This window comes from Podarcis erhardii (assembly GCF_964252035.2).
Source record: "Podarcis erhardii genome assembly, chromosome: 7".
Lineage (NCBI taxonomy): Eukaryota > Metazoa > Chordata > Lepidosauria > Squamata > Lacertidae > Podarcis > Podarcis erhardii.
This window is the reverse complement of record NC_138511.1, coordinates 64,270,297-64,392,192: the sequence shown is the minus strand read 5'-3', so window position 1 is coordinate 64,392,192 and position 121,896 is coordinate 64,270,297. Positions and strand designations below refer to the sequence as shown.

Below are 121,896 nucleotides of genomic sequence, written 5' to 3'. Positions count from 1 at the left end.
TTATTTATTTACTTGATTTAGGAAGGACAGCTGCCCCCCTTGGCTACGCCCGTGGAGCTTTCAATGGCTACCAGCCATGCATAGTGACTCTGCTCTACCTCCACAGCAATGGTTCTGAATACCAGTTGCTGGAAATCACAGAAGCGGAGAGAGGCTCTTGTGTTCGAATCCTGCTTGCGTGTTTCCCACAGGCCACTGTGAGAACAGGACGCTGGATTGGATGGGCCATTGGCTTGATCCAGCAGCTCTTCATGTATTGCTCTGCTCGTTTTTGCACAAGGCCCCTGGAAGGCACCTAAACCCACCCAAGCCCACCCCCCAGACATCTACTCCTGGCCTCTTGGCTTCCTCTTGGCTTTGTTAGGGTTTGTTTTCAACTTCCACAGCAGCAGCAGCCGCCCAAGAGAAAGGGTGGTGTAAGGAGAGCGAGAAGTCTGGATTGCACGATCGCCACGAAGGCCGACCGGTCTCTCTGCTCCTTGCAGCCAGAAATCTCTCTCGCAAGTGTTGCTCCGAATTTGGGGAGGGGGGCGGTTGGTTGGGCTGGAAGAGCCAATATCCCCCCGCAGCACCCAGGAAGAAGGGCTTAAGAAGAAGAGGCCTCCGAGGTGCCAGAGCAGCTGCCGCCCCCTCGGGGTTCCGCGCAGCCTCTTGGACTCTGAGCGTCTTTCGTGGGGGGCTGCTCCGAATCGCCTCCAAGGTGCAACTTTCCTGCCCACTCAGACACACACGCAGAGAGAGAGAGAGAGAGAGAGAGAGAGAGAGAGAGAGAGAGAGAGAGAGAGAGGCTCGCCCGAATCTCACAGGCGTGGCAAGACGGAAGGAAGGAGGCAGAGGAGAGCTGGGCTTGGGGGTGCCCCGTCTCCACCGCTTTGCGCTTCGCACCTTTGCACAGCAGGGATGCATTGGAAGTCGGGCAACATCAAAGAGGAGCGCTACTACCTGCAGGTAAGCAAGCAGGACGCATCCTGGCTGGGTGCAAAGCCCCCCTTGCCTAGCTCAGCAGCCAAGCTGGCTGGACGCGCCATGCAAGCGCGCCTGCGGCGGTGCGAGAGGTGAGCGGTTTACTCGAAAATAAGGGGCGCAAAGCCTCCGGTGCGCGTGCTTCCTCGGAAGTAAAGCGCCGCTACACGCAAGTCGGCTTTGTATCCGTGCAAACCTGCAGCAGACGATCTGGGCTGTTAAGGCTGGTGGTTTTCGTTCTATTTGCAGCGGAACTCTCATTTAACGCTCGTTGTCCTCCCTGGGTTTTTGCTTGGGAGTCAGCTCCACGTATGTTCGCGGGGGTTATTTCCACGTAAGGGTGCCAGCGCGTAGGCACGATCCCTCGGGAGTAAATTCCCTTGAGGTCAGACGGACTTACTTCCGAGGAAACATGCACAGGCTCGGGTTGCTGCTCCAGATCCTGTACACGATTCCTCGGAAGTAAGTCCACTGAGCTCAAGGGGACTTTCTCACAAGCAAGTGGGCATAAGGATGGAGGCCCGGCAACCTGCCATGGACTTACTCGAGAGTCACTGGCGCTTAAATTTAAGTGAGCCCAAAGCATCGAGGGAGATATTGAATAGAGTTACAAAAAAATTTTATTTTATTGTATTTATTCGCAATTAATGTAAGTTGCTAAAACAGTGTTTTATTTGCCTAATTAAAGTATTTCCATTCAACTAATAAGACAGCTGGTGTGCGTGGCGCTGTAAGTTGCCCAGGAGTGCCGGGCCAAACTCTCTCCGCTTCAGCCCCGCATCTGTAACATGGACAACATAATAGTTGCAGGGCTAAGATCGTGAGATGGTGCGCGGGAAGTATGTGGGACGCTGGAGCTATGGAAATGCTGCAGCTATCAGACGCAAAACGGCGTCCCTTTAAAGGCCTCGATCCAGCACAAGTTAGGCACCAGCTCCACGGAGGGAACTCAATGGAAGGCATCTAGGGAAGAGCCCACGTCTCCCAGTGAGATCAGTGGAGCTCCCTCAGAAGTCCAGTGCCTTGTCTGGATCGTGCCTTTTACTCTAGAGGAACCCCTTGCACGTCAACTAGGAGCAAGCTCAGGGATGCTGAAAGCGAACCGGATGAGGACTCCTGAACTTTACTTTGCCTCTGGCGGTCCTTTTAAGACCTCTTAAGCCTCTTCCTTTTCGATATTTCACCTAAAAGCAACCGACTTCAATCAGGGCAGGATCCGTTTCCTCCTGACGGCCAACAACCTTCCGGATCGGTTTCCCACCCGCCCACCCCACGCCCTGGTAATCCGAATTATGAGTTCCTATGCAAAAAACGTTCCCCCCGCTGGTTGAGGGGTGTCGTTGTTCTTGTCGATATTAGTGGCCTCGTGACGCTGATTTGCCCGCAGAGCGAACCATTAATAATAATAAAAAGACTATAGATTCTCTGTCGTGGCAGAGAATCACCTTTAAAGCAATAGCCAAACGGCACATAAAATAAATAAAAAATAAAAAATCGAAAAATATTCCCCATACTGAAAAACCCTGATCGAAATGCTGAAAGAATGCATTGTATTTTTATTTATTATTTTTAGTTTAGTGTTTATTTAAAGTTGTACCTCTCCATTTAGCTTCCTTAAGGCTCCGAAGGCAGCACCGGCTCCTGGAACAAATATGGTTTTGCTTGTTTATTGCCGTTTCTTATCATTATTGGCCACGATCCAGCCAAAGTCCGGCTTCCTTTCCCCCATCCTGAGCCTATCTTTGCTTACTTGGAAATAATTCCCTCCTGTGCTGAGTGCGTCCTAGTCCCAGGTAAGTATGCCTAAAATTGCAGCTTTTGAACCCCGTTGGTTTGCAGGCACGTGCTTAAAATTCTCCGGCGAAATTCATGGGACCTGGTGCCTGAACCTAGCCTCGTGCACGAAAGCGAAAATCCCTGGGGGCTTCCACCTTTTCTAAGCAAGTTTGCTGAGCATTGCACCTTAGCTAGGAGTGTTTCTAAATTTGACTGGAGCCTGTTGTGGTGGTTGTTGTTATTTCTTCTTCCCTCCCCCCTTGAAGGCTCTCCCCCTGTCTCCCCCTCCCTTCCCCTGCACCTGCCCCTTTCTCTCCCCCACCCCCCCTCGCCCAAATAAAAGGAACCAGCTGTAAGAAATGCCACGCGACCATGTCCTAAGGCTTCGCAGTGATTTATTGAAACGGTCTCTAAGAGATTCAGAAGCCACATCAAATGAATGAAGCCCACTTTAAGTGGCGGGAGTGGCACTGGCAGAGGAAGAAGCGGGGAGGGTGTGTGTTGTGTTCCTGATGCGGGAGCCGCTTGCTGTGTTTTTCTGTTTCTTTTTCCCGCCTCCCCCTTTTAAAGATACAAATAGGTATCTCCACTGAGTATGCGTGGGCGCAATTCAATCCATAGTGAAGCACGGGTTCAGCCCGATCCTGTACAGTACATGATTGCCAGAAAGTCGATATTAGATTATGCGCCTCCGCCCGCACACACAGAGATGCTTTTTTGCAAACCGCTTGCGCCACCCCCCAAATAAGCGGTATATAAATGTTATCAAATAAATATATTAAGCACCTTTGCAAATAAATAAATAACAGCAACCAAGGAGGAAGTTTCCTTCCGTTTGCACAGGACTTACTTCCAAAAAAGCGTGCAGGCGCTGCAAGGCGACCCCCTTTCGCTCTGCTGCAGTTCCTTCGATGTGCAAAGACTCGCTCGCCTAGACATCAGAATCTTCCCCGCGCTGTCCTGAGCAGGGCCAGGGCTCTCCCTCCCTTAGTCAGAAGCAAATCTTCGCATGGGTTCCACCGGAGGCTTACTCCCAAGGAAACCTGTGTCGCCAGCCACCGCTTCTCCCACCATGAAATGGTTGAGATTTCAAAGCGGTCGCCTTGGGATGGATCGTGTCCAGAGAAGTTTTGGAGAGAGCGAGTCTTCGCAGGGACATGAAGAGAACTGCGCGCCCCACTTCCTTTTTCCCTTTTGAAAAGTTGCTTTTCCCTGTGCGGCTTTAGGACGAGCCAGTCATTGCTCTGTCCACGCTGGTGGCGGAAAACAAATCCGCAAATATAAACTGATCCGAGAATGCTATCCTTCCAACCCAGCTCGTCTTCGCAGACCTGAATAAAAACCGAATATCTGTCCAGTCTTCCTCCTCCAAACGGGCGACACACGGCCTGGTTATGCTCTCCTCTTTTCCTCTTTGAACTTCCAAATAAACGGTGGCAGTCCTTGCCTTCAGGTATTGTGTCCATTATGACTTTTTAGAGCTTTTGGCAAATCCATTCCTGGATGCCCCGGTTCTTCTTTCTCTGTTCCAGCTGAAAGTGAGGCGGGTGGAATCGACTCCAGGTCTTTTCGGATTACTTCCAACTATCCACAAATCCCGGGGTCCTCTTCACTTCGTTTTTTAAAGAAAGCAAAAAAAAAAAAAAATAGAGACAGAGAGGATATTGTAGATCTTGAGGGAAAGTTCAGAAAAGGGGTGGGGAAGAAACGTTCAAAGGGCTGGAACACCGAGGAAAGACTTGCGTTTCAGATCGTCACGTCTGCAGCTTTTTCGTTTAGTGGAAAGAAACGGGCGAGTCATCAGCGCCAACTTTTCAGCGTGCTTACCAAGAAGCAAGTCCTGCTAGGTTCAATGAGGCTTAGTCCCAGGGTAGTCTGCACATACTTAACCTGAGAAGCCCTGACTTATACAGAAGTCTTTCAAGGACTGTTCAGCTATGCTAGCTCAATTGAACCTGCATGTACAGGACCAGTATACCTCTGAATGTCGGAGGCTGCTGGAGCAAAACGACAAGGAAGGCCACGACTCCCCATCACCTCCTTTGTGCACACACCATATCGCACATTAAAAGCATGCATCTCAAAATTATCCTGGGAAATGTAGTTTAAGGGTGCTCTGTGGGGAACAAACTAGAGTTCCCATGATTCTTTGTGAGGGGACAGGGAGGTGCTTCACATGTATGGTGCGCGTGTGCCAGGAAGGGGCCGCTCTTGTAACGTCCTTGCTTTTCCACTCAATGGGTTTTTGGTCTCATCCTGCGAAGGTGGCTCTTGTGGAGAAAGGCTCGTTCGCCTTTCACGGGTGCTCGTACTTTTCAATGCGTGTGTTGAGGTATGTAAAGACTTGGTGCTGAAGGAGACTAACTTTCTGCGCCTCCTGGAGGCACCTATGGGTGCCTGGGCGGCCAGGCAGCAGGACGTGTGTTGATGGGGAGACTAAACGGAGGGCGAGGTGGAGGGGCTTGAAGAAGGCGATCGGCAGTTCTCCAATGAAATGACACATCACTCAGCTTATAGATGGGTAGGTAGGTAAACAAATTGTGCGCACATCAGAACGGGATCTTGTTGCACGGAAAAGGAGACAGATCGTAGCGAGGGGGACCTTTGAAGGGCCAGGTCGCTGGGTTGGATATTTGCTCGTATATTTCAGTTTCCTTCTGAATATAGCTTAATGTTGGCTCTCTCCCCCTCGCGCCCCTCTATAATGCCTGGTTAACCCTCTCATTACTACATAGACATACATAGTTTTTCTGGACAGAGGCGACACATTTGTGTATCTTTGAAGTACATGTGAAGAGGGATCCCATTCACGTTTACTCAATGGTAAGCTCCTCTAACTTCGGTGGTGTTTCACTCAGGAGCGAGTGTGAGCTGGGGCGCTCGCCTCTTGGATACGCTGTATTAGGCCGGCTGTTAACCAGCGAGTTACGCGTGCGTTCAGTTCCATACGCAGCGTGTTCGCACGTTACACCGAACACAGGTACAAGCTGTCTCTACCCATGTGCAGGCGCTTGTGTGAAATTGTACATTTGCACACTTAGCTATTAGGCACACAGACTGTTCATGACACTTCTTGAACGCACAAGTACGCAGATTGCGCAGTCCTAAAACGTTAATCGTGAGCGTCCCTCGTGCGTGCGTGCGTGCGTGTGTGTGTGTGTGTGTAAAAACACGTTTGTATCTAGCTGAAGCGTCATAGATTCTACAGCGGGTGGGATGTCTCCAAGGGTTCTGGGATTCGGGCCCCAGCTGCTCTGTGCGGAGATAATTTCTGCATGCTGAGATACGTCTTTGGTACTAGTGATATTTCAGGCAGACACTATTAACCAGCGCGCGGGGAAATGCACTGTTTGCTAGTTGTGCTTTCTTAGGTATTTGCAAGATTGAAAAATGAGCTGGCCAATCATGCCACCTGCGACAGAAGGCGGGGATCTACTGGGACTTCCTCCTGTTTTCTTTTGGTCCTTAAGAAATAATAATCGTGGGCCTTCCCCCAGATTTGGCCTCAGGAACTAAGGACGACCTTCGCCAGCGTGGCGGCCTCCAGATATTTTGGACTACAATTCACACCAGCAGAGGCGTAGCCAGGGTTTATGTGTGGTGGGGCAGGCTTCATATTAAGGGGAGCAGAACCTCAGTTAGTTAAGTATTTTTTATTGATTTGCTTGATTTGGGGAGGGGGTAGCTGCCCCTCTTTCCCCCTTGCCTACGCCCATGTCCATCAGCCCCAGTCAACATCTGGAGGGCGCCCGGCTGGCGAAGGTCGTCCAGGGAACTGCGCTTCCAATGTTATTCTAGCATTGATTTTGTTCTTGAGGTCAGAAATGTAAGCACCGTTTCGTAACTCTCTGGATGCGCAGCTTTTCAAAACAACCTGCCTTTGTATATATGGCAAACACAGGGACAAGATCCGGACTCAATGAAGAGAATTCTCAAGGTTGCAGTCCAGAGCACACTCACCGGGGAGCAAGTGCCACTGAATTCAATGGGACTTCCTTCTGAGTGAAGACGTTGCACTGTAAGGGTGCCATCCTGCGGGCACAGATTCCAGAGGCAAACCTTACAGCACTTAAAGTGTCACAGTCGCTTTTTGTATTATTGTGCAAAGACTCCAGTCCCCCACCCCCACCCCTTAACTGCCCCCTGGAAGTCGATGAGACTACAAGGCCTGCACACATCTGACCTGAGCCCTAAGACGTTCCCTTAACTCAGCCCTTGCTAGGACCTAGATAACTGATCTGCCTTTGGGCGAATTGCTGCACTTCAAACCACAACCACCACCACGCACCCCAATCCTCCCCCTCACCCCTTTCCTTCGCACCCACCTGAATAAAAAACGATGTTAAAATTCATTTCCGACGGGGGAAGGAGGCGCGCCGCTAGGATTAAACCCATCACAATCCTATAGCAGGCCGGCGCGTCTCAATATCCAAATTGGGGGCTTGAGTTGCATGTGTATGGGTCGTTTCCCCGGGGGCTGACCCCGTGGGATTTACTTCCGAGGAGACTTGCTGCAAGGCTCCGATGCTAAATACCCCCAGCAGCTCCAGCCTTTGCTTAATAATCACACTGAACTCAGCGGATAGCACGCTTGAATCTGCGGGGCTGAAAACGCGCCACGTGAAAAACAGTGGCCTTGGCTCCCACGTGCAATGCAATTAAAACCGCGACGAGAGTTCTTCAGGATGAATCAAAAGTGGAGGCTAGCTCCCTTCTCTCTCCTAGGAATGCCGTTTATCCATCGCCCTTCGTTTTTTAAGAAGGAGCCAGCCTTCCTTAAATAAATAAAAGAAAGCTCCAACTCCCCCCCACCCCGCTACTACGCGTCCTAAAGTGGAGCGCTTTTTCAAGCGCTGCAAAGCCCTTGTCCATTTCAGCAGCCGCGGAAGTCGCGCTTCGCTTGAGAGTTTCTGCGAGCTAGCTGGGCGGATCGATGTTTTTCCATCGCTGCGGGGCCTTCGCTTTCCTTGCTGTCTTTGATACGGAAGAAGCAGTAGGAAGGGAGCGGGGAGGTGGGGGCAGAATTATCACCTTGTTGGGCCTAATAAAATTAAAGCTAAGAGCGGCACCGAGAAAGCCGCCGCTCTCCCCACCCGTCCACCAACAGCCAGGAAAGAGAGTCTTGGGGACCCCGCTCTTCTGCCCTGCGCGTTGCCCAGATGTCGGCTCACCCGGGACACGGCAGGCACTAGTGGGGCTCGGGTCCTTCTCTCCCATTCACCCCGTTCTTCCACAAATTTAAGCCGCTCTTTTGAAGTTTAATGAGAAATCCCCAAAACCAAATCTACCCGCCCTTACAAACCCAGAAGAGGATTGAAGTTGTAGCCAACCAAATATACTCAGAGGACAGCCACCGAAATTAATGGACCTAACTTAGTGATGCTCATTGATTTCAATGGGACCACTCTGGGTAGGATACAATCCGCAGTATTGTCATAAAAAAGTCAGTAATAATATAAAGTGCCCCTTCTCCTCGAGGATGAAACATTGGCCATTTGTGAAAGCGGCACTTCCACACATCCAGATGTTTTAGGTTGCATGAAGTGGGATTGGAAGGGATGTGTAGCGAGAACAGACCGCTATTGAAGTTTCACCTTTTATTAAATATAAATCTTTTTCCCCCATGGAGGTGGGAATAAAAGCCAAGAACGACAATCAAAGCAGGGTTTGAATTTCTGGCAAACAGTTGTGCCCCAGAGATAGGCAGATCTACTAGCAGGGCAAGCCTATACAAGTCTACTCGGAAGCAAGCCCCACTGAGCTCCATGGGACATGCTCTCAAGGAAAATTGTGCACAGGATTGCAGCCTTAAGTGATAATTAACTTAGCTTTACTGCTAAGGGATACGCTGCAACCCTAAAGCTCCTGGCCCGGAAGATGCGTCCCGAATCAAAGTCTGTTTAGTGAGATTTACTTTTAAGTAATTATGCCTAGGAATACAGCCCTGCCCCTCGATCCTATGTCTCTTACACTCTGAATTAAATCCCACTATATTCAGTATGGATCTATGTGCGGGTAGGATCGCAGCCCGATCCTGAAATGATTCCTCTGAGATAAATCTACACTCGGTTCAGTTTGGCTTATTCCTCCGCAAGCTCCCTGCTACTTATTTCCTAGTCACCACATTTGGGCTGCCATGCGCTGGGTCTCTCTTCCTCCCCGGCCCCGCGCGTTCAGACGCCGTTTTGAAGTCGCTGCGGAAGCCGAATCTATCCTCGAGACACCCAAGGCGACGGCCGTGCGCTCTGTCTCTTTAACGCGCGCTCCCGGCGCTCTGGGCGCGCTCCCGCCTCTATAACTGGAGTCCATGGAGTTGCATTGGGCTCAGAGGGAGCAAGAACTCGGGAGCATAGGCTGTTACAGGGAAAGGCTCGCGGGGAAAGAAGCAGCCACCATCCCACCGCGCCGCTCGCTGGGCTACCGGCGGGGAAGGCCATCCATGGCAGCGCAGATCACCACCCGATTTTGACGGATTCTTTCGCCAGGGTTGGGGGCTGCTTTCGTCGTCGTTATTCTCATCTACCTCCAACAACAACCCCCCCCCCCCAGTTTGGGGGCATTTTCCTAGAAGATTTTCGTTGTTGCTTTTTTGGCTGCTGTCCAGATGTTGGTTCACACATATTCCGCCATGGTGAGTTGGACTTTGTGTGTGTGCGCGCATTTGCGGGGGTGGGGGTGGGGAGCCGGACGGGGGACGGTGGGAAGGTGGAAAAAGAGAAGAAAATGCGCTTTCCGCTTTCTCTATCAAGCTCATTCGAAGCGAAAGTTAATTGAAGGAACCCTATACCTCCAAATTAAGAGAGATTTCACCCTTTAATGTTGGCCAGATGTCAGGGCTCCGCAGCGTCCCCAGTTGATGGTTTAATTCTTTCCTTTGGAGGATTGGGAGGAGGGGGACACACCGAGGCGGCGGAGTCGATTACAAAAGCAGGGGGGGAGAGGAGGAGAAGAAGCCAAGGAGACCTTTCCGACGTGCTGCTTCTGCTAGTTTGCAACTAGCAAATAAAAGACCCGCTGTCTATACAGAGAAGGCTTTTTAAAAATTAGTATTGTTTATGCAACGGCTGCGCATTGTTAGTTCTCTTCCCCCTCCCCGTTCGGATTTCACTATTTTTCTCCTTGCTGAAAGCAAAACGAGATGCGGGAGGGAAGGGGTTCAGTTGCTATTTGGGGGGGGGATTACAGTAAACAAAGCAAGGACGATCTCCCCAATCGGGAGCGAAAAGGGCCGGGGGTGCCTTTGACGGGCACCCTCAACAAACTCCCGTGCTTTTGTTGTGTCTTGGGTGCTTTCCCCCTCACAGTTTAAAAAGTTAAGTTTGTTTCTAAGCGGAAAAGTCAGACCAGCTGCAAAGAGGAGATTGTTAGATGGTGGTTTCCCGCCCCTCGCCGTTGAATGCCCAAAGCGGTGCGCTTTTTGTCGAAGGCAGGAGCTGCGTTTTGGCGCAGAGGCTGCTCGGCTTGCCCTGCGTGGGGGGAGAAGGCGAGGAGGAGGGCTCGGCTGGCCGGAGATGCGCCTTGCCTCCGGCTCAGGTGTTTCTGAGGCAGGGGGCCCTCGGGGAACTGCGATCTTAGGCCCGGTAACGCGCCCTTCCCTGGCGACGCTGCGTCCCCGGAGGAGCCGTGCGCTCCCGGCAAAGAGGGAGGGCAGGAGGAACAGAGTCCCCGGCAGCGTGGCTTTCTCCAGTGACCTTTCTTTCTTTCTTTCTTCCTTCCCTTCTTCCTTCCTCTGCTCGCGTGTCTAGGACCGCTCCGATGGGCTGAACGGGAGCTCCACCGGAGGCCGCCTCTCCCAGCTGTCGTCGCTCAACCAGGCGGCGGCGTACTCGTCGGCTCCCCCTCTGTGCCACACGCCGGCCTCGGACTTCCAGCCGCCTTACTTCCCACCGCCTTACCCGCAACCGCCGCTGCCCTACTCACAGAGCCAGGAGACCGGCTACCCGCACCTGGGCGACCCCTACACCGCCATCAACCCCATCCACCAGCACCAGCAGAGCAGCTGGCACTCCCAGCGGGCGCGCCAAGAGGAAGCGGCCGCCGGCCTCCTCTCGCAGACGCACCGCGCGCTCGGCCTGGACCCGCGCAGGGACTACCCCGGCGTGCCGCGCTTGCTCCACGGCCTGGCCGACGGGACGCACGCCCTGAGCGACGGGCCGCTGGGACTGCACGCCCTGGGCCACCACAGCATCGAGGACATCCAGGTAGGCACTCGGTTGGCTCGGGCGGCTCCTCAAAGGGGGGAATATTCGGGAAGGGGAAGAAAATTCGGGTCCTGGTGGCGGGCGCTCTCGTCGAGGGGCGCGCAGTAAAAGGGACAGTGGCAACCACCTGGAGGAGGGGGGCTTTCAAGCCCCTTCTCCAGCAAATATTGCGGGCTGCTCGGAGCCTGTAGGTTGACGCAGAAAGAAGTCCCACCGAGTTCAATGCTCTCCTCCGCCCCATGGGAATCTAGTGTGTGTGTCTGCTTACGTCGGTGGTTGGCTTGTCACTGACTTGGGAAGTCCCGTGGGAGAAAGAAAGGCAGGAGAAAAGGATGGGGTACAAGCAGCGGAGCCTTCCACTCCTCGTCGCACAGTTCAGGCCCGCCTATCGACGCCTATCGACGTCGAATTTCGATAAAACCTATTTCGAGTGAAAAGAAACAAACGCCTCTCCTCTGCTGAGACTTTCCCGAGACGAGCCTCTCCAACCGCCGGGAATTGTAAAACGGTGGCGAATATATCAAACGAGGGTTTGATGTCAGCTTTAAACTTTAAATGCCTCCTAGGTGTTCCCCCTCTTCTCTCCACCCCCTCTAAAAATAATAATAATCGTATTACATTGCCCATTTCTTCCTCCCCAAATCACTGCCTGCTTCAAGAGAGGCTGCGCGTCTTTCACAGTTCCTTTCTTTGAAAGCCATTTTACTAAATACCCCAAATCGTTATTGTTCTTAAAAGATGCAAGCTTCACTCCTGTCTTTACCCAAAACCCGATCAGATGCGTTTTATTTATTTTAAAATGAAGTGATGGGACTTATATTTCCAACACTTTCCAGTAAGAAAACGGCGATAGTAACTGTAGTTGGCGAAGATGAAAACTAAACACGGGGGCGGGGGGGACACAGAGGGGAAAAAAATACCTCCCCAATGCTGAAGTCCTACCGGGGAGTAAGTTCTATTGAAATCGGTGGGACTTACTTCCAATGAAATAATGGTCAGGATTTGTTAGCTTTGCGCGACTGGGCAGTTTTTCAGAATATTCGACTCTCCTCCTTCTCTGGGAAAAATGGTTTCGCTCTTCTAGAGTCAAACCCAGAAGCCTCTTGTTGGCCATCGCGAATCCTTCGCTCGCCTTAACTGATTTTCTTTCTTTCCGCCCTTCGCTCGCCTTAACTGATTTTCTTTCTTTCCGCCCGCCCCACCATCGGATCTAAAACGGCCAAGAATCGTTGAAACGGCTAACAAACAAAAGGTCTTGATCCGGTTTCAAGCAGAACACACCGCTGCAAAAACAACACAAAACAAAACAAAAAATACCGTTTCGGATTAGGTTGGACGGCACACATTAGACTGAGGGAAGCGTAGAAAAGGGGGATCCCGTTTTGGATCACGCACGATCCCTGCTTCAAGAAGTGCATTAAATTAATTTAATCCTTTCCACCCATATTTGCCCACCCCCATTGTTTGCTCCCAAGTAAGGGACTTTGGCTGCGAGCCTAACCATGTCTGCTCAGAAGTAAGTCATGCTGAATTCAGTGGGGTTTACTCGTAGGTAAGTGGAGTTAGGATTGTAGGCTCAGGGTTTTTCCTTACTTTGCATTGCTGCTCCTTCAGACTTAACAAAGGGCTCGATCTCTAGCCGGAGTTGTTTTGCATCCCGTGGATTTCCATAGGAAGTTTCAGTAAAAACTGGTTTTTGTTTTTCACTCTCTCCCGTTGAATTCAACTGGATTTTAAAACGCTTAATTCCGAATGGCTCATCCCCAGCAATAAGAATCTCCCCCCTGCATTTTAAAAATACGTTTAAGGCTGAGAAGTTACTAAGAAAGGAATCTCATTGAACTCGGTGGCACCTACTTCTGATCGCGCTATTCCTGCGTATTCGTGTGTGTGGACCTGAGGTCTTTTGCTGCTGCTGCCGGTAAATTTAGTTGTCTCCGACTAACTTATACCTAGAGTAGACGCATTTAAATCAATGGAGCGAAGTTAGTCATGCCCATTCATTTCAATGGCTCTAAAGCGGTACACAACCCATAGCTCCCTGATTTATTTATATTCTTTTAAATAAGTGAAACGCTTAAAAATAATGATGGACTTTCCCCAATCATATGGTCGTTTTTGTCATTCCTATTTTCAACAATCTTTCCTCCCCGGGGCATTTTGCCATCTTTTTGTTGGCTACCGACTGAGTCTCTCAAAACTATTTGCAAGGAGAGATGACAGTCAAGGATCCGCGCAATTACTGGGCCGTTTTGGGTACATATCTACAGGCGGGGGGGGGGGGGAGTTGCTGGCTTAGCTGAGGACTTTCTCTGCTAGGAACCAGTTTGAACAACTTGTCCAGAACCAAAAATAGGAAAATGACATTGTGGGGTGGCTTCTTAGGAAACCAAAACAAAAAACCTTTCAGGTTTAAAAACCAAACAAACAAAAGCCATAATCGCCGTACTGATGTCTCGAAGCAATCACTTTCTGAGTTTTGAAACATACTCAGAAAGTGCAAGGAAGGGAATTCCCAGTAATAGTTAACTGGAAGTAAGATGCGGGGAGGGAGCTCCTACTTGGGTTTTTGTTTTCCTCCTGAACACAGCAATAATTTGGCTCCTGGTTCCAGCAAAAAAAAAAAAAAAAAAAAGCAAATACAATTCAAATGCTCATAGTTACTCCTGAATTCAAGTTTATTCAAATAAGGGCTTGCTCCAAAGCTTGAATCGCAGGCTTGGGTCCCAGATGTTTCCACGGGAGCTAAACAGTTGCATAAATCTCTCCCAATAGGGGCTTAATGGGGGCTCAATGGGGTTTAGAAGTGTTTGCCTTTAGCTGAATTATGCCATGTATCTTGAAAGAGCAGTCCTGGATTCTCTTGAAGTTTATTTCCCTCTAGAAACATGGCCTTCTTGGTGTGTGTTTGTTTTGCTTGCTTTTGAGTAATAAAAGGGGAAGGGCCTGCCAGGGTTTTTTTTCTTTCTTTCTTTCCTTCCTTCTCTCTCCCTCTGAATTATGGAATAAAGTTTCTCAAAATATGAAAAAGTTCTTTAACTATTCCAACGCCTCTTTAAAACTCCTGTTTGAGAGAGATGTTGTAAGGAGATAGTTTCGTTTCCTCTTACAGATTTTTTTTTTTTTAAAAAAAACACGTTTAATTTCTCTAGGAAACCCCTATATTTGATGGAGATGTGGGTTGGCTTCTTAATATCCCCCTATCCCACCCACCAAGCCCCACACAGCTTAAACTTTATATTCCCATCTAGTGTCTCGGATGTTAAAAACGCTTCATGTGGATACTTGCAGTAATCCTTGCACAACAACTCTGCATGCTGAGGCCACGTAAATAATCTTTGCCCATTCTTCTTTCAGGCTGTGGATGAAACTGGCATGAATCTCTTGGACCAGTCTGTGATCAAGAAAGGTAAGGAAACTTGTCTCATTTGGGGATGGTTTCATGGTTTTGTTGTTTTTAATTTTTGAAGGGGGTGGGCATGGAAAGCTTGAAAATGGGAACTGACATTCAGAACAGGACGGGGTGCTTTGGCATAGCCAATTCGTGTTTGTTTGTGTTTGGATGTAGTAGAATCCAGGCTATTGAGACCATCCCTAAGACTTTGGCTTCTCTTCACATTCCCCATCTTTGCTCTTAGACGTAAGCCCATCAGCTTACCGCCGTTTTTCAGATCTGGGATTTGACTGAAGCTCTGCTTTTGTTGAGGGATACAGGGGGACCCTAGGACAGCTCAATACTTTTTGGCACCTGAGGTGCCCAAGGAAGAAAGGGGTCAAGGAAGATCGACACCAGGAGCAAAGGTTGTGGTGGAGGAGAAAGAAAGATTGGCATTGGGATCTGCTGCCCTGGTGGACCCTGTCACCTGACGCAGTTGTCTCACCTTGCCTCATGGGCAGCCTGGCCCTGGGGGACCCCAACTTCCCCGCCCCCTGAACATAAGTACTTAGTTCAGGGAGCCTTGACCTGTGGCCCAATACATTCTCTAATGCTGCTAGATGTATATAAAATAACACTAATGTGTGGACTTGTAGTGGGGGAGAGAATAGGGGTGTGAGAGAAAGTGTATAAAATCTCCCCCCTTTCTCTTCCCTCTGCCCAGGTTTCCAACTGTGCCATATCAATGCCAGTTTAGGCACTCCTAATGGGAATGCCAGTTTTCAGATTTGGGGGCACTCCAGAAGAGAACAGACCCTGAGAGCTATTGATTTACCCTTATCTCTGCTGCTGTGTGGGAGATAAGGGCTTTGTGGTGATGGTGGTGGCTTTTAAGGCTTGGGTCTCTCTGTTTCTTTACCCCCCTCAAGGCATTTTTGGCTGGCCTCTGTCTGAGTGTACCCACCACCACCAGAGCTAAATGCGCCACAGTTACTGAGGCAAAGACATTTGGATTTTGGAGTAGAAAGCAAGCGAGGAGGCAGAGCTTTCCCGTCTAGTCTGTGATTGTTTCCTTGGCTCTTCCTGAATGCTCCTCTCAGATATATTAAATATATTATTCCCTCAGCAAATTGTTGATTTTGTTTGTTTATGCAAAGGCTTGCTCATCTCCAAATTGCAGAAATAGCTGTAGACCTGAAATGGTTTTGGAGAAGTGAGAAAAGGACTTGTAAGACCACTGGGAAATAGTGTGTGTGTGTGTGTGTGTGTGTGTGTGTAAGTAAGTAACTAAGTAAGTAAAGCTAGTGCATTTTGTACAGCACACCTGTACACTGTCAAAATGATCATCGGAACAGATGCCACTTAATATCTCATGCAATAGTCTTCAATGTTTTTCAGACCATGGGACCCCCATTAGCCCAAACATGTGTTTGGAGACCCACTTCCTAAATTTATTTTTATTTATCCTACCACACATGTGTATGGTGTTAATGCTGCTGTCGCAACCCACCTTAGATTCAGTAATGCACTAGTGAAAACCAAATATCAAGAGGATAAAATTTGGTGACTTAATGAGACAGGGCTAAGTCCACACCATGTGTTTAAAGCACGTTAAAAGCATACACCTACCTCAAGAATTCTGGGAATTATAGTCTACCCTTAACAAACTACAGTTTCCAGGATTCTTGGAGTGCGGGATGTGTCTTAAATTTATGGTGTGCACAGAGCCCAGGATGGAACCTTTTGTATTTATTTCAGTCATAGTGACACCGGCCTTGGGATGAAGCCCGCTGGACAATAGAGGGACCTTTTGAGTAAACATGTCTGAAGTCAGGCTGCACAAACAACAAAACGAAAGAGGAAAGAGAGTGATAGGCTCAACATTTTCATCAGTAAATTTGAGTGTTGTTTGTTTATTTGTTTTTTCCCTGGGGTGGTGAGGGGAATTTGAACGCTTCCTTCTCTTGACTAGAAAGCTCATTATTAGATCAAGCCATTGTTTAATGTGCTCTGGTGCTTCTCTGAAGGCCTGAGATAAGGATCTGTTGTTCCTTACCTATAAACTCCCAGCACATGGCAGGGGCAGAACATGGCATTGTGTGTTATATAGGCTGGAACATTTTATGTTCTAGGAAAGCATGATTAGTAAGCATAGTGATCTATGCTGTTTCTTAAGGTAATCAAACACCTGGAATGGGGTGGTTTGAGTGGGGCAGTAGAGTGATTGGTTAATTCTCCAATTGAAATCTCATCAAAGCAGACCTGGAGTCGATAAAAACTCCGCCCAGTTCTTCAGTAAAAGTGAGAAAGAACACCTGTAAGATCAGAATAGAGCCTTCAGGAGGTAGAATCTGGGTCCATACTCACCCAGCTATTTGTCTTTATTAGTGAACAGTTGTAATGTTATTTCGCAAACTTCTCCCGAACCGTGTGTGTGTGTTTTTGTGTATTACTTCTTTTAATAACACTGATCCTTAGCTTGCTTTTTTATTTATCATTTGACCCCACAACTCTATGATCCTATGAATTCAAGCTGCTAAGAAGGCCAGCAATGCACAGATTTGCAGTAAAACAAATAGCGTATGATTAAACCGGCAGACTACAGTGGTGTTGCAAATCACAAAAGGAGACATAGTGTTAAAGCTGACTTTACAGCCAAAGGGAGAAAGTCATTCCCATCTTCTGAACGCTCTGAAAAGATCCAAATAGTCAAGAAGCCAACCCCCCCAAAAGTCTTGCTTCTGGCAGGTGTCACTCTAAACTTCCTAGGTCAGGGTTTGCTAGGTTGGTGCTTTCCAGATGTGTTGGACTATAACTCTCATCAGCCCCAGGCAGCTGGGAGCTGTAGTCGAAAACATTTGGAAATACCAGGTTGGGGAAAATGTTCTAGAATCTAAATGATGGCACAGTTGATGGTGTAGTATCATGGCTAAGAGAGCTAACGGGAAATCCCTTGTTCATACTGTATGTCTGCCACAAATCACAGGCAACTGTCCTTTCGTAATATTGGAATAATAATACCAGCCAACAGACACCAGTGTGGTGTGGTGTACAGAGGACTGCATGTGGATACAAATCCCCACTCACCTGTGAAATTCTCAGCGTATGCATTCGCCCATACTAACCTACCTCATAGGGTTGTTGTGAGGACAACATGAGAATAAGTCAACATATGATGCACTGAATACATTGGCAGAAGGGCAGGGAAAAGATGAGATAGTTTGTTCAATGTACATGGAGATTGGGGGGGGGGAGAGAGAACACTCTATAATTATTTAAAATTATTATCACATTTTGATAGGAAGACCCTAGTATAAGATTCCTGCACGTGACATAAATTATGAAGGGCAGAGGTGTTTCCAGACCAGTTTTCCCTTTTAAAATACATGGAAGAAGTGGACTTATACATTTCCTATTCTGTATAGGGTTTGGTTCACACGTAACACTAAACAGTGGTTTGTTAAAGGCTAAGCCATGGTTTGTTGAACAAACCACGAGTTGTCCCACAGACAATCAAAGAAATCATGGACTGTTCATTTTCCAGTTGCTCTAGCCTTGTGTCTTTGTGGTATTGCGAGTATGTCAGGTGGAGTGGTCAGGCAAACCATGGAAGGGTGCTGGGTTCGTACATAATGTAAACCATAGTTTAATAGCTTTCACTGTGAATCTGGTCTGTGTATTTGAAAGTGGAAAGGTACGACCTTCATAATGTGGTTTATGCTACACAGATGTATTCTTATCTGTGTTCTAGTATAAAATAGCACAAGTCTCTTGTGTGTACATGTGTAGATAGCAGAAGGGAGACATTTTAAAAGCTGAATTCCCCAGTCCAGCTATTGTTGCGATTTCATGTGAATTGCAGCAACCCATGACTTTTAGTAATGGCGCAAGATTTAACAATTTAAGTCAGGCCATTAATCAACTGTTAAGTTAGTTGGTTGATAGGTCAGAACCTATTTGAATAAGTGGGGCTGAGAGGCATCCTTTGAAGACATTTGTTTTTGCATTACTGTAGCATAGTACAAGGAAATGGGGGCGAGGGGAAGAACAGAAATGGACAATGTGCAGCAGTTTTTGTTAACTTTCTCACACATTTAGTATTTAGTGATAGGGAAATTTGTTTACATTTAATCAACGGATTTAAAGGTAGATGACTAAGCAACTAAAAATGTAAATGGTGAAATGTTCCCCACTGCCTCCTCCAAAGGCCCTGGGCTGATCTAACAGATCTTGTTGAGATACAAGAGAAATGTATACAAGCCATGCAGAAAACTAGTCCTATACATGAGAATGTACAAGTATTTCAATCCAATGTCTGTCTTTCTCCCAATTGTACCTAGTTTCTAAACTCCTAAAGTGAACTTTCAGCCTAAGCCAGAGTGATGGCAAAACACAGACATTCATCCTGCTACCCCCAATTAAATAGCAGGGAACTGGAACTAGGTCTGTTTCCCAAATAAGCCAATATTTGCTGATTGATTAATCAATTTGCTAAAGTTGCACACTAGTCAATACAATAAGTCTGGAGAATAAAATCATACTACTTCTGTTTTGGATAATGCACAAGGTATTTCCTCTCGGGGGAAGGTGAAGGCTGCAATGGCCATGTACAGCTTTTAGAAGCAGTTGTATTTTAAAATAACAATTAAACTGCAGCTCAGTTAACCAGGGTACTTTTTTAGTGGGTTGAAAGTGTTTCCCCTGCATCAGTTCATCTAATTGATTCAATGCTGCAGCCCTAATTAAACCCATTTCCTGCCCAATCCGATTCTACTATTCAAGAGTAGAGGCCAGGCATCTCCCAAAAGAATGACACGCAGTCCAGTCCGAATGAAGGAGAAATGCAATCCGTTGTCAAGAAGCAAATTATATTTTGGGGAGGGGGAGGCAGACGAAGTGTTCTCAGGAGAATATTGCCCACCAGAGATCTGAAGTCCAAGAAATGGAATGAGCTTGGCTTTAAAACGGTTCTTTGGGAAAACTCCAGTTAGCTTGGCTTTTGGCAGGCAGGCTCTAAACCAACGCCCTTTTTCCAACCATGGGAGAAACTGTTTTCCCGCCCCTTTGGAGAGAAAATATGTTTCAGGCCTGAATAAGGAGAACCTGTGGCAGAGAAGGGGGAATCTCAGGTTTGGGGGCCAAATGCAGACTTCTCTGGCCCTCAGGAAACTACACAGATGAGCCACATCCCTGACCAGCCCTGCTTTGCAACCCCCTGGGGTGTTTTGATCTAGTGGAAGGTGTCCTTGCGCTCCAATAATGCTGCTTGCTTGCCTGGTTGAAGCATGGGTAGGTGAGGCCTGTGTGTGTAGATACTACTAGCCTCTTGTAGAAAGGTTAAAATGGGCATTCCCTGCTCTGTCCGCTCCTGCCTCTGGCCCCTGCCATCACCGACACATGGCCCTCAAAAGGTTATCCAGAAAGGAGTGTGGCCCTTGGGATGAAACAAATTTTCTCATCTGGGTCTATGGGCCATCATAAGCCCGGCAGGTTCTTGAGGGAGAGGATCTGGAGCGAGCCAAGGCAAAGAAATTTGTCACTGATAAAAAAAAACTTGGCCTAAACTGTGTTTTTGCCACTTAATTCAAATCCAACCTGGGTGCACCGAGTGGTGCAGCCCACCCAAATCATGTGCTATTTATCCATCACATTCACATCCCACCTTTCTTTCATGACTTCAAAGTGGCGCACATGGTTCTCTCCCTCCCCATCCCCACAGTAACCCTGGTTAGGCCGAGAGCCAGGCCGCCCGGTGACTTTCCTCTCTGAGTGGGGATTAGAACCCGCGTCTCTGAGGTGGAGCTAGAAGCTCTTCCCCTCTGTTGCCTTCTGCCAATTGGTTGTGCTGGTGAGAGACAAAGGCACTCTTTGCCTGTGCCAGCCTCCCCCAACCTAGCGCCCTCAAGATGGCTTCCACTACAACTCCCAGCACAGCACATATTTAGTCTGGACATGCTTAACACCTTCTCATCATGACATTACTTCCGGCAGAATCCTCATACTGAAAGGTTCCTGAAGTGACTTGGCTCCAGCTGGAAACCCAGCTTGGAGTTGGGACATCTGCCTTCAGGTTTCTTGCTCTGCCCTGACTTTCCCTGGTAGGCCTTGGTTCAGCTCCCTTTCTGTAAAATGGGTACGATGAGTGATGGACCTGATCAAGCTGAGATTATATTGATTAGCATCTCTGGAACACGATGCCTTACGCTTTACAGCACAAGCCTGCCTCAGGTCCCTATTCTCAAAGATTTGACAGGCTAAAACAGAGCATGGGGTTCAAATGCTGCTGCCTCCATTTGGCTGGATCGCGCTGCATCTTGTACAACAGTCAGCGAGGGAGAAGAGGAACGAGGAGACTTTGTCCTCTTAGGACATCTTTTCACATTTCGTTGTGCTAGGCAGGCAGGCAGGCAGGCAGGCAGGCAGGCAGGCAGGCAGGCAGGCAGGCAGGCAAACTGCTCGATCGCAGGCGAGGGCCTCCTTGGATGGGATCGACTCATGGGACCCCCTCCCTCGCCCCCCCCCCGCGCCCAGATTTTTGCTGTGGCTCTCCTCCCCCACACTTTTCAAAGTCCTAAAATGCCCCAGAAAAAAATGCATCTTCCCCCTCCCCAAAATCTGTGGAGCAATTTCCTTGGCACGTCCAGGTGTTCGCCAAGCATTTATAGCCGAAGGGGAGATGTGTTTCAAAAATAATAATCAAAGATGACAGGCAATGCCTTTTAAACGCCTTCACCGCGCCGGGAAAGGCGGGGGGGAGATCCCCTCGCTTCTATAAATAAAAGTTAGGGTACACTCCAAAACGGTCTCTTTTCCTCCCCTTCTGCCCAAGCTTACTCACGAGTAAATGTGCCCAGGATCGTAGCCATTCGTTTTGAATGGGTGAGGTTTTGTTTTTTTAAAAAATATTTGTATTAAAATATTTTAATGGATGAAAGTTTTAAAGTTTCAACCGTGGGCACGCTTACCTGAGAGTAAGACCTGTTGCACTTGTCAGGACTCAGATATGCGTAGGAATTGCTCGGTGAGGCTGCGATTCTATTGAATTTGACACGTGTGAGTCGCCAGAGTCCGAAGTGAAAAGCTCGATACTATATTGTATCGGTTTGCTTGCATTTTCAGGAAGTCCGAAACGATTCGACTTTCGAAAATGTTACGAAATTAAGCTGAAAACTCGCACCGCGTTTGGGGTTGTGTTTTTCTTTCTTTCTTTCTTTCTTTCTTTCTTTCTTTCTTTCTTTCTTTCTTTTTTTGCTGAGGGAAATAGTTGGAGAGGGTGTTTTCTCTTCTTTTCTTTTTACACAGGATGGTTGAAAAGATGACAGTTAAAAGTGTCATAGAGCATTTACATCTTTAGAGAGAAGTATTCGGAATCCCCGGTAGAAAATTTAGTGAAGAGTCACCGATTAGTAGGAGACGCCCTGCAATCAAATGAGTGTCTTTTAGTTTACTCATCTCAACGAGTCTACTCGGAGTAGGGCTTTAATGGTGGCTGACACCCTTAAGACAAGGAAGGAAAGGCAGAAATTGAGAAATGCGATCACCAAAATAGAAAATTCATAAAAAGTTCCGAGGTAACTGTTCAATTATCTCGAAAGAAAAAGGAGAAAACGCACACATATTTTCCATAGAGAAACTGAACCTTTCGATTGCCCCCTAGACTGACAACCCATTTGGTCTTGAAGTATTGGTTTATTTATTAAATTTGTCAATCGCTTTATCTCGCCTAGGGCAACTTGCCCAGCGACTTACAAGTGATTTCAGTGGAGAATTCGCCATGGGGAATGTCGAGGGGGTGTCAGGCAGCCTCTGAATCTCCCTGTGGGTTGTTGGATCTGTTAGAAGTGAATCAAACAAACCAGAGAAAATGGTAGAAGTGGAACGGATTTAAACACAGGGTGAAATTTACCAGCAGTGTTCATAATCGTAGCGGCGAGAGGCGCAGAGCGGGCGACCTCGGGTTTCTTCTCCTTGTATCCGGAGCGAAGCTGCTCTGCGTCTTTGAGCGCGCGGCGGCTGTTGCTGAGTCTCTTTTCCGCCTCTTCTCTGCCAGGAGAAGCCCGATCGGAGATATAATAGAATCGCAGAACTGTAGAGTTGGAAGGGACTCATGTGCGTAGCCAGCGGGGTGCGGTGGCAGCAACTGCCCCCCTAAATCAAGTAAATAAATACAAATACTTAACTAGCTGACCAACTGCATCACAGATAACTCGGTTCTGTCTCCCCCCAAACATAAAGCCTGCCCCGCTAAAATAAATCCTAGCTAGGCCCATGAAGGGACCCCCAAAGGCCATCTATTGCAACCCCTTACAATGCAGGAATCACAGCCGAAGAATCCCTGGCAGATGACCATCCAACTTCTTTTTAAAAACCTCCAAGGAAGGAGGGTCCCCGACCTTTCGAGGGAGACCGTTCCTCTGTCGGATCAGGGCCATTTCCCCACCTCAACAGCCACTTTTACCTAGCCAGAGCGAAGTTCCACATAGTTTACTCCCAAGGAAGTTTGCGATTTTAGCCCCGTTTATCTGGGATTAAGCCCCATGGAATGCAGTGGGGCTTTTTCATAGCCGTGACTCGGAGGATTGGGCTCTAAGCGTGCCTCGAGGGGTTGTTTCCAGCACTGTCATACTCGGAGTAGCCCCACTGAAATAAATGGATATCTTAGGTCCATTCATTTCAATGGGTTGTATTTAAGTTTTACTCAGATTAAGCCCACCGAAATTAATGGAATAAAGTCAAACGTGTCTGTTAATTGCAATGGATCTACTCTGAGTAGGTCTTGCATTGGCTGCAACCCGTACAGTGTGTAACCCCTATACACGTGTACTCGGGAATAAGCCTCATTAAGTTTTTTATTGGATATAGAATCCCAGCCTTAGAAGTATTTCTTTCTTTGCATCAAATGCTTTCAAGGTCTCTCACTTTTCCAATCTGCACACCCGATTTGGGGTGGGGGGAGAAACTCAGGATTAACTCTCCTTGGAACCAACCCCATTGATTATATGAATCCTGATTCTCTGCAGCTCTACTCTAAAGTGAGCTGTCCCATTGACTTAGGTGAGGGATAATTCCCATTTTATGATTGCACTGCCTACAAGTCTAGACACATTAACTTGCAGTTTAAGTCCCAGTGAAACCAAGCAAGTTCACAGTTCTATACACACATATATCTGAGTCTTCAACTAGCCCTCATCTGTGGATAGGATTTTACTGTAAATGTGGTTAAGCTCAGACTCCAGTACTTAGTTTGCATTAGTTTGGGGGTAAACTCAACTGAAGAAAATGAGGCTTGCTTGTGAGTAAACATGCTTTAAATTGGGCTGTACAGCTCCGGTAACTGTTCGTGGATTGGGAGCTGTGCTTTAGTTTCCTAACCCTTCAGTCAAAGCCAAGCCCCACCTCCCTTCTTGAATAAGCATTATTTTGCAGATGTAATCCCTGGATGTATTGAGAGACAACTGTGTTGCAATCTTCCTTTCATCATTTCTTACCCTGGCCTCTCTTCTACAGGGTGGTTGAAAGAAGTCTCAAATCATATACGGATCGATATCCTTGCTTTTTCAAAAAAAGAGAAAAAGATGCCACACACCCCAAAACAGCCTTGGCTGCGGCATAAAATATCTGTCTTCCTGCCCCCCCCCCCCGTAAATGGTAGTGAATAAACTGGGTGAGATGGGACGGAATGCGTGGGAAGATGAAAAGCTTCCAGAAAAGTTTACGATTGTTAATATTGTTTTAAATTTATGTCGTGTGAGTTGCCTCCAAAATTTTGGCTGAGAGATGTAACATAAATATATTTTAAAAATATATATATTTAGGTGTGTGTGAGAAAGAAAGAGAGAGAGAAAGTTTGTCTTCTTAACTTGTTTCATGCTGTCTTCCTGCATCAATATAACCAAGAAACCCATCTTGGGGAAATATTAATTGAAAATGGCCTGGACGACTAAAAGGGATGCAACCCTTCAGTGGTTAACCACAAGAGGTTCATGTTTAATAGCTTTTTCCAAGCAGCTGGTTGCTTGACTCTTGGAAAGAAGCAATTCAGGGGTGTATCTCCAAGGCGGAGGGTGCCTACATTTGCCATACGACAGGCCTAAGTGGTACTATTTTTTTTTAAATTTAAAATGGACACAAGCAATATTTGTCTATTTGTGCTGTGTTTTAAAAATAACTTGCACGTGGGCAGTAAAAATTAGTCATGCTGTAGGACGGCCAGATTATAAAACTTGCAAAAAGCAGGGGGAGGGGAGAGAGAGAAAGTTCATGCTATTTCATCTGTTGCACATCAGAGCTTGGGCTGCTCCCTTTTCTTGCTCATGAGATTCTGCAAAGCACCTTGTATACTGGGGGCACTACGTAGAATCAGAATTGTAGAATGGGAAGGCTTCCCAGGGGTCATCTAGCCCAACCCCTTTCAATGCAGGAATCACAGCTAACAAATCCCTGACAGATGACCATCCAACCTTTGTTTAAAACCCTCCAGTGAAGGAGAGTCTACCATGTTCTGAGGTCGTCTGTTCCATGTTGAACAACTCTTACCATCTGACAGTTCTCCCCTCTGTTTAGTCAGAACAATCTCCTTTCTTGTAATTTGAATCCATTGGTTTGGGTCCTATGTCCTGCAACACAGCAAGAATTTGGTTTTCTGCTGTTTGCAAAATGAATTGCAATTTGGGTTGTCAAGAATCATTGCGTAGTAATTTCTGTAAAAACATGAACTTTCAGTCCCACCTTAACCACATTAATATAGACAAGTGGGACACGTGAAAATGACTGTTTTTTATTCATTAAAAATATTTATATACCCCTATTCACCGACAGTTCATTAGCAGATATCCTTTTCAAAAATCTGGTCTGGGTGAGGCTCGCCTAAGGGGCATAATTTAGCAGATTTAGGCTTTGCATATATACCATTCTCACACAGAATCCTGGGAACTGCAGTTTGCTTAGAGTGCTGGGAATTTAGATCAGTGAGGGGTAAACTACAGTTTCCAGGATTCTTTGGGGGAAGCCAGGTGCTTTAAATGTATGATGTATATGTAGCCCCAGAACCCTGGGCAATACATGTCTACCCATTGGTAAATAGCCTGATTTCAACAGGACTTACTCTCAGGTAAGTGTGTACAGGTCAGACATCCAGCCCTAGGCATGCTATACAGCACTTGTGCATGTAATAGGGCGCCAGATCTTAGCCACTGGATAAATGAAACTAGAAATTGTAGCAAAAGAAAGGGGGCAGAATAGGTGAATGAAAATAGGCGTTGCAGGCTTGTGTGTCTGTGTGCATGAAATAATATTCATGATGAAGAAAGTCTTTAAGCCTTTTTTGTCTTAAAAGATGACAGGAGAGACAGGACAAAGCATGTGTCATGCTTTGAACACTTGAAAGAGCACAAATGTTCAGAATTATTAATATTGGGTGGGTGGAGGTGCTCAAACACAGAATATTGAAATAGGTGGAGAACTAATAAGGACATAATATTAGTGGATTTAACTACAGAAGCACAAACATCACAAGCAAAACTCAGCATTAACTGGGCCTTTAAAACAGAGTTACTGACAGGTAAAACGTCAGTATTCTTTTTATGGAAACATTTATGTGTGGGGACGTAGATGGTAAACTGTCAACAAAATGCCAATCTACTCTATTAGTTCCCTAATCCTTTCAAAAGAGCACTTTATGCTAGCAGCCATCCCAATGCCTTGTGGCAGGAAGTTCCAGAGACTTAATTGCACAGCTCGTTAATCTATGCCTTCTGTCTGTATTGAAGTTAAACCTGCTTACCTGTCCATTTCAGCTGCACATTAAAAAGAGGCAATGTGTGACTTCACTATCTCAACTGCACATTTGAACTTGTAAGCCTTTATCTTGTCTTCCCAAATCCCAGACCTGGGAACTGCCTCTAGACAGCACCTTCATGTTATCAGTATGTGGGCTCTCATCTGGACAATTCCTGCTTCCACATACTGGTCCACATACACATATCCTCTCCTGATTCAGGTGGAGTGGAGAGCAAGTGAGGTGGGAGCCATCTGCATAAATTGAAGACTCCAAGCTCCAAATGCAAAGGGCACAGTGCTTGCACCTTCAAACCCACAGAGAGCACTGCTGGGGCGGCGGCAGCAGCACTGAGCACTACTGAGAGGTTGAGCAGAATTAGTAGGGTAGCACTCCTCTTCTCTCCCAGTTAAAGTAACTAGTCGGGGTGGCCAGTGCTCCAGACCAGAGAATCCAGGTGCATTTGCAGTTGATAGCATTTGATTATGCAGGGCCACCTCCTCCCTGGCTGCAATCGCTTGCACAATCCTTTTTACTACTGTTACTTCAGGCAGATTAAACAACAGCTGCTTCACATTACACAATTGGAAGATGTACAAAGGCTGCTAGTGAAACATCTCCCATTGTATAGAACAATGAAACTGGCATGTTGGGTGTATGTGCAATATCCGTACCTGTGCATGCCAGATTCCCACAGTCATCCCAGCTCCCTCCCCCCGCCCGCCAAAAATGTGGGAGGACCATAAGAATAAATTATCCCTCTCATACAGGTGTGCACATCAAATGTGTGTATCAGAAGACAGAATGCACAGGCACATAAACCATCACATGCATCCCATGGTGTCTCTTGCATGAGTAGAAGAGATTTCCACTCATGCAACGAGAATTTGCCTTCCTTTCTTGCCCACTCCAGTCACCTGCACACCCTCAAACTCTGCTCTAGGAGGCTGGGGAACCCTCCAGAGCATATTTTGGGGGTGCACACAAACTGCACCAAGAGGAGAGAAAGCTACAATTCAGTTGCACGACTGGAAGTTCTGCTTATGCATTGTTGGATTCTGCCCTCCGTATTTCTGGCCATTTGGACCAGCATTAGGAAACGGGGGTGGGGGGGGAGAGAAGTCATGCTTCAGCATCTAACTGAGGTGGATTTCCAAGGCTGCATGCACACCAGACATTTTAAAACACAAAGCACCCCTCTGCCAAATCGTGGAAATTGTAGTTAGTTAAGGGTGCTGGGAATTAAAGCTCTACGAGGGGTAAACCAGGATTTTGGGTGGGTGGGTGCTTTAAATGTATGGTGTGGACGCAGACCAAGCAACATTAAAATAGAGTGTATCTAACAGTGTAAAAAGTGCTGCTTAATGTTCACTTAAATGAAATGGAAAGATAGTGTGTTTCGTTATTTAGATGCAGCCCAGCACCAAGGTCCTCTGGGCAGCATCCCATTGCAGTGAAAACACAAGAAAGGCAACAAACAAAAAACAGGCATCAGTAAAGCCCACTAATTGAAACACAGAGAGCAAGGAGATGAAAGCACAGAGCCTGATCACTTGGGGGGGGCATCCAGCTTATTCATCCTTGGCTTGAGAAAAGGGTTTTCTTTTAGGAAAGGTCAGGTGTATATCTCACGTACTCCACATGCAGACGGTCCCTGCTAGCATCTTCCAAGGTGGGCTGGGGAAGACGTAGGGAGCTGCCCCCTGTTAGTGGTGTCACTTTAGTTGTATAACTTTAGCTATGATTTTATAGATTTTGGAATCTGTCTCTTGTATTTTCCCATGTCTTGCCTTGCTTTTCTGGTACAGCCTTCCCCAACCTGGTGCCCTTCAGAGATTTTGTGCTGCAACACTCATCAGCCTCCAGACTTTGGCCAGGCTGCCAGGGCCCAACAGGAACTGTAACCCCAAATATTTGGGGAGCACCAGTAGTGCCTTTAAGGAGTTATACTTTGCCCCCCCCGATGAGCAAAGACCAGGTGAAGAGGGTGGGAAGGCACATGGGCTAAGCACACACTCCACCATGGACGGGCGCCACAGCCATGCCTCTCACTGCTGACACACATGGCAGAAACACTTTCCCGCCATCCAAAGGTTTGGGTGTTGTGGGGAAAGGTGCTCTCAGAGTACTGAAATCTGTGGGGAGAGTTCCTTCATGGGTCCCTCCGTAGGTGAACACGATGCTTTGACCCGGTATGAGGCAAGTTTCTCTGTTCCTCTGTTCTCTTATTCATTCACATCGCCCTCACTTGCCCTCAATGATATCCTCATTCAGATTGGCTACTTAGCACTGTGATGTCATCCTGTTCACTACGTGGTCCCTGTTGGGGTGGGATCAGCCAGGATGTGACGAAAACGAGCAGCACCTGGGATAAAATGACACTGACGCCACAACAGCAGCCCAGGACCAAAGTGGAGTGGGAGAAAAGTTGAGTATTTCACACCATCTCAGAAAATACTCTGTCCACGAGAACTGCTAGTTTCATCTCCCAAAAATGAAAACTGAGAATGATGAACATGTAGCTGTACAATCTCAAGTACACCCAGCATGCATTGCTTCTTTCATTTTGCTTTCTGAGAAGCTTAGGAAAACTGACAGCGATCTCCGTTTTCCAGTTAAGGGCAGGTTATAAATATTTGCTGCTGTGCAAGAATTCTGAGGGATGACAGGCTATATATGCAGAGCAAGCAGGACGAACATCTGGCGCATGGCTGCATGCTCCTATTCACCCTCTGCTCTCTGCGGCTGCTTGTTTTGCAGCAATCTGCTTAAAGCGGTGCCAAGCCCCGTCATTGGAGTGGCTCACCTCTCGGTAAAATATTTACCCTATTTCTTAAAAAAATACTTTTATTGAACCATCGTTGGGGAGGGAGTTAAGGTGGAGGATTGGTTTATGCTGCAGCACGAGGAGAATAGCAGGCATGAAATATTCAAGCCCTGCCTTGGGTTTCCCATCAGTGGTTTTGATGATGGCAAATACACAAAAATGTGCAGGGAGCCAGTGTGGTGTAGTGGTTAGAGGGCTGGACTACAGCCTGGGAGACCAGGGTTCAAATCCGCCCTTGACCATGAAGCCCCCTTGGGTGACCTTGGGCCAGTCACTGTTTCTAGCCCAATCTCGTAGGGTTCCTGTGAGGACGAAATGGAGAGAGGGAGAACCATGTATGCCACTTGTGAGTTCATCGAGGGAAAGATGGGATATAAATGTGAGATACACACCCACACACTAGACTCTTAAAGCTTCAAACAACACTTCAGACAAGTTTGTGCTAGATCCCAGAAGGATGCCATTAATCACCATAACCATATATTTATGCCGATGACTAACATAACAGAAATATTAAAGTCTTAAAGCAAAACAAAATGTTTTGCTCTATGTCTTTACTTGCTATATCTCTCTTATGTTAGTCACTGTAATAAATACCATGTGGGTAATATATATATATGTAGCCACAGGCTGGCATAAATCACAGAACTGGCAACAATGTCCTGCAGATCACTTTGTGCCCCCACAGGCTAACCAGTTCACACTTTGTACATCAGATGTGTCTGTTGCGTGTAAGTGACATGTCTCCTAGTGAAAGGCATAATGTGTGAGGGGCAGAAGTGTGTGCAGTGGTAACTCAAGAGAACAGGTACAGAGTGTGCTCAGGGGGGCCACCCTTAGTCACGGCTGCCTGGCATGGTATTGTTACAGATCTGCGTCTTTCCCCCCTGCTGTTTATTGTGTTGAAACACTGGCGCATATGCAGCAAAAATATTTGCCCCCTAAATTGTTTGCTGTCTCGGGCAAATGTCTGCTATCAGGGTGGTGCCTACTCCTTAACCCCACCCCGTAATTACAATGCCATGCCAAGAAATCCTGAATCCCATCAGGATTTTGAAAATCAATTTTATTTGCATAGTTTATCATATTTTGAACAATTTGTTCCAGTTTGGCTAGTTGGGTGGGAGCAGGTGAGCAAGGAGCTATGCAGGCCACTCTTTAGACTACTGGATATCATGGTCAGGTGCCCCCTTTAACGTTGGAGGTTTCAGGTATACCTTTGCAGCCCTAAAGCCTAGAAACTTGTGCTTTTTGAAAGAAAGAAAATTGCTGAGGTTCTCAGAAGGGTGAAACCTGGGCATCTTTTCCCGCCCTCCTCCTGCAAGTTAGTGACAGGCCTTCTACAAGGCCCTGTCTATGATAGAAGCAATTCTGTGACTTACCACAACAACCAGCTCCTTTCTTGAACTGCTCTGCAGCTTTGAAGCTTCCACCTCCCCAACACTTAACCTCCCCAACACATCATCTTGTCATTTAAACCCCGGGCTCTGTGTCCTGCGATCCCCAGGGGATACCGTAAAAGATAGCCCTCCTCCTTCTTTCTGACATTCTTTTAAATATTTCATAGCTATCAACATGCCCCCTTCCCAAATTCCACCCTCTCCCCGGGCTGAACAGACTGATTTCTTCCACGTTTCCTCCTAGGACAATATCTTCCAGCCCTTTTAATCATCCTCCTTTGAGCGTTTTCCAATTTGTCTTAAGACTTAGCAATCTCAAAGTGGACACACAAGATCTCTCACAGGGAGTCTTGCCGAAGCTGAGTGAAATGGCTGTTTATCATAGCCAGAGGTTGGCTTTATTTTAAAATTTTCATGTAATAATATTCATATACTGTTTAGCATTAGTGAATCATCTCATAGAGGTTTACAAGATTAAAAATGGCAAAACTGATTCATAGGGGGAAAGGGGGGAAAACCCTCATATTATTGCATTTATTAAACTTATACTGTAGTGTACTCTTCTTCTTAAAGGAGCCCTATACAGGGCAATTGTGTTAGCGCTAATGGTCAGGGGAAGGCTGATCAAACAGGTGGTTCCCCCCCCCTTTTAATAATAAATTTTATTGAGTTTTCCATATTTAATTACATTTCATTACACAGATCTATATCATAAAGCATTGCTCCAACAAGAGCATCGACTTCCCCCCTCCCTCTTTCTGACTTCCCAACATCTTTTAACAAATTCTTCGTATTTCTATAGATATTTTTTTACCTTATATCTTCTTCTTCTTATTTTAAAATCACCTCCTTATATGTAAATCGGTTCCATATTTTCTCATTACAAAGCATTTCATTATTCAAATTAAGCTCAAAATAGTCCTTCAATGTCTTTTGTGCCTTTTCCAGTATTAGTTGATTGTCCAGTAATCCATCATTCATCCCCCACCTAAATATAGTCTCTTCTTTCCCTTTCAATTCCATTATTAACACATTATGGTCTGAAATGCTTTTAGGAAGAATTCCTGTTTTTGTTACTCTTGTTGCCAACTCACAATGGAAATGCCCAATGGTTGGTTATGATGATTAAGTTCATGCTTATCAGCAGAAGTATTGTCCTTTCAACCATAGATGTCTGTATAAGGAGATTAGACAAAATCATGGAGGCTATTGATGACTACTAACCGTGGTGGCTATGTTGTACCTCTACTGTTGGAGGCAGTATGTATGCTTTGGAATACCAGTTGCATATCCCAAGCATATTCTGCATCCTGATTCAGATTCCAGAGTCCCAGGCCTTCAGCCTTCTCCACAGGGCAGGTGGGGTGGGGAAGGCGCCCTAGAGAAGGTTGGGGAATTTCATAGCAGAAGGACCTCAAGCTAATAGTGGTGAATGACGGGGAGTCATTGTGGAGGCTGCTCAGGTTCTGTGATCCTTGCGGAGGGAGAGAAAGATGAGTTTAATACTTTGGATGTTCCTCCAGGCAATAGAACTGGAGTGGGCCATACGTCACAAGTGCACGTGCAAGAGTGACAACTTGGGAGGGTTTCTTCAGGAACCTGAGGAGAGATTGGCAGCAGCGCAGCACACTGTATGCTGGGGGGAGGGGTACTTGGAGAGGAGGGGCTTCTCCTCACCCCTTTTCAGTCCCACCAGTGCCTGGAGTTGCCCTCTGGACAACCTCAAAACAACGTGGTGGGGGATGCTAGAACAAGGCCCTTGGGAGCAGGGTGTCGACAACTCCTCCTGTTTGTGCAGTATCACGCAATGCACTGGATTTCGTGGAGGAAAAGGTTATCCATGGCTACTAGCTTGGATGGCCATGTTGCACCTCATTGTTGGAGGCAGTAAGCCTCTCTGGATACAAGACAGTAATCAAAGTACTGGACTGAACATGGATTAGAATCTACTGTAAATCTGATGTGACTAGTAGAGTAGAAATAAAAGTGTTCAGAATGAGAAGAAAAAGTAGTATTGGTCTGATAGTGGGCAGGCTGGCTTACCATAACTGATGTCCCTCCCTGTAAGGTAAAGGGACCCCTGACCATTAGGTCCAATCATGGCCGACTCTGGGGTTGCGGCGCTCATCTCGCTTTATTGGCCGAGGGAGCCGGTGAGCAGCTTCTGGGTCATGTGGCCAGCATGACTAAGGCGCTTCTGGTGAACCAGAGCAGCGCATGGAAACTCCGTTTACCTTCCTGCCGGAGCGGTACCTATTTATCTACTTGCACTTTGACGTGCTTTTGAACTGCTAGGTTGGCAGGAGCAGGGACCAAGCAACGGGAGCTCACCCCATCATGGGGATTCGAACCGCCGACCTTCTGATCGGCAAGCCCTAGGCTCTGTGGTTTAATCCACAGCGCCACCCGCGTCCCGTCCCTCCCTGAGGAACCCCCATATAAGTTTCCAAAGAGCTGCATATTCCACGGAGCACAGCTTGAAAATCACAGTGTTCTCGTTGATTCAGGAAGGGAGTATAACAACATTCAAATTAGATTAATTTGCATAATTTAGACAGGATGCAGACATCAGCCTTTCCTGATGCAGAATCCACATGACTTTAGTGCAGGGGTTTGATGTCTGGGTTTTGTGGCACAAGAAGGCGCCCTTCCTGCTTCATGCCAACTCCTTTTTCCTAGTTTGCACTGCAATGTGCAAACTTGTTCCTCACCTGGAGTAAATTCATGAGCCCTCTAGGGGTTATGTGGAGCAGGGCTGTCTCACCTGGGGACTTCACCTCAAACTTTGTTAGCAATGCTGATCAATCCATTGGCCTGCGAGGAGGAACCTTGCAGTAAAGGGAGTGTTCCAGAAAGTCCCAAGTTTATTGAGAACAGGATGGCAAATTTACAGGGCTAATTTTGTTCATATTTCTAATTGTAGTGCATTCATACTTACACAAGCACGCTTCTTTGGGGGGTGGGGAGCAGCCCCAAGTGTAGCTTCTTAGTCTTTGGTTGGGATGAGTGGAAATCTTTTGATATTCTTCATAGCCTCAAATGGGTCATGTTGTTCTCTAGACCCAAAGTTCTTAGCAATCTTTATTCTGGGATTTTCTGTGGGTCAGGTTTCTGGGTTAGGAAATATCTTCCCATCCACTGAGTTAGTAAACCCCTCTCTAGCTGGTTTATCAGACAGATGGCTGCACCTTAACACATAGTTGTTTCCCTGTGGTCACCATTGGCTCCTATGGACCGTTTGTCTGCAGTGTCCATTATCCTTGCATTCTAGGTGATGTCATTGGTTTCTTCACTGGCAGCGCAGCGACTCTTAACCTCTTTCCCTTTGGCCTTATTAAAGAAAAAAATGTCACAGACTTGCCAATTCATACTCTCACTCTGTTTCTTTAATGCTATAATCGTTTTTCATGTGTCAACATCATTCCAGACCAACACCCGCTGATGATGCAGGAAACTTGCTGCTGTTGCATCCCTGCTAGGTGGCCTTCCAGCCTCTGCTTAAAAACCTCCAAGGAAGGTAGGAGAGCCCGCCACCTTCCCTGGCTGCCTGCTCCACTCTCAAACATGTCATGCCACCAGGAAGTTCTTCCTCCTAACATTTAGTCAAAATCCCCTTCCTTGTAATAGGAACCTCCTGCCCTCTGGAGCAACAGAAAAGAAATCTGCGCCATCATTTTTGTGTAACAACCCTTCAGATATTTAGATGAGGACTTGGCTGGCTTCAAGCTAGCAGGTTCTAATTCACCACTGTTGTATTTATTAGAACCCACTGACTGGAGGCAGAGAAAAAAATGGTGACTCAATGGGAAAGAGCCAGTTAGATACTGCACCACATGAGTGATGTGCACTTGGGGTGACCAGCATATATACCGTACATCTATGTGTGAGTTCCTAGAGGTTAGGGATTAAAATGAGACACTCTAAAGCTAGCCGGTAGAGCTGCCCAAAGACTGAGGTTTCTGTGACCTGTTTATTGTGCATTATCGTCCTGATTTGCTTGCACAAAAAGTTTTTGGAGAAGTTAGATGATGTCTGCTATTTATTATTTGCAGGGAGGTTATATGACATTGCATCAATCTAGTGTTACCTTGCCAGTGCATTTTCCTGTCACTTTCCTTATTGCAAAAATTTCAGTTTGTTCCGCAAGACTGCCAAATCCCCATTTTGTTTGTTCCGCAAGACTGCCAAATCCCCATTTTATTTGTGCAACCTGAAATGGTCTGATATGTGATTAAATCCCATCTGAAAACAGGGACAGTGACTTGAGTGAAAGGCAACTGGTGAAAGCTCAGAATTAAGAGACATAGGTATCTCCAGGTATCGGTGAAAATAACATACGAGATGGAAATTGCTTTGCAAAAATATTAGAAGAAATTTGCAAACTGATGTGGAAATGTGGAAGAGAAAGAAAGACTGGAAAAGTGAAAATCGAAATTGACCTCTGCCCATTCCTAGTCCCAGAGCTGAGCTGACTATCTTTCTTTGGCCAATTAAAGACTGGCACTACTTGACAACAGTCAAGTATGACAGCATGATGAATTCATATGCCAGTAAATTTAATGTTGATTTTAGTGTTCTGATACAACAAGCCCACTTCCAAAACAAACAAACAAACAACATTTTTGTGGTAAGAAAATTGATGGGAAAATGTCCTGGAAAGTGTGGCATAATGACAACATCATATGTCCTTCTTATGAACAAATCAGAATGGATCCTCAAGAAACAGCAATCTGTAATAACCTCAGTGCATTTTTTGTGCAAACACATCAGGAGGAATGCTCATCTGGAAGCACCCTTCATTTCAGCAGTCTTAGCTGCTGTGTATTTGCGTGTGTGTCAGAAACTACTGTTGTTCTGCTGCAGATCATCCAGTTGATCTTGATCTGCCCCTGTACTGCTTCAGATGTTTGCAGGAAAAGTGGGAATTCCCTGCTTCTCCATAAGGAACTAGCGTGAGACAAGCCTTCCATAACTCCAGAGAACTGCTGTGAAAGATCAGCCTGAAATCCATTTAGTCCAGAAAACACTTTCCAGAGGCTCAGTAGTAAGACATGAAGATGATGTCCTCCTTGTTTGTCCCCAGTACACTGCTTCTCTCTAAAGTGGTAGTCAACAACCTGGATGGCTTCAAAAGAGTGTCAGACAAATTCATGGAGGATAAGGCTATGATTCTGTGATCTCTAGTTTGCTTAAGCTAGCACCTTCACCCCCCCCCCCAACCTTAGACATTTTCACACCAGGAAGGGAAAACCCTATCCCTGTACACTTAAAAAACAAAGTAGAAATATGACGGCACGGTGGATGTTGGAGGCACAGAGAAATAAGATGAAATTGCTGTTGTCATTTTGCTCAGCCTTTTCTGGTTACACAGGGAAATTGTTTTTCTTGCAGATTAAAAATAAATAAATCATTATGTTACATTAAAAAAAAGACCAGAAAGGGGGGGAAAGCAAGCTGAGTGCTAACAACCGTAATGATTTTTGCTTTAATTAGAACATAACAGGCTTTTTATTAAATACCGCTGAATAAGAAATGCTTTACCAGCCGGGTACACAATGTGGGGTTTTGTGCATTCATTACATGCCACTGTTTGCTTATTTCTGCATGTGTGCCAAGCGAGCAAGAGATAATATGTAGAAAATGTGCTCCAGCAATATATTTATTTTTTATTACAAGGCTGGAAAATTTGGCTGTAATCACAATGTTGGGGTTTGTCTTTTGGTTCAAATCCTTGTCAAAATTTGCAATTTTGTAGAAAATCAACCCACCCATTATTCCATCAGATGAGGTTATGATCCATTATCACATGTCTCGAGGATTTATTTATTTTTTGGCACAGTCTTTGTTTAAAGAACTGTATGTTTAGCGAGCACAGGGATAAGTGCCTGTTTGGCTTCTCTGCCATTTCTGTGTGTTTTTAAACATTCGCTATTTTTAGACTAAGTAAGTTCTCAACAGGAGGGATTCTGTCAATTTCTTTTTTCTCTTTGTTTCTCATTTTTCCAGCCTTAAGTTCAGTTCTTCAACTTTCAGCACCAGTTTTGGGATTATTGTTCTTTTAATTCTCATGAAAATGTGTCCTAATTTTAGTGCACAGTACAGCAAGGGATTTTTATGAATATAATGTATTTTATATGTTCTATTCATGAACAGTTTTATGTACAATTTTCCCCAACTGGGTTTTAGCTGCGTTTTTTCTACACTTTCTGTTGTATGCTGTTTAGAGAGCACTTTGATCAAGCAGTTTATAAATCTTTTATTTATTTCAGAGAATTTATATGCTGCTTAGTTGCAGTGGCGTAGCGTGGGTTGTCAGCACCCGGGGTAAGGCAAGTAATTTGCACCCCCTAACCCGTGGATTTGCGCCCCCTAACCCTACCCCCAGATGTTGCACCCGGTGTGGCCAGCCCCCCCCTGCACCCCCCACGCTACGCCACTGCTTAGTTGTAAAAAGAAAACCTGCAAAGAGGATATTAAATTTATACTGATATAATACATACTGCTTTATATATTGTATTGATTAACAAATGTATTATATAATTACACTCCCATGACCCCTCTATGAGACTTTGGTGGATGGAAACGGTGGAATCCTCCTATGTTTTTGCCAAGTCTCTTTCCCCCCTCCCCACATTCCATGGCAGTAGAAAGAGATCTGTCCCAATCGAGTTAGACAGCATTTATATCAAGAGAAAACACGGCTCTCACTTCTGACCAAATCTGGGATGCCCTTTGCCTAGGCTGCTGTAAAAGGGCTGAGATTCCTATTTATGCTGTACTTCCAGCCAAGGCTCCCAGAAAATGTGAACAGAGAGATGGAGCCTTAATTGGCAGTGTGCAGAATTAATTCCCTCGCAGTCACGTTTATTTTGGTGTAGGATTGCATCATTCTTCCCTTCCTTGCTCATCTCCACCTACATGTTAGAAGCGTCCAAAAGAGCTGCTGCTACACTTTCCCTAAGGAGATGGAAGCCAATTCTTGAAGGGATTTGGGGGTGGGAATGGGGTCAGAAGCAGGCACATGGGAAATCAACTGAGGATGACTACAGCCTGTAGGACTCCAGTGAACCAGTCACTTTGTGCTGGTGGGTCGAGCAGCTGATTGTGTCCGCAGGTGAGGAAAAGCTTGATGGTGGACTGACTTTTCTGCTTGGCTGGCTCACATTCGAAGCCAGATAGCAAAACTGAAGTGTTTGCAGATTTACTCCTTGACCATTGGGAGTTCAGCGACACCTGGAGATTCTCCACCTTGCTCATCCTTAGTCTTCTCCGATTTTAACAGCCACATCAGGGCAGGCAGCTGATCCTTGACAATGATGGGAATTGAGACATGGTGCAATCCTCTTCCTAGTTTTATAAAATGTTGGAGGGTTTGCAAAGTAGGAGGGTTCTGCAGTCCCCACACAGGAGCATTTCAGCAGGTGAATTATTACAATTGCATTTTTATAACTTTTGATTTTTATGTTATGTTATGTATTGGCATTTAAGTTCTTTGCCCTGTGGTCTTTTGACAAAGAACACTATACAAATTCAATAAAATAAATGCATAAATGACTGCAGAAGAGGTTGCAGCGTGTGCGTGCGCAAGGAGAGAGGCTTGAAACTTGCTATCCCAGCCAATTTATAGCCCCGACATTCCGAGTACAGATGTGGAGAATGTACAAAGCGAGTTGGATTCACTTTTGAAAAGTGTTCGTCTTTCCTCCCTCACTACAGCTCCATCTCCTCTGTTGCCGATTGCTGATGGTTGAAATCTCCCTTCCTGCCCATCCCTGTTCCTCCCTTTGTCAAGCAAACCTAGCCGAGGACTTTTATTTTAAAGGGTGGATAAATATCTGCCAGGGATGAATGATGTATAATTAATTAATTCTGTTTCTGCATAAGCAGGAGGCGGCAGGCGATGTCATGAGAGCACTGCACTCCGAGCAGGTCTCCAAAATGAGAGAGGAACCAAGGGAGAAGGGGGTCTGTATCGGTTTAGTCACAATCTTGCACTCTTTTAAAAAGCCAGCCTTGCAAATTGGAATTGCTGACTCTGGACTCCAGAGGCATTTTTTTTTTAAAGAAAAGGTTACGACTGTCGCCTCCCTAGTAACTGAGGTGCCTGAAAGATGGCTGCCTTTCAAGCCAGAGAGGCATTTATTGCAGCAACAGCAGACCAAAGCTAGGAAGAATGGGAACTCTCCATTACTGACCTCTGAGCAAGCTTGTAAACAAGAAGACCTGCCTGGCTGCGAGTCCCCGGGGTATATTATTCCCCATCTCTTTAGTACAGCACTGTAATTATAGATCTGGTTGGAGCGGATCCATATTCCCATTGCACAAATTGATACTTACACTGAGTCAGTGAGTATTTAACACAATCTGTTTAGCAATGGAGTAATTGAACTGCGAGGCAGCCGTGGAAGGCTGGAGAGGTGGAGCTGCCAGCGACTTGCTTAAAGGCCTTGTAACAGAAAAGTCAGTTCCAGGCCTTGCAGTGAGCCCGGCAGAGTCTATTGCAGATCACTGTCACAACTTCCCCCAGTTCCTAGTTATAGTGCCTGTTCTCTCAGCTCTTCATACAGGCTGCTGGCCTGCGCATTCTTGACCTTGTGCCTAATACAGTGGTACCTCGGGTTACATACGCTTCAGGTTAAATACGCTTCAGGTTACACACTCCGCTAACCCAGAAATAGTGTTTCAGGTTAAGAACTTTGCTGCAGGATAAGAACAGAAATCGTGGTCTGGCGGCACGGCGGCAGCTTTAGCCATTAGCTAAAGTGGTGCTTCAGGTTAAGAACAGTTTCAGGTTAAGTATGGACCTCCGGAACGGAATAAGTACTTAACCTGAGGTACCACTGTACTGGAGCATCTTCTAATCGACAGCAATACCTACTTGGACCCTGCTAGACTTTCCAAACTGAAATGCACTTTCATAGCAATCTGTAATTTTGTAATCTCATCCCCACCTCAGACATGGGATTTCATAATCTTCCACGTTTTGTTCAGTTAGCTTTTATCGTTTAGCCTGTGGCCATGACAAAACTCCTCACCTTTTGAAAAAAAATTCACAGATCTTTGCTACCAAAAACCCTGAGTTTTATGGGAGGTAAGGAAACGATGCCTTTTGAAGGTTTCTTTCATGGGTTCTGTGCTTTGTAACAAGACGCCCTTGGCAGGAGTTTGGTGAAGCAATAGAGCGGAAGAGGCGTAGCTCAGTGGCAAAGCATCTGCTTAACATGCAGAACATCCCAGGTTCGATCCCTGCATCTCCAGTTAGGGTTGGGAGGGAACCTGGCCTGAAGCCCCGGACAGCTGCTGCCAGTCAGCAACACCAAGGTAGATGGATCAATGCTCTGACTCTCTATAAGGCTGGTTCCTATGTGCAGCTTGCTTGCTACCCCCTTGTGAGTTATTTCTTCCATGCAGGCTCAAACAAGATAAGGCATAGTTGTGGGTAAAGCAAGGACTTCTTGGTAGTGGAGGGAAGGTGGGGGTCTCATTGCAAGGCTGGAACTATCACACAACTTCCTTCTTGCAGTCTGTATTTTCCCTTGAATTTAAGACTGAAAAATGAGAAACCAAAATCATCAGATCCACCCATCCTTGGTTCAGAGTTAAGGAATTTGAGCATCAGACTGTCAGGAAGTAAGCTATAGAATGGGAAACCCTTTTCCCTCTGTGCTTAAAATTCAGCCTTTGTTTAAAAGAAAATGCTACTTCTTTAAATTTGTCAGGTATTGGAGGGTACGTCGCATTCTTGGGTTGTTTAATTCTCTGAGAGTTTCCCAAGACAGAATGGAGACTACGACCATCTTGTGCCTTATACTGGGTTCTTTAAAATTCCCCGCACCACAAAATATAGTGGTTGTTATGTACTGCTGAAACATGAGAAAACGTGGCTTCTTAGAGATCCAAAATGTTTGTAGTTATAATATAATAAACTATTGTACTTGAGCTATAGTCTTTTGCAGGATCTGACACCAAGGTGGAATCTACACACATAAAAAAACACTGTGAAAATGCTTTTTAAAAAAACGTTTTTTTGGGGGGTGTTGAATTTGCCATAGCTCACCATCGCCATCTGCTGTCACATTTGCATATTGCACTTTATGGATGCAACAAGGAAGCGACCACTGTACAGCGCTTCCGCTTCTGCCGGGGAACAGACGAAATCCTGGACATTTTCTATTAAATTGAAAATTCCTGCCGGGCACCAATTTAGCCTCCTCCCCACCCCCAACATTACCAGAATTTTCTGATATATATGGCGACCCTTCTTATTTAAAACAACAAACGAATTTGTTACAATTCTTTCCTCATTTTACAGTTAAGGAGACTGAAATGTAAGAACAAGGATCAAGGCAGCAAATAGAAAACTGAAGCTATGTTTTCTCACCCATATCATGTGCAAACCACAATACCACACCACACCACACCACACCACCACACCACACCAAATTATTCATCCTCCACAGAGCTGCAATTCTCAGAGTTCCCTGGGAGGACTGTTGCACCACTCTGAGAATTGTAGCTCTGTGAGAGGAACAGGGCCTCCTACCTACTTTGAGCGCCTTAACAAACAAACCACAGTCCCCATGATTCTTTGGTGGAAGCCATGGCTCTTTAAAGTGGTATGATACTGCTTTAAATGCATGGTGCAGATGGCGCCTCTGTCTCAAGATTTAGCCACCTACAACTTGAAGGGGGGATGTGGGTGAGGGGTGTTAAAGGGCTTAATTGCGAGTTGTCCTGTTTCCATTCAAAACTGAGCACTGTTCCATATGTAACGCAACTCTCTTCATCTCCCTCTCATGCATATTTTGCTGCAGTAACTCTGTATAAAATTACCTAATCAGCAAAACAAAGGAAAAACTTAAAAGAGAGTTTACTGCCCCAGGGCTAAGCCCCAACAGCAGTCCCTTTCTTTAAAATGATATTTATAATGCTTAATTAAGGAGAGTGTAGAATCAAGGTGTGTGTGTGTGTGTGTGTGTGTGATAAAGCACTCTGGGCCATGTGGAAGGCTGTGAGCTTTTCCTCTGCCCTTGCCACGCCTGCAAGGCACCAGTTATCGCAAAGTTCCACATACTTTGTTACGACTTGCCTAATTAGAGGTGTGTGTGTGTGTGTCAATGAATCTGGGTGGCTGGGGTTTTTTTTGCTGCAGGTACAGCAGATTTTTTAAAACAGTTTTGCTGTTGGGGCGCAGACTCTCATTTGCTTTCCTTTGTGCAACGCAGGCGATTCTCATCTGTTTGGCAAAATGGGGTCTCTGGCGTTGCGGTGCTTCGGGGGAGTGGAACATGTTTTCTTTGTGAGGGGCAAAAATCCCGACAGTTCGGTTCTCACCTCTTACGTGCGTCTTCATTTCTCCAGTGAACTTGTGTGTTTGCGTGACAACTTTGGGCCAAATTCATTACAGTGTCAGAATCCCTTCTCACGTTCGTTACTGTGAGTGTTAATGGTTGTGGGGAAGCCATTAAGCCGTCACAAAATGAGCTCCCTCAAAATTGTCCAGTGCAAAGGTTGGGGGCAAAGCAGGTTGCAACACCCCCACACTCCTCCAAGTGTGTGTGTGCATTGTACCCTTATGGAAGGATATGTTTTGGTTCTCTGTTTCTCGTTTTTGCAATCTTAAATACAGTTCTCCACATTCTGCAGCAATTTGGAAAAAAAAAGTGTTTTACATCCCCATGAAAATCCGTCAGCATTTTAGTGAGAATTTCTCCTAATAAACACATTTTTATAACCAATTCCCCTTAACATAATGCATTTTCTGAGTGTTAGCTTTCACTAATACCTTCATTTTTATGCACACGTTCTTCTACTGTGTGCGTTTTTGTAAGCGTTGGTTGGAGAACTGCATTGCAGAATGCGGATAAACGCATATTTCGAAAAACATCTGCGTTATGCATACTGTTTGGGAAAGTGCAAATTTGATAGATTTGGCTTCAGATGTGAACCGAATAGAATTTCTCCTCCATCCCTACTTGAAAGTCAGACTTATAGGAATTTCTAACCTACATGATTTTACTTGGATCTCAAAAGTTAGGGTTAAGCCTTTGGAAGTTGTTCTTCTTGGATGGCGGGAATTGCAGCTGTTATGGGAGTTGTGGTGTTGCAGCCACATCTTGCTTGTGGGCTTCTCATTGGGAATCTGGTTGTACACTGTGAAAATAGAATATCGGACTAGATGGGCTTTTGGCTGTTCTAATGACTAACAGCAATGCTGGGGAGCAGATACTTTTGCCAGAATTGTGGCAGAAAGTATGAGTTAACTTCCTCCTGTTAGTGCTGTTCCAATCCTGCTCATCTGCTCCCCTGCCCCCGGCACCCATTTTTTTTTTTTTTTTTGAAAAATAGCAGTTTAGGATTATTAGGGGCCTAATCCAGCTCCCCCTCTGGTTTCACTTCTGATTCTACTGTATTCATTTGCCATTAATGCAATGCTTTTCTTTTGCAAACTCTGTTTTTTTAAAAAATATATATTTTTTATTTATTAAGGATTTTCTTGTTTTACAGAAGTATAGTGCCTCGTATTTTTTTTTCTTCTTCTTCCATGTAACGTTTTTACAAATCCGTTTCATTTGTTGAGGCATTAGGGGGAGAAGAAAAAAGAAAGAAAAAAGAAAGGGGGGTGGAGAGAGGGAAGATGGATGGGGTGGGGTCGGGTGGAGGTGTTTCTATTATGTTTAATGTATGTAGAGTTTTGCAAATTCTGTTATAATCTTTATTGCGTTTGCCCTCAAAACAACCCTACGATTTAGGTGACTGTTGTTGCCATTTTGCAGATAAGAACAGCCTGAGGACTTGGTTTAAATGCGAGCCCTGATTTAAATGTGACCCTGCGGCGTGAGTAAAAAAGGTATCCGTGCAGAGCAACATGTGCCTGGCATCACATCTAAACCAAGTTGCTGGCTGCTGCAATCGTGTATAAAGTTGGCATACTAGTAGAACACCTGCCTAGGGATGGGCAAATCTCTTGGTTTCAGTTTCTTATTCTTTCAATCTTAACATTAATTCTCCATATTTCCACGTCACTTTGAGATTTATATTTTTAAGTCTTCATGTAAATTCACCAGCATTTCAGTGCAAATTTCTTTTACACGTCTGTATACAATTCCATCTAATATACACATTTTTGCAAAGCGATTTCACCTAATATAACCCATTTTTATGCACATTATCCTAGTAATGTGTATCTTTTTATGCACACTGTGTCTTAATAATGTGCATCTTTTACACGTTACTTGGGTGGAGAACAGATTGCAAAATTTGGAGGAGTGTGAATTTCAAAAGATGGCTGTGTGTTTTGGAAACTGCAAATTAGGTAGGTTTGCCTTTAAATGTGAACTGAATTGAATTTTCACCTCATAGCTTATATCTGCTCACAACACAAACCTGTGGCATGCTAAGCCTGCTCAGGCAGCTGCCAGAAACCTGGTTTAGACAGGACACTGAGAATGCAGGACTCTGCATGGGTAGGTTTCTTTGCACCTACCCAGCATTATTAGCTATGATGGGGTTTTAAAAATAAATTTTAATTTATTTTTTGATGTGTTTATCACCCTGGGCTCCTTTGGAAGGAAGGGAGGAGTAGGAATTCAATTAATTGATATTTAACAAATGTTAATAATTCACCTAGGGTTGCCATATTTCAAAAAGTGAAAATCTGAACACAAAAATTGTTGAACCATTATCTTCCGACATTGAGAACAGCACACCAACTTCTTTTGAACAGCAGAACTCCCAAACTTCCCTGTTTTTGTTGTTGTTGTCATTATGGCAACCTTAGGGCCAAGGAATGCCAGCCATAAGGATATAAGTCCCATCTGTCTCTGCATCTTGTTTCCACCAAGAAAAGGCAAAAGGTATAATGGCAAAAGCTTTCTCCCACTGTTGCTGCCCCGCATCTGGCATTTGGCTTCTGAAAATGGAGGCTCCGTTTATCTATCATGCCTACTAGCCATGTAACAGACCCATCTTTTCACAGACTGGGCGAATCCCCTATTGAATTCAGCTATCCCACAAAGTATCTGCACCCTCATCGTAGTAGCAGGAGGCATGACTGGCTCCCAGCCTCTGGCGTTGCTCTGAGGAATGAGGTTTGTCCAGAAACACACTTCATCCCAGGAAACTCCCTTCAGCTACTGGAAGCCACCTTGCATACCCTTTGACATACCTGTTTGCCTTTGGTGTCAGACTGTCTGAACTAGCCCTCCCTGCCACTGTTTATATCGCTGCTTACCATTTTTTATTTGCCAAGCGTTTGCAAGTCTCTGTGCATCTGCCTCACCTCAGTGGCTCCCATTCCACAGGCACAGAGCTGAAGCTGCAAGACTCTTGTCTAGGGCCAGACTGTGAGTCCTATCTAGTAGCAAAGCTGAGTGCTGTTCGTGCATCTATAGGAGGGCAGGATCAGGCCAAAAGAGGCCCATCTAGTCCAGCATCCTGTTCTCAGAGTGGCCAACCAAATGACTCTGGGAAGCCTGCAAGCAGGACCCTGTATTCTCCCCACTCAGGTTCCCCAGCAACTTGTATTTAGAAACATACTGACACTGGAGATACTGTATAGTAACAGCCACCATACTTAGCGTTCATTGATGGTGCTATCCTCTGTGAATTTATCTAATCCTCTTTGAGAAGCATCCAGGCTGATGACCACCATTACATTTTGTGGCAGTACATTTCTTGTACATATTTCTTGTTGTACATTTGTATCTTGCTTTTCCTTCCAAGACTGTGTACATTGCCTTTCCCTCCCCCCCACTTTATCTTCACAACAACCCTCTGAGGTAGGCTAGGCTGAGAGTTGTGAAACCGCACCTATTTATAGTATTTCTTGCTTGTTGTTATTTATCAGAGTTAGCAAATTTTGCTGGTGCTTTGGCTTAAATATCAGGACTCTGAAAAATTGCTGTTAAAGCAATTTCTGGCATTTCCTAGCTTTGTGCATGTTTGTTCATGCTTTTCATACGGGAGTTGTTCCAGCTCCTTGATTGTTTTGGTTGCCCTTTTCTGAAACTTTCCTAGCTTAATGGGGGGGGGGGACAAATAATTTAAAATACAGGCTAAAATGTAATTTAAAATGCAGCCTCAATTTACATTTACTCCAGCATATGATCTACAAATCAGAACTGATCCATGGTTTGAAAACAAACTTTGATGTAAACAAGGCTCTGGATTACACTCCTCCCAAACTGCTTCCTCCAGAATAATCGCACTGAAGGCATTAGGATAACTAGGGTGCAGTCCTGCAAAAAGAAAGTTATGGATTGCAGTTCAGATGGTTTTGCAACTTCTACCCAAGGTCTTTTCAGCCAAGAATTTCCAAAATGGCAGGTGGAAATTCGCATTTTGCATTCTGCCCGCAGAAAAGTATTGTTATGGTTGCTGCCGTTATTATTTGCCAAGCATAATCTCTGCTGCAGGGCCTCTTGGCCCCGAGAAATCAAAATATGTTTGAACAAATGGAGAGTGACACTACCATGGCTTGCGCAGAAAACAGAGCCTCCCCCAAAGAACAGCGGGACTTTGTTCCCTGCTGTCGAGGTTCATGTACACCCAAAGCCGAACAAATCTAGGCCTTTCTGCAAAGAAAACAGAATGTCTCGAGCACACGATTTGTAAAATGGATTATACTGTTGAACAGCCACATAAAGAGTCCTCCTATATACCTTGCCAAGAGGCACCTGGCTCTTTTGCAAGACTGAATGACTCAGCTAGACAAACTGGAAGCTCTCAGAGAGAAATGTAGGAAGAGCTTGGCTGCTGGATCAGACCGGAACCCCATCTAGTCCTGCATCTTGTTCCCCCAGTGGCCAAACATGGGTGCCTGTGTAAAACCCACAAGCAGTCCCTGCTCCCATTCCCCAGCAATTAGCATTCAGGGGCATACTGCCTCTGATACTAGGGTAAAAAATTATAGCCAGGTTTAATGCTCTGTGTGGGGCTACCATTGGGCCTCTAGCTGGTACAAAATGCTGCAGCTAAACCATTGATGAGGTTGCTAGCATATAGCCCTGGTGCTTGAAAAGCTTGCACAGCCCTCCCATAGCCTACGGGGCCAGGTTCAAGGTACTTGCATTAATTTGCAAGGCACTTAACAATTTGGGTGCAGGATACCTCAAGGACCACCTGAATCATTATAATCCTGCCCAGTCTAAAGTAGGACACAAGGCCACCCTGAAACTGATAATCTGCAAGCTTTATTGATTACTTGTGCCTCTAGCCTGCCTTTCGATGAATAGCGCTAGGTCTTTGTTTTGAAAGCAAAAAACCACAACTGAAACAGGCTTTGCTTGAGAGTTCTATGCTTTATTCTATGTTGGGTGACTCGGGGTTGAGACAAGGAAGATTGAGTGGCTGAGGGGGCTTCCAGTCTGTTTTTGGGTGGGATTCATTCTACCACATACTGGCAAATTCGGGTGCTGCTGTTATAGTTGATTGGGAGGTCTTGCGTAGCAAACCCACTTTTCCTCAAGATCAGACCTTTAGCAAGAAGGGAAGTAACAGGGATCTTGTACCATTTGTTACGATGACTGGTAACTGTAGCTTTGTGAGGAGTCAACTACAGTTTCCATGATTGTTTGGAGGAAGCCGCATGCTGTAAATGTGCTTTAAATGTATGGTGTGTGTGCGCGCGCAGCCTTGCTTTGACGCAGTCATATCATCTCCCCATAGTTGGGGTGAATGCTCAGTTCACAGGTTGGCTGGAAGTGCCCTGACTGGCTCCAAAAGAGCTATGGGGCAACCCCCCCCCTCAAAGCTGCGTAGCACTTTCCTGTCACCTCAGGAGTGTATAGCGAAGGGGGATCATGGGAAATAGATATTCCTTTTCTTTGCGGTTGTAGGTTTTTATAAAAAAAATTGTTATACAAAATGAAAACACACATTTAGCCCTAATCTAAAAGTGAAACAAAAAAAATGATATGTAAGTTTGTAAAGGGAATAATTAAGTAAGACAGTAAATAAATGTTTAAATGATTAATAATTAAATAAACGAATAAGCAGTGGCAAAAACATTTTGCTTAAATAACTACTTAATTAAGAAAAGTGTCTATAGGCATGCTTTCTACACATCCTCACAAAACCGAAGGACAAAGAGAGGCAGGGGAGGTGAATAATGTGGAAAAAATTGTAAAGTAGCTCTTATAACTTGTGTTTGATATTACACATTTGTGAAATGGGATTAGTGGGGGGTTGACGTTTCCTTTATACATACAATGTTATGGTCTGGGTGGTTTATGCTCATTTTCTGGGTATATATTTGGGTTTGTTTTCATTTGGTTCTGTTTATGAATGTAACTTTTAGAAAAATCAATGTACAGTGGTACCTTGGTTTAAGAACAGCTTAGTTTAGGAACAACTTGGATTAAAAACACTGCAAACCCGGAAGTAGGAGTTTTGGTTTGTGAACTTTGCCTTGGAATAAGAACATCTTCCGCTTTCTGTTGAGTGTGTTCTGTTGAGTCCCTCGCTGCTATAGGAAAGCATGCCTTGGTTTAAGAACACTTTGGTTTAAGAACAGACTTCCGGAATGGATTAAGTTCGTAAACCAAGGTACCACTGTATAATATTAGGGGGAAATGGAAGAAAAAGCTGTATTTTCCCCTGCATTACATTTGGCACAAGGGAGGAGGGGTCTTGTGTGGCAGCTGGGCCCTTCAAAAGATCCCAGTGCATCACTTCAGCAGCTAAGGTCTATGTCAACCTTCCCCAACCCGGTGCCCTCCAGATAGTTTGGATGACAACTCCTGTCAGCCCCAGTCAGCAAAGAGCTACAAAAATATTACAACCAAATTGTCAGTCTGTCAATTTAGCATTTTTGTTTCAGCCACAGAACAAAAGTAGTCATAATTGCAACAAAAGGAAATATTCACAATAGCAATATAGTCTAACTTTATTTATCATACGACTGAGAAGGTAGTAAGTAAATTGGGCCAAATTTTAAATTGCTGCAAAGGCAAATCCTGCAATGGCTAAAAGGGTCACCCTTTCATGAGGATCCAGCAGGAAATGATTTTTATATATAGTATTTACCTGGATTTTTATATAGTAAAAAGCCGATAGATTAAACACTCCAGCAGAGCAAATGTGCTACAGAGGCAGGAAAAAACAGCTTCATAGCACACTTGCTAGCCCATCTTGAGCTCAGGTCATTGGAGAAAGACAAGAATGGAAACATAGTTCAGTAAATAAATGGCCAGCTTGACCTCAGGGAAAATTCCAGCTTGACCCCAAACAGAGTGATCAGTTAGCCCTAAACATTGTAGCAAAACTTGTTTGACTAGCTTCTCCCCTCTGCAAGGGAAAATTCCCCCTGATCTTTTACCCAAGTCTTCTTCATCTGATAACCTTGTGTCCAGACCAGTTGTGATTATTCCTGGTGTCAAAGAAAAGACCCAAACTCATATACCTGCCTACTTAAAAGTAAGTCCCCCTGATTTCAATGGGACTACCAGGCAAATGTGTATAGGATTGCAATCCTAATTTATTATTTGTTTTAACTCTCTTGTTGTTGATTTGGGAGCTGCTCTGAGGATGTTTGTACTGGTGAGGGTGTTAAATCTATCTGTCTATAATATATACAGTATTTCCTGGGCTGGCCCTGCTAATAGGCAGAATGAGGCAGCTGCCTCAGGTGGCAGATGCTGTGGGGCAGGAAGCAGCTGTGAAATGTCGGACGGAGCTTTGTGTGCGTCACATGGCCTGTCCTGAACTGCCCAAGCTAGCAGGATTTTTAAATTTATTTTATTTTTATTTGTCAATATATACCACTTAATCAACAAAGTGGTTTTATATAAAACAATACCAAGTGTGGTGGCTTTCACCAACGTGGATGGAACCTCTGTAATTTGCACTTTCCAAAATATTATGTGAAGTGAAACGCAGCCATCCTTTGAAATTCACACTTCTTCAAATTTTGCTATACAGTTCTCCAGCCAGGCAAGGCATACAAAAATGGACATACTGTACTAGCATTTGGTGCATATGGGTGTATTAGTGAAAATAACATACTAGGCAAAAATCCCACTAAAATGTTGATGAATTTTCATGAAGTAAAATGAGTAAATCTGAAAGTTAATGTGGAGGACTGTACTCAAGATGGAAAAATAAGAAGCTGAGAGGAACCAAAAATGACAGATTTGCAAATCTCTAGTCACCTGTATTGAAATAAGATTCAACGGCTGGTCCAGTAAGCCTCTATACGTGGAAGGCGGGGAATGGGGGTGTCTCATCTTGCCCTTCTCAGGCAGCAAAATGCTTTGGGCCAGCCACGATATTTAGGAACAGAATTTTGAAAACAGTCCAGGGGTACCAACTGCAGTTTCTTTGCACTTTGTACACTCACAATTTGCACACCTGTGGAGTCACCGCTTTTCATTACCTGCATGCATGCTACACCTTAATTCGTTACTCAGGAGCAATTGTTATGGAGGAATTTTGTAATATGTCATGAAGCAAGCTGCGTCACACACTTCCTCCTTCACCTGGTGACATTTATATTTTGTTTTCCCTCCTCCCGTACACCTGAATGACAGAGCAGAATGTGGGGTGATTTTAAAGATTCTGGAAGAATCTAAGCAGCCCCTTCCATTTCAAAGGCTTGTGGTACCTGAGAGATCTCTTTGACACAAAGGCCTTGCTCAGGTTGCGCATTCAAGATAAGACAGAATACCTGAGAAATCCCCTCGGGGAACAAAGCTAATGACAGAGGACACCTTTGAAATATAGCTGAGGGCTCTGACCTCCTCTGCGGGTGCTGCCATAAATACCTTCTATCGTGGATCACAATTTGAACTCTGAAGCACCTTTGGATTGAAAAAAGAAGCTACTGGAGTTATTGAGAGGAGTATATGCCCCGTGGGGAACCCGTGGCACCTTCCTACAACACTTCTGTAATGGTCCTGGTTAGTCTCCCAAACCCGCCCTTTCGCCTCAGTTGTGTATGGAGTGGCTTTGTGCAGGGGGCGTTTTTTTCAGGAACAGAATATTAGCGACTGAGAGGCAAACTATACATACATATGGCATAAAAGAAAGTCACTCTGTGGATTTTGGTTTTAAATGAGAAACTCTTTTGGGAGAAGGAAATTTTGAGCTGAGAAGCAGCACCAGGCTGTGTGTGAGAGAGGTAATACTTAAAACTTTCCTGTCACTCGTGGCCAGAATTGGCACCTGGCAGCTTGGGCAGCTGCCAGAGTGCCAACTTCCTGACAGGGCCACTTTTTACATATTTTGTTCCAACATAGAGCTCTGAGTAGCACCAAGCAGCTGGCTCTAACAGCATTTTTTATTTCCCACAAGACCCCTACACAATGCCCACCTGAAGCATTGTGGGAAATTAAAAACCACAGTTAGGCCCAGCTGCCTGACATTGCCTGGAACATTGTGGTTCTTTGCTAACGTCAGATAAACCCAGCGGGATTCACCCAGGGGAGGAGGGGGCCTCCCTTTTTGCCAAGGACCACCTCAAACTTGGAACCACCACTGTATGCTGGTGCTGGCCCTGCCTGGACCTTAAGACTGAGCTCTCCCTCAGAGGAGCGGGACCAGCTGGAGCCTTCGAACCAGGTCCAGAGCTAGCCCCACAGAGAGAACGTTGCAACTATGGAGCCTTGAGGTTACCGATGCATGAATCATTGCGGCCAGACTGTCGCTGTCCAAGAATGTAATCGGCATACCAGCCATAGCTGGTAAAAGTATTTGGCTGGTGACACATGATGCTAGATGGGAAGGAGGGGAGAATGTATGGCTGACAGCCAGGCAGGGTTAGACCCTCCAGAGCATATGTTAGTACCCAGTATGACCAGCTGAGTTAGTAGTTCTTATCCCAGTTCCAAGCTCCAGCCACCCCAACTTAGTGAAAGAGACACTCACCCCCTGGCCTACTCCACGTTGCCCACCAAGGGACTATTATTATACAGGAACATAGGAATGTGCCTTAGATTGAGTCAGGCTATTGGTTCACCTAGTTCAGTATTGTGTACAATTACTGGGTGTGGCTCTCTGGGTTTCAGGCAGGGGTCCCTCCAGGAGATGTCAGGGATTGAACCTGGGACCTTCTGGGTGGTAAAGCAGATGCTCTCCCACTGAGCTACAGCCACAGCCGCTGCAGAGGGAGATTTGGAGTGGAGAAGTGGTGTGGGCAGAAGAAAGGTGACTTACTGCTGTCCATGCAGAATCTCTGTGTTCCAGATTCTCCTCTCCCAAAGCACTTTCTCATTTTGTAAAATGGCACTGAGGCTCTCTGATGTTTTGGCATGTGACATTTCAGTAGTCCCCTTAGGATGTCTTTGTTAAAAGAAACAAGGGTTTATTTGCAAATTGGATGTGAACAAAGATGTCTAGCACCAAGAACAGTTGTGCAAGTGAAGGAATCATGTCATAGTGGCAAAATTCTGTCAGTTATGTACTGGTAAGGAAGGCAGACCCGGGACCCGGGTGGCGCTGTGGTCTAAACCACAGAGCCTAGGGCTTGCTGATCAGAAGGTCAGCAGTTCGAATCCCCGCGACGGGGTGAGCTCCCGTTGCTCAGTCCCTGCTCCTGCCAACCTAGCAGTATAAAAGCATGTCAAAATACAAGTAGATAAATAGGTACCGCTCCGGCGGGAAGGTAAACGGCGTTTCCGTGCGCTGCTCTGGTTCACCAGAAGCAGCTTAGTCATGCTGGCCACATGACCCGGAAGCTGTACGCCGGCTCCCTCGGCCAGTAAAGCAAGATGAGCACCGCAACCCCAGAGCCATCCACAACTGGACCTAATGGTCAGGGGTCCTTTACCTTTACCTTAAGAAAGGCAGACAGAAAAGAAATAATATATATTTACTTTTAAAAAGGGGTTTCTGGGGATTGCACTGACATTCCAAGAAACTGAAGTTGTCTACAATTGAAACTGAAGAGTGTAAGGCTCTTCTGTGTGTGTGTGTGTGTGTGTGTGTGTGTGTTTGTGTTTGTTTGTTTGTTTGGTTGGTTAGGTGTTTGTTTTTTGAAAGAAAATTCAATCCAAAACTAGTAATTTTGCAGAGAATTGGGGTTAACTGATGGGATTTTCAATACAGAAAACTGTTGAGCTAAATTGTTGTTGTTGTTTATTGTTAATGTTTGTATTTATTGTAATCTGCTTAGAGGTGTGTGTTTTTTTACAATCAAGTAGCTTAAAAAAATTGCTAAATAAATAAACAAATATGTATCCCCCAGAGCAGCTTGCAAATGGCAATGGGAAGACAGTCCCTGTCCTCAGGCTTATAATCTAAAAGTCACAATACAAGAGGAAAAGTAACTGGGAGGGAGGAGGAAAGAAGAAAACCCCAGATACTGTTTCTTAGATATGCATTTTCTCGTCATGATCAGCAGGAATGGAAATATTTAAAGGAGAGATGGAGCCAAAAAATTGCTGGTCTTTTAGCAGAGCTGATGGAAAGACCCTGCAGTCCCATCTTATTCACTCTCCTATGGCTTGATGGAACAGCCCTGTTGGTCTTCCATTGGAGAGTCAAGGCCCACAAATAGGGTAGGTCCTGACATCAGAAGAATTGCACCATTAGAAATCCCACTCGCCGCCATTATTAATCATTATTTTCAATTGGTCTTAAAAATTAAGTTGGAGAAAGACTGGGAAAGAGGAAGACAGACCAAGACTGCATTCACACAGCAGTTTATTCTGTTTCCGTAACTGTTAATTTCTGCATTGTATTTGAGCTTTCACAGGACGTAAAAGCCCATTCCATAAATATAGGATTAGGGTACAATTGGATCAAGTTAAATCTACTCTATGTTTCAGAAAGCTGTCTGTTCACCTCTTAAGATAGCATAAGCAACTATAGCATGTTGGCTCGTGACATCAAGGAGCAGGGTTTTTTTTGTCTCTGTCTGTATACAACTGGATGCCCTTTTGAATCAGGCTTGTGGACTGAACCTTTTGAAACCACCAGTTTTGAAACTGCAGCGATTTGAGGGTTCCTTGGACTTCTCAAGCAATGCCAAGTATGAGGCTGCTGGTAATAAATAAAATAAATAACAGTGGTGGGAAGACTGTGCCCCTCCAGATGTTTTCAGACTCCCATCAAGTTTAGGCAGCATCACCAATGGTTAGGGTCAAGGGTCTAGAAAGCCAAAGTTTCCCTATCATTGTTATATAAAGAACCAATGTGGTAGAGTTTAAAGCTGACAATGGTAAAACCAGAGAGGCAGGTGAGCTCCCTATTGCATCCTTCAAATGAAGCCACCACTATGACCATTGCAGCCTAGGGCCCCAATGATAGAGAAGTAAGCATAGCTTTGCATGTCAGAGGCTCCATGTTAATTCCCCACCTTTGCAGCTAGCTGTACGGCAAAAGACCCCTCCTTCAGACCTTGGACTATACCTTGCTAGATGGACCAGTGGACTGACTCAGGAATAAACAACTTCAGAAACAAACAAACAAACAGGAATAAACAGCTTCAGAAATCCACTGAGTGAAATGTGTTTGATGCTCTGGACTGCTTTAGATCATGCAGGAAATGGCTAGAACACAGGGATGACCTGTATCATATGCATGTTAAGTAAGCGGGGTAAGGGCATGAAACGTGTTCCCACATGCTGATTAGATTAGTAAAGTTCATTTTTAATAACACTAAGTATAGGAAAATGCAAGCCAATGCTGGCAGTGCTTCCTAGTGTCAGGACTGAATCAGTGTAGATTCTGAAGTCCCACAACCCCAGAACACTCTAGACTGCCTTTCCCAAGCCTCTCTTTCCTGCATCTAAAATAGTCAGTAAAAAACAGCAACACCTTTTGACTCCCACCCCAACTGCCTGGGACCTTGGGGTCCTCCAAACTGGTGTTTTTTTGTGGGTATGTTCTGCAACACGTTATTGATGTGATACAAGTGCCATTTGTGGTGGATTTTAAGTGGACCATCCATGCATCATTCAGCTTTATTGTTCTTTGTTACTTCCCCAAATGCTACCCTTTCAAAACTGCTTCCAGGAAGTGACTGGACATCTTAACGTGCTGTGCCTTTTGGTGGGACTCTGCAAGCAGAAAAAGATGGCCATCCCATGTACCTTTGGTAACAGCCATCTTTGGGCTAACCTAAGGGCTAAGAGAATGAGTTACAAATAGGGAAATCTTATGTCTATCATGAGTTTACTAGGTGGCCTTAGGCAAGTTACTCCTCTATTCAGCAGCCCCTCTATTTATATGATAATAATAGTATAGTATAATAAATATTTATACATACATACATACATACATACATACATACTCTACCATTCCATTTGTTACCATCTACAAAGTGGCTTAACAGTAGCACAAAATGATATAATTAAAATCATGACAAGACAAAATCGTCACTGTACAGGAATAAACAGCACTGCAGAGCCAAACAGGACACAGGGATGATTGATTATCAGCTATTGTTCCCAAATGCTCTCTGACTAAGCGGAGTCTAAAACTTACTTCTGATGTTACTTAATGAAAGAGACAGCCATGTTTCCCTTGAAGTTTTAATAGTTCAATACAGTATAAAGAAGTTATCTCACAATGGTTGTGCTATTATTGCTGTTGGTTGTCTCTTTTGTTTTATGTTTTAAATGTATTTCCCTTTTCCAATAAAAAGTACAGGGAGGGACGACAGCTCAGTGGTAGTGTACCACTGATTTGCATGCGGATGGTCTCAGGTTCAGTCCCCAGAATAGAATTGGAAGGCACCCACAAGGCTCATCAAGTCCAACCTCCTGCAATGCAGGAATCTTTCACCCAGTCTTTTGCACCAGGTAACTTCTTTGCATTAAGAATATTTTCCGTTTCAGTGGTTTGAGACCCCATATGCCCATTCATTTTTTTGCATCTCACTTCTATGCCTTTATAAAAGAGGGACTATCCAACTTAGCATCTTCTTTCTTTTGATATAGAAAAGGAGGGTGATTCTTGACCCTGGACTTCGTTTAATTTGCTTAGACAACTTAAGGCAGAAACAAAAGTAGTTCCCAATGCTCTCTGGCAACATGTGATGCCCAGGCATCCAATCACCCATTACAAAAACAACTTACATAACTCAGGAGTTCATAGACAGCAACTAGCAACTGATGAGTTCGTGACTAACCGGAATTGCCCATTTGCAGCTACCAAAGTAGTCAATTGTGAATTCATGAGCACCTAATGAATAGTGATTTATGAATTAAGAATTCAGGGAGGACCCCGCCTGCACAATGCCATTTTCCATTTCTTTTCTATTAAGATTGATTACATTAGTAGTAGTGAATGAGTCATAACAGCAACCCTGGACTCTTCTTTATAGCGATACCTGACCTTTCCGGGTCAACTATCTGTGGATGTGATTTCTGGATTGGCTCACATACCTGGTGGCTCAAATCAGATTATCTTGGATTAATTCAAGTTATCATTAGCATCAGAAAACAGTTTGGGTGCTTAACCAGAGCTGATCTGAATCAATTCAAACCCCATTGCTCCTCTGATCCATGCAATCAGGTGTGATTCATACAGCCTTTCCAGCCAGCAAGTGGCCAGCTCCCCCAAAACCTCCCTCCCTTCCCACCCAGTTACCTTCTGCTGCTCCATAGAAAGTAACTGTGAGAGAGGAAAGAAGGAAGGGGACTTCATTTGCTCTCCCCTTTAGAAAGTAGACCTGGGAAATGTAATTTCCCCATGGGCTTCTAGATGTTCATAACCCTTGGGCATATTGCATTTTCCAAGTTTAATGCCCGCTACACTGCACCAATTCTTTGAGCAGAGCTATGGGCCCCTCCCCCTCTTCTGCACCCATTGGCCAGATGCAGTAGAAAAGTATGCCTCATAGTCCTTGAATCTGGAAGCGAGACCTGTGGTCACCAGCTGCTTTTGAACAACTCTGCCAGCTCTACTCTTTGGTGAGATCTTAAGCTGAGTAAGAACTCCGTACTTAGGGATCTGAACAAAGTCAGCATTTAAAAAAAATTTAGTACAAAATGACACATAATTGGCCATGTTGTGCCCTCATCGAAGTGCGTGGACGTTGAGCAGAATTCTGTGACAGTTTGTGGGATTACAATGCCCTGGACTGTATTTATATATATATAGATGAACTTTTTTCATAATAACAAACCCTGCTAACATTAGTTTCACTTTACACAACTCATCTCCTTTCCACGTACACATCTATCGCAGATCTGTGGAAAAATCACACAAACCAAAACCTGTTATTGGTTATGTGGCTGGAATCCATGCTCTAAACACACAGCAAAGTTTTTGAAAACGATCACGAAATCTTAAGAAACAGCTTCAAAATGCCAAGAGAGAACAAGCTGCAAAATGGGGTGGGCTCAACAATGCACAAAAAATGAACGAAGTGGGACGACATCACCAGTTACATCACTGCTCCCTGCCCCTCAGCTGACTTGCATTCATCTCTTAGCCCCGAAAGCATTTGCCGTTTTTATGTAACATGTGCTGGCTTTTTATAGTTCTGCTAACAAGTTGGGGAGCTGCTGGTTCACAATGTACCGATTGTCATGGCCCCCTTAATGGGTTCCCGCTGCTTTGCCTTTTCCAGTTGAGTTTTGAGGCTACTCTTTCCAATTTGAGCATTTGCATTTCCCTTATTAAATGTGGTGATTGTGGCTGATCTGCCCATTAAGCCTGGCAATGTTCTGGAGCAGTTGCTATGTAGCAAACTGGAATGAATTGCAAGGCTTCGATAACCAGGAGCAGCAACCCAAAGCATAGCGTTTGGGGTGCCGTGAGGGCCGTGGCCGTGGGTGCAACTTTCAGAGGGGGTGCAAACAGGCACCCCCACAGCAGGCTCCTTCATCGGAGCCTGGCTCCGCGTCAGAAGGAGCTGCGCCTTGACTGCCGGTGCTTGTCCCTGGTGCAGCTTTGCACATCTGAACTGGCGGCAGAGAGCAGCCGTTCTCGGCCGTGGGGAAGTGCGCCCAGCTGCAGAAGCTCCGCTGCCAGGTCAGGCCCGACCCGGTTGGTGTGCCGCTGGCAGCTACGTTTGCAGCCAGCAAGGATGCTTTTGAAAACCTGTACTGAAATTAGGCCAGATTTCCAAACAGATCTTGGCATCAGTCTTCCATTCTGGCTTTAACATTTCTTGGTAGTGCCTGAAAAGGCTTAAAAAAAAAACAAAAACGCGAAAGGAGAGAAAGAAATGAGCTGGTGTCATCACACATGCAACATTCAGCTGCCAAATCTTTCGATTTAATTGAAAGTCTTGTGATTTTAGGAGTTTCTCAAAAGTGAAAACCACAAGGGTCAAAGACAGAAGTGTCAGAAAGTTAAAACAGCGGTTGAAGAAAAGCGATCCAGCGTGACCCTGTTTGGCCCACCTGGGAGGGGCTGGATTTTCATTTCATTCTCCCTTTCCCCATTTGTACATTGGGCATTAAACCAACCTACCTTATAAGGTTCTTGTTAGGATGAATGCGAGATAAGATGATAAAGCTAAGATGAAAAGAGCTGTGTAATTGTTGTTACTGCTAAAAATCAAGTGTCTTGGAGGGAATCGGGGATGTAAGTGTAATAATAAGATAAAAAGAAGAGAACTGATATAAGCATGTTGAACCCCTCCACATAATGACCAAATGGTTGCTGCACAAAGCATCATGGTAATCCCCTTCACATGCTCTTTGTATGCCTAGGAAAGCGATGAAACCCACCTGCTCCTGCTGTTGTTAGAATACTTGAGAATACTTTTGTTTGTATCATTTAATTCAACTTGGTTCTATTCTAGTATTTACGTTTATTGACTGCTGAGCATTTAACAATGCCATAGCCAGGTACAAAATTAAAAGAAAATACAACAAAATGCGTAAAATATGGTTCTCATAAAACAGTATCAACATATACTGTTAGTGAATAGACTTCTCTCTCCGGGAAAGCCTGCAGAAAAATCTCAAAGTCTTTAACCGATGACAAAAAGTCACGACTGTCAGTGCCTGTTTGATTGTGATACGGACGTGGTTGCTGTGTTTTGAATTGTATAGCAGCAATTCTGATTCTGCCGGTCTGCAATTGTTTAGGCATTGTGATTTTGCATATTTGCGTGCCATGCCACAATAAAATGTTGCAGTCCCTTGTCACATCCAGACAGTGGTGACTGGTGCCCAGTGGAACTGGGAGGGAAGAAGACAACAGGAGAGGAGGCGAAGCCAAAGACAGGCAGGTCCACCCGCTAAGGGGTCGTAAGAAAGAAGACAGGGGGTTGGCGAAGGACAGACTGAGGTTGGTGGGGCAGTGCCCCATTCATCCTAATGGATCAACTTCTACTGCGTTCAGCCATTCAGTGCAAGCACGTCATTCTACCCGTTTTCCGTTTCTAATGGAAGTGCAGCATTATGTGGTTACTGATCATGCGCCGTCATCATCAGGCTGTTTTGTGTCTGTGTTTGGGTTGTTGTTGTTTTTAAAATTAATAAACGAGTACTTCAGTAAACATTTGGAGTTTCCCTCAAGCATGCTGATATACCTCCCTCATGTTTGTGACTTGCCAAGTGTTGTCTCCAGTCCCATTGGCTGGAATGCACCACCTGAGTTTGCTATTAGAAATGACACTATGCTAGAGGCTATTTATCCACCAAGTTTCTCCTCACTTTTCTCTATAAAACCTCTCTTGAGTCCCCCTTCCCCCACCATCACCTCTCTTTCAGTGGGCTTAATTAGAAGTTCAGTCAATGTTATGTCTTGTTTTGATAATCGTAAACACCTTTCCCCAACACTCCTTGATTATTTTTCAGCGTCACCACATCTGTAAGAACCAGATTTCTTGTGGCATCTTAAAGACTAACCATTTTTCTGGCAGAACCTTTTCTTTGGACTAGAGCCCACTGTGTCAGATGCATGAAGTCTCATTCTCAGTTGGCAGATAAACCTTTGCATTTCATGGTGTTTTGGTCCCATGGTTTAGAATTCTTTATGCCCATCTGCTAACCAAAAACAAGGCTTCATGATGCATCTGACCAAGTAGACTCTAGCCCACAAAAGTTTCCTTCACAATAAATTTGTTAGTCTTTGAGACTTCTTGTTTTTGCTGCAGCACACTCATTTAGCTACTAAGGGTTGACTCTGGGTTTTACCATCCCTCCCACCCTGGCAAAATGTCCTTCCCACAATTCCCCCAGGTGGGCTTAACTGCTGCTAGCAGCAGCAAACAACAGCATTGTGATATGTGGTGAGCAGCTGTGAGTTGCCCACCATTTCCCCTTCCCACAATGCCCTCAGCTTAGGGTGGCTCCAGTGCATTGTGGATAATTAAAATGGAAGGCTTGATGCTGGGTGTTAATACTGGTCTCAATGGCTGCTCCTCTGGAGCTGGTCACAGCTTATCATAGACATTCTTGAGTAGGGATGCAGAAGAAATTTGACGCAGTCAGCATTGAAAAGTGAATCTATCTGTCATATTTTCCAAAACAATATGAGATCCAAAACACAGCTGTTCTTTGAAGTTTGCACTTATCCAAATTTTGTGATGCAGTTCTCAAACCAACCATTAGTGTGTGTGTGTGTGTGTGTGTGTGTGTGTGTGTGTGTGTGTGTCTCAGAAAGTGAATAAAATGAATACCAGGCAGAGGGAGGGCCTTCTTGGTAGTGGCACCCTCCCTGTGGAACACCTCCCATCAGATGTCAAGGAAATAAACAATGATCTGACTTTTAGAAGACATCTGAAGGCAGCCCTGTTTAGGGAAGTTTTTAATGTCTGATGTTTTATTGTATTTTTAATATTTTGTTGGAAGCCACCCAACAGTGGGCGGGCTATAAATAACTTATTATTATTATTATTATTATTATTATTATCATTATTATTATTATTAGTGAAAATAGCATATAGAATACATTATTTGGGGAAGCTGTTTTCAAAAATGTGTACATTAATCAAAAAGGATTTTTCTTATTTTTCATATAAAAATGCTTCATAAATTTGGAGAAACAATTTGAAGATTGGGAAAATGGGAAACTGGAGAAAACAGAAAGTCACAGATACTTGAGATACAATTCTTGGTTTTTGGCTCCATGCCTCTTCACTCTCTCATGAATGTGCTTTTCTTCCTTCCTAGTGCCCATCCCATCGAAAGCCAATGGCACCACCATCTCCGCCCTTTCTATGAACAAAGACACCCTGATTGGAGGGGTGACAAACCCCAATGAAGTCTTCTGCTCTGTGCCTGGCCGCCTGTCTCTCCTCAGCTCCACCTCAAAGTATAAAGTGACCGTTGGTGAGGTCCAGAGGCGACTCTCGCCCCCTGAATGTCTAAACGCTTCTCTTCTTGGCGGAGTCCTCCGGAGGTGAGAAACCAAAAAAAAAACCTGATCCAGTTCATTACGGATCTGGAACGAGTTCACTCATTTCTGTAACTCCATTCATTTTTGTTTATTGTTGATTCCCATAGCAGACCCCACCCATATCTTGCTGCCTGTAACATCAATGTTTCCTGACCTACTGGCATGGATTTTTTCAGATCACCTTTTAATGGGCAGTTTAAGAAAGATCTATATCCCATAAGCTTCCCAATGCCTTTAGTGGGAAAACCAGCTCTCTGGTGGCATTTGAATACTTTTCGTAAGTCTCTGCCCCTTGAACTATGTGAGGAAAGCCTGGGGAGAAATATTTTAACGAAATAAGAAGGAAAACAACCCATATCACTTGTCAGTCCCAAGTGGGGTTTGGACTCTCCACAGGATCCAGCCCCTGACTCCCTTGATCATGGCCCCCTCCTCTGGTTCAGACATTTATTGGGGCTCCAATACTGCTAGGAGTCATCTAAGCTCCAACATGTCCTCAGGATCTGAACATCCCCTCCACAGCATCTCCACAAGGCTTATAACAGTGGTTTACATAATATTATTACAAGGATCAGCATCAATTTGATTTCTTTTTTAAAGTCACAATGGAAATGTTGGCTTTAAAAGGCTATTACGGCTTGCTTCCTCTCATTCCCCTCAGGGCAAGAGGGTCTTCAGGCTCCCTTGTGGTGGCAATTGGAGGAGGGAAGGACCACTGTGGGAGGTGGATGATGACAATTCAAGAAATTGTTTATTCTCCCCTTCCCTCTCACAGCAAGAGTTGCAATCCAAAACATCTGGAGGGCACCAAGCTGGGGAAGGTAGGGATAGGGTGAGTGGTGGTTTCGGCATGTGAGAACAGCTGCAGAGCTTACATCCACGCTGAACATTTAAGCCATGTTTAAAGCCATGACTTCCCCAAAGAATCATGGGAGCTGTTATTTATTTCTCACAGAGCTACAGTTCCCAGCACCCTTAAAATCTACAGTTCCCAGAATTCTTTGGGAGAGGCCATGTGCTTTAAATGTATGGTGTAGCCTTTTAGTGTCTTTGCATCTTGAAATAGACTTCTGAATTGTCCTGTGGTTGTAGAAGAACAATTAATAATAATAATGTATGGTTTCTCCCCATATGCCCACACCACTTTTTTCTTTCCCATCCACTCAAGTTGTCTTATCTCTCTGCTTTCCTCTTCTAGGGCAAAATCTAAAAATGGTGGAAGGTGTTTAAGGGAAAGGTTGGAGAAGATAGGATTAAATCTACCTGCTGGGAGGCGTAAAGCAGCTAATGTCACCTTGCTAACGTCACTGGTGGAAGGTAAGGCTCCTTCAGTCCGGGAGTTCAGTGGATTTCTTGGAGGATGCACGGGGTATTTAGTGCTCAAAATATCCTCTCCTGTTAGACACAAGAGGGCTTCATATTATTTGTCTTCGATACCCTGTCTGTGGGATTTGAGGGGTGCTGCATTTATATGCTTCTTTAAAACACATGTTGTGCCTTAGCCATTAAAACTCCCCCAAGGTGGCTTATAACAAGATTTAAAATCTAATATAAAACCAGCAGTAAATATTATTGGCTGTAGCTACATAATAATAATAATAATAATAATAATAATAATAATAATAATTTATTATTTATTATTTATACCCCGCCCATCTGGCTGGGTTTCCCCAGCCACTCTGGGCAGCTTCCAACAGAATATTAAAATACAATAATCTTTTAAATATTAAAAGCTTCCCTAAGTTCTACTCAGAGTGGAATCATTGAAATGAATGGACCTAAGCTGGTCACATCAATTATTTCCAATGGGTCTGTCCTGAGTAAGAATAGCATTGGAGACAACTCTAAAAATGAAAGCACAAAAGTAACAAATACAGAGGATAAAGCCTCAAACAGCAGGAGAGAAACTCAGTTAATGTCAAAGACCTGGCAAAATAAAAATTTAACATTTGCCCAAAGGCCAGCAAAAAGGGACCCAAGTGAGTCTCTCTAGAGAGGGAATTCCATATTCTGGGTGTCACAGCTGAAAAAGCCATGTCACACATCCCAGTCAGCAGAGTCTTAGGAGCAAGGCCTTGGAAGATGAATATGCAATTGGTGGCTGTTCTTGTGGTCCCTCGGATATCCTGTGAGGGATTTGTAGGTAATAATCAGAACTCTGAATTGAGCCTGGAAGCGAGTTTCAAAGTCGACCTGAAATACCTTGATTCTGAAATGGGCCTGAAATGGTCATATTGGTGGGAGAGTTGAATACCTTCTTTGCCCGATTTGAGGTGACACCAACAGTGACTCCAACAGGGATGCCAGAGCTATTGGCGTCACTACCTACAGGAAATGCTGCCAGGGTGGAAGAGGGAGAAGTGAGGCGAATATTAAAGGAGGTAAACACGAGGAAGGCTATGGGCCCGGATGGGGTGGCTGGCAGGGTGCTAAGAGATTGTTCGGACCAACTGGCAGGAATCTTTACAAAGATTTTTAACCAGTCTCTGGCCCAAGCCACTGTTCCACCCTGTCTGAAATCTGCTACCATTATACCCCTGCCAAAAACATCAAAGATAGACAGTCTGAATGATTTTCGCCCTGTGGCGCTGACACCCATTATAATGAAATGTTTCGAAAAACTGGTGGGGAACCGCATCTTATCTTGTCTGCCAGTGGGACTTGACCCTTACCAGTTTGCGTACAAGGCAAAGAGATCCACAGAGGATGCTGGGGCAATGGCTTTACACGCTGTCCTGACTCATTTGGAGAAGCAAGGGAACTACGCAAGATTGTTATTTGTAGACTTTAGTTCTGCATTTAATACTATTCTTCCGCATAGATTGGTGCCCAAATTATTAGACCTGGGACTTCCACCATGCTTGTGCAGGTGGATATTAGACTTTCTATCAAACCGTTCCCAAAGGGTCAGGTTGGGTTCCCACGTCTCTGCGGATCTCATCACGAATACGGGGACGCCGCAGGGGTGCATGTTGAGCCCGCTTTTATACATGCTCTATACAGCTGACTGTGCCCCCAAATACCCCAGTAATAAGATCATTAAGTTCGCAGATGATACAACGGTGGTTGGTTTAATTACGGCTGGAGAGGGGGAGACGGCCTATAGGAAGGAAGTTGAGCAGTTGGGGGAGTGGTGCAGGAAAAACAACTTACTGCTTAACTTAAAGAAAACAAAAGAGATCATTGTGGACTTTAGGAAATGTAAATTGAATATTCAGCCACTTATTATTGAGGGGAAGTGCGTGGAACAGGTCTCGGTGTTTCAATTTCTGGGAATGGAGTTGAGAGACGACTTATCCTGGGGAGAAAACAGCAAAGACCTGGTGAAGAGAGCACAGCAGAGGTTATATTTTCTGAGAATCCTCCAGAAAAACAATCTCTCAAAAGGACCTGTTGATGGCATTCTACCATTGCACTGTGGAGAGCGTACTAACTTATGGTCTGTGCGTGTGGTTTGGGAGCTGCATGGCCAGGGAAAAAACAATGCTGTCCAGGGTTGTAAAGACTGCAGAGAGAATTATTAGGTGCACTCTTCCCACCTTAGATCAAATCTATGCTGCCAGGTGCCATAAGAAAGCGGCAGAGATAGCACATGATAGTACGCACCCCGGAAATGATCTCTTTCAGCTTCTGCCTTCTGGAAGAAGGTATAGGGTTATAAAGGCCAGGACAGCCGCCTGAGAAACAGTTTCTACGCAAATGCAATTCTGGTTCTAAACGCAGCATAAGGGGTCTCTGTAGTATAGTGTATTTTAAAATGGGGTTTTAGAGTTTTTTAGGGGTTTTTGAATGTTTTATGTAGTTTTATGTAGTTTTTATGTAGTTTTATGTAGTTTTTCAGTTTCATTGTTCCGCAAGGGACAATGACAATAAAGATATCGTATCGTATTTCTATGAAACAGCAGTATATAAATTTTTTAATAAATAAAAGACCCAGGACCTTATTTGAGGCCTCTTGGCTCCTGCACATCTTCTCCACTCAAGTTATGGGGATGGTACCAAGATCCAGAGGCCTGTGAGCTGACTGCATCTCTCTCCCAGGGAAGATCAGCTTCTCCACAACATCATTTTCCCTAGGAAGATTTCCTGGGGTGGGGATGGGCTAGGCAGTGGGGGAGGATCTGATGTATACCAGGGAGGCTGCAGCAGCCTTGAAGGCCTTTGGGCCCTGGTATGAACCCAGCGACATCATTGGAATAATGCTGAGGCCTAGAGCTGTCTATTCTAGGATTTGGGACTGATGGGAGCTGTGGTCCAAAACATCTGTAAGGCAACAGGTTAGCAAAGGCTACTTTGTACATCCACTGTCTCTCCAAACATGGGCAGAATCCTGGCTGCAAGGAGGATGCCACACACCTTTTCTTTACAGAGGGCAGTTCTCTAAAAGAAGATACGTCAGAGGACGGTCCTCTACTTGTCAGGGTGAAGTCCAGTTTAAAGATAAAGGCCACATACACACCATACATGTAAAGGGCATTTAAGGCAGATGACTGCCCCCAAAGAATTCTGGGAACTGCAATTTACACCTCACAGAGCTACAGTTCTAAGCAAGTTTAACAAACAGCAGTTCCCAGGATTACTTGGGGGAAGCCATGTGCTTTAAATGTGTGTTAGTTGTATGATGCACCTCAACAGCAAACTGAACAGGTACAGAGATCACCTAGTCACAGTCTTTCTCATTACAGTGAGATGTGTTGGATTCCTAATTGAGTTATAGTCATTTCCCCCAAAATTTGCACCTACAGTATACGTTAGATTAAAGGTAAAGGGACCTCTGACCATTAGGTCCAGTCGTGACCGACTCTGGGGTTGCGGCGCTCATCTCGCTTTATTGGCTGAGGGAGCCGGCGTACAGCTTCCAGGTCATGTGGCCAGCATGACTAAGCCGCTTCTGGCGAGCCAGAGCAGCGCACGGAAACGCCATTTACCTTTCCGCCGGAGCGGTACCTATTTATCTACTTGCGCTTTGACGTGCTTTCAAACTATTAGGTTGGCAGGAGCAGGGATCGGACAACGGGAGCTCACCCCATCGCGGGGATTCGAACCGCCGACCTTCTGATCGGTGGCAAGTCCTAGGCTCTGTGGTTTAACCCACAGCGCCACCCGCGTCCCTTATACATTAGCTTATGTCAGTGTTAATGCAAATACGTGTCTTCCCCTGCTTCACACATCTTACCAGGAACAGTGGTACCTCGGGTTAAGAACTTCATTTGTTCTGGAGGTCCATTCTTAACCTGAAACTATTCTTAACCTGAGGTACCACTTTAGCTATTGGAGCATCCCGCTGCCAGCGTGCTACCGCTGCACAATTGCTGTTCTCATCCTGAAGCAAAGTTCTTAACCCGAGATACTATTTCTGGGTTAGCGGAGTCTGTAACCTGAAGCGTCTAACCCGAGGTACCACTGTATAAGTAGAGGTGGCGTGGGGAGAAGCCTTTGACATCATCACCCTGCACAGAAATGGGCCCTGAGGCTAAGCCCATCTGTGATTAATATGGGCAAAGGATTAACTATCAGGCACCTGAAGGGGACTGAGGAGGCAGGATGGGGTTATTCTCTGGCCTTCATGGTAAATGAGAGAGGTTGTCTTCCCAGCAACCCCGACTTGAGAAGTGTGTGTGTGTGTGTGTGTGTGTGTGTGTGTGTGTGCGCGCACACACACACACACACACACACACACACGGTGACAGGAGTTTTTGGACTGTGCATTTGCTTTGCTCTGAAATCCATTGTGGCCCAAAAGGCAGCTGCCAAGGAGGAATAGCCCATCTCTTTTGTTGGCAGCAAATGAAACGAACAGGTCTGTGAGGCAGCGGTTGTTCCCCAGGCAGTTGGGCCTGGCTCCTTTGAATGGTTGATTACCATCAGAAGAAAAGGAGGACAGGGAAAGACACATTTTTGACTCAGCCCAGACAGCTGGGAGCTGTCACTGGCTGCTGTTCAGGGGGTCGGAGTAAATTACAGATGATGGCATGTTTGACCAAGGAACAAGGCTAGCCCTACATATCGAAAGGGCTAGCCCTGAGAGCTCCAGGGTCCTGGCTGTACTACTTCTTCACATTTGTTACTCACTTGTTTCCCCACGAAAACTTACCCAAAGCAACTTACAAAGTGCAGAGTCTGTCCTTTGATTTTTTTGCATGAATTTCTGTTTTTGGCTCCTCTCCTTCCAGTTAAGGTGGGCTCCACTAAGGGTGCATCATTCTTACTATGGTCCACTCTGAAAATAAGTCCTGTTTTGGCTGTGAAAGGCAAGGATACCGCCCCGCCTTAAATGAGAGAAAACAAGCAGAATAAAAATTTTAAAAATTAACTATATCTCACTTTCTCCTTTGATAGATAGTATTATTTAAAACAGCAATATACATTAATGTATGGGTGACCGTGGGACTCACAGGCCAGTTGCATCCTACAGAGCCTTTGGGTCTGGTCCATGGTCTCCCCTCCTTGCCCCCTATCCCACCCAACATTCATGCTTAGCAGGAAAAGGTCCCTTTCATGCATATAAGACATTTCTCCTAGACCTGTCTGACATGTAGAGCAGATAGATTTTCAAAGGGGGCAGTTGGGGAAAGAAGGCACAAACTGCTCACATGCTGCCATCCTCTCCATTGCACTCCCTGTGTGGCAATTTGACATTCTAAAAGTGCCACTTTAGCTGCCGCGCCACCAGAGCACAATTTCTGTTCTCATCCTGAAGCAAAGTTCTTAACCAGAGGTACTATTTCTGGGTTAGCGGCGTCTGTAACCTGGGCCACTCAACAATAACGAAGAGCTTTCTACATATTAAGGGGGGGGACCATAGGCAGAATTTAGGAATTTCTATATTAAATGATAAATAAATTTGTAAACCCTACAAAACATCCTGACGATGACCTGTGAGCCTGCAGGACAGGGTTAAATTATAGTCATTATTTCTCAGTTTGCAGCTATACATGCAAATTAGCATGTGCATATATATGCAGTGCTATTTTTCTAGAAAAAGAGATGCTGGAGCTCACTGTGAACACCTCCCTTGTTCCTTTATAATGACAATGGTGGCCACCTGAGAGGTGCTGGAACTGAGTTCTGGCTTTGAACTCATGTATGTTTTTAATCCATTTACTTTTTTCTCTTGGTTTTAATGTATCTATGTGGAGATTTTGTCTGTCTGTCTGTCTGTCTGTCTGTCTGTCTGTCTGGTTGGTTGGTTATAAGTTGCTTTGGGTTGCCCTGGGCAAGATAAAGCAACTAACAAATTAAATAAATAATAATAATAATAATAATATGCAGAGGTTCCTCAAATCCTCTCTCTGTTTGGGTGGCATGTAAAGCTCTACTCCACCCCCTTTTCCAGCTGTGTTGCAACCCCAGATCAACCATCGAGTAGTGCGTTTTTCTTTTTGTTGGGGTTGGGTAGGAGGGTGCACATCTGATGGCTTTTCACATGGAAGGCAAGAGGAAGTAAGAGAAAGAGATGGCCCTGTCTGCATTGTCTGTGATGAGCACTGAGGCTTCCTTAGGGCATGGCGTTCAGGCTGGGGTCTTCCATCATTCCATGGAAATGCCCTCTCATCGGTGAAATTGATCCATCTTCAGGCATCCCTGCGGAAGTAATCAGAGCTGATGGCAATTGATCATGCTCAGCTTCTGAAACCCTGGTTAGACAGACAGAGTTAATTCATCTGCGCTCCCCTGCTGATTGCTGGATTATGCCATCCATCCCAAGTGCATTAACCTAGTTGCCAGAGCATTGCTTCCACCCTGCTTGTGCTGGGATGCCAGGCTGCTCTTTAGCCGTTCTAAGCAGAATCTGCTCTTGGATACCCAAGCAGAACCAGCTTTTTTAAGTTGCTTAAAAACTTTCTCAAGTTTCTAGTTCTCATGGCTGTGTGCACATTTGAACCAAAAGAGGACGCTTGGCAGTTCTGTCCTATGCTTTAGGAATTTTGCATTGTTTCATCATTCAGTTAAGTTATTTCATGCTTTGCACCCTGCTCTGATATTCTAATGGATTAGAAATGGGTTATAAATGTTCAAAAAAATAAAATGTACTCCACTGTACTTGGGATAGGGAGACGTGTCCAAGCAACACAATAGGGAACCATCTGTATCAGTTTTGGGACCTAAGTGTCCTTTTCTGCAGTGGGGCAGTGGGCATGGGACTGTATTCAGGCTTCCAGCCACTCCTTTCAATTCTACACCCCCTGGTTTCCCCTATGCCTGCTGAGAATACTCAGTTGTCACTGGGCCTTCTTACAGTCACGCCCCTGTAGATTTTCTGTACTTCTGCAAACCTTGGAGCTCCAGTATTATTATTATTATTATTATTATTATTATTATTATTATTTATTAAAATTTCACAGGGTGTTTCTACAGCATAAAACCACAAAATACATAATATAAGAAGCAAAACAATTCCCCTGTGCTCCCACAAGTGGTGGTGGATTCTCCTTCCTCAGAGGTTGTTAAGAAGTTGGTTGGCCATCTGTTACTATGATCTAGTTGACATTCCTGCGTTGCAGGGGGTTGGACCATAGCTGTCTACTTTCAGATTTTAAAATAAGGGATCAGCAGCCTCACCTGTCCTGGGGATAGTCTACAGGATATCTAACAATCTGTGATAGCATCGGGAAGCAGCGGGAAATGGCACTGGAATAAGGGAATTTCCCGCAAAAAAAGGGAAGGTTGACAGCTATGGGTTGGACTAGATGGCCCTCAGAGTCCCTTCCAATTCTACGATTCTCCCCCTGTGCTGATGCTTCCCATGTGTGCGTGCCATTATTATTATTATTAATTTGTATATTTAAATTTGTATACTGCCCTTCATCTGGAGTTCACAGGGCGCTTCACAACATAAAAATACAAAATGAGAAACACAAAATACATAACATGAACAAGAACAAAAAACCAAACCAATAACCCCCTTCCCACAAACACATTTAAAAGGACATCGAATGTTAATCAGCCAAAGATCTGGTTAAAAAGAAATGTTTTTGCCTGGCATTTAAAGATATGTAATGAAGGCATCAGGCAAGCCTCCCTGAGGAGAGCATTCCCAAAAGAGGGAGTCACTGAAGAAAAGGACGATTTTTGTGTTGCCACCTTCCAGACTTTTCAGGGATGAGGTACACAAAGGGCCTCAGATGATGAGCACAGGATCTGGCAGTCCTGAGCCGTTTAAGGCTTTATAGGTCAAAACCAGCACTTTGACCTATACTTTGTGTGTGTGTGTTTGTGTGTACACAGTATACTGCTGTTTGGACTACGTAAGAACCAGCAATATATATACTATTAGCATATCTGCTTTTAAAACATTACAAATAACCTTTCTTCTAATAATAAGCAGCAGCTTTTGTTTTCTAAATTGTGACCTTATTTACTAAATTTTGGCACCTATGTTGAGGCTTTCGTAATACATCAATTGCTTTGCTCAGTCAGGTCAAAGAGCAGGAGATTTATACTTAGCTGATAGCCCTGCTTATTCATGCTGTTGAAAAGTCTAGAGACCCACACGTAGGGATGGGCAGAAATTAAATTCAGTTCACATTTTAAGGCAAATTTACCCAATTTGCACTTTCCAAAACAAGATGTGAACTGAAACACAGCCATCCTTAAAATTCATGCTTCTCCAGATTTTGCAATGCAGTTCTCCATCCAAGTAATATGTGCAAAAATGCATCTTCTTGTTAAGTGTGCATAAAAATGCATGTTTTAGTGAACATAACGTAAAAAATGAATTTATGAAGGATAGAATTACTTTGTGAAAAATGTGTACAATGGGCAAAATTGTATCCAGACATGTATATTAGGATAAAAATGCACTAAACTGCTGATGTGTTTTCATGAGGACTTTCTTTAAAACAACAACCAAGTGATATGAAAATTTGGAGGACTGAGCTTCAGAGTGGAAAAACAAAAAACTGAGAAACTGAAATTAACATATTTCACCCATGCTTTTAAGAGTCTGCCTCTCCAAAGGCTACTCTGCTTTATATAGAACTCTCCTGATCACAAGCAAAATGCACAAAGAGAGAGATTGCCAAGCAACTTTGACTTTTTCACCATGAGATAGTGATAAGTTGGGAGTTTGGCTTAGAAAAATCAGAAACTGAGAGAAACTGAAATTGACATCCCTATGAGCTCCACCCCATGCAGAGTTGATTATGCTGAGTATCAGTAGCAGACAAGACCATACATGCTCATGAATATATTTCTTTTGCAGGTGAGGCTGTTCACCTTGCCCGAGATTTCGGTTATGTGTGCGAAACAGAGTTTCCGGCTAAGGCTGCAGCGGAGTACCTCTGCCGCCAGCACTCCGACCCTGGTGAGCTTCATGCTCGGAAGAACATGCTATTAGCAACCAAGTGAGTATAGAGTCCATACAATTACCCTTCCCCCTTTGCCTTAAAAGGGAGAGTCTCCAAAAAAGGGAGAGCCACAGTTGTGAAAATTAATTTTGAATTAATTTTGGCTGTTGGGAACTCTAGTTTAGGACACCTGGAAGGTTGGTGAAGTCTAGCTTAAACATTTCCCTGGCACAATGTCAGAATTCAAGCATGACTTTCTTTTGGAAATAGAATTTTTAAATGTGGAATTCAACTCTGTGAAGGATAATGTTAATCTTAGGCCATGCAGAGAGATTTTAAGGTAATAATTTTAAACATCAGCTTTGAACATTTAATACTTTTATACTTGAAACAGTTTCCAAATTCTCCCTGGAATCTTTTGCAGCTCTTTTGTTTACTTATTTAAAAATTATTTACAATTCCCGGGTTTCTATTTTTGTTTAGAGTTCTGTTATGATGGTTGTGAACTATTTAGTACTGTTAACTAGTTAGTAGTTGAAGGCTGGGGAACCTTTGACTCTCCAGATGTTGCTCATGTGCAACTCTTCCATCATCCCTCACCATTGCTTACGCTGGCTGGGGTTGATGGGACTGGAGTCCTACAGCTCCAAAGATTCCAAAGAAGCTTTGTAGTTCTCACACAGACATACCAAACATATCTCTTTATCTGCCTTCATTGTATACAGATTCTCAGGTGCAAAGATCCCCAAATGTGCTGAACAATTTTCTCGGCAGGCCTGTATTTCAGTGTTTTGATTGGTGTTCTAAATTCTGTAAGACAGATCCCATTACAAGACAGTTTCCAGGCAATTTCTCTGCCCACCAAACTCTCAAAAAGCAATGAGAAAATTGTTGTTTCATAAAATCACCAAATGAATTGTAGGCTGCAAACCATAAATTTGCAGACTCTCCTATTGGAGAAGTCAGATTCCCCAGCTATGAATTATACTGGTTACAAGTACACACACACAAAATACTCTGAAGAGTCCAAGCTGTTAGTTCTCAAAGGCAGGAGAGAGCAGACTTTAGCCTTGGGGGATCCAATTTGTTTTTCACTGGTACCCCAACATCCACCAACTGAAGGCAGAGGAAGTATTAGAGCTGGACAAATTCCAGCTAGGCAAAAGTTATTAGCTGTGAAGCCAGGCCAGGAGAGACTTTTGAGGGGCGTAACAGAGAGGTTTGGAGGGCCACATTTGGCCTTTGGTACCCCACCCCTGCCCTAAGGTTTCTTGATTTCAGCAGCCTTATTTCAGTGGAGCTTTTTGGATTTGCTATCAGTGAACCACTGGGAATCAGAAACACATAAAGAATTACCTGACGTTCAAAAGACATCTTAAGGCAGCCCTGTTCAGGGATGTTTTTAATATGTAATGCTGTATTGTTTTTAATACTGATTGGGAGCCGCCCAGAGTGGCTGGGGAAACTCAGCCAGATGGGCGGGGTATAAATAATAAATTATTATTATTATTATATTACTTGTTAATTTACTGCAATCCCTAAGAACATAGGAAGAGTCTTGCTGGGTCAGGCCAATGGCCCATCTGGTCCAGTTTCCTGTTTTCACAGTGGCCGACCAGATACCTGTGGGAAACCATTCAGCAGGACCAGAGCACAAGAGCAATTTCTGCTCCTGCAGTTTCTATCTCTAGAGCCATCTACTCACCTCTGTTCTAAGGCACAATTTAGTTAAAATGTAAACATGTTGCAATGTGTAGATGCAATGCCAGATGTGCTGCTGCCGTGTGAGCCTGGGACATGGTGGCTCCTCCTCCTCCTGCCACAGAGGGGAAGCAATCCCCGGCCTGTGGCAGTGGAGCTGCCAAGCTACACCTGCTCGTGTCATTTTTTTTCTTGTTTTGTTTAAGGTTATATCTCCCCCTCTCTCATTCTAGGCAAATCTGCAAAGAGTTTGCCGATTTGATGGCCCAAGATCGCTCTCCCCTTGGAAACAGCCGCCCTTCCCTCATTCTGGAACCCGGAGTTCAGAGTTGCTTGACCCACTTCAGCTTAATAACTCATGGTTTTGGGGGGCCGGCAATCTGCGCGGCACTTACAGCGTTCCAAAACTACTTGGTGGAGTCGCTCAAAGGGCTCGATAAAATGTTCATGAACAGCACAGGCAACGGCCACCCAGTCGGCGACTCCAAAACATCAGAGAAGGAAGTGAAGCATCGGAAATGACGCCACAGTTCCCCAGCCTGCCCAGTCAGAGGGTTTTTCCCCTTTCCCAGTTCATGAGATAGGAGGCTTGGGTCTTATCGACGTTGGGAAAAGAAAAGCAGCAACAGCGAAGACCCGCCCTCCTTTCCTCTTGCCATGTTTTCTGAACTGTGACAGACGAAACCAACTCAACAAAATGTGACTGGAGAAGGAGGAACATCCACATGGGCCTCACAGAGATGGAAGTAAAATCAAGATCAGTTGGTGGTTGCTGTTGACACTTTGGGTATTCAGTAGTGGATACCAAAAGCCAGGTTACATGTGCAATTACTTTTTCTTTTAAAAAAATACATTTTCTTTGAAAAGCCCATAATCATGCAATGTTGAGCTGTTCCAAGAGATAAGTGAGCAATGTAAAATGAAGAGGTCTTAGTGGGGTCAAGAAGGGCAGGGGGATGTTTTTAATTTGCCTCATGGAACCGGCCCAGAGAGATGAGGCAGAAAGAGCAAGCAAGGTGTCTGCTGATGTTCACCTCCGTTGCAGACTTATGGGTCAAGGAAGAAGGAACCTCACCTGTTCCACTGCCACTGAGCAGCTCTGCGACTTCGTTTACATGTTTTGACCAATTGGAAATCACAGTGGGTTTTGTCTGATTTAGACCAGACGCACCAATACACACGTTTCAGCAGTTTTTCCCCTAAAAGGAACAGAGTCCCCTGCAAATGCTCTGTTCTGTCGAGGTGTCATTCAGCTGACCTGGACCCAGGATGAGTGAGATTACACCACCAGCCTCCACTCCTTGAGTTTTCAATTTTTTTAGTAATATTAAATAATGAATAAATGATTATACTTATAATAATAAATTAATAAACAATTAAAGCACAAGAAAGAACTTGAAGGAGGCCAAACCGAACTGTTTTGAAATCTGTATATATTTATTTATGTGTAATTAAATCAAAGTTTTAAAATGTCCAGTGCGCGTTATTTATATCCAATTAAGTTGGGACTTCTTTAAAAAAAAAAAACTTTTTGAAAACTAAGTCAGTCTTTGGAATTTTCTGGAATGAAGTTTTGGATACAGAACCTGGTAGCATGGACAATAGCCTGTGATGCTAATGATTAGAGACATTTAGCCCGGTTTGGTTTTTTCTTTTTCTTTTGTACTTGCTGTTGTCTCTCTTAAAAAGCTGCAATAGATGTACAATGCCACCACCACAACAAACAAACAAAATGTCAGTCATTATCTTAATAAAACCTCTTTTTATTTGGAAACAAGCCCCTCCATCCCTGTGTTTGTAATGTTGACAATGAAATAGAGTTGGATCTATGAGAACAAAAATGAAAAGCCCAAAAGCAAGCACTCTGGGATGAGTTGACATATTTGGGGGAAAATGTTTACTGTATTGATTTCATCATTATTGAAAAAGGTGATATCTATATTCTCTGGGCCCAACTCTCTATGGTGATACCCGAGCTATCCATCCACCTCATCCTTCTGCTGAAGAGTTCCATTGGAGCCCACAGGAAAGGGAGGAAAAGAGGGACAGCCCAATCCTGTTACAAACAGCAGTAAAGAAAAGGCTTTCTCAATGCAGTGTTAAGGGGCTGTTGTCACATGATTTTGTCTGCAATTAAATGAGAAACTACCTAATTCACACTTTGCAAACCAAAATCATAGCTATACTTCAAAATTCATATTTCTCCAAATTTTGTGATGCAGTTCTCTAATCAACTTGCATGTACTAAGATGCATATAATAGAGAAATTGTGCATAAAATTTTGGGCAAAACATAAAAATGCATTATTTTAGGGGGAATTGTGTGAATTAGAACTGCAAACAAATATTTTTATTAGGAGAAATTTGCACTAAAATGCTGGTAAATTTTCATGAGGATTTTTTAATATACAGTGGTACCTTGGGTTACAGACGCTTCAGGTTGCAGACTCCGCTAACCCAGAAACAGTACCTCGGGTTAAGAACTTTGCTTCAGGATGAGAAGAGAAATTGTGCGTCGGCGGTGCAGCGGCAGTGGGAGGCCCCATTATCTAAAGTGGTACTTCAGGTCAAGAACAGTTTCAGGTTAAGAATGGACCTCCAGAATGAATTAAGTTCTTAACCCGAGGTACCACCGTAGTTACAAATTGCTGTGGAAATATGAAGAAGTGACTAAGACTAGAATAATAGGATACAGAGAATCCACAGTTGACATCAAGAATCCTCTCACTCTGTCCTTGCCTGGTTTGCATGGTCTAAAACTCTGAGCTATATCTTGCTTCTGAATTCAAAATTTCTACCATTTAGTTGATCTCCCACTAGCAATACAGCCAATAGACCTACATGGGCATTAATATAGATATGGTTACTAAACCATAGAGAAGCAACATGGAAGGGTATGTTAACAACTTCAGCCCTTTAGTGTGAAATAATCTATTCCTTTCCATTTTCACAGATACCATCTTCATCATCTACCTAATTGTATGTCACTTCCCCTGAAAATTATGCCCAAAGTGGCTCACAACATATGAAATGAACAGTAAGCGTAACAATTCAAAACATAGTATGATTATTTATAACTGTTTCTAATATCAGTAAGTCCTTTTAAAAAACTCAATCCACACAACATTGTTGAAAACTATGGTCCAGATTCAACAAAGTTGCCATACCAGCAGGAACCAGTGCAACCAGTCCTGCTAGTGCAATGGGATTTTCTCCCTTCTCTTTTCCCTGTGCCCCCTGTCCCCCAGTTCCTTGTGAGGGTTGGATAATCCCCCACAACAGAGCATGTGGGGTGGGGAAGAGGGGAAATTGTTCCACGAGGCAAACGAAAATACTTGCACGGGTGAAACAATTGGAAGAAAGCAGTGTGGAAACCCTCCCAATACAAATAAGCTAACCTAATTTAACAGCTGTCACCATCTGCAGTGATCAGCAGTCACGAAATTAAAAGACGCCTGCTCCTTGGGAGAAAGGCAATGGCAAACTTAGATGGCGTCTTAAAAAGCAGAGACATCACCTTGCCAACAAAGGTCCGTATAGTTAAAGCCATGGTTTTCCCAGTAGTGATGTATGGAAGTGAGAGCTGGACCATCAAGAAGGCTGATCGCCGAAGAATTGATGCTTTTGAATTATGGTGCTGGAGGAGACTCTTGAGAGTCCCATGGACTGCAAGAAGATCAAACCTATCCATTCTTAAGGAAATCAGCCCTGAGTGCTCACTGGAAGGACAGATCGTGAAGCTGAGGCTCCAATACTTTGGCCACCTCATGAGAAGAGGAGAAGAAGAAGAAGAAGAAGAAGAAGAAGAAGAAGAAGAAGAAGAAGAGGAGGAGGAGTTTGGATTTGATACCCCGCCTTTCACTCCCCTTCAGGAGTCTCAAAGCGGCTAACAATCTCCTTTCCCTTCCTCCCCCACAACAAACACTCTGTGAGGTGAGTGGGGCTGAGAGACTTCAAAGAAGTGTGACTGGCCCAAGGTCACCCAGAAGTTGCATGTGGAGGAGTGGAGACGCGAACCCGGTTCCCCAGATTACGTGACTACCGCTCTTAACCACTACACCACACTGGCTCCCTGGAAGACTCCCTGGAAAAGACTCTGATGTTGGGAAAGATGGGAGGGCACAAGGAGAAGGGGACAACAGAGGACGAGATGGTTGGACAGTGTTCTCGAAGCTACAAACATGATTCTGACCAAACTGCGGGAGGCAGTGGAAGACAGGAGTGCCTGGCGTGCTCTAGTCCATGGGGTCACGAAGAGTCGGACACGACTAAACGACTAAACAACAACAATTTAACAGCTCAAACTAAACAATGTATAAAGCAATACAAATAAGCCAACATAATTAGGTAACCGAGACTAAACAGGAGGTAAGATACCACTTCAAAAATGGAATAATCAGGTACAGAACATCACCCTGCTCCAAAAGGCAAACCAGTGGTTTGCTTCCAAGACTCAATTGTTAACATCCAAGAACTCCACCAGGGGTACAGCAGGCTCTCACCGAGAGGGGGCTTATGTCTGCCATTATTGTGGGCTCGCAAGTGATCTCACAATAGTTCAGATATGTCTGGAGGGAGCCACTTAAGGGAAGGGGAACTGTATCAGAAGCTGTCACTGAGTTCTATCTTCTCATGCATGACATCTATGTGTACAACCACCACAGCTCTTGTGTTTAGATAATCACGCCTTGCAAGACTCGTTCATTATGGTGTCCACAAGATTGAACTTGAAGACATCAGTTGAACACATTTGAAAGAACAACTTATCATTGTCTTCCCAGGTCATCGTGAGAATAAAGTTGGCAGCCTTTTGTTTCATTTCGTTTTGTTATTAAAAAACCACACATAAAAGACCTCTTGGTTTAATTGCCTTAATATTTTTTGGAAGCAAATGAGATATGGAAGGGGACTAGGGGGGCAGCTGCCTTACTAAAACCATTGGCAGTGGTTAACCTCAAATCTTTCACCAGCTGAAGCAAATATTTGGGGGATTTATCCATTCAGTGATTCATCCCAGTCACATTTTCACGGCCAATTTGCCTGCTGTTCCCTCAAAGCTTGGAAAGGAAACACTGAGGTAAATATGAATGCTCAAATGCAGGAATATCAGATATACTCAAATACAAAAAAATCTAAGCTGGGGTAGGTGGGGACATACATTTTTCTTTCACCTGTAAAAACAGGTTTTGTACTTTATAAAGAAAACAGGTGTAATTGGCCTTTAAGGGAGCAGAATCCTGCCCTCCCCCAATAATACCTCTCATTAATTGGAAAGCAACATTAAACACCTTGTTAGAAATTTGCTGCATTTGTAACCACAAAAAAATTCAAACGCATGGCTATATAAATCAGGAATATTTTTGTTTCCATCATGTATTTCCCCCTCCTTAACTTGGTAATAGCTATCCCAAACCTAAATTGGTTTGCCCATTTTCCTTTCAGAGAGTTGTACCACCTCCTCTCAAATAGTGGTGGTGGCAAAAGTGTGTCTAAAACCATGTAAGAAAAGGGTATAGATATTTTAGTCAAAACAGAAATGTCATACTTTGGGGGGGGGGATTATTTCAGAGGCATATAAAGAATGATTAAGGGCTGAGCTAGACATTATCTCAGCAGCTCAAGTGGATTTTCCCATCTAGCACCTGCTTTGAAACATTTGCATCGACTACCAATTTGCTTTGTCTGCCATTGCTTCACGACGCAGGTTATACCCTTTAAAGCCATGGTGACTGGCCTGTGGTCCTGCAGATGTTATTGGATTCAGTCAATCTGCAGTTCCAGGATTCTTTGGGAGAAACCATGACTGTTTAAAGCGGTGTGATATTGCTTTAGATGTGTAGAGCAGATGGGGCCTAAAAGCAGCAGTCTTGTGCTTTTGGGAGCTACATGTTCAGCACCATCGTGTTTGCTTTTGTGTGTTTACGTTCACAATTGGGCACCCTGAGCATTGCCCCAGTGTGGGAGAAGAGACAATTTAAATGTGTGCGAGTGAATGGATGGGGAGGGAAGACCTACAGATGTCTGCCTGTATTAAGTTTGCCAGAATCGGAGGGCTTCCCTCCCCTTCCTGTAAGTTCTTAACCTCAGCTGCTCCTGCTGTTGCTCTCCTGTCAGAGCCGGCAAGTAGCTATTTAGCAATTAGCTTGGCTTATTTACCTGCTTCTCCCCTGGTACGAGGCACCTGTCTGGAAAACAGACTGAGCCTTATTAAGGGATCTTTTACACAACAGGAGGGAGAGGAATCCAGGCAGCCTCAGTTGTGCAGACTGGGCCAGACCCCAACTTCTCACCTTTGCTACAAAGTTTTTATTACTGATGCAGAAGAGGGATTTGTTTTCCCAGCCGTAATGGAAGATGTCACAGGGCTGAGATTCACTCCTCTGCAGCATAAAAGATAGCAGCTCCCAAGTCCTCAGTATCTGGCCCTCAAAACTCTCCCCCCCCAGGCCACTCCCCCTCTCCACAGAAACATCTTAAATTAAATAGCCAAGCCAAAAATATGTCTGACCGAGTTACAGGAGGTCCAAGTTTCTTCAAGCAAGTGTTAATAAAGGAAATAAATACAAACGAATCAGCGCTGAAAGTATATTTTTGTAAGTCTTGTTAGTCAAAGCCAAGTACCACACCATATCATTCCATTTGCAGATAGTGTATCTGCCTGGGTCTTTCGCAGCTGCCACAAGAGTCTGGTTTATCCGATTATTACAAGAGAGATCCTTGCTGCACCCTCTGAATAATGAGAGCAAATTAATCCTGGTTCCATTTCAATATCTCTGGGAAGGATGGCTGCCTCTGTCCAAGACTCTTGCAACTTACTAAGAGTACACCTACTGAAATCAATGGGCAGGACACAGAGTCATCAGAAGCCGCCGTATACGGAGTCATAACTTTGTTCTATCTAGCTCAATATTGTCTGCACTGACCAGAAGTGGCTCTCCAGGATTTCAGGCAGGATGAATCGCCAAGTTCTGCCTGGAGAAGCCAAGGACTGGACCTGGGGCCTAAGCCTCCTCAGTGGCGGACTTTAGGGTCGAAAATTTGGCAGCACACCGTGCAATGCCAAAATTTGCACCATGAGTTCCAGCCATGTCACTGATAACACATTTTGGTTTACAGAATTTTACTGCAAAAATACTTGTGTATGTGTAAAGCAGATTACTTGCATAACTGAAGCTAACATAGGATTTATTACTATTTCCCCCCAAAATTATTATTTCATAATTAACATGGCCCAGACACTGGCAGAGGAAGAGGAGTGTGGGGGGAGCGCACTGCCCCCGACAGCGCAATGCCGGTGGGGTTCCATTGTGGGTGGACCCCCCCCCCACTGCGCTGGGCTCCACACCCCCAGGACGCGTGCCAGCCCCGCCCCTACCTGCTCTCCGCCACTGGGCCCAGAGCATCATAATCCTGAGACCACTCATGGAATCTCAATCCACCTCAACGAGGGCACGAGATAGCAAACGACGTGGTATTTCGTAAGCAACTTTGAAAGACACAAGCTTCATTCACATCCCTTTGCTCTGCTTGAAACATGAAGTGGAACAGCCCATTATTTTAATTTATTGAGATCTAGCTCCTGGTTCTGAGTGCTGCCCACACAATTGGACCACTGTTAACCATTAAAACAAATGTAGCCGTCTTCCAAAATGGGAACTGACATTTTAAGGCATTTGGTTCGGTGCTAATGTGCCATTAGGTAGTTATCCAATAAGTGCATTCATGTCGCTTAACTCGAGCCAGCTGTCTGTGGAGCAGAGGAAACTCTTGAATGCGCTAGCTTTATTTATTTATTTTTTCCTTGCTCATTTTAAAAAGTAAAAACAACACGAAAACAAAGCAGAAACCTATACTGAAATTGCGGGTATTTGCTACTTCCCAAGAAACTGCTTTTCTTAACAGAGCTCTGGACAAGACAGGGCCGTTGTTCATGATGCAAATCAAAAACCTTTTTGACCCATGCAAATCCAGGCAGGAAGGCTGCAGCCACAGGGGGCTAATGGGGGCTTGAAGCCCCAAGGGGAAATCAGACCCCCTCCTTGAAAGATCTGGTTTCATTAATGAAGATCCTTCTAAGTCTTTTACTTGTGGAAACTTAAAGAGAAAGCATGCAAATGTTCTACTCCAGCCTCCACTGGTCCAGTGACGTCCAGATGGTGTGAACTACAACTCCCATAAGCTTCAGGCAGCACAGCTGAAGGTCATGGAGCCACCATTTGCACTAAGGTATGGAGCTCCCGTCATCTAGCCCCATATATTGTGGTTGCTTGAATTATGTTTGGGGCACAAAGCCCAGCCCCCTTGCCAGTGGAGGGGATATACAGCCCCTCTGACTTCTGAGCTTTCATCACACACTTTCAAGCTCATGCCTATGGGCATAAGGACTAGAAACTATTTTTAGAAAACAAAAACAGCTGGTTTTCAGATGCTGAATGCTGCACCCAACACTAAATCTCATGCTCAGGCTTCTCAACAAGTGGAAGTGGAAGGATCTGGGCATGGGGGACAGGAGGGAGTTGAGCGATAGTTGTGGGGCTTATAGGGCTGCACTCACCCCTCAGTCCTAGGACTCCACTGCTGCCAAGCTACATATTGAAATTATACACCAGGAGTGGGGAAGCTGTGGTCCTCTAGATCAGTGTTTCCCAACCTTGGGTCTCCAGCTGTTTTTGGACTACAACTCCCATCATACTTAGCGAGCAAGACCAGTGGTCAGGGATGATGGGAAGTGTAGTCCAAAAACAGCTAGAGACCAAAGGTTGGGAAACACTGCTCTAGATCAGGGTAGCCCAACTTCATCCAAAGTGGGTTGCTAGATTACTGGACATGGAACCTGCAGGCCACACACTACCTTGTCGCAGAGGGAAGCAAGGCCAAAGTTTGATGCCCCTCCCAGCCCTCTTGCTGCCTTCCCAAATCCACCTGAGAGCCACATCAGGCTATGGGAAGGAGGCGTGAGGGCTCTGGCAGGGTCCTGGAGCCCTTCCACCTCCTTCCCAAAGCTGGGAAAGTACTAAGCAAGCTTTGAGAAGCAGGTGGGAAGCCTCTGGGACCCTGTCGGAGCCCTCATGCCTCCTTCCCAAAGCCCAGCACCTCATTTACCCCAGGCTTTGATAAGGGCTGGGAGGGATGTAAAATGGTGCCGAGGGCCACTAGAAAAGGCCTCAAGGCCCTGCTGGCTGATGGGATTTGGGAGTCCAACAATATGGGGGGAGGCGCAGGACTGTTTTACATGTCATTTATTTTATCTTTAAAATCAACCCATGCATGGTCTTTTTATTTTTCATTTTCTTCCCCCTTAGGTTTATAAACTTATTGTTTATAAAAACACCACCACCACTGAAAGCTAATCAGTTGGGGGGGGGTGGATGAGAAAACCCAGGTACTTCATTTGAATTCTTCCTAAAAATATAAATATAAAATAAAAAATGATGAAGCTCCTAGAAAAAATGAAGTGTCCCACTGATGACTCTGTTTTGAAAACCCCACCCCCTCAACAAACTCTTTTGTTCTGTGGCTTAAAGTGGGACCCCTTTTCATTTTATTCCAGAGGCTGCCACTCTGCCCTCTTCCAACACAGCCTCTCCTATCTCCCCTGTCAGTGGGGGATTCAGTGCTTGTTCCTGTGCCCCGAGGCAGAACATATGCTCCCTTCTAACCCAACTCCAACCAGTCTGTTTGGGGGCGGAATCATTAATAAACATACAACTATCACCTGCCTCTGGAGGAGGGCTAAGCATCAAAAAACATATATATGTATTCCACGCACATCCATTCTGCTGGTGATAGTTTACAGTGTAAAAACCATCCTAGGGTTTTAATTTATATGTATGTGGTAGGGATGACTGGATCTGTCAATTTCAGTTTCTCCTTTTTCAACTCCTAAGTTCTCCACATTTGCAAATTTTAAAAAAGCATGTCCTCGTAATAATCAAGCAGCATTTTAGTCCAGATTTCTTAGTATGTAATTTTGCCTATGCACATTTTTGCAGTGCAATTTCCCCTTACATAATACATTTTTGAATTCTGTTTTCACAGAACATGCATTTTTATGCACACTTAACCCTGGTATATACAATTTTGTTCACATTTCTAGGTTAGAGAACTGCATCACAACATTCAGAGAAGTATGAATTTCAAAGGATGGCTGTGCTTCGATGCACGTGTTGTGTCAGGAAGTGTGAATTAGGGAGGTTCATCTCTAAATGCAAATGGAATCAAATTTGGGGTCAAGGCCCAGCTCCCCCAAGTTGCAGGTAGCAGGATCAGAGCCAGGGACCTTCAGCACACTTTGGGTCCTCCCCTAAGACGAGGGCTCCATTTGAGCACATGGGCTCCTCTGGGAATGGAGTCGTGACCAGAAACCAACTGAGACTTTACCATGCGCATTGTGCTTTAGGGCAGTGATGGGCAGTTGGCGGATCAGGGCCAGGCCTGTCCCATGTGTTATGGACCACCAGTGTCCAATTTCTGCCCTGTCCTGTTTGGACTGCCTGTTTCCTTGCCTGATGAAGCCTTCAGGCAGGAGACATCACTTTACAATGATAGACGGGCAGTAAATTCAAGACATGCAAAAGACATCTCTCTTCGCACAGTTCATAGCTAACCTATGGATGTAGAGATGGCTACCACTAGCTTAGATGTCTTTAAAACAGAACTAGACAAATTCATGAGGCCTCTCAAGTTCTGAGAAATTGGACCAGGTTGGACTTTGGTTTGTTCAGGTTTGCTCCTGCTTATGCAAGACACTAAAAATACAATTTTGAATCTCCCTCACTTGGTACCCGACATGGGGGAGATGTACAGGTGAGTAGGTGACCCAGGGAAGTTAAGGATACCTTAGGGTTCCAATGTCTGCCAGCGTCTTCATAGTCCAGGGTCTCCATCTATAGATATCCTACAGGGGATTTCACAAAGGAAAGGCAGTTCTGATCAGACAGGCGGCCTGCCGTCTACTCATAAGCACATCAAGCCTTATAGCAAGTCTGATCATTGATCCATCTAGCCCATGATTGTCAGTAGTGACTGACAGCAGCTCACCAGGATATCAGACATCACTAGTTCTTACCTGGAGATGCCTGTGACTTTCTGCTTGTCCTTCTCTAACCAAAGGGTTCTGTTTACACATCTCAAATTCCCATGTGGCTCTTAGCTCTCAGGTTGGCTCCATCCTGTCTTTGGCCAAGTGTCTAATAAGGCTCCTGTCACTTTCTATCAGCCATGCTGGTCCTCTGCTGTATGGGCAGAGAGTTCTACTCAACGCTAAAGCCACTGGTACATCTCTCAATCAAGAGGTGGGATGACTTTGGCTGCACTCAATGCAACTCAAGCACCACATAAAAACCCATCACAACTACTCCTAAGAAACTAATTGAACATATGCCCCAGATTCGTAAGGAACTAGGCCACTGGCCCATTCAGCCCTGTACTTGCCCACTCGGATTGGAAGCAGCTTCCCATACTTTCAGACCAACTTCTATTCTACCTACCTGCTTGCCCCAGTAAACACTTAAAATACTCCCAGCAGCTGATCTGATAACATGCTTTGGCCAGCCTCCAGGGGGCAGCACTCCATGAAATTGCCAAGACACCCAACTAACCCAATCCACTCTCCCTTCCCTCTCCATCCTGGTTTTATGTATTGCTAAGGTTGTATTTGTTATACTGATTTAAGCAAACAAAAAAACCCAACAAACTGAAATAAAACTGCAATAAACTAATTTTAAACTGCAACAAAATAATTTTTAAAAATGGGAAGAAGAGTTTTGTAAAACAACATGAGCCCAAGCAGGATCATAGGAAGCTGCCTTTTAGTGAGTTAAGACAACTCAGCCCACCTACTCCAGTACTACTTCCAACGACTGGATGTAGCTCTTACCCCACCCTACCTCGAGATTTCACATTTCCCTAGTTTTCCAACATTAATTTGAACCAGCACTGGGGTGGATCTATAAAACAAACCAGTAACTGCTGAAATCTTACAACACACCACCAGCCCAGTGTAGCAGCTTCTATTATTTTCAGGCTGTTATCCAGCGTGTTAAGGGTTAAACAACACCTTTGCCATCCACCTTCCTATATTTTACACTTCATTGTGATAAAGTCTTCCAGGAGCACCACCTCAGGTTGGGGAGCTGTATGTTTGAAAGCTCCCTCTTAGAAAACTAATGAAGTCATCCCTGCATGCAGAAAATCTAGAACAAAGCCTTTTCCCCTGAAGCTGCTGGTACATACTATATATAGGAGGGGTGGGAAACTTGTGGCCCTCCAGGTACTTCTGGACTGCAACTCCCCAGCCAGGATAAGGGGAGTTTGTTTTCTGAACCCCTGGCCTACCTGGCAGCAAGTCAGTACACCAAGCCCAAAGGTCTGGAAACGAGGTTTAAGGTCAATCCAAGTAGGCCAAAGTCCCGTAGTCAGGATGCAGTCAAACCTGAAGCACTGTCCCACAGAGGTCCAGGAACACCCAAATCAAGATCCATCAACATGGGCAGTTGAGCAGAAATAGCACCTCAGCTCTGCTTCCCTTTTGTACTTTGCCTGCTGATTGTAGCATCTGGGCTTGATGAGGCAGCTGACCCTCACTTGTTCCTACTCCAGCTGAGAAATCACAGCCATCTCCCAGAGCTAGCGAGCCCCACCTGGCCAGCTAGGGAGTTGGGCTGTGGGCCCTTGCTTGCCTCAGCCTCCTGGAGAACTGCTTTCTATACCTCAAAGCCCACCGTGTTCATGGAGACAGGGGCCTCTCTGGCTCTGGGTCCTGTGCACTGACCATCTTCTCTTCAGTCTCCACCCCACCCCACCCCCGTGAGAACTTCCTACACCAACTTCTCCTTCTCCATCGCCAGCTAGCCCCCATGTGTCCAAGTGCTGGCTACCATGATCCTCTTCCCCCTCCCCGTTGTCCTGCCAGTTCATGACCACTTGAGTCCAATACTGACTTAGATGGATCAATGGCCTGACACGGCGCAAGGCAGATTCTTCTTGTTCCTATTCTCTGACTATGTATCTAGAAGACAGGAAAAGAAGATTAAAAGGCAGAACCAAGCTCTCAATAAGATCCATTTTGAAAACACTGCAAGCCAGCCTTCCCCAACCTGGCATCCTCCAGAGGTTTGGGACCTCAGCATGCTGGCTGGGCCTGATGGGAGTTGTAGTTAAAAACTTATGGAGGGAACTAGGTTGGGGAAGGCTGCTGTAAGGGAGCAACTGAGGAACATTTTTGGCTACAGTGTTTTCAAAAATGATGTTTTATGAAATCTAAAAGGAATGCCTGTTTTGGCCAAAACTAGTTGAGCATTAATAAAAAGTCCCAATATTCCTTTCTTTGGCATCTTGAGATTGATGTCGTCCCCCTCTTTTGTATTTTTCACCTGACGCTGCCCATTTTGTGTGTATGAATTTGTATCTGCCTTTTGTGTAACATGGAGCACCATCTACACTTCGGTTTGCACCGGATAAAGTTTTGGAAAAAAGTTTTTCAAAAAGCAAGTAAGCAAGCCAAGCCTGTGAACTAACACACTCTCTCTCTCTCTCTCTCTCTCTCACACACACACACACCCACACACCCACACACCAGTGAGCCACTACAACCTTCTATAGTGGGTGGAGAAGGGAAACTACTATGGAACCTTGCAAAAGAGCCATTTGAATGGCATGTCTCAATGAAACTCATCTGCTGCCAGGTAAAATCCCCAACCTGTGGCTCAAACCATGGGCAAACAGCAAAGCCAAGACTGGTGATGGGAGGAGGAGATAAAAAGGTAGTATTCACTGAAGAGGTATCTTGCCCCTCAATTTGTTGGTTTCAGAGAGAATGAAGAGAGAATTATAACAGAAGATCTTTATTTGTATTTGCAAAAGTGCAGTAAATGAACTCTGGATTTCAAACAAGTAAAAAATAAAAAACGCCAAATGGAGGCAGGAAGAGGAAAGTTTGGGCATTTAGGCCTCTGCTGTCAAGAGTGGTATATTAGTCACATCGTGGATGCCATCTTTATCGATGAATCGAGCATTGAATGAAGGCAAGTTCAGGATGAAGCGTTTCTGAAGCTGTGGGAAACAAGAGTCATGTTTACGTTAAATGTTTTTCGAAAGTCACCTAAACTCTCAGCAGCCCAGCACTGTCTCATTTCCTCTGCGTGAGCAGCTGGCAATAACAAGCACCCAACTAAGAAATCCAAAAAGTTTGAGCAAAATGTTCCCTGTGAAAGTTTACCCCTATTCTTAGGGAGCTATCATCTATTGCAGGGAGAGGCAGAAGGCAGGCAGAGATCACCATGTGATTTGCAATAGATTGCAAGGGTTTTTGACTTCCAATAATTAAAGCATTGACAAGTAAATAAATAGACATTTTATTACCATAAATTTGTATTTAGAGCCAATAACCCAGAAGGAGGGCAATATCACACGGAACATCCTCACTCTCAAGGAGAAGGGGCAAACAACAGACTTCAGAATAATGGCTCCTGTCCCCATCTTCTCTCCTTTCCCTCAGCCACTCAGGCAAACAACAGGTCTCAAAATTGTCCATTCTCAACCCTTACATGAGGGTCACCCAAGCAGATTTTTTTTTGCTGGGGGGGTTGGGATCCATGCCATTGCTCACCTTACACTAATCACTTATCTCTTAGCTTCAGTGCTCCTCACCTGCAAAATATGGGTCCTACCGTATTTTTCGCTCTATAACACGCACCAGACCATAACACGCACATAGTTTTTAGAGGAGGAAAACAAGAAAAAAAAAATTCTAAACGAAATAGTGGATATATGATTTTTGTGGTTCATGCTGTGGCCACAGACATGTGATCTGACAGTGAGTTTGGAGTAGCCCAATGCAAAAATCCTGAGGATCCATGTGGATCCATGCTTTGTAACCACGGAGGAGGGAAGGAAGGGGAACCATGGATCCTCTGCTCACGACTGCAGCAGATCCCCCCCCCCCGCCACCCACAGGCATTCGCTCCATAACACGCACAGACATTTCCCCTTACTTTCTAGGAGGAAAAAAGTGAGTGTTATGGTGCAAAAAATACGGTAGTTGCCTGCCTTTGTGCATCTCTTACGTCAAGAGTTGAATGTTACAATCAATGATCTATATAGTAACTCTAACGCAGATCTGTCGCCCCTGGAAGGTTGTTCAGAAGGAAATGTGGCCCTCAGGCTGATAAAAGTTTTCTTCCTCTAATTTAAAGTAATGATGATACCATTAAATGTATGAATTGGACAAAGAGCTAAACCTCCCCCAAAAGGGGCAGAAGGATGGGTTATCAATATTAATTGTGGAAGAACCAGAAATTTAAAATGTCAACAATTCTAAACTTTACTACCTAACCATGAAGTAAACTAAGATGGTTGGAGTGGGGAGAGCAAGGAATGCTTATTCTCCACTAACCAATTTCACATCTGGCTGCTCTGTATTTATTTCCCCTTGTGGCAAGAATAATTTTTTTAGCGGGGGAGAAGTAGCAGGAGAAGGAAGGGGGAGAGTTAAATCACTGGCCAAACAAAGGCAACCAAACATTAGTCTCCTGGGCAAGGCAGGTCACTCACCTCCTCGAGACATTTCTTGAGAACCTCCAATGCTTCTTCACGGGTGATACCTGCAGGAGGAAAAGAGAGCACCACAGACAGCTTTAATTAGCCGCCAAGTCTCCTGGCCTCCTAAAAATCTCTCTGATGAAGTCCAAACAGCTTTTCAGTTGTGCACAAAGGAACGAAAGGCTCTTTCCCAGCTCTGAGAAAACTCGTTCCACATGTATGAAGGATCACCTGTGGCCCAGCTCCCTTGCCCAACGAGCCGTCAAAAATCGATTTGTTCCACCCTAACGGGAAGCCGGGCAGAATCCTGCCTCCCACGGCCAGGGGCTCAGGCGCTGGAAGAGCTGGGCCACCTCAGCCTTCTTGAGCTTATTACCACATTAAATCAGCTCCATCTGTCCACAGCCGGTTGCAAATCACTCAAAGGAGTGTGTGTGCATGTGTAGGGGGGGGCAGGAGGGCTGGGCTTTAAGTGCTACGTTCCCTGTTGGGTACTGATTTTTAACAATGGAAATGGCACGTGTGAGAAGTGCCCCAGCTCTTCTCACACATTAGAAGAAATGGGTTGCCCATGCTTTTGGGTGGGGTGGGCGGGAAAGAGACAGCAAACTGTCAACATGTTAGGCTGGGGGGTGGGGAATAATTATGCTGCCACCAATCCTGGGGGATAAGTGGAAGGAGACCCGTTTAAAATGAAATTTTAAGGAAGCAGAGAATCAAAAGGCAGAATTTGCACACTACCTGCTTCTTCAAGGTTGGTCTCCAATCAACAGCTGGTCACAAATATTATTTATTAAATTTGTATCCCACCCTTCTTCCCAAAGGAGCCCAAGGTGGCAAACATCAACATATTAAGACAAGGCAATTTAAAATAAAATAAAATCATATTTAAAAAATCTAAAACATGTAGTGCATCTAAAAACATAAAAATATTAGCAAATATTTTCAAAGTTTGTCAAAATTTCCATTTTGCCTTCTAAAGTTTGAATACAAAGCTGCCTCCGCTGTTAGAGGAAGTAAGTAATTGTCAGTTGCTGGGAACTGCAGAGGGGAGAGTTGCATTTGCAATCATGTCCCACTTGCAGGCTTCCCGTAAAGGCATCTGGCTGGCCGTTGTAAGGACCGGATGCTGGAGCAGATAGGCCTTTGGGCTTGATCCCGCAGGGCTCTTCTTATCTTCAGATTCAGATCTACAGCATGAATGCAAAATTCTAACTCAAAGTTTTGGAATTAGAGTGCACTAAACTTGTTGCCTTTACAGGCGTTGGCTATGTAACAACTGTCCACTCTCACACACACATTCTGCACTACTGCAGGTAAACCACTAGCTAAATGGCCATTCTCTTTCCCTCTTCACATGTTGCAGAGATCAATGACAATCATCTCCAGGGTAATCTGTTGGTCTTCAGCACTGTGTAATTGGTTTTGTTTGTTTGAAATGAGAGCTTAATTTTGTTTCCTCCAGCTTGAGGAAAAGCTCAAGTGTACAAATGCTTTAAATGAAATAAATGAATAAAGTCAGATACTAAATACCACTGCATATCAACAATCAAACACTATCAAATACTAAAATCAAACATCTTAAGATATCAAGTGGAAATAACAAATATTCAACATCAAAAGTTGTAGTAAAGTGGTGTTAAGTTGGGGGAGCAAATTAGTATCAGAACCACTCAAGGAGGAGATACTAAAACCCTCATCAAAAGATTGTATGTGTTTGTGCATCCGCACACTCATCACAGAAGTACCTGATATCTGGATTTTAGAAAATCTGAGCTTCTAGCCCTCATGCAGTTTGGAAATGAATACTGGTAGCATCCATAGAAGACTGAAAAGCCAGGGAGGGGGCTAGGAAAGGGTTTTGGCTGTTAGGAAGATCCAACCATTGCATCTCTTCCTGCCTCCTTATCAAGACTGATCCAGAGATTTTTGGTGTTCCAGGCAAATTCAAATTTTGCTACTACCTACCCAAACAAATCTCATTGCATGCCTGATAATCAAGAGTCAATAGAAGATTTGTAAAATTTCTGTAACTTAACTATCATATGTTGTTGCTGGGGTGATGCTGCAAAGGTGCCCTTGAAACACCAGTGCTGCCACAACTTACTGGGATGACACTGGGGTGGTGGCAAGGTCAGGACTGTGTGGGCACACTGGCAGCAGCACCAGACTGGCTCCTCCAAAGCTCCAGCACTGGGCTGACCTTGCTACTGCCCTGCATCTTCGCCGTTAGTGGGAGCAATGCCAGTGCTAGGAGGACAACTCTGCACTACCACTCTACTGCACCAGCTGCTCCTACCATATTGTGGCCCGATTTATTTTTTTAAATACTGTAAACTGCTCTGTGACACCCATATGAAAGGTAATATTTCAGCAACAGCAACAACAACACATCATCCCCCAGATTCTTAGACACCAGAAATCTGAACTCAGGTTACAATCTGCATTTGAGCTATGAGCTGAAAAAGCAAAGAAATCTCTCTTTCCTCAGGGTGCTTCCCCAGCTAAGGCAGGCTGCCTCATTTGCCTGTACCTCCAACGATGGCCATGCTGCGAGTGATGAGGTTCCTATTATAGTGTTCGGGGGTGGGGGGGATGGGTTGAATCCAGACTAACTTAGTTTTTCCTTACTCCCATTGATATCTGAAGGGACTTCGGTTTGTCATAACTAATTTTTCATATTGACTGTATTAAAGCTGTTGTCTCCAATGGTATTTCGTGATATGACCAAACAGTGTTTGATTATATGGTATGTAACTTGCTGCATCTTATATTGGGTACAGAGTTTTGTGAAAGCTACACCCTAAAAGGCAGCCTAGAAATACAACCATGGGTGGGTACACTACCAACCCCAATAATTTACAATTTTGATTTGCTTACCTGGTCTATAGTAGCGATCAAGGATGCTGAGTGTCAGGAAGGCCCCATAACCGTGGGCTGCAAAGGGAGCTTTAGCCAAAGAGGCCAGGTAATCCATGTAGTAAAGGGCAGGCCCATCTTGCTCATCAAAGCCTGCCAGCAGGAGGTTGACATGATAAGGAGTCTGTAAAAGAAGCAAAAGAAGCTGTTAGAACACAGATCTGGATATCATAGAATGACTTCTCAATATTCTGCATTTTTTCAAAGCACAAAAGAGAGTGCCACAAAGGGCTAACTATATTGGGACCAAACTGTGTTTATGATGTTATTCAACTCTCTGCAGTCATCAGACCAAACATTTATGAATGTGCACTAGTCATTGGTTTTAGTTTTTTTAAAACAACAACAATGTATAAGGATGAATACATCAGCTAAGTACGCTGTGTCAAGAGTAACATCACAGGCAAAAGAGCTGCAAACACCACAGCGTCGTCTTCAATTGCTCCCTCCACAGAATGCAACCATCATAATTTCTGTTGTACGTGATTTAGAAACTAAGGCATTAAGTAATACAAAACTATTAAATCAAATAAAATCAAGGACAAGACCTCTGCCGATAACCACAAACTGCTGTTGAGCTGTCACAGAGAAAGTTTGTGGGCCCCACCCACCACAAATTGTCCAAGTCAGTTCTTAAGTACCGTCTTAAGACGAAATTGGAGCAGTAGACAGAGATATAAAATAAAAGGGATCAATTTAATTGCTTTAGAATTCAGGAACAGAGCAGGCAAGTAATAATGATTCAGGCTTTTCCTATTCAAACTGTGTTTTTATTCTGTGTTCCACCTTGCGATATATATGAGAGCATGGTTTATAAATATTCAAATAAATAAATAGAGGGAAAGAATGACTGGGATTCACTTCCAATATGTCAAATCACAGCTTTTGATTGTTCTGTTCTAGTTCCGGTTCCCACTCTGTACACTACCAGATGGATGCTTATAAAAGTATCAGGAAAGAAACCTCCATACAAGCAAAGGAATTTTTTAAAAGAAGGACACGGAAGAATGTCAGAAGGGTTTCTGAGATTGCAAGTTGCTCCCCAGCTCCAGCAACATTGATTTAATTAGCCCATGTTAACACACCTTATTTACGCCTAAACATGTTGCACATGCAGAAGCTGGCAAATCAAAGCTACCTCGTAATTGGAGAGTTGGGTTCCGGGCCACAAATGTGGCTTCTAAACACCGACTTCTACCCGAGTCTGTGTCAGATGTCAAAGCATACATACATAAATGATGTGCAAACTAATTAGACCCGGACAGCTGTGCAGCACTTTTCTTGGGAATGCTTTTTTGACACAGGCAACTGCAGAAGACATTTCAAGCCCCTTGCCTTAAAAAGTCATATTCCCTCTTCCCTTACTTTTTTTTCTTCTTTTTTTAGGGGGGGGGGAAGCTGTGAGTGTATGCAGGGGAACCACACAGTCACTGAATGAAGTGGCATCACACTCCAAATACAAGCTCAATTTACCCACAGTCCTGCTATTAGGCTGTCTGCCTTTCCACGCACCCACTGTTAAGGTACAAATGTGTCAGTCACTCCTGAATGATGTGCTGGGGCACGCTAACAACACCTTCAAGAAAACTTAACTTGCTGCTAGGTAAAGTTAGTTGCTTCAGACACAAGAAGAGCACTGATGGATGAGGTACAGGGCCCATCTAGTCCAGCATCCTGTTCTCACGGGGGTTAATTGGATGCCTGTGGGAAGCCTGCAAGCATGACCTAAGCACAACATTGTCCCCCTGCAACTGGTGTTCAGAGGGAGACTGCCTCAAGCAGTAGATGGAGTGCAATACACAGCAATTATGGCTAGTAGACGCTGATATCCTCCAAGAATTTGCCTCATCCTCTTTTAAAACCATCCAAGAACAGGAGGGCGGGAGCATCTCCAGGTCATAATGTGTCATACACTTGACTGTAGTCCCAACCTTTTTCCTCAAAGCTTCTGTTCAGGTCGCACATAAAGCTCTCTTCTGCACCAATGGTGCCCAAAGTCTGTCAAAGAGCAAAATCAGCATGCTGTATTTATAAAATGGGAAGGAAACACACCACTTTACCCAGAAACGAAGCACAGATAAATAGAAGCAGTTTCATCAAGGATCCAACAGGCACAAAGTACTGAGACATTGAGACAGGGCAACCGGCGACATCTCTGTATGATTTGACACCACAGCCAAGCCTCCCTTTCCTGGGTGTGGAGGAGGAACTGTGGTATGATCTTTGACTTATGTGGTGCACACAATGACCCTGTGAGATGGGCCCAGCCAAGACCACAGCTGTTCCAGCAAGTGTTGTGACGGAGCATGAATTTGAACGTACATTAAATACAGTCGTCACCTATCTATGGGCACCTCACACAAAACATTCCAAGGCTGACATGGATTTTAGACTCAAACCTGTTGTGGATGACAACTCCCATCACCACATCAGCTACCCCCGCTGCACTCTCCCCCCCAAAATTTTTTTTTGCCTTTTTTGCTTCTTTTCTAAAAGTACACTTCAGAAAGTTCAGCTTAAGGGAAGGCTGGTTAAGAAGAGTCAATCAAGAGTGCATAAAAAGCAACAACAATGCCAACTTGGAGGAGTGGGATTCTTGCCTCTCTACTGCTGGATTTAAAATAACTGCAGTGATTAGGAAGAGCGTGAAATCCTTCAGAATTTACAGCTGAAGGGAAGAGTGGTGACAACCACACCAAAACGCGTGCACACACACAACACAAAATCAGCAATGAGAGGTTGGGGGGGGGAGTGGCAGTGTGACATCTGGCGGAAGCCAAAGTCGCCATGGAGGGGAGGGGGACGCAGTGGGCGAGAGGAAGGCATCCTACTAAGCGTGGACAACGAGAGAGGAACTGACAGCCTCTCTTTGGACCCAGGCCAGGCAGTGCCACCTATAATTAAATGTATCATCGTACGGAGCAGCACTTTAACGGGGAAGTGTATAAATGCCTGCCTGCGGGTGGAGGGAGAGAAGCTTTCATTCTGTGCACAAACACAGCAGTCTTTGCATTCCCAGAAGGTGAAGGGGAGGGGGGGCGGCAATGAGAGGATCAAGAAACCTTGTTCTGTATCATGTAAAATTGCAGCATTATGTCCTAGAGCTCCTTTGGCCCTTGGAAGCACCCTTCTGGTTTGAGGCCAGAAGCCCCACAGCAGCCTGGTGCACAAAGCCGTGGACTTTGTTTCCCTATGCTCAAAGCAGGAACTGGACTCAGTTGAGGAACCCTGCCTTTTGAGGTGAAGTGAGATGAAGTGTTCACTTTGTGGTGGCCCACTGGTACATGCAAAGGCATCAAGTGACTGTACACACTGAAGAAGGCAACAGTGTCCTGTGACCAACAGCGGCCAGCCAGGCACCTCCATGTTCTGGGAGCCGCCAAAGGCAAGAGCCTTTCCCTTCGACTTGCCTTCCAGCCAACTGGCATTCAGAGCTACACAGCCTCCAATCTGGAGGTGCAGATAAGCTGTCATGGGACAAGCACAGGGTCAAATGCATCCCTCAGGATTCATGGAGTTGTATCTTATGCTAGCTTTACTCAGAGTAGACCTGCTGAAGCTAATGGACATTACTAAGTTAGGTCTAAGTTAATGTCAATGGGTCTCCTCTGCTGCAGGAGACTGATCAAATCCAGTAGAGTTTAGTTTCTCTGTCTGGTTCTTGAGACCCTCTCAGGTTCACACCCCTCAACCATTCTGCTTTGCATCCTCCATTAGTCTCCATTAGCTTGGCTGGAAATGGGTCCTTGAAATCTTGATGCCTCTTGCTTGCCTGGATGGAGTCCAGGGAGGACTGTGTGAGCTTGTATAGAAACTAGCCTACTGTATAAAATTTATGTTTGTTGCTCCACTCACTTTTGCCCCTGCCCCCCCCCCTTGCCAATGGCAAGGTAATCAGCAGGCTGAAAGCAGTTCCTTACCCCTGCCATAAACCATCGCTTACTACGCCCAAGCATATTGAGCACACTTCACTCCTCTGAGCTTGTAGTGGGAAGAAACAATTGTGGTTTGTTTCACTCCCAACAAACTGATTTGTAGCCAAGGCTTATTCTTGGCTTACTGATTATGGTTAGTCATGAGATGCTAGTTGGGCACGGTAGGGTAATGAAGTGTAACATAATGCACACTGCAGCAAAAATTCCCAATTTCACATATATAAACATTGACAGGGTTTAAAGTAGCAACTAATCTGAAAACTGATTTGGAGGTCATGGTGGATAGCTCAACAGAAAATACAAAGTGTCAGTCCTTTAATTTGAATGTCACATTTTTCTTCACTTATAAAAGAGAGCTACATTTGGATCCCTTCCAATCGGGATTCAGGCCTCATCATGGGACTGAAACTGCCTTGGTCGCGCTGGTCGATGATCTCCGGTGGGCTAGGGACAAAGGGGAGAGCTGTTTCCTAGTTCTGCTGGATCTCTCAGTGGCTTTTGATACCATCAACCATAACATCCTTCTGGACCGTCTAGAGGGGCTGGGAGCTGGGGGCACCATTATACAGCTGGGAGCTGGGGGCACCATTATCCTTCCTCCTGGGCCGTGTTCAGAAATTGGTGTGGGGGATGAGTGTTCAGACCCCTGGGCTCTCACTTGTGGGGTGCCTCAGGGTTCTGTCCTCTCCCCCATGCTTTTCAACTACCTCCTTTTGCCACGCCAGAACCTTTAAGCCCAGGGTGGGTAACCTTTCACAGCCTGAGGGCCACATTTCCTCCTGGGCAACCTTATAAGGGCCACCCAGTGGTGGGCAGGACCAGAGGCAAAAGTCAGCAGAGTAACAAGTATAAATGCTATCTTTGTATAGCAGCCAACACACCCCTCTCTATCCTCCACTTAGACAAGCAACAGGTGTTATCAGGGTTCAAGGACACATTCCACCTAGGCAAGAAGACAGACAGGGTACAATGTAGGACCAGGGAAAAGTGCAGCCTGGGACAGTTGCAGGCAGCAGAAAAATAGAGGCCTGTGTTTGGCCCGAGGCCGGAAGTCCCATTCCCTTGCTGCAGCTGACCAATTTCACTGGATGACCCTAAATTGTAGAATGAGGGAGGGTGAAACCATTCTCTGTCCATGGCACACATTGACTGGTAAGCCTCTCTCATGCCCTTCCTTCCTTTTAATCATTTCTCTCATTTTCTCTTTCAAACTAAAAAAAAAAAGCCACAAACACTTTGGATTTTCCTCGCTGGGAATGCGCTCCAATCTGCCGAACGTTCCCACTCCCTGGCATCAGCTCCAGATTGCTCTCTGTTCTTCTCATTAGAGCAGCAGTTGCCCGCTGTAATTAAAACCACTTCCAAATTTAATGACTTAAGCAGCAACATGACACAGATGCCTTATTATACCAGATAGTTAACACAGTATTCATTTTCCCAGCCAATTTCACTTGCTAATCTAAAACATTGCCACTACCTTATAATCAAGGTGCTGCAAGGGGGCACGCAGTGGTGCTGTCAGGGCAGGACTTCGGGGCAGATGTCCAGGGGCCCCCCACTCAGTAGAATGAGCAGGAGGGTTCCCCAAATGCAGCAGGGCTGGCTTACCATATTTTGAAGTAATACACACTACGATCTAAAGTGGGGCCCCCCATAAGACCATTAAGTCCAGGTTTAAGGGTACCTCAAACTTTTCCCAAATGGGTTATCCCAAACACCTGTTTGCCCCATCCAAACCATGGGCAGCCAATGTCATGTTCACAGTGCAGTAACACAGCCACAGGACCCAGCAGCACTGTGGGTTGTGTTATAATGGCAGGCTCATCGCAGTGCAGCCTTGGTCAGGTGGTGGTGGTTTTTTTAAATAGGCTCCTACTCCCAAAGCTTAATGTTCTATTCAACAGCTTCATATTATTCAGCAGCAGGAACATGAGAAGCTGCCACATTCAGAGTCATATCATTAATCCTAGCTCAATATTGTCTACATCCGTGGTTCTCAAAGGGTGTGGCACACTACCAATGGTGAGGTAGGAGAGGATGGCAAGTGTGGCAGGAAGATTCAAGGACAGTCAAAGAAACATTTAAGCATTTCAGTGTAGTATAGTACAGTATAGTACAGTATAGTATCCATATATATATTTGCAGAATATGAATATTTTGGGAACAATTCATGTTTGCATGTAACTGCTTTGCTTTACACCTTCTGGATGTCCAGTGAGCATATTATAAAGTATTTGATTTATGTATCAGTCTTCATCACAAGATCTCAGGGAGGTTCACAAGATAAAAATACAAGGTAAAAAGCACAAATAAACAAGGTAAAAGCACAAATGGTTAAAACTGAAACAACAAAATAATAACCCCCCCTCACAAACATATTTAAAAAGCTATATAATGTTAATTAGCCAAAGGTCTGGTTGAAGAGGAATGTTTTCGCCTGGCACCTAAAGATTTATACTGAAGGTACCAGACAATCTTCCTCATAGTAGATGTGTTCTATGTTATAAATCAAGCACTGCTAGTTGTTGTTTATTTCTGTTTCCCAAGGTATTTCTTGCCAATTAAAAAAAATGGTGTGGCACAAGCAAATTTTTATTCTGAAAGTGTGGCCCAGAGAAAAAGGTTTGAGAACCACACATCTACAATCAAGGGTGGGAAATCTGTGGTCCTCCAGACTACAACTCCCATCATGCTCTCGGGGCTGACAGGCATTGAAATCCAACATCTGGAGGGCTCCACGTTTCCCCACCCTTCTCCATCTACACTGAAAGACAGCAGTTCTTCAGGGTTTCAAACAGGAGTCTTTCCAGTCATACCTGATCCTGGGATGCCTGCCGGCAAAGCAGCCGTTTTACCACTGAGCTGCAGCCCCTCCCCATTTCCCAACCTCTGCGTGCAGCATTGCTTCTTGGCAAACTCAACCCTGCAGGGCCAAAATGGCTCCAGGTTTCACAGAACAAAAGCAGCTGTGTTCATATTTTTAAATATTAGTGCGTGTTTTTTAAAGGAGTGATCAACTGAGCCCAACCTAGGAGACAAATTCTAACCCAGCCCCCAAATTTGGTGATTTTATGCCTGCAGGAATTGGAAGCGTAACATGTGCCTCCCCCCTCCCCAAGAGGCAAACACTGCTAGGGTTTATGCAGCCCCATGTCATCAGAGACCCCATATCTTGTGGGGCCCATCTCTCTCGACTTGTGCACAAAGGGAGAAAATAGGACATTGCCCTTCTGACTGCTGAGCCCGGAGGGCAAACGTTTGTGAGCCCATTTTAAAATGTCTTCTGATTAGAATCACGCGATTAAAGAGGGGTCTGGTCAGCAGCAGGAAAAAGGGGGGAAGGGGAGAACAGGGTGTCATTGATCCATGGCAGCTAGCAGAGCCAGCAATGCTACTGGATGGAATAGGCCTGCCCACCCAGAACACTAGCCACTGCTCTTTCATCCTAGAGAGTCAGATGTGTGCATACTCTGCGTGTGTGTGCGCACACTATAACAGCGTTTATACAAACCTTTCCCAGACACTGTTGATTCAGAGAGCTTTTTGGCACACACCGCCACTATATGATTATTTGGCTCAAGAATTGTAGAGATGGAAGGGACCCCGAGAGTCATCTAGTTCAACCCGCTGTAATGCAGGAATCACAACTAGATCATACATGACAGGTAGCCATCCAACCTCTGCTTAAAACCTCTAAGGAAGGAGAGTCCACCACCTCTTGTGGGAGTCTGTTCCATTGTTGAACAGCTCTTACTTTCGGAATGTTTAATCGGAATATTCTTTCTTGCAGCAATTTTCTGCTTAGGAGGGCCATATTTGTTTGATTAAAACTGTGTTTTATCCATTTGCAACTGCTGTATTATTATTATATTATTATTATTATTATTATTATTATTATTATTATTATTATTATTCCCCCGCCCATCTGGCTGGGTTTCCCCAGCCACTCTGGGCAGCTCCCAACAGAATTAAAAGCACAATAAACCACCAAACATTAAAAACTTCCCTAAACAGGGTTGCCTTCAGATGTCTTCTAAAAGTCAGACAGTTGTTTATTTCCTTGACATCTGATGGGAGGGTGTTCCACTGGGCAGGCGCCGCTACCGAGAAGGCCTTCTGCATTTAGAGGTGATAAGATGGAAGCAAGCAAGCACTTCCTAAACTACAAGAGGAAATGGCTACAAAAACTATTTGCCACCCCATACTGAAAGAACAGGGTAAGAAAAGCAGCCCAGAAATGAAAGCATGTTCCTCAAAGTGACCAGGAGATGCTCCCTCTGATGCCAAGAGCTGCAGAGTCCCATTGTAAGACTGTTTGCCTTTCATGCAAAAGAAGGGTAGGGAAATAATTCAGAAAGCAAGGAGTCACCCCCCCTTACCCCCCTGCCCGAAGTGGCACAACCGCAGTGTCAAAGTGCACTGTTTGCTGGAAGGCACTGCCATCTGCAAGAGCGCAACATTTCATCTCCGGTAAATAAACACATCTGCTTCTGCCAGTGTCCTCCCTGCTGTGTGGCCCATCTGGAGCAGGTAAGCTGGGAGGCAAGCATGGGCACAGAGGGAGAGGAACAGGCAGGATCAGGCCTCAAGGGACCTGGCACGCAGAGGGAGGAGGCAGAGTCCCGCCCTGTCGCATCCTGCTACCCCCTCTTCGCCAAGTGGCATGTTAAATTGCCCTCGTTAGTGAGGATGCTCCAAGCCAGTGTCACCTGGGCCATCTGTTCCAAAGGTCACATGACCTTGCAGAGCAATGCAAGAAGGGAACACTCAATAACCAGGACAGTTTGGGAAAGAAAACCCAGTAATTGCGGTATATGTTTCTTTCTCTGAAGGAGTTCCCTACAGGCTGGTAAGGGAAAACTAGAAATCCATATACAGTGGTACCTCGGTTACAAACTTAATTCGTTCTGGAGGTCCATTCTTAACCCGAACCCGTTGTTAACCTGAGGCACGCTTTCGCTAACGGGGCCTCCCACCGCCACGGGATTTCCATTCTCATACTGGGGCAAAGTTCTCAACCTGAGGCACTACTTCTGGGGTAGTGGAGTTTGTAACCCGAAGCATTTGTAACCTGAGGTACCACTGTATATGTGTGTGTGTATACGTACATGTGTGTGTGTGTGTGTGCGCGCGCGCACGCACACACACACACACACACACACACAAAAGGGAACTGGCCCAAAAAGCATTCCCTATTTTAGCCTGCTATACTCAATATCCAAATATGCTATTATTTTGCAATCTGGTTTTCTACATACTGGTGCAGACAATATCACACCATGTCAACCAGGGTTAGCTGCTCATTCAAGAGCCAGGAGGTTGCCCAGGATGGTGGGGAAGGATGGGAGAAAGACTAGTCAGTTGACCAGTCAAATACTGTCAAAATAAAGGTCATGCATTCATTCAAGTATTAACCTTGTAAAACTATAACACAGACAGAAAGATCTACGTAGAAGTGCAACACTGGAAGATTTATACAATGGACAAAAATAGTGATGAAACAATGAAATAAAACACTATTATAAACCATCATATACATCCAGCAATGCTACGTACATTTAAACACACATCAACAATATTCAAGAGACTGAGTGGCTTTGGGGTTTTTTATTGAGAACCCCCAAAACAACACATCTAATTGAAGGGAGACAGCAGTGAAAGTTGCAGCCATCCCGAGGCCCAGTTCTGACATACTCGTGAAGCCACGGAATGGCAGTCACAAATGGTCTTTGCATTCACATGCTCCCATCTCACCACATGCACTCCACTTGCCCCCCAGGTTTGAGCAAGCTATCTCAAAACCAGAAATGGAGTTCTAACCTGGTTGGCCTAAACTCGAGAAAGTGCATGACCCTGACACAGTGCAGACAGCCAGACCATGGTTTCCCCAGGTGGTATGAGTCAGGCGAGGGTTCAGGGCAGTGCCCAGGAGCCTGGAGGGCTAGGAAGCAAGAAGGCCCCACTGTTTCCTTTGTGAGTAGAGACACAAGAAAAGGCTGCCTCCCACATAAGAATATCTCACCATAGTCACAATATTATACAACCAATTGACAAGGTGTCCCACCAGGGCCCTAAGAACGTAAGAAAAGCCTGCTGGATCATTTCAGTGGTCCATCTAGCCCAGCATCCTGTTCTCACAGTGGCCAACCAGAGGCCTCTGCGAAGCCCATGAGCAAAACCTGAAATCAAGAACATGCTGTCCTCCTGCCGTTTCCAGCAAATGGTATTTAGAGGTGTACACTGAGGAATAACATAGCCGTCTGGACTAGTAGCTACTGATAGCCTTCTCCTTCATGAATTTTCTAGTCCTCTTTTAAAGCCATCCAAATTGGTGGCCATCATTACCTCATGTGGGAATGATTTCCATAGTTTAACTATGAACCATGTCTTCTGTCTTTCATGAACCTTTCAACATTCAGCTTCATCAGGAGTCCATGAGTTCTAGTGGTATGAAAAAATTGTCTGCCTACTTTCTCCATACCATGCATTGTCTTTTCTATCATGTCCCCTCTTCATAGCCTTTTCTCTAAACTAAAAAGCCCCCAACGCTGCATCCATCCCCATCATCCCCATCACCAACTACAAGAAAAAAGATTCCACCTAAACATTAGGAAGAACTTCCTGACAGTAAGAGCTGTTCGACAGTGGAATTTGCTGCCAAGGAGTGTGGTGGAGTCTCCTTCTTTGGAGGTCTTTAAGCAGAGGCTTGACAACCATATGTCAGGAGTGCTCTGATGGTGTTTCCTGCTTGGCAGGGGGTTGGACTCGATGGCCCTTGTGGTCTCTTCCAACTCTATGATTCTATGATTCTATTCTATGATCATTCTGGTTGTCCTTTTACTGAACCCTTTCCAATTCTACAATAGGTCAGACCAGAATTGTACACAGTATTCCAACTGCACCTGCACCATAGATTGGTATAATGGCATTAGGATAGCAACATGTTTTCTTTTCTTTTAGAGATGCATCTGGTGCCATTTGATGGCCAGGAAACAGATGAAGGAGATAACAAGCAGAAGTGATAGGAGGAGGGAACTGCGTTCATGTTCCTGTGCTGGAAAAGACAGCTGAGGAAGGAGAACTTTCTTCAGTTTCTTGCAAAAAGACCATGAAAAGCTCAGTAATGGAATTAGGGGGAGAGGGAGAGAGAGAGAATGTGCACATGTGCGCACACAGTTCAGCTTCATATGATATTTACTCAAAGCTTCATGTTCAGTTTTGACAAAAAGCACTTGTTTGGCTCAGCACATCAAACAGCTTTGCTCCATTAATCTTTCTCTCAAAACAATTTAAACAGAATCTGCGCATTTGCATGAGAAGTGAAGTCCTTATCAGTAGGTTGTTTTTTTAAAGGGCTTAATTCCTTTCTGCTGTCTGTGGCTGCTTGAGAGAAAAACAATTCTTCACTCTGGAAACTGAAAAAGTTAACACCACGACCGTTGCAAAGAACTGCCTATCACAAGTCTGTCCAACTTGCAATTCTCAAAGCCAAATGCAGTAAGACTCCTGGAGTTTGCTTCTTAAGTAGGACTGGAGGATGGGAAGGCACTTGGCAGGAGACAATTCATAATTTATGCGTGTGTGTTACATTTGGCTCACTAGATTACGAATTGTGCAGACCTGGCCTATTAACCAGTATTTTGTTATAGTCTGTCAATCTCTTCAACTCAATCTGGGCCAAGGCTCTTGCTTGTCAGGATGGAAGGTGGAGCCTTGCATGGGGTGTTTGTACATGTAGAAACTGATTTCAACATGCTTGAACATCACCTACTGAACAAAGATAAAAGCAACATTTATTGCTCCACCCACTTTTGCCTCTGGCTCTGCCCCCCAATGGTATGCGGCCCCCAGGAGTTTGCCTATAAGCCTTATGGTATAATACTTAGTCTGGTCCAGCATCTGAGTCCCAAGTTCTGAAAGGGAAGGTTCTGAACATTCATGCCATGTTAATACTGAGAACACCCCAGCTAAACCAATAACATCTGGGTGCTATAAAGCCTCTAGCTGCAGAATGAAATCAAGGGATCTCAGGCACATTGGGCTGTATGTAGCCAATGTTAGTCCTACTTGGAGTAGATCCATTGAAATTAATGGACATGGGTAACTCAGGCCCATTAATTGAAATGGGTCTACTCTGAGTGGGAAATCCCCAACCCACTGAAGTTACATGACTTCTAGTACAGTAAGCCAATTTTACTTCTGAAGATGTCTACTGCACTAAGTCACACATTTCCCCAAAATTCAATTCAGGAAGTCTCAACAATCTTCCTACTAATATATTTTGTCACTAAAAGGCGCGCTCTCTCTCTCTCAAGTTTGAGTTCAGACTTCTGTGAAAATGTACTTTCAGATTTGGTGCAATATCTGGAATAAGCACAGGCAAAGGTGTCTGCCTCACTTGTGAGTATCACTTGTGAGTATCCAGATATCAAGTGGTATATGGATGGTTGCAGTTAGAACAAAATGTGAACAGAACACAGTCAGATCCAGCAACAGTCTTCCTACTTACTAGTTGACGTTCAAGCTGTTACAATTAATATATAAAGCCCTTAACAGCTTAGAACCAGTTTACAGTGGTACCTCAGGTTACAGAAGCTTCAGGTTACAGACTCCGCTAACCCAGAAATAGTACCCCGGTTAAGAACTTTGCTTCAGGATGAGAACAGAAATTGTGCGGCAGCTGCGCGGCAGCAGGCCCCATTAGCTAAAGAACGGACCTCCAGAATGAATTAAGTTCTTAACCCGAGGCTCACACCGCAATAAGAAATAATTTTTTTATCATGGCAGCACCTACACTTTGGAACTCTCTGCCTTCGCTGTATTCTTTTTGGCACCTATTTAGGCAAGTCTATACTGACAAGTTGTAGTACACCTACCTTATTTTTTAACAACAACAACAATTTTATTTGTACCCCACCTATCTGACTGGGTTTTTAGCTACTGTTGATTCTAAAACTCTTTCAGATGTTTTAAAATACCTGTTTTTTACTGTATTCTATCAAGAGTTTTATTATTTTATTTTATATATTTTAAAGTTTTTTTCAAGTGATATATAAATTTTGTTGAATAAATAATGTTCATGGTAGATGTAATTCTGTTATCTGCATGTTTCTACGGTCACAAATATGGTTTCAGCTCTTGCAAGGCACCTTTTTGTGAAATGCCTTTGCCCCATAGCAAAAAGATACCAAAGCCAGTTTGGAGAACACTCAGTTATTAACTGCTTGCTGCTACCCCAACAACAACCATGGTGAAAAAAGCAGCTGTCTGTTTCTAAAGAAGAGGCTGGTCACATGCAATCTCCATTTTTATGTGGTGCGTTCTGCCCTGCAGCACTCAGTCATGAGTAGGCACATGCCTGCAATTTTACGTTTTTAAAGTAAAGAACAAATGTCATATCAGAAAGACCTGGAGAAGAAATACTGCAATGATAAAGAGCTGCAAGAGAAGAAAAAAGGAAAACAGGAATGATTTCTTTGCTTTTCTGTGGAGGCCTGATTAACCTTAATGCTCATTGGCTCACAGCAGGTGTAGAGTAGTAGCTACAAGTCAGAATCTGCAGGTCTGAATCATGCCTCTGCTATCATCTCACTAGCCAGGCGTAAGATAATCACTGCCTGAACATCACATCTGCATTATGAGTACAGTGGTACCTCGGGTTACATACGCTTCAGGTTACATACGCTTCAGGTTACACACTCTGCTAACCTAGAAATAGTGCTTCAGGTTAAGAACTTTGCTTCAAGATAAGAACAGAAATCAGGCTCTGGTGGCGCGGCGGCAGCAGGAGGCCCCATTAGCTAAAGTGGTGCTTCAGGTTAAGAACAGTTTCAGGTTAAGTATGGACCTCAGGAACAAATTAAGTACTTAACCCGAGGTACCACTGTATACTACTGTCCTACCTTACAGGGCTGTTGTGAAAATGTACAAGGTGATTATTATTATTGTTTTCATTTATGAATTGTGTCCTATACTATTACAATACAACAGTGTAAGAAGGTTGCATATATAAACAGTTTTAAACACTGCATATATAAAACATTTTAAAACAACAGCAGCACACACATAAAATAAATTCAAATGTAATATAGATACCAAGCAGCTGCGTTCGGATGTCACAACAAACTGAGCACAAGGGAAGGAAAATACAGTGTTGCCTCGCAAGATGAAATTAATTCGTTCCGCAAGTTTTTTCTTCTTGCGAGTTTTTCGTCTTGCGAAGCACGGTTTCCCATAGGAATGCATTGAAAATCAATCAATGCGTTCCTATGGAGACCGTCCGGGGACAGAGGGGAAGCGCCGCGCGCCTTCCCCTCTGTCCCCGGACCTGTTTTAAAGCAAGGGAAGGGGCGCGCGTGCCTTCCCCTCTGTCCCCTCTTTTGAAGCAAGGGGCGGAGGGGAGAAGATCGCTTCTCCCCATTGCCGCCCCTTGGTTCAAAAGGGGTCCGGGGAGAGAGGGGAAGGCGCGCGAGCCTTCCCCTCTGTCCCCGGAGATTGCGGGGCTGGCAACGGGGAGAAGTGATCTTCTCCCCGCTGCCCCTTGCTTCAAAAGAGGTCCGGGGACAGCGGGGAAGACGCGCTGCGCTTCCCCGCTATCCCCGGAGCTTGCGGGGCAAGCTTCGTTTTGCGAAGCAAGCCCATAGGGAGATGCGTCTTGCGAAGCGGCTAAGAAAACGAAAAACTCCTTCGTCTAGCGAGTTTTTCGTCTTCCGAGGCGTTTGTCTTGCGGGGCACCACTGTACAAGTTTCTGTTCAGTTAGGAACAAATCAAGTTTCCCTTGTTTGGAGCATTGCTCGTTGAGACATTTGGATGTAGCCCACTGCATGTTAAGAACTTTAACAATTAAACACATTGTATAAATACTAAGTATGATGCAGTTTCATGTAAACTCTGGGGTACAGCCCTTCCTCTATTATCCTTGGCATAGGGTTTCAAATTTAGTTTAGTTTAGTGATGGGGGTCCAAGCAGCCTCCCTTTGGGAAGCTTTCACATATGACACCAAATAAACATTTTAGCACTTTTGTTTGCAAATATGTAGCACACTGGTCTTCAGCTGGCAGCTTGGGTTGAGGCCTGATCCAAGGTGGGTCACAAAAGGACCACTACCACCATGCATATAAAAGGCAAAGGATTAAGATATGGATCCCCAAATGCATATTTGGTTAAAAAGTGGGTCATAGAACATAAATGAGGAGAAAGGCTATTTTCAATTAAAATATATCACTCAGTACCGTAACCATTTAAGAACCATTTGAAATGGCACATGATTTCCCATCCCTGTGAAGCAACACACTCAGCAAAGCCTGCTACCTGTTCCCAACCGCTACCTTCACTAAAAGGTAAACGCAGCACTCAAAAATTCCTCTTAGGAATTCCTATTTATAGTCATTACAAAATCATCAGAAGTGAGTTGGGTTTTTTTTTATTAAAAAAATACATTCAAATATCCTGATTATATTCACCTTATTCCCTGGATCATTGCCTGTATGGCAGTGGCATGTTCAGGGCCGTGCTATTAGATTGGCTCCCAACTTTGCACCTGCTTTTCCCAGAGCAACTGTATGTACTATGTGCCATTATCTGTAAGGGAAAGTCAATATGCAAGCTCCTGTATGTTTGGCAGAGTGGTCCCACTGCATAGCTGACAGGGTAGATTTGATTTAAATCAAATCAGTTTAAATCACGATTTAAATCACTAGTGAGTAAGACTTGATTTAAACCATTTTTTTTTTTTACAGAAAGACTCGCTCTTGCTGGTATAATCTTAATATTTACAACCAGATGAAGGTTTCATTTTTGGAATAATAAATTTTCAGAGAAGTTTTTACAGTTATATCAAAAATTACTGATTTGGTTATACTATTAGAAATACATTAACAGATAATTATGAAATTATTCTGAGGTTTAATGTTAACTATTTATATTTGGACAACTTTTCTGCTGTACTTTATTGGAAGGAGAGAAATTATTATTTCCTTAATAACAATTTAAACAATTTATTTAACTAAAACAATAACATTATAGCATATGTATCCATGTTTGTTAACTGATGTGGTTAAATGATTAAAAAACCCCCACCTTAGACTGAGTTTTAGCACACATGAAAAACTTAAAACAAATCCTCATTTCCTGATGAATAGCCTTTGGTCTATAATGTAACTTAAATAGAAAACGATCTTTAGAAAGATTTTTCCTCCAAAAGCATTTTATTTTAAAAATCCACTTTAAATAAAAGAAATCTGATTTTTTTTAATCATTATTTTTTAAAACATTGATTTTTATCCACCCTGATAGCTGACATGCCACTGCCCTACAATTAATACTGTACATGAGCAGCGTTCACAAAATCTCGCACTGCCAATAGAATTGAGGCAACTATGTTTGCCACTTTGAAATCATTATTTAACAAAATCAATGGACTAGAGCTTAAGTTTGCAAAAGGAAAATTTTCCCTTCACCACTCTGAACATGGGGCAGGGGCTGCTGGTGGAGATGAGTGCTGCCCAACCTTGTTGTGGACGGTTCTCCCCTCTTCCAGAAGCCCCCATGACCCATAGCATACTGAAAGGTCAAGGGGACCTCCTGAACAGAGAGAAAGAACAACTTCTGAAAGCTGCCTTACTCACCCTACTCCGCAGATAGTCAGCCAGATTTCGGCGTGTGAAATTGGCAGCTGCAGTCGGAGACAATTCATACCCTGTTAAGAAAAGGAAATAATCATCTACTATATATTTTGGCAATTTGTTTGCTGTTCATTTGGACACCTCTTGAGATATCACAGAGGCTTTCAGCTGTTTGGATGTAAGTGGAAAACATTTTGAATCAAGATGGCAAACTGAACTTTTCAATACTACACTGATTTTAAACGCTGATTTCAAAGCTGCACTGATATTTTGATTTCTTGGAATTCCTAAGCGCCAGGTACAAGGCTGCTAATAAACAGAAGGTGAGTGGAAATTCATTTTAGGAGAATACCTAACATATGTACAGCAACATCTTCAGCTGGTTTGCAAAGAAAAGAACAGTATTTGTTAAAAAAACATTGAACAAATACTAAAGTGGAGCAATGATACTCCACCCTCTTGCAGTCAGGACCAGAAGCCTTCCTCAACAGATGAGTTGGGGCAGAGAATGTCAGCAGCCTTGTCACCTGGGCATTTAATATTACTTCCTTTCCAGGTCTATGGAGGGAGAGAACAGCTAGAATTGTAGACAGAAGGGACCCAAAGGGCCATCTAGTCCAACGCCCCTGCAATGCAGAAATCACAGCTTGCATGCAGCAACTTCTAGACAGTTGCTGGTTTCAGGTGAAACTGAATTATATAATGGCAAATTCCACTTTTGTGCAATTGTAGTTGATTAGGTCTGTGATCACATAGACTGAAGTAAGGGAGCATGGGCACCAAGGGTGTATGGAAGACTTATGAGTTAATCCAAGGATGCAGAATTATCTAGTACCACTCTGTTAGGACCTTCCCTCCCCAAATTGTGGGTGGGTGGATAGGAAATCAATATTTTGAATGAATCCTCAAGTAAAAAAACTCCCTCCCCTTAGAAAATGTGTGTATTTATCCTACTCTTTTCTATTCTTGAAGTACTAGTCTCCTAAAGACAGAGAGTTTTCTTGCTCTTTGAATACAGATGAAGGAAATTAACTATGGGATCCCACCCCAAACCTTGACCTTGAAGTAAAACACCCCAGTTATGCTATTGTTCCGGATGTGCAGACTGACTCTTAAGAGTCGAAAAGAACTGCAAGCATGTAAATTTCCCCCCAAGTTGGCAGAAGTGCTCTGTAGATCTCAGCAGTGTCATTCATGAGAAGTGGGGAAAGAAAACTGCTAGAGTGACAGATTTGAGACATGGAGTGGAGGGGGCACAGATCCATTCTCTGCAACTGAGCCAAATCAAGGTGCATGCCAAATCTGGGGTGAGAGAGAGTTATCAGCCTGGATCTAACATAATCACAATTCTTGTGGTTTTGTCTGCAGTGTTTAGAAAGCATACAGCTTACCAATGCCGAATCCTAGACTTCTTTATTCTACTCTATACATTCAGTGTCACAGCACCACACAGTACTCACCATTCCTCATCTTGTAGAGCTGGACATTTTTCTGGATATACTCTGCAAACTGGACAGTGTCCCCAGCCTCCCCAACACATAGAAGCAAGATTTTCTCACTCATCTTGAACATCTTATCATGATCTAAATCAAGATGATGGAGGAAAAACACACCAGTCAGAAATAAGGACAAGCTACAGTGAAGTGTTTCATTTTGAGAGACAGAGTGAGAGCAAAATGAGCAGAGTCTTCTGATTAATACAAGGGCTATTTCCCCTTCATGGGCAAAGTCAAAACATTAGTAACTTATTGAATAAACAAGACTTGCATACTTGTGGATTAATTACAGAATCAGATCTGAAGAACTTAAGTTTTTTTTTAATCTTTAAACAGCCACCCATACCAACATTTTCATAATATAAATGTTTACAATTACTAGATCAATCAGTGACAGGCAGATGATTAATTTGTTGGCAGCAGTAAAAAAAAATAAGGAAAAGAAGTCTGAAACTATGCAGAGTTTAGGAAGTGCTAAAAGTCATGGGGAGGGAGAGGGGTAGAAAGTAATGAAAATCATGGGCACAAGATGTTGGACATAATATTATGATGGCTGACTGGGAACAGTTATGGACCACAGGTATGAAGTTCACGGCATGTAATGCCTTAAGAGAGAATATAATGAAAATGATCTACAGGTGGTACATGACCCCAGTCAAGCTTGCAAAAATTTATCATTTGCCCGAAAATAAATGTTGGAAATGCAAAGAGACCAAAGGTACATTCTTTCACCTTTGGTGGACATGCCCAAGGATTAAGACTTTCTGGGAGATGATCTATAATGAAATGAAAAAGGTATTTAAATATACCTTTCTGAAGAAACCAGAGGCCTTTCTCCTGAGCATGGTCAGCCAATTGGTGTCAAAGAAGGATAGAACTTTCTTTATGTATGCTACAACAGCAGCAAGAATACTTATTGCAAAGTACTGGAAGACACAAGATCTACCCACCCGGGAAGAATGGCAGATGAAGGTGATGGACTACATGGAACTGGCGGAAATGACTGGCAGAATCCGAGACCAGGGAGAAGAGTCGGAGGAAGATTGGAAGAAATTTAAAGACTATTTACAGAAACATTGTAAAATTAATGAATGTTAGAAGGATGTGGGAATGAAGTTATGTGGTTTTAGCAGAAATGTTATAAGGGTTTAGGAAAAAATAGACTGTCAATTGGTGAAGGAGGGAAAGTAAAGTTACATCATATTGAGATAAATTACAGAACAAAAATTGGAAAAGATGGAAAGGATTTGCTGAAATAGTTAACCAAACTAGAATACAAAAAAGGGAGGTGTGAGGAGGTCAAGGAAACAAGCAAATGAAAGATAAGCTATGGGAAGATTAGTTGTGTTTTTTTTCCTTCTTTTTTTTCTTTTCTTCTTTTTTCCTTATTGTGATGTGTTGTTTTGTTTTTGTTTAATATGGTGTTATTACTTTTACTTTTGCTTTTTGTAACCCTTAAATTTTTTAATAAATATTATTTAAAAAAAGAAAGAAAAGAAAGTAATGAAAATCACTGAGATGCATTTTCCTCTGGAAGTAAAATTTTGAAAAAATAAGTGTGTTTTTTTAAAGAAAAAGACTTTACTATTACTACAACCAATCAGAGGAAGAATGCTTTCATATGCCACTAATGGTTCTGCAATCTCATCTTACCCTCAGCATGCATAATACATGATAGATAAATGTATTAAATTCATTTCCCAGAAGCCCCTTGTGTCTTTGGGAAAAGCAACATTCTATGTATTTAGGATCCCCTCCACAGAAGAGTTTAAATCTCCGTATCAGAACCTCTCCATCATTTGCTGTTTACTGCTGAATAATCTTCCCTGGAGGACATGTTTAAGAGTTTCTGATACGTTCCATCCTTTAACAGGATTAGCAGAGTATTTTGCAGCTGTTAAAATAATTTAAAACACACACACACACACACACACAGAGAGAGAGAGAGAGAGAGAGAGAGAGACAGACAGACTTCTGCAGATGGGAGTTTAGGAAAACTAACTGCAGAGATTTTCCCTGGGATCTGAATGGGATGGGAAGGAAAGCTAACAAAATGTCAAGAGAGTCTTTGTCACCAGTTCTCAAAAGCAAAAGGTGGCAAAGGCTCAATGTGGTGCCCTCCAGATGTGTTGGGCTATAAGCCCCATCAGCCTCAGCCAGTACAGCTGGCCTGATGGGAGCTGTGGTTCAACACATCTGAAGAGTTATAGGTTGACGAAGGCTGCTCTGCATAATGCACTAACAAAGAATGTTGCCCATGGGGCTACTGCGGTACAAACAAATCACTCCAGCATTCAAAATTCACTGGGTCCAAGGAGGGTGGACCTCCTGAAAAAACCCTTGACTTCTGAGCATGCTCAGTGGCCACTGAATGCTGGCTGACATGGTAGGGGTTTTTTTAGAATGGGGATATACAGTAATTGAAAAAAAAGGGGGAAAGTTTTGTAGTACTTTATATGGGAAGCTGAAATCTTGAAAAGAAGCACTACACAATGCAACATTTGGTGGCAGGTTCCACCTGCAACAATAAACATAATCTATAGAAGAGTGGGAAACTGCAAAACTCCAGATGTTGCTGGACTTATCATCTCTAACCATTGGCCATGCTGGCTGGGGCTGATGGGAGTTGACCTAGACCACTGCTATCCAACCTTTGGGTTGAGATTTACAAGTGATGAGTTTTCCAACAATCAATAATTTTTTTAAAAAACCACCAATTGCCATAAAAGTGTGGTGCTCTGATTGTAAGTAGTATGTTACATTAGTTTTATATGCTATATAACTCTCAAAAAAGTTTTTCCAATAGCTAAGTGTAGCTGGAAGTACTGAAATAATGTGGAAAAAATGATAAAGTGCACTTAGTACAGTTTAAAATGGTGCATTAAAACAAGTTCAAGACTTTACTTGGAACGGCAACTCAATAGCACACACTCCCCTTGAATTATTTAAACTTTGGGGTGAGGGAAATGGAAGTCCTACAAGCTATTAACATACCTATTTTAACACACTTGAATTGCTGCACGTAGCATTGTATTCATTCCAGTTGTTCAATTTAACTTGCATCACATTAATTACACTGCGGACGGACAGAGCAATCTAAATCCCTGATCTGTCATGTGCAGGAGGTTTGAATGAGATGGTGTCCCTCTGCCCAGCCTTGCTGGCCTCCACTCTGCTGCCCTGCTGATGAGAAGCACCACAGCGCACCTGGTGAAGCAGCTGTAGTCAGTGGACACCCCCAAAATGGCGTGTTTTGGGGACAGCATAGAAATAGCTGGATCCTGAGCTGCTGAGCTTCTTTCTTGCACAGCCTTGGAGCTGGTACAGAGACGAGGCATTTTTTAATGCCCTCTCCCCTTTCAACATGAACACCAGGACTGTGGATAGAGTAGTGGTGGCCATCCCACTCCATCAAGCCCTGCCACTGCAGGCCAGGCATTTGGACTGCCCTCTCATTTTATGAAACTATGCATTTCTAAATAAAATATACAGGAAAATTAGAATTTTTTCTACCCCATATCACTAGCTCTAATTGAAGATGATATACAGCAATTGCATCACTTCTGTTTTCTATTTTATTCAGGGCTCGTTTATAGAAAGAGAACGACCAAATGCAAAGGAGGTCATGGCTCCTACGTCTTTTAATAGTTGTGAAGAAGGAGGAATTCTGATAAATGCATGTTTGCTCATCCTCACCATTACAAACTGTTCCATCAACACTTCTATGCAACAGTTCAAGTTAACAGAGCCCACTTAACCCCACTTTGGACATGGACAGCCTATGGACATTTAAATAAGAAATGGATCTCATATTGTATGATGCAGTTAAAGTTTGGCAGAAGTGTCAGTGGATTTTTCTGTGGCAAGACAGCTCAACTCTGGTGCTCAACAAATATTCTTCAACTCAAAATCCATTCATGTTAAGTGGAAATATAGGAAGCTGCCTTATGCCAAGCTGGACCATTGGGCCATCTGACCCAGCACTGTCTACCAGGAGCTCACTAGGGTATGAGACGGAACCGGCAAACTTCTACATGCAGAGCCCATCCTCTGCCACTGAGTTAAAGCCCTTGCATGTCTTTTGCACAAGCTTATGGATGGTGGGGAAAAAAGTGGATCCTGGAAGTCCATCCCAATCTAACTGCTAGGAATATAGGAAGCAAGATCAGCCAAGTTGCGTTTCTAGCCCAGTACAGTGGTACCTCGGGTTAAGTACTTAATTCGTTCCGGAGGTCCATACTTAACCTGAAACTGTTCTTAACCTGAAGCACCACTTTAGCTAATGGGGCCTCCTGCTGCTGCCACGCCGCCGGAACACGATTTCTGTTCTCAACCTGAAGCAAAGTTCTTAACCTGAAGCACTATTTCTGGGTTAGCGGAGTATGTAACCTGAATTGTATGTAACCTGAAGTGTATGTAACCTGAGGTACCACTGTACTGTCTGACAGGAGCTCTCCAAGATAAAGGAACTTTCCCATTACCTGCTACATGGACCTTTTAACTGAATATTGAACCTCAGATCTTCCGCATGCAAAGCATGTGCTCTTCCACTGAGCTATGCCCATTCCCATGAAAAAATACAGGAAAAAAGGAAACTGCTTTATACCTAGACCCACAACCACAACTATGACCAGATGTGACTTTCCGGGATTTCCCAGACCCCTCCTGCATACCCATCTATATTCTACAGAGATGTTTTTGCATCACCCTTCTCCTTAAAGTAAAGATTGCAAAAACCGAACCTGGTACTCCCTGCCATAGCTGTCAACTTTTCCCTTTTCTTGCGAGGAATCCTATTTGGAATAAGGGAATTTCCCTTTAAAAAAGGGAAACGTTGACAGCTATGTTCCCTGCACAGAAAGCACGTGCTCTGGTACTGAACTGCACTCCCTCTCCTAAGTTGTGGAATCCTCTCCACACCGAAGTGCGCCTGGGATCTTCATTACACAGCTTTCGAGAAGCCGCACCTCTTCACCTTGGGGTGCCCACCCTATTATTGCAACTCTCATCTGTTTCAAACTATTTGCAATGCTGTAGCCCGCCTTGGGGCCTTATGGCGAAGGAAACCGAACTATAACTACCGGGTTGGCATGCAGGTCCTGCGTGAAAAGTTAACTACTACTAGGCCAAATCCCACCGATTCCACCAACGGGAACTCGAATGAGACTAACTTAGCCTGGATTCAGTTTCGTTTTCGAAGAAGCGGAGACGCCAGGGATAGATCTCACCAACACTACGCGTGCGAAGCAAGCGCTCGGCCCGCGGACCGCCCCCCTCCCGCTCCGAGGGGCCCCTGCCTTCACTTTTCCCCGCCCGCTTCCCAGGGACTGACCGCGCTTCATCTGGACGACGCTGGAGGCAGCGATGGTGTCAGCGGCCACCAGCACGAAGTCGGGCCCTTGAATGCCGATGAGGTACTCCATCGGGCCCGGCCGGCAGCGACTAAAGCAGGAGCGGGCAACTGAACTTAGGGGGCCGAAGGGAGAGAGCGCGGAACAGTGACACAGCGAGACGGCGGAAAAAGAGCCGGCGCGCCGCGGCGCAGGGAAATGACGTCTACGGGGTGCTTTTTGAGCTTCTCGCGAGAAACGGGTGCTTCTAGGCATTCAAGACTCTATGGTCCCTGCTCGCTCAGCCTTTCTCCCGCTCTCTGACGTGCACAGATGAGCCCCGCCCACGGAGTCCCCTTCGAGCCCACGTGATGTTTCCCGCCCTCCTTTCCCTTGTTCCGCCTGTCCGCTTTCGCGTTCTAGGGGGCGGCGGCTCAGCGAGCACCTGTCCTGCAAAGCGCTTTCAAAACGGTCCAGATCATTAAAACGCGCTGGTTTTTGCAGATGTCAGAGAAAGCCACCAGGGAGGGAGATCACTTATAAGCATCTCTTTAGTCTTAAGGGCTGAATAGAGCCTCCACGTGCAGGAACAGTATACCGAGGACAAACCGGGTAGGTGGGTGAAGAGGCGTTACCCCGTTTCTCTGCTTTGTGGGCTTCCTAGAGGTATCTTGCTCTGTGGGAAACACGGACTACTAGGTCCAAATACTCAATTATTTTGTTACTAATACTCTTAAATTGCACCTTTTCATTTTTGTTTCTTACAAAGAAACACTGGGAACATAAATGTATGCTGAAGGTGTGGATTATAAATAATGTAAATAGAATATCACTAGCAAAGCATTTCCTGTGGTTCTTAAACTGGCTACCATTCCAACAGGTACCTAGTTACTTCCAGAGGTGGCAAAGAAAGACCAATGCCCATCTTCGATCCCTTTTTGCATCTTCAAGCATCTCCATATGTATTTTGGGCATTCCACTTCCATATTCTAGTACAGGGGTCAGCAGACTTTTTCAGCAGGGGGCCGGTCCACTGTCCCTCAGACCTTGTGGGGGGCCAGACTATATTTTTTGGGGGGGGGAATGAACAAATTCCTATGCCCCACAAATAGCCCAGAGATGCATTTTAAAGAAAAGGACACATTCTACTCATGTAAAAACACGCTGATTCCCGGACCCTCCGTGGGCCGGATTTAGAAGGTGATTGGGCCGGATCCAGCCCCCGGGCCTTAGTTTGCCCACCTATGTTCTAGTACTTCTGCCTCCTTTAAAGCTTCCTGGTTTACCTGCTGTCTCTTGGACACCTCTCTTATGAACTGTGATTGACTCACCTTTGGCAAACACACACAAAAACCCACTCAAGGATATCAGAAGAGGGACCAGTGGCTCCCACTTCCCTGTGTGTTTACTTAAGTCGTCTGCTTTCTCCATCTCTATCCTGGAGAGTTTCAGGATTCTCAGAAGTGAGAGTGGTTTCTACCTGTAGCCTAAGCAGATCTGTAGGCAGGAGTCTGCAATTGCACTAACTACTCACCATGGTGAGTGAAATTCTGCCCTTTTGGTAGCATGACAAGCCAGCTACTGTCTCTCAGCTGAACCTACCCCACAGGGCTGTTGTGAGAATAAGGTATTCTGCTGAACTGAACTTCTGATCTTATGGTTTAGCAGTTGTTGAACTGGTTTAGTTATCAGATTCAGGTAGGTAGCTGTGCTGGTCTGACACAGTCAAAATAAAAATAATAAAAAAATTGTCCAGTAGCACCTTATAGACCAACTAAGTTTGTTCTGGTGTAAGCTTTCCTGTGCATGCACACTTAAGAAGAAGTGTGCATGCACACGAAAGCTTATACCAGAACAAATTTACCTGGTCTATAAGGTGCTACTGGTCAATTTTTTATTTTTTTTATTTTTGTTTTGGTTTAGTTGTCATGGCTTGTTTTATTGCATATTTTAATTAACAACTTTGAATTGCCCTAGTGGAATTGCTGTTGTTTATTTTAATTTAATCTGGATTTTACCATTGATTTTATAGTTGCAAACCACTTAGAAGCCATTTTGGCATACAGTGGCATCTCGGGTTAAGTACTTAATTCGTTCCGGAGGTCATTCTTAACCTGAAACTGTTCTTAACCTGAAGCACCACTTTAGCTAATGGGGCCTCACGCTGCTGCCATGCTGCCGGAGCACGATTTCTGTTCTCATCCTGAAGCAAAGTTCTCAACCTGAGGTACTATTTCTGGGTTAGTGGAGTCTGTAACCTGAAGCGTATGTAACCTGAAGTGTATGTAACACGAGGTACCACTGTATAGGCAATATATACATAAATAATAAAGTAGTGGAGGAGATCTGAGCTTCTTGGAGGAAGAGTGGAATATAAATGTAATAAATAAAAATATATAATAAAGAGAATCTGAAAATGCTGTCCTCTGACCTACCCTGATAGCCCCCTTAATTTCTTGTTCCCTCTTCATCCCTTCCCTAGCACCCACTACTCTTATATTGTGTTTTCATCTCACCTGCTTCCGCCCCCCCTCCAGGATTATAATAATCCAGGGGTGACAAGCATGGCACCCATGGGGACCCTCTTGAGGTCTTTCCCTGGTGTCCACAAAGTCGCTCTGTACTGCTCCAGCTGTCATGAAGTTGGTTTAGAGTTGAAGGAGGAAGTTGGAAGAATGGCGCTTTTCCCCACTTCGTATTTCAGCTGAATGAGCTTCTCAAGAGTTGAATTAATTCGATGGGTTACAACTTTTACCCAGGTCCCTTAGAAAAAGTAAAATGTATGTGAGTGGGTACACACACTCTTTCTTCCTGTCTCAGAGAAGGGTAGCTCACCCGCGAGAGGGAAGTGACCAGAGGGGGTGGCACACCCGCAACAGTCATTCAAAAATCTGAATGTGCCCACAGATCTAAAAAGACTGGTGATCTCTGATATAACCTACCTGCCTTGTGCTACCTGTTAGTGGATTGCACTTGGATTACATATGTTGTGTCTAGGCCTGCAAAATACACCAGGCAAGAGGCAGGCCTGTAGCTTTAAAAACATGCCAGGAGAATGAGTGATGGGGGTGGGAGATGGGGGGCCCACAACAGCAACAAATTGTCTTTAAGAAACTGTATAACTGAGAGTAAGGCGCGTATTCACCATTTTGACTGTTTTCCAATCGCCCACAGCTACACTTGTTAAATTGAGCACCGCATGTGTAAATCAAAACAGGATGTTTTCCTTTACTGAACAATGGCACAGCCCCATGCCAGTTTTTTAAGTGTGTGGATCCAATTTGGATTTTTAAAATAGGTTTTCCCTGTAGATTGTGAAGCATAGTGCTCGCTACACACAAAGCCAGGCTGCCTAACGTAGGGGTTTGTATTATTTTATTTCCAAAAGAAGTTAACCAAAACCAGGGGGGCACACTAACCAGCAGCTATCATCCTTGCCGATTTTTATTGTGCCCTAGGGTACAATTAAATGCTAAGGTTGTTATTGAATTGTCTTGACAGATTGAATTTTCAAAAGAGAGGCGAATCGGAAAGAAGGTAGGGAAAACATATAGACTGAATTTTCAAAAGGAAGGAAGAAAAATAAAGATTTATACGTACTAAGCCCTGTACATCAAGAAGCTCAGTCCAAAGCTAATTATGTATTACCAAACAGGACTGAAAATTCTGAGGCGCCAATTTGACCTGGTGCCATAGGATATGATATTAGTGCACCTGGTAATTTGAACTACAGGCGGCAACTGCTTTGCGACCATTCAATTGATGTGCAACCGCCAACACATGGGTTGTTTTGGACCTGGAAGAGCGTGGAATGGGGCAGAATGGGCTTTGTGCTCCACCGGCATGCACGAATGCCTGGAACGGAAATGGGTAGCTGTATTTTGTCAGCTTTGTGCAAAACTCAGACCGAGCACCACACTTCTCCATATTTTGCAATGCTGTTCTCCAGCCAAGTAATGTGTACCAAAATTTCTATTCTAGCGTAAAGTGTGCATAAATACATATATTACTGAAAATAACACACATAATGATAAGGAAAAAAATGCTTTCAAAAATGTGTATGTTAGGCAAAATTTACCCAACAATGTTGCAGTGAGCCTCTAGAAAAGCAGGGATTAGACTAGATGGTATTTTAGTTCCTTCCTTTGGAAGGTAGTGTGGGGACAGACACGTCCATGGCTTTTACGTTGTAACACCCTCCACAGTGGCACCCAATGGGTTAATGGAGCCAGCTTCTTTCCTGGGAATGGTTGCCTTTTGCCTCTCACCAATCATCAGAAATGGTGTTTACTCTCCACCTGAGATGGGGGAATCGATTGATGTGCACAGGTGAAAATGGATTGCAGCCCACTTGTCCAGTAGTGTCAATGGAGGTGATTAGCACTTGTGTCCATTTCCAGCTGATTGATAGCAGCAGGTGAGAATCACTGCAAGGTCAGCCAGGACCACATCAGCGTGGTGCCCCCTCGCTTGGCGGAGAGTCCCTGTCAGCTGTCAATGTGGACAAGGACATGTTGGAAGAAGACAAGCACTTTGCCTGAATTCAAAGATGCTCGGGACAGTCAGACGTCTGGCCACAGTAAATTCAGTTCAGAGAGACCAAAGAAATTACTTAAGCTAATATATAATTAGCTCTGAAATAACTCTGAATAGATGAAGTTAAGACTTTTCAGAGTCCTGGTCTACATGTGGAAAAACATTGAGGTTTTAGTAGACCATGGGCAGGATTCAGCTGATTCCCACTACCAGAAGCCAATGGAAGAGCTACCCATAGCACAATAGGGCTTCTTCTCTCTTCTACCACGATGCCCCCCCTACAGCTCCTGAAATTGGCCCAGCGGGGTTGGAAGTCCCAAAACAGCATGCTAGTGGTGGTAAGATTGCCATGTGTGTTCAGCAGTATAGCTAAAAAGGCCAATGCAGTTCCAGGGTGCATGCAGCAACAAAAGAACCTAGTGCTAGACTACAATCCCCGTCAACCCTGACAAGTGGCCATTCTGGCTGTGCCGGATGGGAGTAAAGTCTCAGCAACATCCAGTGAGCCACAGATTCCCTTCTGCTTAGGATACGTCTGCTGCTCACTACAGTTTCTCCAAGTCTTGGCTTGTGTTCAGGAGATAGTAGCTCTAGAGTCACAGAGGGATGCAAGGTGACAGGCAGGCAAGCGTGGTTTTGGGGAAATGACCCAATGGGGCAAATTTTACTTCTGGTGGTCCAAAGTTAGCTCATGAGCCAAGTTCCTCTGCCCCTGCTTTAGTGCCTGATAATAGAAATGGCTCAGCTAAAGCCTCTTCTGCTGTTCACACTGGGAGAGAAAGGTTTAAAAGCCCTTTGCTGACCTTGGGAGAGAGTAGGTGTGGTCTACATAATACTGGTAGGGAGGTGTGTCTACTGCAGAGGTGCGGAGCCTGTGACCCTCCAGATATTGCTGGGACTCCAGCTCCCATCAACAGTAGCCCAGTGGTCAGGGATGATAGGGGTTGTGATCCAGCAATATCTGGATGGCCACATGTTCTCCAACCTTGACCTTTTTTCTTGTTGATAATCTGTGCTTTAATGGTGGTGCATGCTCTAGTTATCTCCCGCTTGGACTACTGCAATGCGCTCTACGTGGGGCTACCTTTGAAGGTGACCTGGAAACTGCAATTAATCCAGAATGCGGCAGCTAGACTGGTGACTGGGAGTGGCCGCCGGGACCACATAACACCGGTCCTGAGAGGTCTGCATTGGCTCCCATTATGTTTCCGAGCACAATTCAAAGTGTTGGTGCTGACCTTTAAAGCCCTAAACGGCCTCGGTCCTGTATACCTGAAGGAGCGTCTCCACCCCCATCATTCAGCCCGGACTGAGATCCAGTACCGAGGGCCTTCTGCGGTTCCCTCATTGCGAGAAGTGAGGTTACAGGGAACCAGACAGAGGGCCTTCTCGGTAGTGGCGCCCGCCCTGTGGAACACCCTCCCTTCAGATGTGAAGGAAATAAGCAGCCATCTTCTTTTTAAAAGACATCTGAAGGCAACCCTGTTTAGGGAAGTTTTTAATATTTAATGCTGTATTGTTTTTAACACTTGATTGGAAGCCGCCTAGAGTGGCTGGGGAAACTCAGCCAGATGGGCGGGGTATAAATAATGAATTATTATTATTATTATTATTATTATTATTATTATTATTATTATGCACCAAGGCTCTGTTGCCTTATTACTAAGAACTGTTTTAAACAGTAGGAATGTTGGAGCAAACTGGGGTGTGGGGAGATAAACATTTTGATAACATAGCTTCTGGGAAAGCAGCGGAGTGCAATTGGATGGGGCTTTCAGTCCTTTATTAAATTAGCAATCTAACACTTTTTTCACTAGAACAGCTACTGTATGAACGTTTTCCTATTTATTTAAAAAATACTGCCCCCAAAGTGTATTTGCCCTAATTAAAAGATCATGAAACTGAAAAGGAAATATCAACAAAGTAGCACGATCAGAATGATAATAGGGAAAGTAGGCTGAGTGACAGACAGAGTCTTCCGCCCAGGACTTCACTGTACATGTCAAATCCATGACGGCTTCTAGGCTGCCACTACTTTGCAGGAATGAATCAATCATATACCAGCAAATTTAGGTTGTGTAGTTAAAGTGGATTATGGTGCTCTTGTGCAATAAGTGCGCCCTCCCCAACTTTTTTTGGAAAGAAAGTGACAGAAGAAGGCACTGGAAAGGTGAATGCAAACAAATCAGAATGTATGCTCAATAAATCTCCGTACGTTTTTTGTGTGAAAAGAAATCAGGATGAATCCCCAATAAGGAGATTGTCTGGATGAGCCCCAGGACCTTTGGAAAAGGTGGAAGAGTAGTGTAAATACTTTCTACATCTCCAAAGACTGTGCTGCTTCTGTATATTTAAAAAAGAAAGAAAGAAAAAGAGGTGGATTTTCTGTGGTCTGAGAAAAGATAGAAGAGCCACAGAGAAAACATAGGATGTGAAGATGAATGTGTGTAGATGCCCCATGAAAGTGACTGAATGAAGCATAAGAACATATCACAGATTGCCAAATCAGGCCATTGACCCATCTAGTCCAACATCCTGTTCTGTCAGTCGCCAACTAGATACCAGTGGGAAATCTGAAGGCAGGACAATAACAGAAGAGCACTGTCCCTTCCTGTGGTTTCCAGCAAGTGGCATTCAGAAGCATTACTGCCTTTGACAATGGAGGCCAAGCCTAGCCATCATGCCTAGTAGCTACCGATAGCCTTATTCTCCATGAATCTCAAGAGTCATCCAGTTTGACAGCTGTCACTGTCTTCTGTAGGAGTGAGCGCCATAGTTCAGCTATGCTCTGTGTAGAAGCAGCCCTAACAGGGGAGAAAAAAAAAACACTGGGGTCTGGCTTTGCTCCAAACTTCCAGTGACTTATCCCTAGACCAGAAATGGGGAACCTGTGGCCCTCAGCTCCCACCTTCCCTGACCATTGACCATGCTGGCTGGAGCTAATGGGAGTTGGAGTTAAAC

The 121,896-nt window shown here is 44.5% G+C and overlaps 2 protein-coding genes across 6 annotated transcripts; one reads left to right on the top strand and one right to left on the bottom strand.

Annotated features, from left to right (window-relative positions):
- Positions 1-320: 320 nt before the first annotated feature.
- On the top strand, positions 321-74,332 carry TFAP2E (transcription factor AP-2 epsilon). 5 transcript variants are annotated; one of them, XM_081871705.1, is made up of 8 exons: positions 321-948; positions 10,485-10,940; positions 14,298-14,349; positions 33,747-33,836; positions 60,340-60,568; positions 61,764-61,882; positions 70,770-70,911; positions 72,789-74,332. In XM_081871705.1, the coding sequence occupies exons 1-8, from the start codon at positions 901-903 to the stop codon at positions 73,075-73,077; spliced, it is 1,425 nt and encodes a 474-aa protein (XP_081727831.1). In that variant the 5' UTR covers positions 321-900; the 3' UTR covers positions 73,078-74,332. The 5 variants fall into 5 exon arrangements, with proteins under 5 accessions (XP_081727831.1, XP_081727833.1, XP_081727830.1 ...); XM_081871706.1 differs by lacking the exon at positions 321-948 and adding an exon at positions 9,044-9,370; XM_081871707.1 differs by lacking the exon at positions 33,747-33,836 and having other exon boundaries at positions 326-948.
- A 12,050-nt stretch (positions 74,333-86,382) lies between these two features.
- Positions 86,383-114,605, bottom strand: PSMB2 (proteasome 20S subunit beta 2). Its single transcript, XM_081871723.1, has 6 exons — positions 114,402-114,605; positions 109,034-109,156; positions 107,577-107,647; positions 90,975-91,137; positions 88,107-88,156; positions 86,383-86,606 (listed from the first exon to the last, which is right to left on the bottom strand). The coding sequence occupies exons 1-6, from the start codon at positions 114,490-114,492 to the stop codon at positions 86,499-86,501; spliced, it is 606 nt and encodes a 201-aa protein (XP_081727849.1). The 5' UTR covers positions 114,493-114,605; the 3' UTR covers positions 86,383-86,498.
- Between the last annotated feature and the right edge of the window lie 7,291 nt (positions 114,606-121,896).

Excerpts from the sequence above, each read along its gene's own strand:
- PSMB2 (XM_081871723.1), bottom strand. The coding sequence starts at position 114,492 with ATGGAGTACCTCATCGGCATTCAAGGGCCCGACTTCGTGCTGGTGGCC. Across the intron at positions 91,138-107,576 it reads CTGACTATCTGCGGAGTAGG|ACTCCTTATCATGTCAACCT; the intron begins GTGAGTAAGGCA and ends CTTCTTTTACAG. Across the intron at positions 86,607-88,106 it reads TCAAGAAATGTCTCGAGGAG|CTTCAGAAACGCTTCATCCT; the intron begins GTGAGTGACCTG and ends TGTTTCCCACAG.
- TFAP2E (XM_081871704.1), top strand. The coding sequence starts at position 4,916 with ATGTATGGTGCGCGTGTGCCAGGAAGGGGCCGCTCTTGTAACGTCCTT. Across the intron at positions 60,569-61,763 it reads CTTGGCGGAGTCCTCCGGAG|GGCAAAATCTAAAAATGGTG; the intron begins GTGAGAAACCAA and ends TTCCTCTTCTAG. Across the intron at positions 70,912-72,788 it reads AACATGCTATTAGCAACCAA|GCAAATCTGCAAAGAGTTTG; the intron begins GTGAGTATAGAG and ends CTCTCATTCTAG.